Source organism: Anastrepha ludens, chromosome 5 (genome assembly GCF_028408465.1).
Source record: "Anastrepha ludens isolate Willacy chromosome 5, idAnaLude1.1, whole genome shotgun sequence".
Lineage (NCBI taxonomy): Eukaryota > Metazoa > Arthropoda > Insecta > Diptera > Tephritidae > Anastrepha > Anastrepha ludens.
In genome coordinates this window covers 47,440,393-47,584,571 of record NC_071501.1, presented here as the reverse complement: position 1 = coordinate 47,584,571, position 144,179 = coordinate 47,440,393, and the positions used below count along the sequence as shown (strand labels likewise).

The following is a 144,179-nucleotide window of genomic DNA, read 5'->3' as shown; positions in this document are numbered from 1 at the left end:
TCAGTTTTCAAATTGCAGTTTTTTTTTTTTTTGATATAATAAATCTAATAAATCCATAAGCTGAATTCTTGCTTCCACGCATTCACGCAGATCACAATCGAAATGTTCAAATAAAGCAGAGGTTTGTAGCCTTTTCGATATAAAACGCAAGAACACAGTGTTACATGCATGCAAACATAAGGACGCCGCGGGCAGCACCATTCAATGAGCATACAGAGCTGGCCAAATAACTACAATAAATGAAAGCAAAATTGTGCGGAAAAAAGAAGTGAATAACATTGGCATGTCAACATAGAAGTGCACGGCTTTGGTGCCCGTTATGATAAACAAAATGTTGTTAGTTGGTGACGTTGTTGATATGTCGACTGACGTTTATGGTGTTGCTGTTGGCAGTTGCTGATGTAATTGGCGACAAGCAACCACAGTGACCGAGAACGAAAATTATTCGCAGCAACATTGGCTTATAGAGATGAAGACTGCTACTACATAGTAACTCTCCAAGTTGTGGCGACTCCTTAGTTTGTGAAAAATGTGCTACTTGTTGTACGAGCCGTACGGGTTTTGTGGCAATAGACTGCGTCGACATTAAATATGCATAAGAGAAAGACATTATAAATAAATTTGCGTTCATTCGTCGCGTTTCACGATTGCTACGCTTTGTGCTTTCGTTGCAGTTTTGCATTTAGATTGAAACGAAACCAGACAAAATGAATTGCCAGGCAGAAGGTGGTATGACACATGCGCCAAGGTGGCCGTGGCTTATGGTTAGCGGTTGCTCTGTGGTTGTGTGCGAAGGATAAGTGGCGTCGTGCAGTCGTGCAAAACAGGCAGGCGTGGCAATCAAATGAGCAACGGCGGTAATAACAAGCACCAGCACCACCAACTAAAACAAAAACAGTTAGATTAAAAGTAAATGCAACAGCATAATAGTATTTATCACTATACCATTCTCGACAGCTTTCAACAACTTTTTTTAATATCATTTCCTATCTGCATAATTTGCAATAGTTGTTGATTGTGATTTATATTTCAGAACAGTCAATTGTACTTCAGAATGCGTTTGATATATTTTAGAAAGTGCGAAATGTACTACTATATTAGGATTTTTCAAGATTACATTGGTCAAATCCAAGCACTCAGTCAGGGAGACCATTGTACTATACCCGGATAGATTACAGTGGAAGGAATCGATAGACAGGAAAGATTGTATATGAATGGTAAGACCGGTCCGGAAGACAAGTCAGGAAAAGGAAGAGTATAAACTTTATCCATACTCAGCCCATTGCACCCAAATAGCCCAAGGCTGATTCTAGAAAACGCCGGATAGCTACAGAGAAAATGCTCTGCAGTGTCCTCATTCTCACGGCAGGATGCCTTCCTTCATTAAAGATTCCCATTATAGTCATGTGCGAACCACAGACGTTGTGCGCTGTGATTACACCCATCAGTACTCTCAGGCCCTTCCTACTAAGTGTTAGGAGAAAGGTCGCTAATTTCCTGTTTGGTTCTTTTACAAATCACTTGGCTACTCTGCTGGAGGCCAACTCAGACCAACGATTTCTATGAGTACACCTCAGGAAGTCATCAATCCATAGTTGGATCGATGCAGTCGATGCAGAATTGAATCCGAGAAAGGGTTCAGGGCCTAGTGGTATGCTTGTAGAGTCTTCATTAGTCACTTTATCAGCAAACTCGTTCCCTGCAATACCACAATGTACAGTCACCCAAATGATGAAAACTTTGTTGAACAGTGTAGTTTTGTCTTTCCTTCACCGACAAATTTCGGAGAACAGCGTGGGTTAGAAAGGACTCTTAGTGCAGCTTGACTGTCACTACAAATTCCGATACTACTGCACCTCCATTTTTTATCAATTAGCCATTTGCGGCCATTAGAGGTTGTTGACTATTTTGTGAGTGCTTTTTTTCTTTCATCAGTCAGCTTGGTGCTCAGTCTAACTACTTCATCAGCACTGCAGTACCCCCGGCACATGATTGAGGAAAAATATTTTCCATTTATTTTTGGGTCAAATTTGTTTTTCAGAGTCGTCAAATAAAAATATAAATGGTTTTGCCAATAATTTAATTATTCAACTCTTCTCTCGATGGTAGTTGTAAATTAAAACCTATTCTATTGTACTATACTTCGACAAGTGATAATTTTTGAGGTAGCAGAGGATTTTTTGTTCAATACTGATGGGATGCCAGCGCAATATGTTCGAAATGACAACCATGTTTTTTAACTTTTTCCTTAATTCATTTTATAATGAAGAGTTTACTTTTGTTCCTTTTGTAACTATTTTCCACTTTGATATTTTCAACAGAAATATTTTTTTCAACAAAATTGCCACTGATAGCATACTTTTGTATATTTTTCATTTTCACTACGTATGATTGATTGGCTTAGATGGTATCAATTGCTGCACTTTTTCTTATGTTGTAGATTTCTGTATCACGTTATTGTCTACTGGGAGGCATGCGCTGCCCAAAAAAACATATCGACACAGCATACACGCTTCGACTATCTCGGTTACTACTGCATGCCGCACTCATCATTGGCCTCTCAGCGTTGCTAACACCGCCACCTCTACTATCAAGTTTCGTGGCATGTGGCAAACTTGCGATTCGTAGTGTGATGTCAGAGTTTTTTGCCGCCTGAAGCCACACAAAATTTTGTCAACCACAGACGAGTGAGCGTGAATTTACATTTTCACGCTTTTCTTATTAATTCAGCGCTATGTTTTATGTTTTATGTATTATTTATTGGAATTGTTATTGTTGTTTCACTTCTTTATAATTGTTTTATGCACGTTAGGGTAAAATCTTTTATTTTGTGTTATGAATTTGGCATTTTGCATGTTGTCAACAATCTGCAGTCAAACTGCCTTCCAGGCAGCCAGGCAGGTAGAGCGAAGTGTCGGCTCGTTGGCCACCGTTTGCTCGCTACCACCACATTTCGTGTTGCGAATTAATAAATGCCACGATTTTGCGTGCTTCCAGCCACGTTTCCATACAACGTAAATACATTTTTACATACAAACATACATACGCACATATGTATATGAAAACGTTATGTTACTTCAGCTTGAACGTATGATTGCAGGCTTTTCTTTATTTAGTTTTTTTTGTTTTTTTCACCTGAAAGACAGATGTTGTTGATGCTAATCTGTGTGGCATTTGCTGTATGGCGTTCGTATGCAACGACCAATGTGGCCAACAGTCGCGAATTTGCGGCGGCGACCAGTTAACATTATCAGTTGAAACCATCTTAACGAAAGCAAACACCATTACTTTCCAGCCTACATACAATACATATGTATGTAGTACTTATGTATGTGTGTATATACATATATAGCGACGTTGAGCCAACTACGCGCGTACATACATATGTACAAGTATATCATACGATTTATGCCACAACACGGAGCATAGTGACGGTCAGCATATTAATTGCAGTACTAATATGTATGTAAAATGGTTATGTGTTGAAATTAAGGTGTGACTTAAATAATGTTCCTTATTAGCATTCATATTAATATTTTTATTCATGTCAATATTTCATTCGTGTTATTTTATACTTTCCACTTGAATGTTTGTAATTTGAGCGTGTTACTGATGGGATCTTTGGATAAGTTCGTATCGGATTAGAGATACAACTACATGCATGCATGTACGAGTACAAGTGTAGTATGTGGTCGCATGGAAATGCTGCTCGATCTGAAAATCTAAATACATACAAATGTATCTTCGTGAACATACGAGTATTTTAGAATAACTTACAAGGAGCAGTTTCTTAAGAAATAATCTAATTGACAACGGTAAAAATTCCGTAGACTGCTGATATCCATGCCTGAGAATAATTCAGAAGAGTAATGCGTGTTTGCAGGTAAAGCAAATCTCCGAGTACCTCTTTGAAAAAGAGTTATAAAGTTATTGGAACTTTCATTTGTAGCATGACACCCATATCAAGTTCGAGGAAAGTTTCGGTCATATACTCACCAATATACTTATACAGGGTCCGGCACTCGAAGTGTAACCAATTAAAAAGGCCATACAATTAGTTTGGAAAATTACTTTTATTCAGTTCAAAGTAAAAAATGTGTGAAAATAATACAAAATTAAGAATCAATTTGCTTTTGCTCGATATGATCACCCTTTGCCGTGACTATGGCCTTGAGACCGTCCAGAAACGAATCGCAAGCTGCTCGGATGTGTCTTGCAGGTATTTTGGCCCACTCGCCAACAATGACTTCATTCAGCGCCTCAAGGCTGGTGAATCTTTTAGTGGGGATCTGGCATTTCCAAATGTCCCATAGAGAATAATCCATCGGATTCGCGTCTGGTGGATTTGAGAGCCATTGTGTGGGCGTTATGAACCTCGGAACGTTGTTTTTTGCCGCTCTTGGTTTACTCAAGCTTTGTGAGACAGTGCCGAGTCCTGTTGAAACGTCTCCTTAATGAATAATGCATTGATAAGCATCTAATCGACTGCTTCTTTGATGACGGCTATTCGAGAGGATTAGATTTATGATTGGTGGAAAGTTACGTGAAGAAAATATATCTTTTGCAACTTCAAAAGCAGGTGTGAATAATTCAATAAGTCAAACTAAATTAAATTCGGCTCAAGCCGAAGTAAAGATTCTAGCTCATCTTCCTTAACTTAACTGAGGTGCCAGTTACAGATCTTTTCTTACTTGTATAAGGTTGTACGATGTATATAATTGATTCGTGCATCCTTTGTTGGGTGTTTGCCCAATCTTTTTCTCAAATTTATAGTGTGCGCCTTGATTTTGTTCCACAAATGGAGGGACCTACAGTTTCAAGCCGACTCCGAACGGCAGATATTTTTTTTTATGAGGAGCTTTTTCATGGCAGAAATACACTCGGAGGTTTGCCATTGCCTACCGAGGGGCGACCGCTTTTAGAAAAAACTTTTTCTTAATTTTTTGATCTTTCACCGTGATTCGAACCTACGTTCTCTCTCTGAATTCCGAATGGTAGTCACGCACCAACCCATTCGGCCACGGCGGCCGCATGTAGGTATGTATGTATATTTTGGACAAAAATCATAGTTTAGAATAATGGCAAAAATGCCAACACCAGTCATGAGTCGTTTACTTCAGAATCAATAAAACGTCTCGAACTGAACGATGAATCGTACTTCAGCATGTTCTTGGTAAACATTTTTTTTTTAGAATTTCGTTTTTCTTATGGATGCCCAAGGCCATTTTAATACAGGCATAGATACATATGTACAAACGACTTAATTTAACAACCATTACATGCAGTAAATTAATCTTACTATGTTAGTTTCGACTCTTAGTTAATTTAAGGATTTAATGATTGCTGCAAACAGAACATTAGTGAAAGTAAAGCAGGTATTGCCAATGAATTCTTCATATGCAAAATACTCCTTGGTTCAAAGTCTGGGCCACTTGCCCCAACATTATTATTAAATTTTTTATCATGATCGTAAAAGTAATTTATTGATCAAAATATCAAATTCTAAGTAAATTATGAAGAACGCACAAATGCCTGGAAAGCGGACATCGTTTGAGGTGTCTCAGTCGATCTATAATAATCTAGGGAGCTTAGAGATGTGTGTGGGGTCGAAGTTTCTCATGACACAATCCGCACAATTATACTTCACGAGTTGGTCTCTGCACCGCATATTAAAAATCGGTTATCTTTCGCTAATTAGAACGTACCAACCTTATCCAGATAGCTACTGAGATGATGTGATATTCTGCATTGAGAAATCAATACTGTAAACTTTCAGTCATGGTGGCGGATGCATATCCAGCAGGGGAATGGGTGATTTGATTTTTATGTAAGATAAGGTGCATATTCCACATTTGAATATTCTGCAACGGACAATAATCCAAAACATACAACTTATATGGTCAAAATGTGGCCTTTTTATTGCAGTAAAGTATTGGATATACAGCTCAATGCTTGGATTTTAATAGCCCATAAAACTTAGGGGCATATTTAAAGAAAAAAGTTGAAATAAAAAAAACACTGAAAAGGTTGAGCAGAGCTGAAAAGGTTATTTTAGAGCAATAGCACAAGATACCCCAGGAGTACGATGCTCAAAAATTGATTAATGTTATAAGAATCAGACTAAAAGGTGTTGTAGATGCTCGGGGTAGTCATCCAAAGTACTGATCTGGTGCTCATCTTTTAAAACATATAAGTTAAGGAAAGAAAGCATAAAAAAATACACATTTTCCTAAGTAATATGTTTGAATTTCAATAGATTAGTAGATGTCAAACACTTCCTTGACCAACTGTACATAATATTGTAGAGCCTAACTACTTATTTCATATAGGTTTCTAAAGATCTCGATTTGCTTGCATAATATCTAAGCGTAGTGCAGATTTCGAGGAAACGGGTGGATCTCCGCGATACCTGACTAACACACAATTATGTTGCATCCAAGCACATTCTTCTCCACCATTCCGTAAAGAGATTAATGAAGCAAGTACTCGTATCTGGATAGGGCATAGTGAGCTATTCATGGGTGGTTCAAAGGTGTTTGTGAAGGTTGGTAAGAAATTCTTCCTGAGGAGCTTCTTATTGTTCTTAGGTTAAGACTTCTGGATCCAAGTAGTGCAAGCTACTATCAAAGAAGCAGTTTATAACTATTGTCTACTTACTTTTTTTTTTTCCTTGTTCACTCCTCTCGTGAGCATAGGGCTTCGACAATACTCTTCCATCGTACATGGTTCTGTGCTGTTGTTTTTGCACCATCCCATGAGATGTCAGCATCTGCTAGTTCGCGCAGCATCGACCTTCTGCAAGTATTTTTGGGACAATCTCTGCTCCCTTGCGGGTTCCAGTCCAGTACCATTCTCGTATTGCTATCTGGTGGTTTTCTCAATGTGTAATCTATCCATCGCCTCTTTCAGCGTTTGATTTGCCTAAGGATGGGTGCCACATTCGTTAATCTTTACGGTGCGTCATTACTGATGGTGTTTGGCCAGAATATTCTGCAGATGATGCGGAGGCATTTTTTGATGAAGGATTGTAGCCTCTGTGTGATGGTATTAGAGACCAGCCATGTTTTGCTTCCGTACAACAATACGGACTTCACACATGAGCCGAATATTCGTAGTTTAGTGCACCTGGATATTTGATTACTTACTATTGCAGCATCATTTAAGGAGATGAACATTTATTCCGCTGGTGAAGTGACTATCGTGATTGTAAGCGACCTGATGGTATGAACCAAATTGGTCGAAAATGTCTGACTTTCCTGTCGATATTAAGCTGATATGGTACCAGATCACAGGAGCATTGCAGTTGTCTGCTCAGCTGATGAGCTGGTTAGACAGGAAAGAGAGGTTTCTCTGGCCTTCTCTTGGAAAAATGTGCCACGAGTCAACTCAGGGAGCATTTACCTTCTTCTTTCTGGCGAAACTAGAGCCGGAGGTGCTTGAGTGAGCTTACATGTTTTATGGTAGCTGTTAGCAGGTCGAAGAGGTAGAATCATCCCAGCACCTACTGCTTTGCCAAGGTAGGCGTAGACTTATTAGCACTCACTTCTTAACTACTTTCCATATCCACACCCCAAAGAACGAATTAGAATCACCTTCAGGTGAGCCCTCTCCTTCGGGCAACCATCCAATCTAATTTAGTCTAAGCTTCACGGCAATATTTTCATTAAAATAATACTTTTCTAGTACTAGTCGGTATTTTACATTCTTTCCTCTAATTTATTACTAAAAGCCGAGCCCATTTGCATGCAAAATACGAACACCAATCCAACAGTCAGTGATTTAATCCATGCAACGGCAAGCACACGCTGTCAAATGCAACTGACAGTGTCAAATTGCCGGTAAATACTCACATTCATATTGCGAGCGTCGGGTCATTATTTATTTCTGTATAATGGAAAAATAAGCGCAATACAGCAGGAAGCGCTGACAGGCGACAAAAGCATACATCACTTCGTGTCGCTGAATGGACGCCTGCAATCCAACGATAAAAAAGAAGTGTCGAAACCACCCACTGCTTGAACTTTGCATAAACAAAAGCCGCAGAAGAGATAAGGGAGAGTGTTGGTGGAAAGCGAACATGATAAGCAGACATATTCGAAGGTGAAAAAAACTCAAAAAACAGAAAATGAGCCATTGCATTGCAAAATACACTGCATATTTACCTTGCCACAAGTCTTAGGGAACATTTGTATTGACACTTGTGAGATGTAGACATGCAGCGTTTTTTCAGTCATGCAAAAGTCAAAGCAAATCAAAGAATAAAAACGCATCTAGCATGAAATGCACGCTCAATGAACTTTTTGATTGACACAAACGTGCAACTGACTTTATGCAACGGGCAGCACATAACCTGCACCCTTTGCTTATTAAAATGTCATAAGCAGCCAATGCGGTAGTTCGGGCAATTAAAAAAATGTTTACTTTAGTGCAAGTTGGTGTATGTTGTACACACATAGAGGCATACAAATCAACGCAAAAGAAATAAGCAGAAAAGCGTGGAAAATGTGTAAAAAATTAATTTGTGAAGCGTGCAAAATTTTTTAAGAAGCATGCGTTGCTGCTGGCGTTGCCTTCAAGAGCTGATAAATATGTTGCACAGTGCAAGGTATTACAGTTATTTGCAAAACAATTTGATTTGATTTTTTTTTTTAACAATAGTATGTACTCCGTTGAAACAACAAACAAAATGTACGTAAGTATGAGGTATTTCATAATTGAAACTCTTCAGCTGTTTGCATTTCTCGAATTGCGTGTAATTCACGAGCGTTGTAATGGCGCCCAAATATATACACTTGCGCTCACATAATTAAGGCACGAATATAAATTTTCCATTCACTCAATTAATTCCTAGTACAGCTGGCACAATTAGGTTTTAAATTTAAAGTGTCTCCTAATCGCTGAGCGATAACTTCTTTATTCGTGCGAGTTATTCAGTCACTATGTGGCAGTGGGCGGGGAACAGCGTGCGTTCGCAATCGAAACATATTTAGAGGCCATTAATTTCTGTGCAATTGCTCATCGCAAATTTTGTTCACGTTACAATGTTCGACGTTTACGTGATGCCCCAAGTGAAGATTTGATTTGTTCATGGGTGCGAAGATTCCGGGAAACAAGTTCAGTGGTAAACAGGCCATGGCTGGGGCTAAGCTGGACATCGAGAACAAATGGAAATATTGAGCTCGTCGCTAAAAGTTTGCACGATAATTCACGTTAGTCTGACCGCAAGAGAGCGGCTGCCCTGGGGCTTTCTAAAACTATTGGGCATGAAATATTGAGGAAAGACCTTAGACTTCAACGCTTCAAAATTCAAATCGCGCAAGCGCTTAAGTCAAACGATTACAATTTTCGCGAAAATTGTTCATGAAATATTGAGGAATGATCTTAGACTTCAACCCTCCAACATTTAAATCGCATAAGAGTTCAAGTCAAACGATTACAATGTTCGTTAAAATTTCTGCGGGACAATATTTGAGCGATTTCGTGCACACTATTTTTAGGGGTGATGAAGCACATTGCCATTTAAATGGAAATGTAAGTGTAAAATCGCCATTACTGGTCACTTACGGGGTAGAATATCAACAGTCACCTCACAGTACCAACATTTGGATGGTTTGGTGTGAATTATCAATCAGTGAAATAATTGGACCAATTTTTTTTTTAAATCGTCGAGGTCAATCAATATCTCTGGACGGTTTATCTTATAGCCGCTTACTGAACGACTATATTCTGCCAATAATGAGAAATGAGGGAGCATTCATGCTTCAATACACACACATGGTTTCAGCAAGATGGTGTCACGCCCAAAGAGACCATGGCTATACTGCATAATTCTTCCCTAACAAACTGATAAGCCGTTTCGGTGACAACTTCTGGCAACCCAGGTCGTCCGATCTTACACCCAGACTTTTTTATGTGGGGGCACCTGAAAAGTAAAGTCTATGAAACAAACCCAGTGACTATCTCAGCACTAAAAGGAAGTATAGTTCGCGAGATTGATGGCATCGCAACATCACTTCTCTAGCGTGTAATACGGAGTACGAGGGTCAGATTCCGAGTGTCTCCGGCATAATGGTCAACATTTAGATTAAATAATATTTAAAAAATAAAATCGCTCTTAATATATTATTTAAATTGCTATTGAAATAAATTTTTATCGTTAGTAATTCTTTTTTAATTTAGCTTTTATCTTGTAAATCTGCCATTGGACATCCTGTACTAGTTTTCTTTTAGATTCTGTAATAATAAATTTTTTCAGAATTGAGAGTTGAGGCCTGAAAGTCGGAAAACTGCTTTGCATAACGATGACATTGGGTGAATGTATCAACACCCCTCAAGATTTTAACTCCGAGAGGTAAACTTTTTCAAGCTTGATGACGATGACAACATCCGTTGAGGCGTCCCTTGGAGAGTTTAAGAGAAAGATTCTGCGGAAGATTTTTGGACCTTTGCACGTTGGTAACGGCGAGTATCGTAGTGATGAAACAATGAGCTGTATGAGCTTTTCGACGACATAGACATAGTGCAGCGAATAAAGATCCAGCGGCTACGTTGACTGGATCCCATCGCCTGAATGGATACAAACGCTCTGGCTCTGAAAGTATTCGATGAATGGCAAGCTGGAGATAAGAAGAGAAGTGTTTTAGCAGCAAGAAGGCGATGTATACAAGGGTCTTCAATGGCTGAAGATAATTTGAATGATCTACCAAACTCTGAAGGGAATAGCTGTTCAGTTGTGTACGAGAAATATCAAAATTTCGAATCTATACAAGTTTTCCAAAATATCTGTGTGAAATAAATGTTGCTTAACACTTGAGTTATAACAAAATATTTTGGTAATTTTTTTTTTATTATTAATTAATCAGTATATTTTGTAGGCAAGTTCGACAATGGCTGCTTCAAGATATCGTCTTTCACTTATGATTTCAAAATTACTTCATCATTATCATTTGGCGCTACAGCTTCTTGTGAGCTTTGTCACGCTGAAGAGTACACCTTCATGTTGCTCTATCCGTTGCCGCTTCCTTGCAGGTTTTTAGGTGAAGCTGTTCCAGGTCTTCTTTCACTTCATCTACCCACCTCGATCTTGGTATTCCTTTAGCTTTATTTGTATATGCATTCGCCTCCAGAATATTACTTCGGGCTCTTGAACTGCACATTCTTATAAAGTGTCCTTCCTATTCATTGTATTTGTTGCACTTTAATGTAACGTACTATTATGGTACTAACATAAATTTTCGCCCCTCAGTCGTCCAGTTCATCATTCCATCGTATACGGACCTCGACTTCTGCAATTCTGACTGCGCCAAATATTTTTCTGAGAACTTTTCTTTGAAATGTTTGTAGTTTTTTTCTTATCTTTTTCACTCAACGTCCATGTTTCAGCTCCATAACACAGCACCGGCCGAACTATGGTTTTATATAGTGCCAGCTTGCAGGGTCTGCAAATTACTTACCAGTTATGAATAACAAGAAATACTAGAGACTAAAATTCCGCCGCCTTGATTAAAAAAATTGATTGAAAGTGTGCAGTTAAAACTGTTAATGAATGTAACTGTAAACATTTAAAGTCGCTTTGATTGCATAACTTAACATCTCTGCTCATAAGTACAAGATGCCGCAAAATTAATCATTCCATCATCTTTAAGTGAGGCAAATCTTTATTTTCACCTTTGTGCACTGTATTCCTTTATTACTTGATTGGCAAAATTTATAAATCTCCCGGTAGGGATATTAATTCGTCATTGACTGCAATTTGTGTGCGGTAATTACCTTAATTTACTAGTGGAGTAAAGTCGGGTATTGAAGGCACCATTTTACCGTGATATTAATTTCTGCCAAAATAATCGTAATGAAAAAGCGATATTTTTTTCCTTTTAGCAGATATTGAATTATCTTTACATTTTATTGCAAAATACACCCTAATATAATCGTTTTCGTCTGATAATATACATAGAAAACCTGAAACCACTCTAAAAGTTGATGAAAAGAAAAATGGTGGGTAAAGTGGGCCACTAGATAAAATCACCGAAAACAATTGTAAGAGTTCATGATAAGTCAACGAATTTATTCATATATTTTTTAAATTTATTTAATGACCTTCTTGGTTGACTATTTGAAAAAAAAAATTAAACTTAGGTAAATATAAATCCACATTCTGTATAGTAGATGGTGGAAATTTGTGTTTCTCATACTATTGCTCAAGTAAATCGAGAAACTTCATTGCATTTTCTTTCGTGAAACCCATTGCTATATAAAAAGACGTCGCGTTGGAGAGCGAAAACTAAGCTAATTTTTTGTGCCTACGCAGGAATCCATGCAGCCAACCTTTCCCTGCACATTTAAGGACCAAACATTTCTTTGGCACTTTATTTCTTTCCGCCAATTTAAACGCCAGGAAACGAATATCGTGACCTGTGAGGCCGCAAAGTTTTGATCCCATTTCTAATGTATATTTTACAAAGCCTTTTTCTGTGGTTTCGTCCAGTATTGGCTTAAATCCAAGTGGGGCTTTTAAAAGTAGGCTAGGGGATGCATTACTCTTTGCCATTCTTTGCAGTCATTGATGCAAAAAGTGTGCCCACCTCCTAATTCCAAACAGCTACAATGGTCTTTTTCATCATACCGGGGTCCCGTTTCCTTAGGTCTCCATTTGGCTAGTCTAAATAAGTATAGTTTGGAAATACAAAACAGGAAAATTAATGAGAATTAGGAAAGGGAGTAATGTGGGCTACTATTTGACAATACCCGACGCTGACTAGTCCACATTAGCCACTGTACCACTTACAAGAAAAAAGTATTACAAACTTTTGTTTAAATAATTTAAAAAGAGTTTCTTACCGCATTAAAGAATGCTGAATTTTTGAATTGAATAATTCTATCTGAACTTTCATTCTCTAAAAATAATGACTTGCTAAAAAATACCATTAATATTACACGCCACTGAAAAGCAAATCCACTGCACTTCACAAAATATTTTGATCCGCTGCTCATCAGTAAAGAGACCAATTCAAAAGACGAGCAGCGTAAAACATCTGTTATATGAATTTTGAAGCTCATAAACAATCTTTCTAGTTCATGTTCGTTGTTATGAAAAATACAGACGTTGACCACATTACCCGCATAGTCCACAATACCCGATCTTACTCTTTTGTTGTCATCGCTTAAAAAGCTATTTACTCGCACATGCGGTAGCACCTAAATAAAATTATATTTAGCTCGGCAATATTTATTTATTTTATTAATTTTTATTTTCTTACATATTTTTCTTTTCTTCAACAGACATTTTAGATGCAATTATTTGTGTTAAATTATTTGATTGTAATAATTTTAAGTAAATTTGTTCGCTTCTCATACCACTGTAGGAATTTGTAGCAGTTTTAAAGTGCAATTCATGTGCATATTAATTTTTCTACTGCCAAGACCTCACAAATCGTTTGTCACTAATTGCAATTCGCACTTGGTAAGGCACCAACATGAACCACTCACTTGCCTCTTCTCGATGTATCCCTTCAGAACACTTATAATCGCAACCCCTAGCACAGGCGGCCCCAGTCGCTGCCACCGCCACCTTGCGTTGCTGCCACATGACATTTTTGCAATTAGTCAAGCGTATTGCATGCATTTGCTGCACGGTTGCATTAATGTGATTTGCGATGGCGCGATTGTCACGCCACGCATATGTTGCTGATGGTGTTACTGATGTGGTTGGTTGCCACGCATTCGCACATTGCTACTTTGAAATATTGTTGAGCATTGCATTGCAAGTTGTTGATGACTTTTGTTGTTCTTGCTACTATTGTTGCTGTTGTTGTCCTATCAACAGAGCGTGTATTTTAGTTGTTGCCTTGGGACTTACTAACATTTATCGTTGGCTGTGACATGGCAATATTTCCTGTAAGCAGTACACAAGTGCTGAAGGTAAGTAAATACCTGATATTAGTGGTTGTAAATAAACATTCGGATGTATTGGAATGTTTGTACCACCTAGGTAACTGTTGCAAGATTTTACAGACGACGGTGCTGAAATGTTAACGCACTGTGGTGTAACTAATCTAAGCGCATGCAGCGCAGTAATTTGCAGCCAAGAAAATCTCGAGTGCCATATACATATGTGCCATTTGAATTCAATGGAGGGTCAAATAATTTTTTAGCCCCTAAGCAATAGTCTATCCAATAAACTGAGCAACATGAGCAATTTTCGAAAGCGAAATACATTCAACATCGGCCCTTGAAATTTAATCACCCTTTATTACAGTCGCAAGTGTTTCAATCAAATCAATCCCACGCCATTCAGGCTAAATTGTGGCGAATTTCCAGTAAAAATTCTTATAAGATTAAACCAGTTCAATAAGTGAAGCCTCTCGATCATTTTCCGATACTTCTCGTTTATTGAAACCTTACCTAGTATCAAGCGAATATGATAGTTTAACTTTCTAAAATCCTTAAAAAAGATTAAAAATCCCCAATTAATGTACGTACACATGGTGGCCGCTGCAGCCGAATGGATAAGCTCGTGACTACCATTCGGTAATGGTAGGTAGGTATAAAGGTAAATTAAAAAAAAAGAGGTGGTCTGTAATGTCGGTTTACTGACGATAGTTTAACGTGATAACGTCATAAGAAAATACTGATTGAATGGTTGCATTTTTCAAAAGAAAATTTTAATTTTATTTGTTTGATAGATATTTTGTATGGATATAGAGAATGAGTTAACATTAACATAACATAATATACTTTGAGGAGGATGGTTCCATGTGTAGAAGTCCACGCAAGTGGGGAAAGTTACTGATCGCCATTCACTTGGGAGTGGCCAGGACGATTCTTCTACATATGGTTCAAGCAGCTCACAACGGCCGGGATTAGCCCACGTATCCTCTGGGTAGCTCCCGAACCCCCGTTCGGGAGGGAGCTAACGTGAGAAGGCGAAGCATTCCAGGATAGCTGGTTGTGCGCTGGGTTTGGGACCCGCCACTTAAAAATCCCCCCCAATGAAAAGAATTACAAAGCCTCGGATGAGAACTGCCTTTACTGATGACGACCCCTGCAAACGAAATAAGGAATATGATTTGAGGGCATGCACCTGGAATGTCCGGTCCCTTAATGGGGAAGGTGCCTCTGCCCGGCTGGTTGATGTCCTCGTGAGAGTAAAGGCTGACATCACTGCCATCCAAGAGATGCGATGGACGGGGCAAGGTAAGAAAACCATAGGACCTTGCGACGTCTACTACAGCTGCCATGTAAAGGAGCGCAAATTCGGTGTCGGATTTGTTGTGGGAGAGAGACTTCGTCGCCAAGTACTGTCGTTCACTCCGGTGGACGAGCGTCTCGCAATAATCCGCATCAAAGCGCGATTTTTTAACATCTCGCTAATTTGCGCCCACGCCCCGATGGAAGAGAAGGACGATGCGACCAAAGATTCCTTCTATGAGCGCTTGGAACGTTCCTATGAGCGCTGCCCCCGCCACGACATAAAAATCGTGCTTGGCGACTTCAACGCCAGGGTGGGCAAGGAGGGAATTTTTGGTCCCACAGTCGGAAAATTCAGCCTGCACAACGAAACATCCGGTAACGGACAGAGGCTGATTGACTTCGCCGGGGCCCGAAACATGGTAGTCTGCAGCACCAGATTCCAGCATAAAAAGATACACCAAGCTACCTGGCTGTCTCCTGATCGAAAAACGCGAAACCAGATCGATCATGTTGTGATAGATGGAAGACACGCTTCTAGTGTATTAGATGTACGTACGATCCGAGGGCCCAACATCGACTCGGATCATTACCTTGTTGCAGCCAAGCTGCGCACCCGCCTCTGTGCAGCAAAAAACGTACATCTACCTACGCAAAGAATGTTCGACATCGAAAAGCTGCAATCACAACAGACAGCCAGAAGATTCGCCACTCGACTCTCACTCCTGCTCTCGGAGAGCACTGCCCAACAAACCGGCATGCGCGAGCAATGGAGCAACATTTCTCGTTCACTACGTACCGCCGCCGAAGAAGAAATCGGATTCCGGCGAGCCCGAAAAAACAATTGGTACGACGAGGAATGTCATGCTGCCGCAGAAAGAAAGGATGCCGCCTATAGAGCCACGCTGCGATCGGGCGCAACGCGAGCCATGTGGGATCGCTACAGAGAGCTGAAAAAGGAAGAGAGACGTATTATCCGACAGAAGAAACGAGAGGCCGAAATACGTGAGTGCGAGGAGCTTGAGATGCTGGCCAACAGGAACAACGCCCGAAAATTTTACCAGAAAGCTCGGCGGCTTACAGAAGGTTTCAAGACCGGGGCGTTTTCCTGTAAGAACAAAGACGGCGATCTGGTGACTGACGTACAGAGCAATCTTAAATTATGGAGGGAACACTTCTCGAACATGTTAAACGGTGACAGCTGCGCATGTCATAGAGAATGTGAAGATCCCGATACCCCAATCGTTGACGACGGAATTGTCGTTCCGTTACCCGACCATGACGAGGTGAGAATAGCAATATCACGGCTAAAAAACAACAAAGCCGCGGGCGCCGACGGACTGCCGGCTGAGCTATTCAAACATGGCGGCGAGGAGCTGGTAAGGTGCATGCATCAGCTCCTATGCAAAATATGGTCGGATGAAAGCATGCCTGCCGATTGGAATTTAAGTGTGCTCTGCCCAATCCATAAGAAGGGCGATCCTGCAATTTGTGCCAATTACCGCGGGATTAGTCTTCTAAATATCGCCTATAAGGTTCTAGCGAGCGTATTGTGTGAAAGGCTGAAGCCCACCGTCAACCAACTGATTGGACCTTATCAGTGTGGCTTCAGACCTGGAAAGTCCACCATTGACCAAATATTCTCAATACGCCAAATCTTGGAAAAGACCCATGAAAGGAGAATCGACACACACCACCTTTTCGCCGACTTCAAAGCTGCATTCGACAGTACGGAAAGGAGTTACTTGTATGCCGCGATGTCTGAATTTGGTATCCCCGCAAAACTAATACGGCTATGTAAGATGACGTTGCTCAACACCAGCAGCGCCGTCAGAATTGGGAAGGACCTCTCCGAGCCGTTTGATACCAAACGAGGTTTCAGACAGGGTGACTCGCTGTCGTGTGACTTCTTTAACCTGATGTTGGAGAGCATCGTACGAGCCGCAGAACTTAATCGCTCAGGCACAATTTTTTATAAGAGCGTACAATTGCTGGCGTATGCCGATGATGTCAATATCAACCGCGCTGTTAGTTCTGCCTTCTCCAAACTGGATAAAGAGGCAAAGCGAATGGGTTTGGTGGTGAACGAGGACAAAACGAAGTACCTCCTGTCTTCAAACAAACAGTCGGCGCACTCGCGTATCGGCACCCACGTCACTGTTGACAGTTATAATTTTGAGGTTGTAAAAGACTTCGTGTATTTAGGAACCAGCATTAACACCGATAACAATGTCAGCCTTGAAATCCAACGTAGAATCTCTCTTGCCAACAAGTGCTACTTTGGACTAAGTAGGCAATTGAGCAGTAAAGTCCTCTCTCGACGAACAAAACTAACACTCTACAAGACTCTCATCATGCCCGTCCTAACGTATGGCGCAGAAGCTTGGACGATGACAACATCCGATGAAGCGACGCTTGGAGTGTTCGAGAGAAAGATTCTGCGTAAGATTTTTGGACCTTTGCACGTTGGCAATGGCGAATATCGTAGACGATGGAACGATGAGCTGTATGAGCTTTACGACGACATAGACATAGCGCAGCGAATAAAGATCCAGCGGCTTCGTTGGCTGGGTCATGTCGTCCGAATGGATACAAACGCTCCGGCTTTGAAAGTATTCGATGCGGTACCAGCTGGTGGTAGCAGAGGAAGAGGAAGGCCTCCTCTGCGTTGGAAAGATCAGGTGGAGAAGGACTTGGCTTCACTTGGTGTGTCCAATTGGCGCCGGTTAGCACGAGAGAGAAACGACTGGCGCGCTTTGTTAATCTCGGCCAAAATCGCGTAAGCGGTTATCGCGCCAATTAAGAAGAAGAAGAAGAATATACTTTAACATAACATAACATAACATAACATAACATAACATAACATAACATAACATAACATAACATAACATAACATAACATAACAAATTACCACATATTAAAGCACTTATCAACAGCTTTCATTTGATACCCATATTGTACATACACAACCAAAGGTTACCCGGGTCCACGTGTTGATTTATATCTCGAGACCCCAGTCACGGAGCGGCATGAAAAATACTCTGTACTAAAGCATTCACCAACAGCTTTCATTTGATACCCATATTGTACATACACATCCGAAGGTTACCCGGGTCCACGTTTTGACCTATATCTCGAGACCCTGTCTACCAATAGGTATCCAAACTATACGGAAACCATCTTCAATACCTCCTTAACAATGTGTGGAAGTTTGGTTTAATTCGGTTCAAAGACACGGCGGGTCCACGTTTTGGCATATATTTCGAGACCCTAGTCATCAATAGGTATGAAAATTACCCCGTATTAAAGCACTTATCAACAGCTTTCATTTGATATCCATATTGTATAAACACATTCTAGGGTCCACGTTTTGGTCTCTATCTCGAGACCCTAGTCACGGAGCGGATGGAAATACTCTGAACTAAAGAATTCACCAACAGCTTCCATTTGATACCCATATTGTACATACACATCCGAAGGTTACCCGGGTCCACGTTTTGACCTATATCTGGAGACCCTGTCTACCAATAGGTATCCAAACTATACGGAAACCATCTTCAATACCTCCTTAACAATGTGTGGAAGTTTGGTTTAATTCGGTTCAAAGACACGGCGGGTCCACGTTTTGGCATATATTTCCAGACCCTAGTCATCAATAGGTATGAAAATTACCCCCTATTAAAGCACTTATCAACAGCTTTCATTTGATATCCATATTGTACAAACACATTCTAGGGTCCCCGTTTTGGTCCCTATCTCGAGATCCTAGTCACGGAGCGGATGGAAAAACTCTGAACTAAATCATTCACCAACAGCTTCCATTTGATACCCATATCGTACATACACATCCGAAGGTTACCCGGGTCAACGTTTTGACCTATATCTCGAGACCCTATCTACCAATAGGTATTCAAACTATACGGAAATCATCTTCAATACCTACTTAACAATGTGTGTAAGTTTGGTTTAATTCGGTTCAAAGACCCGGCGGGTCCACGTTTTGGCATATATTTCGAGACCCTAGTCATCAATAGGTATGACAATTACCCCGTATTAAAGCACTTATCAACAGCTTTCATTTGATATCCATATTGTATAAACACATTCTAGGGTCCACGTTTTGGTCTCTATCTCGAGACCCAAGTCACGGAGCGGCATGAAAAATACTCTGGACTAAAGCATTCACCAACAGCTTCCATTTGATACCCATATTGTACATACACATCCGAAGGTTACCCGGGTCCACGTTTTGACCTATATCTCGAGCCCTACTTCCAAAATAAAATATAATCCATGTTACTCGTGGATGATGTAGCTTTCGAATGGTGGAAGACATTTTAAAATCGGTCCAGTAGTTTTGAGCCTATTCATTACAAACAAACAAAGTTTTCATCTTTATAATATTAATATAGTATAGACAACATATCTTATATGGTATATGGTAAATATTAAAATACATTTTTTCCTTCATATATAATAAAAAAATTAATAATAATAACATTAAAACAACAGGTATTATTAACAAACTTGGTTTTATTTTAAATTCTTCAAGTGAATCAAATTAATAATAATCAATAAGAAGGCATATGCAAATACAAATACGTGAATTTATATATGTACATATGCGCATATACATACATACATATATACGCTCACTTAAGTAGGGGAGAGCAAGATGTCGAACGTTGCCGTTCGATTGCTTTGTTTGCTTTGTCGTTCCTTCCGCGCTTTCGCTTGCAGTTCATTCAATGCAATGAGCAAGGTAACTACATATGAGCAAGGTAACACTAATGAGCAAGGTAACACTAAAGAGCAAGGTAACACTAATGAGCAAGGTAACACTAATGAGCAAGGTAACACTAAAGAGCAAGGTAACACTAATGAGCAAGGTAACACTAATGAGCAAGGTAACACTAATGAGCAAGGTAACACTAATATGAGCAAGGTAACACTAATGAGCAAGGTAACGACACATTTTTTCGTGCGTGCAGCCTGTTAAATCGAATTATAAGACGTTATCACGTCAAAAACAGTTTTTCTAATAACGGTCGCCTCTCGACAGGCAATCTCAAAGTATTTTATGTTTATTTTATTTATATAGTTTATATATGTATAGTTTATTTTTGTCACGTAAATCTGCTCATAAAAAATCACCTGTATTTCGAAGGCGGCTCTGCAGGTCTTCCATTTATGGAACAACGTCAAGACGCACTCCAAAAATTGGAGTTCCTGCTCGGTCAAATAACTAAAAACGGATGTAAGCGCCAATTTTCTGTTATTTTTATTATGTATTGTATATATCCACACTTAATATCAAAATGACATTACTAGAAAATATAGAGTTATATTAGTGATAGATCAGGTTCTTATACGACTCTGACTTTCTTATTACATTAAGCTCTCGTTTCCGATATTTGTAAATAAATGTGAGCTGATCTGTTCACTGGGCCAAGATATGGCTCGGAAATATGAGTCAGCCTGCAGATATTGCTTTACAATCACTGTTATAGTGGGTTTCCCAAAAGGTTCGGTCGCTTACAGCCAATAGCGATATGCAAAGAAATAAGGAGTCATCCTTTGGCTTTGAAACTAAATCTAAACTAAATACATTTTCATCACCATTCTCTTTTCGGTGGACGGCACATACGAGGATTGCCTTTTACATTTTACGCATTTGAGACACTACGTGTGATGAGCTGTATTTCGATATTTTTATAGAATTTTTACAGCGTAAATTTACATATAACATCTTCACTCCTTTTGTTTTACTTCTGCATTTGATCTTTTACAGTGGAATTAGCTCGTGAAAATATTCGTGCGATGATTTATTATGATTTTCGACTGGATAATCGGGGCAGCAGTGCATTGATCAACTCACTTCGACTTTTGGGATTGAATCACCACGCTTAGCCTCTTTGAAGCACTGTCACAACGAGTTCCAACGTGGTCGTCGATCCTTGCAGGATGAATCTCTTGATGGCTGTCCAAAAACGCTGGTTGTGCCAGAAACAATCGATGTTGTGCGTCCGCGCATAACCTAAAATCGTCATGAGACATATCCTGAGATAGAGGCATTAGCAGCGTACATTCAATATTGCATAAACGCTTGGTTCTCAAGAAGATTTGTTCTGGTTGAATAATAATTGACGATTGCCCAAAATGGACCCGTGGTGAAGAAATTCAGCCGCGGTGACTCAAAGCAAACAATCGGCAGTACGGGTGTTCCAAGGTGAGCTTAATCCAGCAAAGCTGTTCGCGGAAAAGTATCTCCAAGCGAATGGTCACCTGCTTTTTCGAAAAATCTGGTCATGTCGCAACTCTACCACTAAAGAAACTTAAAGTGGTCAATTCTGAGTAGTGCATAATAATTGTTTTGACAGCAGTTTTCGGAGAATTAAGTAAACCCAACCGCTGAAGACAGAATCTTTTACCACCTTCACCAAGCCAATGTGAGCTCTCTCGTATCGGCTCACACAAGAGAGTTTTTGAGCACTCAAGCAACAGCCCTACAGCCTTGATTTGACACTCAATGATTTCTGATTTCTTTTTCTTCCCGCCCATCAAAAATTAAAATGCGAGGTCAAGGTGCCTTAAACACCTGAAGAACCTGTTGAAGTCTTTAAACCGCTCGTTTTGGAGTGACAAATGTGATGAGTGGCAAAAGTGCTTTGGAAATTGGTTCAAACGAATGCACAAGTTTATCGACTTCCAAGGGGAATATTTTGAAAAATAATTAAGCCATTTTCGCTGTTCGTGTTTTCAAAAACTATAAACGGAAGGCTAATAGACTTCGTCTAACGCTGTTTTCGTCCCACCCGCCCCTTTCGAATAATAGGATTTGTCCAAGTCTGAAAAATAGCCATTCGTTTTTGCAATCACCTCCTGGTTTGAATAAAATCTTTTTACCCCCAAACAATTCTTCAAATTGTGGAACAAATAGTAGTCCGAGTGATCCGAGGGAGGCAAGTTTGGACAATAGGAGGAATGTGAAACGAGTTGGAACCTTATTTCCATTAATTTTGAGATCACAACTGCTGAGGCGTGAGCTGCTGCGTTGTCGTGATGGAAAAGTAAAATAATGCGACTTCCTCGATTCAAACGAACGCCAAACGTAAAGAAATGACGGATCTGGCTGAAACTTGGTGTGTGCTCTTTCAAGGATGCTACTAACTAAACATAACCTCGATACGCGACAGTAGTACCATATATCCGATTTTGCACGGACTTTTCAAACACCCCTCGTAGATGTTTAGATATCTTAATACAACTTGGTACACATATTGCCTTTCATATAAGAGAGACTAACATATTTAGCCAGAGCTGTTGATGTAATGGAAAATACTGATGGGATTCAGGTTGATGGACTCCCCAGGTTGTTGAAGAATGAAGCCCCCCAGGAGTCGAAAAAAGGAGTTACTTCGCCAAAAAATTGTACCTGAAAAGGGGTGATCATCAACTAAAAATGTTAAAAAATGTCCAAAACTTTTCCTATTGCCTATTAAAATTAGTGACTTTGTTCAAAAATGGAACCAATTCGGTTGTATAAGAGATGATGTTTAACATTAAAAAAAAATATCTTGAAAAACAGGTTCTGCCCAGCCCAAATTCATCTTTGCATTCATTTCAAAGGTTTCTAATTCAAACTTCATACACTTTCATGTAAATGTATCTTATAATTAGGACGAGTATAACCTAAAAATCACACCAACCATACTCAGTTTTTTCCCCCCAATATTGTTTAACTCTTTATTTTATTTTTGACTTGAAAGAAACATAAATTTCGAACAAGTTTGCTATTATGCTTCCATTTCCTGTGCTACACAAAAAAAACCAACGAACAAACGATGTATCGGTCATATATTTTTCGGCACTGATAAAAAAGTCCCAATAAATTTGTGGAAAAACGTTTGTGACAGCTCCACCGCACGAATGAAAGAGCGTTTTTTCTGCTGCAACTAAGGTGAAAAATGATAAATTACGCTTTAGATTGCGGAAAGCAGACCGAAGTCATATACGAATATTCTGAAATATGATTTACAGATGTATGGACATACCTATGTATGTGTTTGAAAGTGTGGTGAAATTAATAGTTGGGCGGACAGCAGTCTGACTCGGTGTACATTTTGTATGCAACTGTACAGTTCCCGACAAGCTTGTCGCCTAAGAGATTGCAATGCGGCAAAGCTTACTGAAATATATGACCGCTGATGACTGTGAAAACAAAACGAAAGAACAAAACATCTGTATAGGTGAAAGTAAATGTTATTGCTACGATTCGAAACGTATATGAGTCAGGACTCTGAATATACCCTTAACAACAATTCAAAGTATAGGGTTTTTCAGTAAGAGCGCTTCAACTTTCGAACTTTTTTGAATAAAACACAAACGGTTTGACTTTTTTAACTAATTTTTTTTTTTTATTATCGAGTTTGAACATATACATTTAAGTATGAAATTCGATTTCTTTTGCATGACCACCGCGTGCACGTTTTACGAAGTCCAATCGTTGAACCCAATTTTCGACCACTCTTTTGCATAAATCGGCCAAAATTCCAGCAATTTCGTGTTCAATATTGGCTCTGAGCTCACAAATCGTCGCCGGCTTGTTACTGTAGACCAATGACTTCACATAACCCCAAAACGGGACGGCTTGTTAAATGGACCGTAAAATGGCCGTAATGCTCTTAAAGTAGCAGCAACAGAACGATTATTTTCATAAAAAATTTGCACGATTTGCAATCGTTGCTCAAGTGTGTAGCGTTCCATGATGAAATGTATACTAATGAAGTTTACAAATGACAAGCGAAAAATAAAAAATATTGCGTCGTTCGCCCTCACTATCGGAAAAAGTTGAAGCGCACCTATTGAACAACCCTTTAGTAGTGAAAGGCATTCTTCCCTAGAAGAAATGGGAAATGGACTAGTTCAGTATACACTGAGTACGTTCAATCTAGTAACAGTGCAGTTGCAGTGCCTTTGGATGTTCTTGATGGCAATCACAAACAGAAATTGAAATACAAACTAGTCTAGTAATACTTATACGATACTTAATAATATATTAGTATTTGAAAAAGGCAAAATGCGTAATATTAGTAAAGCCGAATATAGCAATATTTTAACAAATTTGCCGTAGTGATCATTTCACGATTTCTAAACAGGTTTTCGTCTATCCAATTTAGAAAAGCTAGAACACACGGCCCTCTGGTGAAGACGATGGCATAACGTTGCATATAACACACACCCTTTGTATTTTTCAAAAAAATTTACCAGATTGCAACACCTGCTAGGAGCGCTTAACTTTTCTAGTATAGTAGCTTTCTTTTGAGAGCTTTTTCTATTGGCTAGCTTTTTAAGCACTTCACGCATATAAAGGGTGATTAGATTGGAGGTACTTTTTCCAATAGGGATTTTTCGGCAGATCACGCGTCACTACTGTAAAACTAAAAAGATACTTTTTTTCAGTATTCATTGACATTTCATCATGGAACGACTTACGCCTCAACAAAGTTTACAAATCGTACAATTGCATTAAGAAAATCGGCGCTCTGTGAAAAGAGTTTATCGCGCGCTCGGACCAACTTATGGTGTACAGCGATGAACTCAATTGTTGGCTTAATGGCTACATGAGAAGGCAAAATTGCAAAATATAACATCATTACATCCATTGAAAACAACCGTTTATTGCGGCCTATGGGCTGGAGGAATCATTTGCCCATATTTCTTCAAAGACGAGGCTGGTGCCAATGTAACAGTGAATGGCGAACGTTATCGCACCATAATAAACGACTTTTTGGAGCTGGCAATTGAAGCCCGTAATCTCCACAATATTAGGTTCCAACAAGACGGAGGACGTCGCTACTTGCCATACAGCCCGTGAAACAATGGATTTACTGCGTTGTCGTTTCGGACAAGTGGATTGACCACCAAGATCGTGTGATATCACACCTTTTGACTTTTATTTGTGGGGGTATGTAAAGTCTAATTGCTTTGTGGACAACCTAGTTTCGATTGAGTAACAGGAACATTACTAAAGTTATTGACGAGATACCGACCGGAGTCCTTAAGTGAGTCATTCAAAATTGGTGTCTACGGATAGACGAATTATGGCGCAGTTGCGGCCAACATTTAAAAGGGATTACTTTTAAAAAATACTTGTAAATGTCATAAATGGTTCTACCCAAAAATAATAAAGATTGCCCAAAAAATTGAATTCTTGTTGTTTTATTTCAATTTAAAATCCGATTTCTCTAAATTGATCACCTTTTATAATAAAACGAAAGTATTAAAATGTTGCAAACGAATCACCAAAGATATTGGTGGAATTGTCCCACACTTCTAATAATATTTAGAATTATAATTTGCATTTGGCGATACGGATAAACAACTATCCAAGTCTTCGTTAGTCTAAGTTATTAATTTTCCTACTTTTGCAACTACTTTTATATTCTTAAAAAGTAAGTAGGATATTTTTAATCCAAAAATCCTAACGCTAGTCTGTTTGACCAACATAAGGGGTACATACAGCAATTCCATTACTTTGGCTGTTGTTTGTTGGCAGTTCGCAAATGGTTTTTGCTGTGAATGACCTTTTTGACTAATTTCTGTTAGTTTGGTGCACTCGGGAGCATAGGGCCTTGACAAGACTCAGCCTTGCGTTGGTTCCGTTAATCCATTTTAGCTTTCTGGCAGGGTAGGTGATTAGCCGGCCGCTACCATTTCTAAATAGTGGGAGTGACCACCTGTCGTTGCTTAAAAACAACGCCTTCTAACTGCTTAGAGCGCCATCTGTGTTTCACATTTTTCTGTCAGAAGGATCATACAGATAGTTGAGGACTTCGCTAAATTTTAGTGTGTCTGCGCTATTACCACGATTGCCCGCTCCATCTTGCTGGCGCCACTGATGCAATGTGTAACTGTGTCTTATTTTTTGGCTTTTTGCTTTTTTTAGCAGCCACAATGCAAGTAATGCGCTGACTTTTGTGCGGGAGTCCTTACTGGAAGGATACGGTTTTTGGGGTTGAGGAATGAATTTTTTTTTTTTGTTTTTTTGTTGTTTAGAAACTAGGGAAGTAGGTAAGTTTGGAAAAGTGCGAGGTCCATGCTTTACGTGGTTACGATTCAAACCCAAAACCTCTACGATGGCAGGATAGTGCGCATACGCTAGACTACCGAGGCCGCAAAGAACTTTTATACTGAATAAAAAATAAATAATTTTGAGTAATGGAAATCTTCAGTTTAAGCTTTACGTTGTTCAGTGCTTGTCTGTTTGTATACTGCACCTGTCTAACATAGTTCACAGATGACGAGTCTTAATGACGTACGATGGCATTTGCAAAATTAATAAATCTTCCGATAGGCTGATTAATTTTGCGCCCCCTTGTACAAAACAAAAAACTAAAAATGCCGAAATATAGCGAGTGAGGGAATAAGCAATTAATATGAATAAATTACAGATATTCCCGCTGAAAAAGTAAAGTTAAAAAAAAAAGTGAATTTCCATTTACTCATACTTTTGGGTCTTCTGTTGCTTGTGAATTAGTTTCGATTCATCCACTGGAAGAAAATATCCTTGAAATATCAAATATTTGACTACAAAAACGACTTACATACGTTTTTCTTTCGTTTTTTGATTTTTAAATTTAAACTTCACGCCAGACCTTCAAATGCCAATTGTCAAACCGCCGATTGTTATTTTGCCAACTACCGATCAAACTGCCAAGCCTGTCACTGCGGCGCTTCGTTACTTGGCACTTACACGCTTTCGTTGGATTTACATAAACGAAATATGCGTACAACTGACAAGTAACGAAACGACGGCTAGGTGTGAAGACCCCCATAGTTTGTATGATATTTTACAGCACAGTTTTCTCTTAATTTTTCGAAAGTGTGTAAGAGGCAATTATATGTAAAGGATGATTTTAGCTATTATCTTTTTAAACAGTCTTCAGTTTGGTCTATAATTTAACCATGAATCGTCTTACAAACGAACAACGCTTGCAAATCAATGGGTACGTTAATAAGCAGAATTGTCGATTTTGGAGTGAAGATCAGCCAGAAGAATTGCGAGAGCTACCAATGTATCCAGAAAAGGTCACAGTTTGCTGCGGTTTATGGGCTGGAGGTATCATTGGACCGTACTTCTTTGAAGATGCTGCGAATCGTAACGTGACTGTGAATGGTGAGCGCTACCGTGAAATGATATCCAACTTTTTTTTGCCCAAAATGCAAGAGCTTGACTTGTATGATATTTGGTTTCAGCAAGACGGTGCCACATGCCACACAGCACGCGTAACAATGGGCTTGTTGAGAGGCGAGTTCGGTGAACATTTTATTTCACGTTCGAGACCTGTCAATTGGCCGCCCAGATCGTGCGAGATAACGCCTTTAGATTATTTTTTGTGGGGCTATGTTAAAGCTCATGTCTACTCAGACAAGCCTGCTTCAATTAACGCATTGGAAGACAACATTAAGGCATTTATATGTGAGATACCGGCCGAAACATTGGAAAGAGTATGCTAAAATTGGACTAAGCGGACTAAGTCGCGGTCAACATTTGCATGAAATAATCTTCAAACATTAAATTGTATAGACTGTACTATCGATTTAAATAAAAATTGCATGCATTTTTCTGAATTTTGCATGTGTTTTTCTGAAAACTTTCCTATAGCTCTTAAAAAATCACCCGTTATAAGTAATTGCTGCGATTTCCCTAAAACTTGAACTCAAGGCATCCAGGAGTTCCGGAAATCAAATGCGTAAATGTTGATCAATAACAAAAAATCACAAACTCTTTGATTGTCTACCTTCGTGAAAATATTTCTTGTGTTAAGGGTATATGAAATTATTTTTCGTTCAGACATTTTAGTTTTGTTTTTTCACTCGTAGAAAAAAAATGGCATAGCGTTGTTCGACTTGAATTGATGCCCATAAAAATGTCTGCTCACCACCATACTCTTCATTTACTTTTCACCTCACCTGGTGGTGTTTGAGGCTGCTACTCACATATTGGCTGCCACTTGCAATGCACGGGGCCATCAGTTTTCCAAAACGTATCGCATCCATCCGCTCATCCCATCCCAGCTGAATGGTTGTGGCTTTCGAATACGTGGCGAAATGGACATTTATGAAAGAATTATTGGCATTTTCAGCAATGGTAAATTCAAGCTATTGGGCTTCCAAAGGTGTGTGCGGCCTTCAGTTTGAGCTTCTGAAATGGACAATATGGGTACTGAATTGTACAAGTAGAGCTACACCCTGCTTGTCGAAGGTTAGGAAGATGATGCTGGTTTTGGTTTGGCAGAGCGTATAGCCATAACTGGATATAAAATAAGATCACAACAACCATACTGGTTTTGCTTTGCCTCAAATCGAATCATAACCAAAAATATGTACTAGCGTGGCAAGAGGAGAAAATATTTATTTGCGAATAAAAGACTGCTGAATTTTGGGCTTAATTGCGTGTTATGAAATCGATTGAATATAAATGCTTGTGCTAGTATAATATTTCCTGAGATCAAAGGTTGACATAAAATAAAAAGTAGATTTGTTGGCATCACTTTTTGAATATGATATCTCTCAAATGGCCGCCTTAAGCCTGTACGGCGTATTGTGCCCGTTTTGCAGCGTTTTCCATAGTTTTAGCTAACATTTCGGCTGGAATAGCGGCTATTTCCTCACGATGTTGTTCTTGAGCTCTTCTATGGTCTTTGGCTTATAAATATAAACCTTTGATTTCAAATATCCCCACAAGAAGAAGTCAGGTGGTGTTAAATCGGTCGAACGCGGTGGCCAATCAAAATCGCAATTTTTTGACATCAAACGACGAGGAAACAATTTCTTCAAAAAATCGATTGTGGTGCGAGCTGTGTGTGGTGGAGCGCCATCTTGTTGAAACCAGAACTGCCTCATACGCTTTCGACTAATAATTGGCATCACAATTTTCTTCTTTTCTTTTTCTTCTTCTTCTTTTCACATTTGACTTCTTTTGTTGAATGTAAATTTCAACAATTTGGGAGCGGTCGCGTGGCATGTACTGTTCCATGGTAAAAATCTGCTGGGACTGACGCTTCCAACGCGGTATGTCATTAAGCGATCTTACGTCTCTGTCAAAAGATACAGGGTTGCCAGATGGGTCCGACGAATATGGGCAACCCTGTACATAAATATGTATGTAGGTAAATGGTTTTTCCAGAAATGACGGCAAAATGTTGGAAAAGCTTATAATTGTATATGTTTGTTGAACGAATGTCTTGAAAACACCAAATACAGCAAAATTCAATTAAATTCACTTTATTTTTCCTTAACAACCTTAAAAAAAAACACTAGAGGATATTTCTTCCCATACTGTCCAGTCTGACTAACAAAAAGTTCATCAATTAAATGCAAAACAAATTTTAATAATTTTTTTTTTCTTCAAAAATTGAAATGCAAATGCAAAATTCGATTAAATTCACTGCTTCCTGAATAAAAAACAAATATTCGGAAAATATGTAGCAAAGTTGTGTTATATAAAATGAGTAGTGCGTTCAGTCCCCAAATTTATTTATCAATTCAAAAGTGCTGTTTGGCATCAAAGCAATGCCTTTTGAAACTCCAGAGGGATTCTGGACCATGCCTTTATAATGACGTTGCGTAACTCCTCTAAAACCTGGAACTGACGTCTTACAGTCTATAGTAAACGAGGAAGATTGTCCCACATGCTTTCGATCGGATTTTAGTCCGCGGATTGCGATAGCTACGCTAATACTTGAACTCGCTTCTCATGAAGCCAACTTCGAGTGGTGCGTGCCGCATGCATGGCAATCTTATCTTGTTGAAATAAGAATTAGAGTTTCTGTTTTTTCATTTGCTTCTTTCGACTGTATCATTTAAACTGAGGCGTGAATTTTTATTTTTTTGTATTTTGCACTTCTTAGGCGTCGATGGACTAGCGAGAATGGAGAGTACAATTTCAAGGCCATGCAACGTTTTGGGCATTTTCGTTCCGCGAGAGAGAAAAAAGATGTAACGTAGAGGGAAAGGAGAGAGAGAGCTATAACTTATATAGATCTTAGATACACTTTAGACTATTTTTCCTGAGTTTTTCACTGTGGTTGCTAATTTCTAGTGAGAAATAACACTGCCTACTTTTTGGCGCTTGTTTGTTGGTGCAAACTTGTAGGAAATATTGTATATTTTTGGTGCCTACTTTTTGGCGTTATATTTCCTTGGTGCCTACTTATGGAGGCGTTTTTTGGTCCCAATTTTTTCGGCGTTGTTTTTGGTACCTACTTTTTGGCGCTTATTTCCGTTTCCTAGCTAGTGCTTGTGCGTACTATAAAGGGCTATTCATTCCGGCCTCGGATTTATTGGTATTGCCTAGCGGTAATTTGGGCCGTTGCTGGGGTCCTGGACCCACTGCTTTTGTACGGGTGATAAACGCTCGGAGTAGTGCGCGTTGTTGCCACGGTTTGTGTCTGGCCTTTACCTATACCGGTCGACCCTTCTCCGTTTTTTGAAAATTTTGTCTATTTGTATTTTCTGCAAATGTTGGGATTTTATTTAGATATATATTCTTTCTCTCTATCTCTCTCTCTCATTATCTCTCGGGTCTCTCCCTCTTTCTTTGTCTGCCTTGAAAGTTTCACTCCTGTTATGTGTACTGGCGAACGCTATCGCGCCATGCTAAAAAACTTTTTGATGACGAAAATTGAACCTTTGGTTCCAACAAGACAGCGCTATAACCTGAGAAACCATGGATTTAATGTGTCGTCGTTTCAGTGAGCAATTTATCTCTTGTCTCGGACGATTGGATTGGTAAGAAAGTACCGGGAATATTTAAATAAAACAAAACAGAGTTAAATTTCAGGCAAATTTATTTTATCGCCTTCAAAATATGACCCGTCTGAAGCAACACACATGTGCCAATGGTTAACCCAGTCCTCCATGCACACCTGGTAGGCCGACGAAGGGTTGGCCTTCAGCTCCTTCGTCGCATTCTCTTTGATCTCCTCTATCGACTGAAATCTCCATCCACTTCAACTTGGGAAACAAAAACAAGTCGCACGAAGTAATATCAGGTGAATACGGTGCTTGCACGATGGTATTTACTTTGTGTTTGGTGAAATAATCCAGCATAATTTGGGCTCGGTGCGATGGCGCGTTATCATCATGCAAAATCCAAGAATTGTTTGCCCACTTTCCGGCCATTTGCGACGTACAGTATCTCTCAAACGCTTCAAAGCATTGAAGTGACAGATGTGTGTCTTACAGCCCTACCAACATAAGAAAAAAATATGGACCGATTCCCATGTGTGCGGCGCGTTTAAATTAAACATTGCCGGTACTTCTTGATGTGTGTGTATGCCATTAATGCTTTGTTTATTTAGTTAAATGATCTTGCGGGCAATGGTCTTATTAACCTAGTCGGCTACGGCGGTCGCTAGTAATGCCATTAAAATAAATGTATGCAGAATTTTGGCTTTCCACCTAAACTTTCAATCTCAGTTAAAAATGACGAACATTAGTTCATTGCCTCACTCATTTTGTACAATTCCTTTCTTTGTGCACTCTTTCATGCTCGAATTAACATATTTGGGCGAGCTTCAAGTATGAGTAAGAGTGCAAGTATGCCTTTTTATTACTCAAAACTACTATTTTTTCATGATTAGAAGTTATGATTTGCAATAGTAAATATTAAAAAAATTGTTTGGTGCTATTGCGCATGTTTTAATAGTTGTTGCTTCTAGTGAAATACAAATTTACCATTGTCATAAATTATTAAGCGCATTCTTGAAGGAACAGAATCCAATCAGCAATCATTGAAATTATTTGTTATTATTTGAAAAGCGAATCGTAATCACAATATTCCCTCCTTTGATATTTTCTATGATTACCGCGGCTTCAGTTGTGCTTATTAGCTGGTCAGCAGCGAACCCCTTCTAATGCATGAGCTTGGTAAGTTCAATATGCATGGCATGTTTATCAATGAACCGATCCTAAGCGTCGGTGAATATACTTATATTTGATCCTTTTACTGCTATATTGAACATAGGACATCAATCATCGGTGTGAATACTACGTTCTGTCAAAAAAGTACCGGGAATTGTTCAATAAAGCGCAAAAATAATTGTTTGATCATCAAAATTTATTTTGTCGCCTTCAAACTAGGCTGTATTCAAAGCAATACACGTATGACAACGATTAGCCCAGTCATCAAAGCACCTTTTAAGCGCGTTTCAAGAGATCTTCTTCAGCGAATTCTCCTTAATGGCTCCTATCGCCTCAAAGAGGCGTCCGCGGAGTGGTAATTTAAATTTTGGGAAAAGGAAAAAGTCACAGGGGCTAATTCCGTTGATTACGGTGGTTGTTCGATGATATTTGTCGAGTCACTTGCTCAGCCACCTTCATCTTGCGATGAATTTTTTGAAAGAAATTCAACTCTCTTGGAACGAGTCGAGCTGCCACGCGTCTTGGTGTCTCATGCCCAATTGATGGTGTAAAATGTTGCGAATCGATTCGTGAGACACTCTAAGTTCACGAGCTACCTCCCTCAAACTTAAATGATGATTTTCTAGCACCATTTCCTTGACTTTGGCGACGTTTTCATCCGTTGAAGACATTAACAGATCACACTCAAACTCTGCGACACTATAGAGGACAGTTGTACCAACATTCCAGCAAAAAAATGAAACAATTTCCGATGTTTTCTTAACAAAAAGTATGATATACATATAAATGTTTGCAAAATCTGCGGTACTCACCTCAAAGATTTGGTGTAAATAAAGAAAAATCATGTTCAATGTGTATTTTAATATTTGCTGTGGTTTTATTATTTCTTTGCTGATGACTTAACTGAACCTTAAAGTACATTTATTTGTAATTTTATTACAACATAGACGCCATTCGTAGATTACACTTTAAAATATACAACAACGCTGTTTCGGCTTAAATTTTGACATTTGGATTATTCATACATACATTTTATAGTTTATTTAGTTTTTTCTTTGATAAACATTTTAATTATTGAGTTAATAAAATAAATAATTCTTCAGTTATTTAGAGTAGCATTGAGCAACAGGGCACAAACGCTCTATACAATTACAATAATTATTTTTCATTATTTTAATAATTATAATTACATACAGTACAAGTATTTTTCATGCTTTGTGCATATGTGTGCAAATGCGCACATACATACATACAACACATACGCACAATATGTTACATCACTAGCACTTTACGCCACCTCACAACTCGCGCCTCTAACATTTGCAATATTTTCTCCACGATTAAGAGAGTGTAAGATGAAGGACATTCAATGCCAAAATTGACTGTAGATATTAAAAATCCATTATTCAACCAATGAGCCCACTTACTTCAGGTGTGCTCTGTAGGCATCACGCGCTTTTGCGTCCACTGCGTCCTACTATGGGTGTGACGAGCCCATGCGCGGCGGTCCGTAAAGGGAGTAGGGCGCAAAGTATTGCGCCAGCGCCGGATGTGGTGGCATAGGCAAACCACTTAGTGTGCTAGCCGCAGAGCCGAGTGGTGGCGGTAGCATGGACGGTTTGCCGTAAGGATGATAGCGTGCGGCGGACAATGGACTCAACGGTGGTGTGGGGTAGGTACGCTGAAAGAGCGGATGTGTGGGTGGGATACCGCCTGCGGCTGCGGCGCTCAGCACAGAATCAGGCAACGATGCGGTGTGCGTACGCAAATGTTGAAACAGCTCATCGGAGGTGCCGAAACGCTTGCCACAATACGCGGCATCTGCACTAATCCATGAACAGACGTACGGCATTTGCGAGGCAGCGGCCAGCGCGGCCAATTGCGCGTGATATGATGAAGCGGCCGCTGCTGCAACAGCGGCTGCTGCCGAAGAACCGCCTGCTCCCATCGATGATGATTTAGCGGCGCTTCCCTCACACTGTGGACAACCTACAGGACACGATTGGCCGGCGGCTTTGTTAAGAAAATGGGGCGAGGATGGACAACCAGTGCAGTAGGGATCACGACATATATTCGGCGTTATCATTGTGGCCGGATCGATCCCCTTCAGACGCGCATAATTCAAATATGGATGCAAGGCGGCGGCCTTAAACATTGGATGGTGCTGTGACATTAGAGCGCTCGCTGTCATCACGTCCATCGGATATGGCAGTCCACTCGAAGGATTGCCGCCCGGATAGCCTGCATAGTAAGAAGAGCTGCCTTGTAGCGAACCCGCGCTCGTCGTCGGCACTCCAGCGGCTGCAGCTGCAGCATGTAAAGCCTTCACGTAACTGGCCTCTTTGGCGGCAGCGATAGCCGAGTCAGTGGCAGATTGCAGTCGTGAATGGCTAGCAGCTGCCGCCGCTGCTGCAGCCGCAGCACTTGGACTAATTTGTGCACTGTTAGTTGTGTGACTCAACGCCGCCGATTCCTTGGAGGAGACGCGTTGTTGCGGACTACTACTATTGCTCATACGTTGTTGCAGATCCATCACAGCGCCAGCGGTGCCAATGGGTGAACCCTTATGCAAACCGTTCATGCCGATCGCTGGCGAGTCGCGCTGTGAGGTGGCACTTTGGTTTGAATCACAACGTTGTTGTTGCAGCTGTGCTGCCTGCTGTTGGCCATTCAACAGCATAACGCTGCTGCCATTGCTCTTTGGTGTTCGCACTCGGCCGCTATTGCCGATGAGATTTAAACTGTTCACAGGCGTGCCTGTACTTAGATTTGTGGCACGTTCCGCTTCCGCTTCAAGTCTGTCACGTATATGGTTGTTGTTGGTTAAATTATTATTTGACTCATACGGCTTAAAGCTTGATTTGATGTGCTCGACGGAGCCGGTTGAAACGGACGATGATTGACTGCTAACCGGCGAAGATTTGTCGCGTCCGTCCAAACCCCCGGACTTCAGCGATGATTTTGTAGATTTCTCAATATTGGCGGCAAGCAGTTTCGGATTGGTAGTGTCCGCACCGATTGCGCTGCACGTCTGTGCAAGCAGAGCCAGCGGACTGCATTTGGCGTCCAGCTGTAATGAGAAAAAAATCATAATTAAATTTTTGTATTAGATTTACAGCCAAATGTAAATGGAATATTGATGTAGTTTAATTATTGCTTATTTCTATCAGATAACGTAAATAATTTACCAATTTAGCAATAGCTTAGAACCAACTTATTGTTGTGGCAAATATTTGGTAAAATATTTTATTACACATTATTTGTCTGAAGCGTAAATTTCTTTGTATTCTAACCAAGCAAACCTTTTCTATACTAAAATAAGGGCATTTTCCAAAGTATGGAAATCTGACTAACGATTTCGTGGATTTAGTAACGCATGCGAAGTTTATAGGGTAGCAGCAACAACTAGGGGGAAATGCCCTTATCAAAAAAATTATGAAATGTATTAACCCCAATATTTCCCAGTTTCTTATTCCATATTCACCGGAGGAAGGCAAAACTCTTCTTCTTACCATCACAGTCCTTGGTGAACCATTACTTCATTCACAACCTTTCGCCACCCGTCTCTATCTGAGGCTACTTCCTTCCACCGCCGCACGTTTAGCTTTGCAAGGTCATCTTCAAAGTCTTCTATCCATCTCTTTCTGGGACATCATCTTCTTCGGCCTCCAACAGGGCGCAATTGCCTTCAACTGCCTTTCAAGTCATTCTCTTCTTGGGCATTCTAAACACGTGTACAAGCCATTTTATCCTCTGATATGTTATAAATCTTGTGACAGTTTGTTGTTTTGCTAAAAGTTCGAGCTCGTGACTATTTCTTGTTCGATAAATACCGTCCTGCATTCTTATTGGTCCATCAATTTTTCTTAAAATTTTTCTTTCGAAGACCATTAACTGATTAATGCCAGTGGTTTTTAGTGTCCATAGTACGCAACCATAGGAAAACACAGGGCGGATCAAGGTTTTATATATCTTTAACTTTTGGTCGCAAAATTTTGACTTAAGCAGTTTTAAATTAGAGTAATAAGATTTATTTGCTGCTAAAACTCTGTAATTTCTTTCACCTCGCCCACTCATCCCTTGAGGGAATATGAGTAGAAAAAGGTCCGCTCGGACCTAGCGTGGGTGTACAGTGACCGTGGGTTTACAGTCACTGACACATATACTCTTAAGATATTATATTCTGAGCTTGTTCGGTCCAAATTAGATTATGCTGCTTTTATTTGAAGACCTTATCATGCAGTCCACATAAATCGAGGTGAATGGGTTCAAAAAATGTTTATGCGTTTCGCACTACAATCACTCAATTTCTCAGACCCGAAACTATCATACGAATCACGCTGTCTTTCGATTAGTCTCTCTCCATTAAGTGACAGATATATTTTTCAGTCTGACCTTAATTATCTCCCAACCTTTTTGGATTCCCTTCCTTTCCAAGCCCAAACAAGTATTTTAAATGCAATTAAAAAAATATCTTTTATGTAAGAAATCAAGATAATGAATGCCTTGTATATATTTCTTATTTTAGTTTGATAATTATTAATTTCGTTAAAATTTAATTTTAGGTAGGTAGGTAGGTAAAATAGTACTCTTGCCAGGCACACTTCAAGTAGCACTTAGGTGCCGTTTTGAAACCATAATGTGGACCACTACCTGTGCAAAGAAAAATTTTTGGGAAGAGAAAACCTTCTACGGCCATCCAGTGCTGTTGATGTAGTGGAGGAGAAAAAAGAGATCTGGGCTGGAGAATTTCTTCAAGTCATCCCCAAAGGGTACGCTAAGGAATCGCAAGCGCCTAGCCGCCAGAGCCGGACATACGCAGAGAAAGTAATTGTTGGTTGGTTGGTTAGAGTGGTGATTCATCCAGAATCCAACTAGCGCTTCCGCACCATTTTGTTGCCACATCCTCGTAATTGTAACTTGTATATATTTTTAGCAATTTAATGGTTTCTTATGTTGATAATCTAATTTTGCCACACTCTTTAATATTAAATATTGCAAATTTGTATTTTAGTTCTGAGTTTATATCTGAAATATTTGTTCTGAATTTTGTTAGACTTTTATGAATAAATAAAATAAATAAATATAAGTATAAAAAAACACGCACGTATGTGTATGCATGTAAAATAATTATATAAGTAAATAAAAAAAATTACTTGTTTAAAGTAAGAAGATAAATACTCTAGTACTTAATAAGTTAAAAAGCTTATCAAAGTCGAAGAAAAACTTAAGTTCTGGTGGGAGGGCAAGGGATGTTGCAAAATTTTGCCACAAGCAAGTAGCATAAAAAGTTAACGACACAAGAGATAAAGATAAACAAAATATAAGAAAAAAAGGAAGTAAGCGAGACACTGCAGTCAGTCCGTAATAATATACACATACACAGAAGTGGTACAAACATACGTACATACAGCAAATACACACACTACGTACATTCGCTTACACACGCAAATATTTATAGAGAAAACAGCATATCCGCAGCAGACTGTAAAACCTTGCAAAAAGGGGAACACTTTAACGCGTAATGCATGCGTTTTTGCATCAGATAAACAAAAAGCAATAAAGCCAGAAAGCGAATGTAGGAAATTCACTCAGTAGTGCTAACAGAGTGTAAAAAACACATAAAAATTGCACTTTGTGGCTTGTTTAAGGGCAACAACAAAAACGAAATAAAACAAATATACAAGAACATACAGTTACTAAGTATTTACATACTTAAGAAGGGGCTGCCGCCAACAAGATGGCCGATATGACAGTTGTCTATTCACATGTCACATATGTACATATATGTATACAAGTATGTATATGTATATGTATGTATATATTACAAAAGCATATTTATCTTTATATGGTGGAAGAATGTTAAGACAATAAGTGTCTTGGAAGTGTCAACAACTGTTCCACTCAGTCATGTTTGTAGGTGCGTGCCTAATATGTATGTAGCTTTTATGTATGTTTGTAAGTATAACAGTTTTGTATACTTGCAATAAGAAAAAATATTTTTCTTAAGACACGAAGCCTACAAAAGCTACTCATTCAAATTTCGGACCACTCTGATATGAAGTAGAAAACTTGTGGCTCCAAAGTATAAAATATTGGCACAAATGCCTTTGTAATACCTTACGGATTCTAGTGTATTCTAGTTCTAGTTTTCTATTCCCATTTTCTTTACGTTTGCATAGCCCGGTAAGCAAATAGGTCTTAGACTTTCTTGATCAGTCAGCATACCAGTTCGGCGGGAAAGATTTCAGTTCTGCTCCATTGAGTTGACAAACATTTCTTTGCCAGTAAAGAGCTTTTTAGAAGGGTCAGCATTTACTAGCAATGAGAACACTTTATATGAAGAAAAAGATGAATTACGTAAACAAAAATATTCCGCAAAATGTCTTTCCGATACATCCGGAACATGTCATACAGTGATTTAAGGATGACATTACGCTAACAAAGGGTCCTTGATTTGTTGTGCTTAGTAAAGCAAGTTTTGTGTAGCCGCGTTCCAAAATAAAGGTAAATATGAGACAAATCAGTACAAACTTCAGTATCGCTAAGATCAAAATAAATAGCCGAAGCAGGAGATTAAAAAAAATACTTCATCTAATTAAGCGTCTTTCAAAAGAGACGCTTGAATGTTAGTAGTGAATAATTACGAGACGATGCCTTTTTTATGTCATCTTTGACATTTTTCAAGCAGACAAATATACAATTTTACACGATAGAACAACGTGTTAAAACTACTGAACCTTATTATGAAAATGTTCGATCTTTAAGAAAAACATATCGTCCAATCCTCCGACTAAGTCGACATTTTAAAAGTTGGTGAAACAATTTCAAGAAACTGGTTCTGCCGAGGATGCAAAAAGGACTGGCAGACTAAAAACTGAACGCTGTGCGGAGTATATTGCTGCTGTAGCGCAAAGAGTTGCTGAACAACCTTCAATATCGATACCTCAACAATTAAACATATTTTGAATCGACTGTATACGACATTTAAATTATGTAATTTTTTCACATATAATTGTCAAGAGCAGTATATAGGATAATAGTGAAACCTCAAAGAATCTAAAATAGGAAATAGTGAAACCTCAAAGAATCTAAATTTTTAAACATTTTATTGAGTTGACCACTCACGATCACATCATACGCAGACAAGACGGTAATGCACATGACATTATCGAAATTCCATCTGCTTCATAACGAAGATAATAGAGACTATCTGCGACATACATATAACCTCCTTAAGTCATAGGTAGAAAGCCTGGACGTAGGTTTCTTTTGTGGTTGATAGCCACAATCACGGCTCCAGAGTCGATATAGTGCAATGCAGTCCCGGGGTGGAAATCAGCCGAAAAGGGGAGGTTTGTTTTAGTGGAAACGTGCCACACGTATGTTTGGTGCCACTTCCCAAAAAAAAGCCCGATTTATATACAAATATTTTAAAGAAACTTCGTAGAAATGTTAAGCATAACATAATTGACGACGGGCTTAGTTTTGGACCGCATGCAGAATATGTAACTATATATATATGTATATATAACTCACAAAGCATCAAGAAAGTTTGGTGCGCTCTCTAGAATGCTTCCGAACGTGGGCGGTTCGTGGCGATCCGAGAAGCAGTAAACGCAGGCAACTAGCTTCTTTATATCCACTCTGCTGTATGCAGCACCAGTATAGGCGAAGTCCTTGGAGGTATAAGCGTACAACAGACCAGACGAGGCCTTGTGCAGACTTTGCGCACTGAGGGTGATAAGTGCGTACAAAACCTCGGACTCATGAAGAGCAATACACAAGTCATGCGTTTTTATATGCCTACGATTTGTGACTTGCAGAGATGATGTAGATTGATCGGAAGATCCAATATTACCAGAAAACATAGTCGACATCATGATGGCTTCAAAGTATGCGTAGGATACGATTTCGTCAGCAAGCAACGATATGCAATATGCGTTAAAACACGCAGACCTCGACGAGTTCAGCGCTGCTAAACAGAGAATACTTGACAAAGAAACAGACTCTTAAGGCGACGTAAGCCAAGTGTTGTGAGAGTGGGCCAACTGGGCTGGTTTTCTTCGTAAATAAACAAAACTGTGGGAGAACTCTGTAACTTTGGATGGACTGTATGTGAAGAGTAAGAGACGTAGTACTTAGTGCTCAACCGCCTCCGATGAGTTACGTCATGATAGTATCGGGACTGGATCGGTACATGACGATAGGAGTTCGGGTTAAAGTCCAACACTGTCAGGGTAAAGGCTTTCGATGCTTCCTCCTTCTAAAAAAAATATATGTATATAAAACATTGCCAACCCTCACTCGCTTACTAGGGCGGGTCGATTTAAAAATCGCTCATTGCTCTGTGAAAATTGTATTCTAGGGATCAAAATAAGAAACTTTGCCAAAGGAACCATACCTCTAAAACGAATTCTGATGTCCCCCAATTTTGGTCGAACGAAAAATCCCACTTTGACCCATTTAGAGTGCTCCAATCGAGTCCAAATGTATGACCGACCCCCACTAACTTTGGACGGCCCATCCACCCATGCCAGTGGCACACCCCCTGAAACTCCCCTGGGGGGTTCCCCATACAATCATTTCAAAATATCACCATTTTTGGCCTTTACATGAGAAAAGAAGCTAAAAAGTTCGACCCAAATTGGCGGGCATCAGAATTCGTTTTAGAGGTATGGTTCCTTCGGCAAAGTTTCTTATTTTGATCCCCAGAATATGATTTTCACAGAGCAATGGGCGATTTTTTTGCCTCCCCACAAATCGACCCGGCCTAATACTTACACATATTTAAGTATGTGTGCAGTGCATAAGTGACTAAGTTCGGTTTTACGAGTCAGCAACTTAAGTGACAGAACGTGACTTTGCTAATCGACGTATTGGGCGCCCTGCAAAAGTGTAGTGGAAACATATAAACAATGGAATATAAGAAAGTAGTAAAATAAGTGAATGGGATGCCAAGTTGTACATTCCCTGAGTTCGAGTCATTTAGCTAAACGACAATTCCAACACAACAAACAATTCCAAACAAAACGACGGAAGGTTCTGGCCACAGTTAGCCAAAAGAGTCATGTGAGATAAAAGTAGTTAAAGGAAGTCAAGGCAGTAATAAGTCAACATAATGTTTATGACTTCAACGTTGTCGGTGTTGCCAATCCCATCGAACGCCATCAGCAATGCGCAACTCCTGTAAAACTCCTGCTGCTACTCCTTCGAATTGTCGCAATGAGCTGCTCACTGCTATTAACAATAAGTGCGTAAGTCCCCCACCACTTCACGTGCTTCACGTAATGTTTCTTGTCATCTTCAAATTCAGTTTCATTGTTTTTGTTACGGCTGCTGCTGGCTACCAACTGCGATAAGAATTTATGATTTCGTTAATGTGTTTTTATGTTTTTTCTTGGACGATTTTTAATTTCGTCTTGTCTTTGTTCACATTTGGCTTTTATTTATTTGCATTTTCTTTTTTCTTTCGCATTTTTAATGTTACCGCAATTGTTTGCACATTTGTGCACATTTAAGGATTGTGGCATGCAATTTTCGCCGCTTGCTGCCACAAAGATAAGATATTTACGAGTGCTCATTGCGTTTCATAAGCTTTGGCGTTGGAAAATCTCATTTGCTGCAAATAATTCTTTTTTAATGTGCTTGGTGTTGCGAAGTTTTTATTTTTATTGCTCTCAAACGCTACAGGCAAATATGCGAATGTACGAGTATGTGTATGTGTTTGCGCGCGCATATAATCGCAATGCTGCCACATTAGCGGCTGTTGTATGACTTGCCGGTTGTATGCCACATTGGGTGGCGTACAATATTATTTTGGCTAATTTATGATGCTATTATTCTTGCAAAGTGTTGAATGTGGTGGATATTCATAAAAATTTACAAATACTTGCAAGTTTATTACCGTCTACAAATACTTTAGGGCTAATTTTGCTTAGTTAGACAGAGGAAAAAGCTGTAATAACTGTAAAGTGAAAGTATTTAAGTTGTTCTAACTGGCATGGTAAAAGGTGTTTTTGGGCATATCAATGCTGTGAAATCCGCTGCTCAAGCAAACACGTATTTTTGACATTTATGTGCAGCATCTCAAACTCTAACAAAGTATTTAAACCCGGAAAAACTATAAACCTTCAAAATATATTTCTATTGGGCATGGGAATAAGTTTTCGTCCTTTATTAGCTAAAGTTACGAATTGTTTAAACAATTATTATTTAATATTATTATTTTTTGATATTATGTGAAGAATGTGCCATTGGAAGCTACAACTTTACTCCAATTTTCAGGCAGCAAACGGATTGCACTGACGAAAAATTCCAGTTATTGTATTTTGACTTGATCCATTCATCGAGCCAGTTTGCGATGTTCTCGTAAGAAGTAAACCGCTCTCCAATAAGGGCTAACTGCATTGATCGGAACAGATGGTAATCCGAAAGTGCAATGTCTGGGGAATACGACGGATGGGGCAAGATTTCCCACTTCAGTCCTCTAAATATTTCTGGACCGATTTAGCAACGTGTGACCTGGCATTGTCATGCAGCAAAATCAGTTCGTCGTGTCTACCGTCCCATTCCGACCGCTTTTCTATGAGAGCTCGATTCAAACGCCGCATTAGCTGCAGTCGGTAACGATCGAAAGTGCTGGCGTTAGATGGTTTGAGGAGTTCATAATAGATGGCACCCTTCTGATCACACCAGATCCATTTTTCATCGCCAGTGACGATGCGATTCAGAAAACCTCTTCTTTTCTGCCGTTGAAGAAGCATCTCACATGTCACCAAACGTCTTTCGATATCCCTCTCCTTCAATTCATGTAGCACCCTGCTATCTTACCTGCTTTCTGGAGCATTCCCGTCGGTTGATCTGTCAACACCCAACTCCTTAGTCATATCATCAAGGGTTCGACATGCGTCTTCATCCAATAATTACTGTAGTTGAGTATCTTTGAATTTTTTCGGTGCCCTTTCGCTCGTTCGATCTTTATCACTCAGGCCGAAATTACCACTTTGGAAGCGTCGAAAGGACTCTTTACAAGTTGTATTTTATGGAGCGTGATTACTGACCCATGAAAGGAGAATCGACACACACCACCTTTTCGTCGACTTCAAAGCTGCATTCGACAGTACGGAAAGGAGTTACTTGTATGCCGCGATGTCTGAATTTGGTATCCCCGCAAAACTAATACGGCTATGTAAGATGACGTTGCTCAACACCAGCAGCGCCGTCAGAATTGGGAAGGACCTCTCCGAGCCGTTTGATACCAAACGAGGTTTCAGACAGGGTGACTCGCTGTCGTGTGACTTCTTTAACCTGATGTTGGAGAGCATCGTACGAGCCGCAGAACTTAATCGCTCAGGCACAATTTTTTATAAGAGCGTACAATTGCTGGCGTATGCCGATGATATTGACATCATCGGCCTTAACAACCGCGCTGTTAGTTCTGCCTTCTCCAAACTGGATAAAGAGGCAAAGCGAATGGGTTTGGTGGTGAACGAGGACAAAACGAAGTACCTCCTGTCTTCAAACAAACAGTCGGCGCACTCGCGTATCGGCACCCACGTCACTGTTGACAGTTATAATTTTGAGGTTGTAAAAGACTTCGTGTATTTAGGAACCAGCATTAACACCGATAACAATGTCAGCCTTGAAATCCAACGTAGAATCTCTCTTGCCAACAAGTGCTACTTTGGACTAAGTAGGCAACTGAGCAGTAAAGTCCTCTCTCGACGAACAAAACTAACACTCTACAAGACTCTCATCATGCCCGTCCTAACGTATGGCGCGGAAGCTTGGACGATGACAACATCCGATGAAGCGACGCTTGGAGTGTTCGAGAGAAAGATTCTGCGTAAGATTTTTGGACCTTTGCACGTTGGCAATGGCGAATATCGTAGACGATGGAACGATGAGCTGTATGAGCTTTACGACGACATAGACATAGCGCAGCGAATAAAGATCCAGCGGCTTCGTTGGCTGGGTCATGTCGTCCGAATGGATACAAACGCTCCGGCTTTGAAAGTATTCGATGCGGTACCAGCTGGTGGTAGCAGAGGAAGAGGAAGGCCTCCTCTGCGTTGGAAAGATCAGGTGGAGAAGGACTTGGCTTCACTTGGTGTGTCCAATTGGCGCCGGTTAGCACGAGAGAGAAACGACTGGCGCGCTTTGTTAATCTCGGCCAAAATCGCGTAAGCGGTTATCGCGCCAATTAAGAAGAAGAAGAAGATTACTGTAAATATTGATCGATATATACACGTTTCAGCTGCACTTTTCTTTAAAAGGTAACAATGAAGCATGACTTTCCGCAAATGCTGTTTTTTCGGGACGAACGTAGACATTTTTAACGTCAGATAAAAAAGTATCTACGCTTCAAACGAATGTCAATTACTGCGATCGAGACCTCACATATACACCTTCAAATCACCAGTATATTACTAGAGCGAACACAAAAATTATATCAGCAGCGATACCTCTTTTACGAGGGCGAAAACTTATTCCCATATCCGATAAAACCCGGCTTTAGGGAAAGATTTTTAAAAGAGCGAGTGATATTCAGTGATCAAGCTCACTTCGCGCTCAGTGGCTTTGTGAATAAACAAATTGGCGCACTCAGAGCGAAACCAACCCACAAATGGCTCCTCAACTGTCCATCGGTGTGATTTGCATGCAGGAAACTTTGTGTGTCTTTCAGCACCAAAGATGGAGCGTACGTTAATGTTAAACGTCAAAGTATGAAACGGTCGGCAATACTAAATCTCATACAATATCGTTAATTTCTGGTTTAGCACATGTTGGTCGTTGTATCGAGTTTTCAAAGTATTTACTCAATGCAGACGATTTGAAACTTTTCGGTAGAATCTCCTTTCCTGACTTAAATGCTCTGGACTCTGCAAAACACTGCAAGACTAGTAAATGTTATCAGTTGACGTTCTCCAAGTCCATGAATAAATTTTTCTCAACTTGTGCCTCAACTCTTGCCTCAGTCAAAGAAATTCATGACCTTCGCGTTATTTTGGATTCATCTTTTACGTTCGTTATCCATATTAACTCTATTATTCGGAAGGCAAAGAAGCGCACCATAAACAGAAGGAGGAGGTTGGCCAAACACCTAACGGAAGTGTACGCGACAATTTCTTATGTTTTTTAATTTGTGCACTGCGTCTTGAAAAGATATATTGTGCGGCCATGTAGCCTACTCAAACAGTTTTAGGCTATTAATAAATCCTAAAACTTCTGTAGGCTTAATTTCTACCAGGAGGTTTGGATCTATTACCCCGCTTTGAAGGTAATTTAGTCTGCGTCGTGCCGCTGCAGAGCAGCCGCTTGAAACATGTTCTGTTGTTTCTTGTGCCACTTTACAGATTCTATAAGAATCATTTTCTAGCACACCAATTTATTTCATGTGGCAATTAAATTTACAATGCCCTTTTAATAGCTTGGTGTAAAGTTTTATGTCATTTGTTATGGTTTAGGATTGCCTATACCTTTATACGTTCTTGAATCAATGAGTCTCTTTGATTGCCGCATGCCCGTTTGGACTCTCCAGTACTCGACTAGTCCTCGTTGTTCCCGCTCATTTAGAAAGACACTTTACTCCATTGAACTTATTTCTAAATTTATCAAAAATGAACCGAAATCGTCGTTGAAATTCATGGAATCGGTGTTGAATATCTCCAAAACATCGATTTATCGCATTTTAACTGATCATTTGGGTTTACGAAAGGTCTGTGCACGTTTCATTCCACACAGAATAACTCAGGACCAAAAATTGCTAAGAATTCAACATTCGAAAGACCTCAATAAAGATGCGAGAAAACACTAGAACTTCCTTTACAACATTATAACTGGAGAAGAAACGCGGTGTTTTCAACATTAACCTGAAACTAAACGTCAAAGTGCCGAATGGAAGACCCCAGACGAGCCATCACCCAAAAAATCGAGTTTGGAGAAGTCAGAAATCAAGTCGTTGCTCATTTGATTTTACGATTCCAAGGGAATTGTCTACAAGGAGTTCGTGCCAATGGGCCAAACCGTCAATGCAATTTTCTATCTTAGGGTTTTGAAGCGTTTGTTGCAGCGCATTCGTCCAATTCGCCTTGAATACCGCGAAGGAGGAAGCTGGCGCTTATTGCATGATAATGCACCATCTCATCGATCCACTCTGGTGACTGATTTTTTGACTAGAAATCGCATTTTTACCATCAATCACTCACCGTATTCGTCTGATATGGCTCCCTGTGACTTCTACCTATTCAGAAAATTTCATTTTCCCATGAAAGGTAAACGTTTAGCGTCCGTATAGGCCATCCGAAAGGCTTGTGCCAACATCCTGAAAGACATTCCGGTCAGTAACCTGAAAAACTCTTCCGAAAAGCTTTTAGATCACGCAAAACAGTGTATCGAGGCCAGAGGGAACTATTTTGAATAAATAAACTCGAAGTTATCAGAACAAAGCTAATGTCGTTCCTATTTTAGCTCAGTCTTGTTTAGTTTGGACTTCACCGTGTAGTTCCTTCTTCTTCTCACAATCCGTGGTGGATCATCAACAATTATTCTCCAAATTTTTTTGGACTATTTTTTAAATCACATATTTTAAATAGAAACTATAGCTGTAGAAGGACTTCCTTGGCTACATCGATTTTACTCGCCATTTGAAACATTTTGATATATCTATTAGGTTTATTTTCATTCCGGCGCTAATGAAATACGTACATTTTTATGTTGGCTGTGATAATATTAAAATCACCCTTATTATCGAGTTTTAATTCCAGATATTAGTGTCCGTCGAAGGTAAGTGTTTCTTCATATAGATAAAAGGAAATGACATTTTGAATGTATACCGATATAGTATGTATATAGGTATATAGTAGGTATGTAAGTATATATCTACATATGTGTGCATGTACGCTTTATATATTAAAGTTTATACTCGGAGAATGCAAGCTGCTTGTGGATCTGATGCGTCAGCACTCTAAATTATGATGTTATATATTTGGGTATACCCAAATCGAGACGTTTAAGAACTAAATACGTACATACATACATATCTACGTATATGAAATTTATAAGCTAGCTAAAAACAGCCGAAGGGCTTTCAACTTCAAAGCAATACAAAGCAGGCTGCCGACAGTGATTGTACAACACTTACATACATACTATATGGTCGGCATGCACACATACACATGCACAAGCAAATGTAGGCATATAAAAAGGTTTATGAGGTTATTGTACAGATAATTTAAATAGATATTTTCATAAAAATTCACACTCGTAAAAATTTCAAAGCATTATTTTCACTGAATTTGCGAAGTATTGGAAGTTCTCAAAATACTTCAGAAACAATTAGTGGAGCAGTGTGTGCGCAATGTGGACAGACAGTGCTGGAAAATGCTTTGTAGTTTATATGTGGATACTCATAAATTACTCGACATAACGATTAGACTCATAAAAGCAACACTAAAATTCAATCATAAATTTAATTACGAAATTGCACACACAATTTAGGTCATAAAAGAGGAACTGATATTTATTCCAATGAATTTTAGCTGAGTTGAGTGGTGCTCCGCCAAGCGAGCGCCTACATACTTATATGGTATATTTGTATATATACATATTTATATATTTGTATGAAAGTGCATATTTGCGCTTGGATTTGTTACATACAACAAAATGTATACTATATATAAAAAATCGAGCCTTATACCAATAATTGCATATCCTTGGACATTTGTATTAATTCTTTTCATTATGCAGTATCTTTCAAATGACTCGCTTTTTTTTTAAATAAGACATGTAAAAATTGATATTCCTTCAGGTTTCACTATTTTTACCTCAACAATTATATGTGAAAAATAACATCATTTAAATGTCCACCACGAATGTCATTTAAATGTCTACAGGTAAATTCCGCCAAGCAGTCAATTTATGAATACCTAATAGATGTTAACGTAAGGGGTCGTATGAAGGGTCCGTCAAATCAACCCTATCGTTTTGGGAGTTAAAGAAAAATTTTCAAAAATTTTCTCATCAGAAAACACAATGTTCAGAAATTGCCCGCCTTCGGTCAAGCGAAGCAACTCCGTCGCTCTCTCAAGACTGATTTATTGCTGCTTTGATGTGAGATCATACGCCTTTTGGATCTTGTATGGCTTGACTTTGAGATCAGTTTTCAGTATGCGGCGGATGCTACGGTCAGATATTTTCACTTCTTCTTGCTATTTGATTGGTACTTCGTCGGGGATTTCACTTCCCTTCTTCACTTTTTGAACCATTTCACGTGACGTTGCGGTCTATTGATGACCACCTCCATGACGTTTCGCGATGCTACCAGTATTATGCGATAAACAAAAACTGTATTTATTTCACTAACAATCGCTGGTTGTGATTTTCCAGCCAAATATAATACAATAACACTTTTACGTTTGAAATCCGTTACTGATTTTCTTTTTTCGCGTTTACTCTCGGCAAAATACTTCCGCGCGCTTTAAATATATACTCTGGACTGTCATTTAGCCACCTAAAAGACAGCTGATGCCCGTGCATGAGCAGCGCGAGCGGTTTGAAGTTGGTTACATTTGGAGTGCCGGACTCTGTATTTTCGGAGCTATTTATTTATTATGATTTTAAAATTTTAAATAAAATTTAAGTTCAAAATATTGGGTGAAAATGTAACACACAAATATGCGCCATTAAATTTTCTTATCAGAGCCGAAGGCCTTAGTAGCCAGAGTTCTTGTTAAATTTTAGTGTATTGATTATTTATAACTATTACTCTTACATATAAAAATAAATAAATAAATAAATATAAATTTTCTTATCAACTCTGAAAGATGGTGTTAACCCTTTGAGTATGTCTACTCTCAGCCACCACGGTAAGGAGCCATACTATGTAATTTTATACTGAATGTCTTTTATAGAATTAATAAATCTTGTTTGCCTTTCATAACCTTACATGTTATGCATCACTGCTCTTTCATCGGAAATTATTTCCGATTAATACGACACCCATGTCCAAATTTAATACAACCGCAAAGGGTTAATAATAACACTAGTCCACAAGGAAAAGTATCCGAAATAATTTAAACTAATATCTGCTTCTCTGTCCATGCAAAATTCGGATTGATAACTAAAATTAATTTATTAGTTTGAGTTTTTACGATAATCGTATCTTTCGTGTTTAATGGAACTAGGCCGACAAAATTTAACCAACATTCAGACCCAGAAACCAGACTATATATTTCCGAAGGTTTATGATGCGCTGAATCCAAATCTGGCCTCAGAATTGCTCTATCAGCTCTGGTTTTCGAGATATCCTAACCTAAAAGTGCAAAAAACACCATTTTTGCCCATATTTGAGGTTATGTAGCCTTGCAGATGTTTTCTTTCACCAAAATTAAAGGATGGCATCTTTAAATACAATCCCTCTTTTTTCAAATGGCGTTTTGTTTGCTCAAATATCATTTTTTTTCGCAGAGATATCGCATTTTAAATTTTCATGTTTCGAAATTTTCCTACACCTGAAAATCGATTAAGATAACATAGACATGATATATTCGATTACTAATTTTCTTGAATTGAGTCTTATTTTTCTTAAAATTTTGTCTCACACCATAAGTGTGCTGACTCACCACATCCCTACACTATCTAACCTTTGGGTACCGAGTCACACACAGCCCTAACCCCTAGAAACCACCCCTATCATACCGCGAGCAGGCTAACCCACATAACCGCAAGCAGGCTTTCCCACAAACTCCAAATTTACATACTATTAATCCATATATTTCAGGCCCTCAAACCCAAGAAAATTAGTAAGCGACTATATCATGTCTATGTTATCTTAATCGATTTTCAGGTGTAGGAAAATTTCGAAACATGAAAATTTCAAAATGCGATATCTCTGCGAAAAAAAATGATATTTGAGCAAACAAAACGCCATTTGAAAAAAGAAGGATTGTATTTAAAGATGCCAGAGCTGATAGAGCAATTCTGAGGCCAGATTTGGATTCAGCGCATCATAAACCTTCGGAAATATATAGTCTGGTTTCTGGGTCTGAATGTTGGTTAAATTTTGTCGACCTGTGTAATTGCAGTTTTATTCGAGTTTTCCAAATAATCTAGTACAACCTGAGACAATTTAGAAAAATTTTAAAACACAAATTAGGAAAAATTGTGTCACGTTTAGGGACAAACCGATAAGAGGTTCAATACTATTCCTCTTTTATAATTTCGATATCGCTTTCTTGTTTTTTTCGTATGAGTGTTTTTTACAGGCTTACCGTTTTCTCTGTGGTTCTTAAAAATTTTATGTAGGCAAAACAAAAATATTTATACGAAAATTAGCCGCCATTGGTCTCTATGAAATTCAAATGCCAGTCATACAATATTAATCAATATTTTGGATCTTTGCAGCGGATTTTAAAATAGCATTCAGAATTAATTACGAGAAAAGTCAAAGCTTGAAGGTATACCTATGTAAACTTTTAAAAGTACTACTGAATGTTGAATCGCATGTCATTTTGGCAGTGGGCTTGTTGGTAGTGATTTTTTACATCTTTCAAATATCAGATCCATAAGCCGTTTAAATAGATTTTGAAAACTAGGCTGACTGAATGAGCTTCTGGCAAACAAGCCGAGCTTAACGTGAATGAATAGCGCCAAGATTTTTTCTTCTAATAAAGGACTGGTTTACCAAAAGGAGTTGTAGTTTGCTTATTTCATGTACCTTTTTTAAAATAAACTATTATTTGGACCACCCGATATGCACATATGAATAGTTGCCATCAGCAAGTCAAAAGGACATCAGACAGATGGGCCAGTAATTGCACAAATGTTGGCGGTGGTGTTGGTAATTGTGTCACTCGCATTCACAATATTTACTTATATGTACATATAAAGGGTGCTTCAAAGGACGCGCCTAAATGCTGTTTTAAAATAAAACAGATAAAAACTTAGATATTTTCAGGTTTCACTATTTTTCATTCATTTATTCAATTTAAGCACCAAGAGCACCAAGTCTACAGGCTGTCATACGAGAATTAAAATTATCAAGCACTCGCTCACACATTATGGCATTGAGTTCAGCAATCTCGATGCGAATGTCGTGTTTCAGCTCTGGAATCGTTTTTGGCTTATTCACATAGACTCCGCTTTTCAAAAAACCCCACAAAAAGTAGGGTAATCTAGTTAGATCGCATGATCTAGGCGGCCAGTTTATGTCACCATTACTTGAAATTAATCGACCGGGAAAGTAAGATTGCAATATCTGAAATCATCGCTCAATGCCTTACTGTTGAGAACGCCGAGATATCGATGTTGTTGGGTGTAGGTTATTCAGCAACACTTTGTGCTACGACAGCAATATTCTCCAGAGAACGCCCAGTTTTCTATCCTCGACAGAACCAGTTTTTTTCAAACGTTTTCACCAATCTTTGAATTGTCGACTCACTCGCACGATTATTCCCCCCAGAAATTTCGCATTATTTTGTTCTTAGGTACCGCCTAGGAATTATTCACTGCTGACATCCAGACGTTACTTTTGAAGAACCCTTCAAATGTTTGGTTTTGCGTGCTTCTACTCTCCTGGTAATCACATCTTATTCCAACACTCACCATCCGTTACCCATCCAGACACTCTGTCTCAGCCAACCTCCCGCTCACTTCTTGTTGCAGTTTCATTTTCGTTTTCTGTTTCAGTTGGAATCATAAAACCAGCTGCTGCAATAAAACCGATTACGCCGCTTGCTATAAATTATAACGATGTTATATGCCAAATAGTGTCATAATTCATTGGGAGTATAAAAAGGCGATTGAGAATGAGTAAACCATATGTATGTAGCTCGCGTCTCCACAAAAAAAAAGGAAGTAGTAACAGTGAATGCCCGTTGAAAAGTTTAGGACAGTTAACGTAGCGAAATTTTTCAAGTACCTACATGTAATAATTATGACGAGTGTGATATATAACATATATGAGTACCACTCATAAATTTACTAGTACTCCTATACGTTCGGAGATGCTATCGGGTACGGCAAACAAGACCAATTTAACAACCCAAGCAACTTAGCTCAGTAAAACAGTCAGTCATCCAGTTCGTGAGGGATGTCATAAGTCATCCACTACCACGTACATATACATACGTAAAGATATCTATGTGCACTTAAATTTTTATGACATACAATGGAACTATTATAAATTAAATGGCGTGATATGGTAGTAGGAAGATTGCAGCGACAGCGGTAATAAAAGAAAGCAATAATAACCATAAAAGTATAAAATCATTGTAAATCGGGTGGCACCAAAAAAGGTTAAAAATTTAAACAAAAAATAAAGTGAAGGAGTGCGAATATGCAAAGTGCGGTCATAATTTTATTAGTAAACATTAAACAGAGTAATACAGTTATAAATATCACTGTCTGGATGGTGTACTCATCAGCATTTTAACTAAATTTCCGTGTACTTAACTTCTACGAGTCATGGTACGAGTAATTAGTCATCATTTGAGAAGCACGAATGTTGTTGGCATGCCATTAGATAGTGAGGGAAATTTTTAGTCCATGACGAATCAGCTAGTGATTAACAGAGGTCATAAATACTTAAAGCTTCCAGACAAGAGTTTTTAAATACAGCGATAATGATATATAAATATATATAATAATAATAAAATAAAATATGCCTTAAGATATGTGCCTTCGTTAGCCTTTATATTTTTTATAAAGAAGAAAATGCACGCAAATTCATTTAATGCTTAGCCTTTCTGAGTAGATTTATAATATTATTAATTTTTGCTTCAAGTGAGGGCATTTTAAATGAGATAGCAGAAAATTAAATATAAAAGTTCATGAAAGCAAAATAATGCAAAATTAATCTACTATATTTTAATTTAATTCTTGAAAAGGTGATAAGCAGGGTGGGTCAAAAAGGCGTAGAAACTTCTGCAGCAAAGATAAAATAAATACATTTGCGTATATTATTGACGATGAAATGAGAAACCCCTTATGTAAACGGATTCAAACAGTTTTCCGACTAATCTTTAATTCGTGTGGTATGGACATGGCCCGGTTCCTCGACGCAAACCCCTCATTTCGAAGGTAAATAAAGAAAAGAGGCTAGAATTTGCTAAGCAGCATTTAAATAAGCCCGACGCTTTTTGGAACACCACCATATTTAGTGATGAATCAAAATTCTATTTATTAACGTCAGATGGAGCACAAAAGATTTGGCGAAAGCCAAATAAAGAGCATCAAGAGAACAACCTGCACAGTTAAACACGGTGGAGGAAAGGTGATGGATTGCGGGTGTTTCACGGCATCTGGTGTCGGAAAGCTCGTGTTCATAGATGAGACAATGGATAAGCATGTGTATCGCGACATTCTTAAAGATAATTTAAGTCCAAGTGTCGAAAAACTAGGCCTTAATGGGACAACTTCAACAAGATAATGATTCGTCTTATCTTGTGCAGGAGTGGTTGATATGCCATTGTAAACAGCTTAAAACACCCCCCCCCCCCCCCCCCAATCGACGGACTTAAATCCTATTGAGCATGTGTGGCATCTTCTGGAACGGAAGACAAGATCTCACCACATAACGTCAAAGGATTCTTTAAAACAGGCAATAATTGCTAAATGATGTAAAATAACAAATTCCGAAACTTCAAATCTAGCAAATATGATTATATGAAGAGACGTTTGCAGACTGTTAGTCAGTGTAAAGGAGGTCCCACAAAGTATTAACGCTGCATACAGCTGCAATGGAGCAAGCTGATTACGGTACCTGTGCCAATACTTTTATGATGTGAATTTGTGCCTTATTTTACCTTTCAAGGGTGGGCTTGTAAACCTAACTCGAAACTATTTTTTTTTGTTCAGATACGTAATAAATAAATACATTTAATAAATACCGTTTTCTATACTTATACTTGATTTTTCGAGTGTGCGAATACTTTTTTAACTCACTGTATGTATATATGATATATTCCTATCATTCCGATAAGGATAAAATGAAGGCACTGAATGAAACAAAAAATCAAAAGTATGTAGAGAATGGGCTCAAATAATAACTCATATACTGATGGCTCTATTTGAATTTTCGTGCTGAAAAAACTTAGTGAAGTAAGAATAAAAAGCGATTGTAGAAAATTTTTATTTATTTTTTGTGTTTTACGAAGAAATTATTGCCGATTCATACAAATTCTTCAAAAATTTTAATATGATATACTCAGACAGATATACATCAAAACCTCCTCGAAAAAATTCTGGGCATATTATAGGCCAAAATAAATTATCTCTCTTCTACCTCTAAGAACTTTCCAGATTCTTTGGCAAATCTGAAAACACCTTGTACTTCGAGGAAACGAATATTACTTGTTCTCATGACATAAGAACCCAAAACTCGTAGCTTTGCTCTAGCAAAGCCAGGACACTCACAGAGAAAGTGCCCAGTGCTGTCCGCCTCCTCTAAGCAAGACAGGCAAATCGGGTCCTCAATGATTCCAATGGTGGCCATATTCTGATGGCATGGGTTGTGTCCTGTAATGCATAAACATACACTTCTTCGCAGTGTGTATAGCTCCTGACATATGGACTTAAATATGATCTGTCGCCACCAAACCAGAGAAGCATAAGTGAGTCTAATAGGTTTATTTCAGTCACATTTCTGTATCGATTGGTTATGCATACTACAGTATCTCTCTGAAATTATGGGTTCTCGAAGAGAATAGAAAGTAAGTAAATGCCTTTGTCGTTTTTGCAATACATTTTAAGCATTTCCATTGAAATATTAGCTTTTTCTGCTATTATCAAATCTTTTTTTTCACTAAAAATTATTCTGTGATATTATATGTAGGATCTTTTAAAAGTGACGCCTACATATCAATTGTGAATAATTCCTAGACGGTACCTGCTTTTTATGTCATCTTTGACCATTGTCAAGTATACAGATGTGCAATTTTACACCGTGGAACAACGCGTTAAAGTTATTCAAACTCATTTTGAAAATGGTCGATCTTTAAAAGCAACATATCGCAAAGTTCGTGATATGTTTAGCAAAAATAATCGTCCGAGTGAGCCGATAATTCAAAGGTTACTAAAAAATTTCTAGAAACTGGTTCTGATTCTGTCATGATAGAAAAAGGGCTGGCAAATCAAAAACTGAACGTTGTGTTGAGAATATTGCTACTATAGTGAAGACTGTTGCTTAAAAACCTTAAACCTTAAACATGGATATCTCGACGTTCTTAATAATTAGTCATTCATTAATTAACTCATTGGTGGATTTTACCTGCAGATGTGCCCATGGTGCTAAATTACGTGATTTTTCACATATATTTGTTAAGAGCCTTATTTTGAATACAAATAGTGAAACCTGACAGAATTTGAGTTTTTAAAAGTTTTATTAAAAAAAATCTAGACACGTCTTTTGAAAAACCCTTTTATTTTGAAATATACACTGTTGCATTTTTTTTTAACTGAAATCTTTATACAATATCAATTGTAAAAAAATTTTAATTTGTTGTAATTACAGCGGACTTCGCATTTTTAGTTTATTTAACTACGAATATTTTTTTTATTTATTTATTTTTAAAAATTGTTTTTTTATTTATTGAAATCCTATAAGCATAATTATCATCCATAGCTTAAAACTATTAAGCACTTTTTAATTAAAAAAATTCAAGTACGAATCTGACAATATTGACAACTAAATCTCGAGATTTTTTTTACAATGGAAGCTTCTACATTTATGTTTGTTTTTATCTTTTCATCAGTTTTTATAGCTAAATCCCTGTGCAGATCTTCATTACCAGGCAGCTTTAGCGATTCTACTGATTGTTTTGTTTTGGAAACGCTGTATAACACCAATGTTGGTCTTTACGGCACATCCCCATGATTAAAGACCTTAGATCCACACCTATTTTAGAACTTGGTTGTAAATTTGTAAACCATGAGGAGCTTGTTTTCAGTTGACAGCTCAGAGTTTCTGCCAATTAACCAATGAATCTCTTGCATGCACTTTTAAATTGAGTTCAATGGCTTGATTTTGATGCTTTGCATCAAAAGTTATGCTTAAATACTTGGGACTATTGGCATATTCAAGTTCTGCTTAGGTGCAGTAATCAGCAACTTATACACTACGGAAGCCTGCTTCCGAAGTCAAGAGAATGGCGCTCTATTGGAATCCAAGCGGATTGCGCTAAAGTGGACGGCTCCGAGGCTCATGCAGACGCAATCTTAATGATGAAATCAGCACCACTGTGACATGGTCTCAAATTAAAGCAAAGGCTGAAAGCCGAAGTGATTTTAAAACATTTGTGAAGTCCCTCTGCACCCACCAGATGACGCTATAGCAAGTGACAAAATATTAGTGAAATCCACGTGAACTGATTTGGTTGTATTAAATTTAATTTTTTTTGTATACTAATAAAGGGTTTTCCTATAAAAGATGCTATTTTGATATTCAAAGAATATCATTGCTATTTTTTAATAAAAATGATCAGATGTTTATTTCATTATAAAGAGGAAGCTATGCGGTTAATAGTGGAAAATAACAACAGCAAATGACCACCACGACCACGCTTACAGGACAATATCCCTTTCATGAAATTTTCCATAACCGAATTGCAAAGTGGCTGCCCTATGTCCTCGATAGCCTCACGAATTCCATCTTTGAGGTCTTGAATCGACCCTGGGCTGTTGGCGTAAACCCTCTCTTTCACGTGGCCTCAAAAAAAAAAGACACAAGGTGTTAAATCACAAGATCTCGGTGGCCAATTGTGATCACCTTTTCGGTCCGGAAACTTTTCCCGTAAAAGATCAATGGTTTCGTTGCTTGTGTGGCACGTAGCGCCGTCTTGTTGAAAATAAACGTTGTCCAGATCAATACCATCCAATTCCGGCCATAAAAAATCGTTAAGCATCTCCCCTGTTTAACACCTAACACCCGTTATTGGAAACCCCATATTTATTTAAAAAATTAAAAATCCTGAATATTGAAATTCGGCTACGAAAGTGCCCCTTTTCTACATAGCTCACTCTCCTTCTTTTTCCATTTACCCTTTATCAAACGCCCTTATAATTTGTTACATTCTTACAAATAACATAAAACCTTCCTATATAATGCAACAAATTTAATATCGCATGCATTTGCATAAAAAAGAGATGCGCAAACGAGACGCGCCATAATAAAATAGTGTAGAAAAATCATAAAAACGGAGAACACAAGGCAAACGTGCACTTATGCAAAAATATTTGGCATAATCAAAATCATAAATGTCATTAAATTTCCATAAACGATTTTGTCTGCAAGAGTCAGCGCGCAAAAGCGCGGGTGGTACGCCAAGGAAGCAAAAGAAGAAAAAAAAACAAACGACCATGCAGCCCTCGGAACGGTTTACGGCAATGAGCGACGGATATAAATATGTGTAGTATGGATGAAAACATTTTTTACGACATCTGTACTTACATATTTATTTGCGTTTTTTCTTTTATTTTTTTATGAGGGAAATTGGTTTTTTCTATATACGCATACTCGTAAATATGTATGTATGTATGTATATATTTTTTGCTGCAACCCTACGCTTAGTAAAAAGAATATACAATTCCCCCTGCGCTTAAAGCAGTTTTTCTTTTTTAATGCGATTTTATCGGTTATTTTATAATTCCAACTCAGTTTCTGCAATGAGGAAGTAAGCGAAGGAAATAAAAATAAATATGTACATAAAAATGCGCTATCGTTTGAGCTTAAAAAGGAAGTTTATGTGTGTGCCTCCTTTAGCTCGCTTGAAAGAGCGGCGGCAAGGGCATGTGTGAGTATAACTTCAGCCTACCTTGAAGGATGTAGGATGTTCATGTCGAGCACTGTACACTTCATAAGAGCGGTTGCCTCCTCAAAGTGTGCGATATGTACTGCTCTTGCTGCTTCTAGTAGGAATGTTTTTGTAACTTGTTTATACCGTTGCAGATATTTAAAGACACAATTTCCGTTTTTATGCTTATCCTGTAATTCATATTTATAGCAGCTATTTTTTGCGATAAAGTAACACCCATACTAACCCACCCACTTTCTTGACAATATTAGCATTTTTTGCATTTCTTAATTTTCGTTTCATCCGCTTGCAAAAAGTTCGGATAGAAAGTGAAGAAGTTCGCCGGGAGGTAGTTGGCGCAGCATAGCGAGGTATAAAACGACAGACGAAAATTAAGTGTTTGTGCAAATAACTTCACTTTGGTACATTTTACATCTTTTTGTAAACTCTTACATGCTTACGAGTTTCTTTTCTATTTCTACTTTAAATTTAATGTTTAGTTTTATTAGCAATAACGGTTTTTACGAAGCGGACGGTAGTGCCAGAGAATCCTTAGAATGTTATTGTACTTTATAAAGATTACGGAAAAATAAATCTCGCAGCTATTCATATCCAAGATTGGCTGCTTCAGTGCATATACGGGGGCAGTTCAATAAGTACTCGTGTTTGATGGCAGAGGGCGTTCCTGAGGGAAGTTGGTGTCAGCATCGTATGTTGCTATCTATCAAACGACGGCAAAACAAATTTCAGACTGATTGATGGGTTAGTTTTGATTTGTCAGCTATTCGAGTAAGAGGTGTTTCGTGATTGGAAAAAGGGCAGTATCGTTCGGCAACACGTTTTTTGTTTCTGGATGGGAAAATATGCGAGAAGATAAAAGTAAAGCTTTAGCTCTTTAAGTGGAATAGTTATTTATAATTGTTACTCTTTCAATAAATAAATGAATAAATAAAAGTAAAGTTGGATGTTGTCAATGGGGACGCTTCGCCATCTAAGGCAACAGTTAAATATTTGTTCAACGAATTTAAATGTGGGCGAACATCCGTTTTTGATGAGAAGCGCCCAGGACGCCCGGCAGACGTCGTTACCGAGAAATCATTCAAAAAATCCACGACATGATTTTCGCTGATCGACGAACAAAAGTGCGCGAAGTAACAGAGGCCATAGGTGTGCCGACTTGAACGGCAATTAATATTTTACATGATAAGTTGGCGATGAAAAAATAGTCGGCCTGATGCGAGCCCCGATTGCTCACAAGGAACACCAAGCGAATGCGGCTTTTAACTTCGAAGCAATTTAAGTGAGGTCCGAAGGAATTTTTGCATCGGGTTGTCAACGTTGATGAAACCTGGATTTATCATTACACACCAGAAACTAAGCTCCAAACAAAACAATTGATTTCCCCCGGTGAGTCTACTCCAAAAAAGGCGAAGACAGTTTTATCGGCCGGACAGGTCATGGCGGCGATTTTTTGGGATGCGAAAGGTGCCATTCTCATTAATTTTTTAGAAAAAGGAGTAGCGATCATTTGAAAATGCTACAGTGAGCTATTGAACCGCTTTCACAAAAAATTTAAGGAGACGCGACCGCATTCAGGGGAAAGGAAGGAGCTGTTTCACCACGATAACGCACCGGTATATTCAGCCGGAGTTATCACCGCCAAACTGCATGAATTGCGTTATGAATTGCTGCCCCAACCCCGTATTCAGCTGACCTGCTCCCTGTGACTTTTTCTTGTTCCCTAACATGAAGAAATGGCGCGCGGGAAAAAAATTTAGTTGAAACAAGGAAGTTATAGCTAAGACAGAGACGTATTTTGGGGAGTTCGACAAATCCTATTTTTTGGAGTGGTTAAAAAAGAGGCTGGAGCGTTCGGAGAAAAGTATCTTTCTAAAAAGGGACTATCTTGAAATATAAAAAAAAACAATTTTCGTATAAATTGTGTCTTCATTTCTAACACGGGTACTTATTAAACCCCCTCGTATATATATGTACATAATTGGCACTTATAACCTCTATTGAATGTTTGTCCGAGCTCCTCCTCCGAGTTTAGGTGTGCATCTTGATGTTTTTCTACAAATGGAGGGACCTATAGTTTCAAGCCGTCTCCGAATGCCAGATAGATATTTAGAGTCGTTTTGAAAGCGGAAATACACTCGGAGGCTTGCATTGCCTATCGATTTGTGAAATCTATTAGAAAAAATATTTTCTGTCAGTTTGGTATTTCGTACTCATAGTGGGTTTCAAACCCGCGCATTGCCGAATGGTAGTCACGCATCAACCCATTCGACTACGATAATGGTTCATCTCAGAGTATAAGAAATAAAACTATTTGTTATGGTTTGCAGATTACTACATCAAATGTGGTTCTACACACCTATTGGGTGGCCAGAAAGATATCTAACTTTTGCTCTTTACCCAATAATGATAAATCTTCGATATCATTTCTGCCATGAGAAGACTTGTCATAAGCATCTGTCATTTACAAGTACATAATTAAATGTATTTCTTGGCATAAAATATAAAATATTTATTATTTATTCATAATAATAATCCAATCATCAAAACAATTCTCGATGCATTTAAAAAATTAACTTCAGTTCTCGTCGTGAATGCTCTTTTATGTATTCTCTCAACGAAAATTGTGGTAATTTGAGTTTGTAGGAAAGGAGGAAGGAAAAGGTTAATCAGGGTCGTATCAGAGGAATGCGCTGCTTGTTCGATGCTATTTGTTAAGTTTTTGGCCAGAAATTCGTTCACAATGAAAGTATCCTCAGATGATGCGATAAAGTTTTGTAAAATCCAAAAATCTGGTCCGTTTCAATGACACCCAGATATTATTATTTATATACCGTCTAACCATTCTTTTAATCTTAACAATGCCTTTGAACTGGCCCACTTATTTTTTTCCTAAGTAATTCCCAGTGCTTTTTAGGCAGAATCCAGGCATATAAACTTTAGGAAAAAATTTTGAACTCGCACAGATTTCGAATAAAGCTGTCAGAGTAACGGAAATTGTTTGCGCTTTAGCCATAAAAAATGGTGCATACACGCACGTACATACATATGCACATATACAAGTAGGTATACACATCCCCTTGCTTACCTTATACACGTTTTTTATTGACGGTGATTTCATTGCTTGCGATCGTAAACTACTTTACTACATTCAATCCAATTAACCACATCAATTCTCACTCACCTTGCCATAAGTATTTGCACAATATTTCAATGTGTTAAAAGTGTCAAAGTGCATAACAGTAACAGTAACAGACATTTTGCGGTTTTGTCGGCGGCCACTTTAGCAGGGAGGCCTTTTTCTAACTATATCGCCCTCATAAAAAATTATGAATCTGCAATTTCAAATGAAATATCCAACTTTCAGTAAAATGCTAACACATATGTAAATATGTTTGTAGGTATATCTGTTTTAATTCGAGTTTTTTACATTTTCACTCTCTCTTCAATTTGCATCAAAACATGCCGCCGAAGTCAAAACGTCAGTCAAAAAGCCGTCAGTTACTAAAGTGGATTGACGTGTGAAGATATCCACTCGAGAAATCATATGAATGGAGTGGAGAAAAAAAATTTTAAGTTCATTTCTAACAATTTGATCGACAATCTTCACTTTTCAATTCACAGCCACAAACCGCAACCGCCAACGTTGGCGCAAGCGACTCACCTTAGTGCTCGTCTGCGCATTGTATGCTCAAGTGCTCATTTTCATGTGGATTTTGGGTGTTTGTTTGCTATATTTGAACGTTGTTTGTTAAATAAAAATAACTTTTATAACATTTTCCCCATTTACTGGCAAATATTAAACCTATCATAAGCGCCTACCACCTCATAAACAATTTTTGATAAGTATTTTCTTGTGTAATCTTGTAGGTGGCTTTCTACTATACATTGTGCGCATGCAAACACGGCGTCTCACATTAAGGTTATACATACTTAAAATAAAAGATAATTGTTTTTTATATCGATAAATGGATAAAATGAAATTTTAGCGTTATGGATTTATTATTTATGGAAAAATAAGTTTCAATTTCCTTTATCAAACCCGCTGCATGAGTTTATACTCCACCTGAGTAATTTTTCAAAATTGAAATTTGTGCAGTTTCACATGCAATGTTGGTCCTCAGCGAAGTAAAAGAAACTATACTAATCTACTAAGAAAGGAGTTTTTATGATAAACTTTCTTTTGAAAGAAAAAAATCTGAAATTTTCCATTGACTAACGAGGGACGACCACTATTAAAACAAGCAAGAAAGTGGTAAACTCGATCTTTTTGAGCTCTGCTCACTTGGTGGAAAATTTGCATGTGAAAGCGACAACAAAATTATCGAGCAAGATTCGGCACTAGCGAGTATGGTTATTTCTCATAGTATAACTGCTTTAACTCTATTTCCAACTCTCTTTTCTGATATTAAGCAAGTAGGCCAGTAGACTTTGTTGAGATATGGCAACTCGCAACTTGTCGTAGAGAGGTCCACGGGGTAGGGAGAAGGGCACCTAGTTACTCGAGCTTGGGCAACAAGCTTTGTGCTCTAGTTCTTCTCAATGTTGTTGTGAAGTGTAGACTAAAAAATGCAAGCAACTCGAATAGCCCTGTCTGAAGGCGGTCTTACTAATACTCAGTTAGTGCTTCCAAATGAGTATACTTTTTGGCAGCTCTTTTTTAGTGCTACAAACATATATTTATTTATACTAGAGGCTTATCGGAAGTATACATTTTTTTATATAGTCAAGCAGCCTTCTTAGCTTGAAAGTCACCTGCAATCAATTCAAAAATCGTCAGTTAATGTAAAGAAGAACTCAATCCATTAGCGCGCGCGACAGATACATATCTCTCTCATCTGGTTATGTGGCTATAGGAACATAGAAGGAAATGAGAAAGCTGATGAACTGGCAAGACCGGAGCATCTTATAACAAATCCGAAGCGGTAAAAATAGGCTGTCCCCAAGGCATGCGCAAAAGGGAGACCTTCTCGCTATTGCAGAAGCAGGCCGTTGACAGATGGACAAATACGGATACCTGCAAAATAACTAAACAAATTTGACCCAATTTCAACTAACCCCGAACTGACGAGGGGTTCAGAATTACGTCAACAATAACCGGCCACTAGCCTTTGGGAGACCGTAGCAATAAGATGGGGTGGCCGTGCAACAATAAATGCAGAAACTATAATCAAGATGAATCGAAGGAAACATTCTTTCACTATCTGTGTGAGTGCCCTACGCTGGGTGCTCTACGACATAGAATGCTGGGCGAGTTCATGATAGTCAATTTGAAAGAAATTGCGGAAAAGAAAATAGATGACATAGGCAGATTCACAGTCAAATCAAGATGGTTCGACTAATAAAAAGTAGTGACTGGTCATTTTTTGACAACGCGCTTGAAGAAAATTAGACGGTGGCACGCGGTCAACGTCAATGAAAATATTATTTTCACACAGGAAAAAATTTTCACCGTTTCAATTTATAAGGCAAAAACCACCCAGCAGTGTCTAAAAAACTATATCCCCTGGGTTCATAACCGCAGAAGATTGGTCTACAGTTTGTGGTCAGTATTGGAGAACATGGCCTGTCGAAGACCTAGCAGAAATTTGGAGAGTCTTAAACAATCTTTGGTTCCAGCAGCGAGGTCAATATCCATGGAAACCGTACGTGCTACAATAGCTGAATGGCCTAATGGTTTGAAGTCTTGTGTAAAAGCAAATGTTCACCATTTCGAATGAAAATTTAAAATTTGTTTTTTTTTTTTTAATTTTTTTTCCACTTGTTCACTCCTCTCGGAAGCATAGTGCACCGTCCAGTGTTTCTTGGTCGACCGCGATCTCAGCTGCCTCTCGGATTCCAGTCGAGTGCCATTCTCGTGATGCTATCTGGTGGTTTTCTCAATGTGTGATCTTTCTGCGTTTGATTTGCCTAAGGGTGCGTGCATGTCAGAGATGCGATAAGGGATAAGAGCGTCGATAAGAGCAGCGACAAAAGCATAGCGTCGAGCTTTAGTTTTGTGTGGTGTATAAAACAGAGCTGCGATAAGAGCGTTAGTTGCATTTGCAATTTAAGTTTTGAAAAGTGAAGAGCTATAATATTTATAATAATGAGTGATTCAGAGGAAGAAAATATGTTGTTGTTGACGCCTACTGCTGCATATTATCATCTACATAATACTGTAAGGGAAAAACGTCAGTTTTCGGCGCATCCTATAAACCAAGCAAGACTAGAACTCGGAGAATTTCACCATCTCTATAATAGTTTGAGACAGGATCCAAAAAAGTTTTTCGAATATATGAGAATGACAAGCGATACATTCGATTATATTCTGTCTCAAATTTCGGATCGACTGCCGCATAATTGGCAAAACTGCCGCAACAGACCAATTTTGCAAGAGGAGCGATTGATGCTTACAATAAGGTACATATGTACGTACGAATAATTTTATTGGAGAAAAATTAACATATTCATTGGTAAATAACAAAAAAAATGAAATATTTTAAACATTTAGAATATTGTAAATCTAAATCGGATATTCATTGTTTTGTGCATTGTCATCACATCTAGTGTTACATTCAATATAAATAGGTACTGATTTATTAACCAGTTCATGTGTCAGCTGCAATACTTTGACACAATTTATCCAAAATGCACCTGTTGTGGTGATTTGGATCTTTTTGATCCCAAATTACAGGTTTTAAAAATACTGCACTTATAAAATACTGCACTTATGAACATAGTCCATCATCGATAATAGGGAAGAAATTATTAGCCTACAATTTCTACGCTCTTATCGATGATAGCGAGCGAAGAGTGAGTTAGCGCGCTGCTCCGACATGCACACTTCTATTAAAATACATGCATTAATTTTCTACGCTTCGCTCTTATCGACGCTCTTATCACTTATCGCATCTCTGACATGCACGCACCCTAAGGATGGGTTCCTCGATCGTTAATCTTCATAGTTCGTCGTTACTGATGGTGTTTGGCCAGAATTTTCTGCAGATGATGCGGGATATAACGGATTTAACTTTGAATAGACTCAGGACTCAGTATACCCACATCTGTCTCGATTCTTGTAAACTACTATATATAACCGTTATGCGAACAAAATTGGGTATCAAAATTTACTGAACTTAGCTGAAAGTAACTGAAAATTCGATATTCTCTTTAAAATTTAATGTAGCCGTAGGTGGCTTAAAGCCAAAAAGTAAGATAACTGCGAGTATAACAATTACTTTCAGTGTAAATAGGAATATTGTTGACATAAATTGTTTTTATTTTTAAACCTACCGTAGTGTTAATTTTATTTACAAAATAAATACAAACAAAGATATTAAATTGTTGTTCCATCCAGTTCACATTTGTGTATACAACTGATTTTAAACGTTATCCGAATTGTTATTACACCACCGGTTAATCAAACATTGAGGTCGGTATTTGTTGTACAAAATATGTTTCAATTTTATTTATCAATATTTATTTGCCAATAATAGTTATTTATGGTACCATTCCGTGAACGAATGAACCTGTTTGATGAAATTTAAAAGTGGCTAAAAGACTGCTAATCAACAAGCTAATAGAATTTGTTAGCGAAAAAAGGCAAACACTTTTTATTAAATAATTAAACTCTTTAATAAACAAAATTTATATATAGACGCATTTATGATTTGTAAGATTTTTAGGCCAAGCTTCTCATTGAATTTGTGGAGTATGACTTGATTACGATCTACAAAGATGGATGAACCGACAATTTTATGACGCAGGCCTGTCCAACTTTCTGATGTTTAATGCTTACACTGGGGATCGAAGCCAGCACCTACTCTCGGTGCAATCATACAATCATACTAGATCAGAGCGGCCGAAAAGCTCTTTAATTGCATTCACAAATATCTGTAAAGCCCCTTTGTACAGTAAGCCTTCGACATACATGCAAAAGTGCTACCGAAGGTGAACAAATTCGCTCGATTATAACAAGGCCAAAAGCAAATACAATGTATGTACGTGGCGTAAAGCGTGAACGTTTATTTGTGTGTATAATTTAATTTAATTTTATTTTTCTTAACTGTAGAATAAATATGAACAAACTGTGCAAATAACAAAGTAAACTAATTGTCATGAGTTGACTCAAGAGAAAAGTAATGAATCGAAAAAATAATAAAGTAACTACAAAGAAAAAAAAATAGATAACAAAAAGGCGTCAAAATAAGAAAAATGAATAATGCAGAACGCCAAGGAAATCAACAGAACTCAAATTGGATTAGCGATTGCAGCCATACAGCCTGCCTGGAAGTTTTAAAGGATATATAAACGACGCTAGTTGCCAAAAAAAGAGACCCCCATAATTTAATTTTGTTGTCTGAATTAATAAGGAAGGTGGCAAAAAAATTAAGAAATCATTAGTCGAGTTTGAGTAAACGTTTTCAGTTTTGAATAATTGCTAATTAAGTGAGAAAATAAAATGCGGTGGTTTTAAATTTTGTACCAGTGCCGCTCAAAGGCGACAAATAAAGCCTTTAGCAGCATATATTAGCAGCCTCTGGTTTCAATGAAATTTTTACACTCAGTTCGATTAGGTTAGGTTGAGGCGGTTGTCTACTATGGGACGCACTTAGGCTCATAGCCCATTGTCTGTACTTTTAATGAAAACGACGACCTCGATTCTTCTATACGGACGCGAAATGTGAACAGATTCGCTCAGGTTACAATGCCGGCGACAAAGTTTACAATCTGTGCAAAGCACCTGCGCTGCAGAGTGGCTTTTTCATACAGAATAGTATTAGAAGTAGCTGTTTTTGTTATCATCTCTATAGATCTTCTAGCACAAGAGCGTAAACGGAGATGTGAGGCAAAACTCTCAGGAATTCAAAGACTATGCTTCTCCAACATTAGCATTCAAACGATCTCACTTTGCCAGACAATATGGAACTCTAAACGGTATGGTAGATGGACAGCGGATAGAGACTAATACCCGGTACAAAAAAGTGAGTAAAAAGAAAGCACATTGAAGTTAACTATTGCCTTACACAATTTTTGTCCGGACACGGGTCGTTTTCCAAGTATTTGTGGCGAATGTGAAACGTGAGTCTACGAAATTGCATTTATAGAGAAGATGAACAATGATGCGGAGCACACCTTCTTCAAATGCGATAGGTGGATCACAGAGAGAACAGCTCTGCAACGAGATATTGGTGTACTTACACCTGAAGAAATAATCCGGGAAATGATGATAGGTGAAAAAAATGGAATGCCGTCGCAAATTTCGTTGAGAATATTATCCGAAAAAAGAGGATGGAAAATTATGCCGAAGAGGATTAAACACATGTTTTTCGAAACACGCCACCCTAGAAGCAGGATGAGTAGGTGAATGTAACCTTCTTAGGATGTCGTCTTGGACCCCTACCTCCAAGTAATGCGGAAACAGTCAAGCGGTTGAAAAAAATGCAAAAGAAGAAAAGGAATGTTTTAGTGGAATCACCACATACGTAGTAACGGCGGTTACTATATGGTGCGAAGACTTTTTTAACCCAGCAAAGCCAAAATAAAAAAACAAAGAGTGTAGATTGATGAAATAGTTAAAATACCTCGCTGGTTCTCACCAAGTAGCACTAAAGCGCCGTTTTGATATCATTATGAGACCTCCAACAGGAAGATATATTACAACCAGCCAGAGCTGTTGCAGCACAACCCCAGATTTTCGAAGAAAGGAGCACCCAGCCAAACCCGAACTTTTTAAGTGAAAGTGCTCTACAGTCTACTTTTCTGAAAGGTAACCACAGCTTCTGTAATGGGGGTTAAATAGTAAATGTGTACTTTTCAAAAATGTATTTAGAAGATCCCTGATTTGAACAATACTGAGATATTTCAATTCATTAAAAAAAAATGTCTACCCAAAATGGGAAATCTGCCTCTGGATAGAGCAGAAAATTGGCATAGGAAGTGCGAGATCGTCTCTTCCTCTTCCTCATCTAGATAGCTTCTGCAGAAGTCTCACGTTTGCACGCAAATCCTACCCTAAAACAGCGTTTTTATATACTGAAAGGTCTCTTTTTATGCTGATTATTTTTATGCGATTTTGAAGTTGTGCGGTTTGTATTTCACCAAAAAATTATCAATATAGGCTTGTTTAGGAAGCCCGCATATAGACAGTCTCCAGAAATCGTGGAGCCCACACCATTTGTTCCCCAGAAATATAACGTTTATTGATATAGAGGACAGCTAGATCCATCTTAACTTTTCACATCCAGATGCCAGTGATTTGTTTTTAGAGTGAGATATTGGGATTCAGGAATTCTCCTTATAAAGGGTGATTAAATTTCAAGGGCCGATGTTGAATGTGAACCACACCTAAACGTCAACGACACCGTTGCACTTCTTTTTTTGGGGTTATTTGAAAGAAAAGTTGTATGTCGATAAGCCAGCAATAATTGAAGAGCTAAAGGATGAGATAATTCGGCACATTAACGGCATAGAACCTCAATTATGCCTCAGCGTCATCGAAAATTTGGACGATCGGATGGAGGTGTGTCACCGAGGCCGCGATGGCCATTTGGCCAATATTTTGTTTCATACGTAATCGAGCCATACCAATATTATCATAATGAAGAGAAATGAAAATAATTTCCTAAAAAAATTGTATTTTATTCAAAATCAACACCGGCCCTTGAAACTTAACCACCCTTTAAATGATACTACCATCCACAAGTCGCTATTACATACTTCTGAGTTTCGCTTTATTTTTCATTAGAAAAGGTTTTCGCCTTCTCAATATCGTAAGTCTAAATTTTTCTAATTTCATTACTAAGATTATATTTGGCCCAATGGAGAATAAAACAAATCAAAATTGTAATTTTAGATCGCTTAGCAAAAGGAAAAGGATCTACGGCGATTGGAAAATATTCTAAATTAGGCGAATCCACTGTAAAAGTAATTAAGAAGAATGAAGACGCAATAAGACTTAAAGCTTTTATAAGCATTTTTTCAGATATTCGAAGTAATTTTGTTTTGCTTTTTTCTTTTATTTTCCTTACATTTTTTTATGCGGTTTAAAGTTAATTTTAACTCTTTTTTTTTATGCGATTTTAGAAAATTACGAAACGTATCCTTACTTGTTCAAGGTATTGAAAGTCTTCGTAACGCGATTTTTTTATGCGCTTTTCTAAAGAACGTATCCACCGCATAAAACGAGACCTTACAGTACCTTGTTTTTCAATTTGATATATTTCTGTACATATAAGTATGTCAAATTTCTCCGAAAAGTTGCAGTTGTAACTTCTACCGATAGCGAGAAAAATCAGTTTTTTTACAATACGGGTAGACCAATAAACAAAGTAGCACTAACGCAAATATCGAAGAAGTCACGAAGACTTTCGAAAATGTTCACTTATGCCACTCAAGTAAAAGGCCAAAAACAAATACAAATAAATATAATATTTTTATGTAAACTCAACAACGAGTAATAACAACAAATGTGCGCAACAATAATAAAATAAGGCAAACTAATAAAAGCGGTAAATACTTAAGCCAAGTCGTAGAACACACGTTGCGCAAATAGTATGTGGCTAAGTGCCAACAATAAACCGACATATGTACATAAGTATACGAGTAGTTGGAAGGGCGGCTTAAGAGCTAAACAGGCGTCGAGATGCATGTATGTATGTATGTATAAATATTATATATATATCTGTGTATTTATGTGCCTATATGCTTGTGTGTGCACGTATGTTTGTTGAATTCGAATGTATGCGCGCGTGTTAGCTTAACAAATTAAAACTCCAGCACTAACTGCTTGCGCAAACATTGACGCAGCATACGAGTATATACATATGTATGTATGTGAATATGTGTGATAGAAACTCATAAATGCGGCGAGATGCCAAATCCCAACAACAAATAGCTGGGGACATAATACAGCAGCAGCAGCGGCAGCAGCAATGAAATGACACTTTGTCAGCTTATTTGGCTTTTAGTCGAGCAATACCACATTTCCTTTTTTACTGCTGTTGTTGCTTTTTCTTCTTGGTAGTCGCTGGCATCCATCAAACATACTGACAATGACATATTTTGACAGTGACAGCATGACATGGCAAATTCTGTTGTGACAGTTACATAACTTCACTTCGTTCAATCTCGTTATTATCGAGGGGAGTTGAAGACGAAAATCTATCTGTGTGTGCGTTTAGTATTTAATACAATGGCGGTAGCGACATCATCATCATCTCACTTTTGGTATGATTTTCGTATTAGCATTAAGATTTACTAATTCTATTGGTAAATTATTTGACTTAAATGGTAATGTATTCTTTTTTTATTATTCGTAACTGTTTAAAACGTTTTTATTGTATTTTCGTATTAGTACAGCGATAATTGAAGGTTTGCGCAGTGACTTACTTGAGTTATCATCCTGATATGTCTTGAAAATATTTCGAGTACACATTTATTGTTAACTCTGCTTGCACAAGTATTTCATAAGAAACAATTTTTTAAATAAGCAAATTCACATGTTTTTATTAGAAAGAAAGGCTCATTTTAAGCGCTTGGGCATTCCTAATTGCTTACGACAAATAGAGGTAACATGCGACTTTCAGGAAATATTATATTACGCGCGAAAATTGTATACAAAGTTGTTTGAAATATATTATTTTGTTGTTGATGAGCATGCCAAAAAGGGGACTGAATTGGTCTCAGATACCTCTTACACGGTCACCGACATCCCCCTGACTGTTGTTAAAGGGGAGTTGCTCAACTTATTTCTCAGGAAAGCGCAGAAAAGATGTAGCTCCATTTCTTCATGTGCTAATTCGAAAGTCCTTTGGCACAAGTACCATAAATGGAGGACTCAGACAGTTACTGGAGGAGTGGGTACTCCTCGCCATTCAATTTCCAAACTCGTAGCTGTATTTAACGGTCATTGGATGACCGGCACACACGCAGAAAAGCTAGGGTTACCATTTAACCGCCATTGCAGGAGCTGTGTGGACGATTAAGGTCTCTGGTCGCTCCTTTCTTCAACTCCCTGGGGCAGTGCTTCAACCTAAATTTCATCAACTTTATCCACTACATCAACAGCTCTGGTTCGCCGTAGATATCTGCTCATTGGAGGTCTCAAAATGGTATCAAAACGGCACTTTAGTGCTACTTGGGTTGTGCCGATGTGGTACTTCAACCATCCCACCTACCTATCTTTAATTTTATTTATTTAGGGCAATGTATTGCTAAGATCAAGTATAGCAACACACACAATTTTCTAAATTAAATTTTAGCCTCTTTTTTCATATTTTTCGAATGTTAAGAACAAAAAAAAAAAATGTTTAAAGAAGTTTATCGGGAGAGTAGTACAATAGGTTAATTAAATTGCCAAATGTATATTTTATATAAATATTTCGTACATACAGCCGTTGAAAAATATTTAAGAACGACATCCAGTTTTCTTCATTTGAAACTTTTTTCAATAAAATCATGTTTTTACATCTTAGGTTTTATTTCATAAATTTAAAATTTTTTCACTCTGTATCCATCTTTTTATCTAAAAAAATATAAATATTTTATTTCATGTACAAAAGTTAGTACAATTCGAAAATCCTTCGAGAAAACTCCTTAAGAACGAAGCAACCTAATAGGCAAATCAAAAAAAAAAAAAAAGGTGCCGAATGGAAAAAGTATGCATTAATATTTTTTAGAAACTTCGTACTATCTGGACCAACTCTATTTGTATTTCATTGCTAAATGAAATATAGGTGAAATGGTTGAGGTGCCGGCCTAGCACTCCTCAAGTAGCACTAAAGCGCCGTTATGATAAAAAAAATGATATATAACGCCACTGATTTTAAGTCCAGGAAACCTACTCTCGAGCAAACTCTATTCGGCATTGCCGTTGCAATGCTGTTGCCAATGGCTTCTTCTGTGCCAGTCGACCTTGAAGCCATGCTTCTGAAAATCAAACCTGTTATTTTCGCTATTGGCCTTTCAAGGTGAACAAAAATCTCTCGGTGAATGTCAGCAGCACTCTTCGTGGGATCCTGTTTTGACAATCTAACAATCGTCCTAACAATCTGGCTAGTAGGCTTTCGCGTTTTCCTTTTTCTGGGAATGTTTTCTGTTGTTTTATACTCAGAAAAATGTGTTAACTCATTAAAAGCCATCATTTTCGAAACGCTTCATTGTGTTGAAATAGCAAAGTAAGATAAACCGGTCTTTTGCAACTCTTTGATTGTTTTTCGAAGAGCTGAGCTGCAATTTTTCCCTTCCGACATTATTAAAACGTTTCAACTAAAGTAGTTGATGAACAACGAATATCTAGAAGATCTGCAGACATGCAGAATAAGATTGATTACTTGGCTCAGGAAATTAAAAGGGTCAGACTAAAGATCAATGCGGAAAGAGCGAAATCACAAAGAGTGAGTGTGGCGGATCATGCCAGCAGTTTTAACGCGACAATTACCAATATTGAAAATGTCAACAACGTCACTTACTTGGGAAGCATCATATCTACAGACGGCGGTGCAGCGGATGAAATTCTAACTAGAATCGCAAAAGCCCGTGGCACGTTTGCGCAACTTAATAAAGTCTGGAGTTCCTCAACGATTTCCACTATTATTAAACTGCGTATTTTCAACTCCAACGTCAAATCGGTTCTTCGGCTGCGAAACATTTGCAAAACGATCAACCGAATCGGCTGGTGGGGGAAAATGATCGTTGGACCTTCCCCTTCCACTAGAAACCGGTCCCAGTTCGCTGGAAACAGCGGGGTAGTCAACATCGCTCCGCGCGTGAAAGCTGTTTTAAAAGTGTGTTAGGATTTTGCAGTGGCGAAAATGCAGCGATCGTTGGAGCAACGTTACTCGATCAAATTTTGCGTAGAGCTAAACAAAACGAGTACCGAAACCATTGGGCTACTCAAGGAGGCTTACGGGAACCAATCTCTGTCCTGTGCCCAGGTAAAACGGTGGCACAAGTCGTTCAAGGAAGGCCGGGAGGACGTCGAAGACGAACAGCGATCTGGAAGGCCTTCGACGACGCAAACAGACGAAAATGTGAGCCGGGTTCGTGAATTTTTGAACATTGACCGTCGTGCTAGTCTATGTGAGGTCAGTGAAGAGTTAAATTTAACTTATTACAATGTGCGGGAAATCGTGACCGGAAAACTTGAAATGCGCAAAGTGTGAGCCAAATTGGTTCCAAAGGTTTTGACTGATGAACAAAAGCAAGTGCGTGTGGAAAAGAGTCGTGAAGTATTGGAAAGTGACGAACAGGATAATACTTTAGACAATTGTAACACAGGAGATGAGACCTGTCCCCTCCGGACTTCTTCTTGTTGCCGCCCCTGAAAAGAAAGCTGAAAGGGAGGCGTTTCGACTCCATCGAGGCGATCTAAAAAACTATGACAGCCGAATTGAACGCGATTCCGGCGGATGAGTTTAAAAAATGTTTCCTGCAGTGTAAGAACCGCTACCAGCGGTGTATTGACGCTCAAGGGTCCTATTTTGAAGAATATTAACTGTATAAGCCAAAAGGTTTAATAAAACTGCTTAAAAAAATAAGGCTCATTACTTTTCAATCAAACTCTGTAAGTGCCCACCGCGGATGCTGCGCATCTGGTGGCCCAGAACAATTTCCAACGCAAATCCTTAGGATCAAGGCAAACAACTAACTACCCAGGCTGAGATATAACTTATAAAGTGCTAATGGATCGGGCATACCTTACGAAAGGAAACAACTGAAGTCTGTAGACAGCCGCTAGAATGGAAGCCACAATGTAGCAAACGGCAAGGCCGGCCTTGGTGTACATGGGAGAGAGCGCTTGAAAAGGAGATAAGTGCTACCAGAAAGTCGTTTAATTAAAGTCATTTCGAACGACCGTAAGCGATGGAAAGGGTTTTTGGAGGTCCTACGTTCCATTCGGAACAAAAGATTTTGTTGATGATGAATAATATACGAGCACAAATATAGAAATAATTCGCATGCATTCAACTATCCATTGGCAGTTGGCGAAATCTTTCGTTGGGTAAACCCAACTCACTTTTTCATATACAGATTCATCAAACCTATCTACCGCACACAACCATTACCTTTTTATTATTATTTTCTTTGAAAACAGAGCCCACATATCAAACTAGATGACATTCGAACAAGTAAAAACAAATATTCAATGAAATATGTCAAAAACACTAAGCTAAAAGCAACAAATCAACGCTAAGTCAAGCAAAAACACTGGCAAACGCATAAATACTTATATATGTACATACACACACATGCATACATATGTTTATACATAGTAAATCAATTTCGAATGAATGATGACGTGCATGTACATATGTATGCATGTATGTACGTCTCGTTTTGGCAACAACAAAAGCAATGCCACTGAAAGCCAACAGCCAAGAAAACACGAATAACAAAAGTAGTCACAGCCGCTGACATACCTCAAACTGACAAGTGAAAAGTGCAAAAACATCACATCAATCAGCCAACAAATGAAAATGGAAATGAAAAGACAGCAAAAGCGCCAAAACAAATCGATGAGAAGACGGAGGTGGAGGTGAAGCGAAGGGAAGCAGCTAAGGGATTCGCACATCCATACGCTCGCGCATGCCATTGATACAAATTTTAGCAACAAAATAACAACGATTTATTTATTTTTTTTATTTTGTTTTTTTTTGCGGTAGCTCGTATATCATGCACGTGAAAATTACTAGACATATACATACATATGTATATACGTACATAGTTGCGCACATAAAAGTCCGGACACCATAAAAAAACTGCGAATGCATGAATGATATTTTTTAGTCCTTATTCCAATGCTTATTTTAAGCAAATAATTGTCTACCTGCAAAATAAAATCAACAATGTTTCCGGAAAATTTCAAAATAGTGTGCTTGCACTCCTGCACCATTTGACTGCATTGTAGGTATACCTGTCATTGGGAGGGAAAAGCAAAATACCTCATCTCCGGAGATGGTCGCATATGGCTGTGAATAGTGTTTTTCAATTGAAGAGATCAACCTTCGTCAAGTAACCGTCGATAAATAGGGAGCTTAATGCATAATCTATTTGAGTCATTACATCATAACGAAGCGAATGGTTCTGGTGCCGAACGAGTACAAGACGAAGTACCTCCTGCCGTCAAACAAGCAGTCAGTGTACTCGCGTATCGGCAAAGGCATTAGTGCTGTAATTGACAGTTGACGCTTGTAATTTTGATATATTAAGCGACTTCATTTATCTAGGGACCAGCATTAGAACCGATAACAATGTCAGCCTTGAAATCCAAAGAAGAATCTCTCTAAGAAAGTAGGCATTTGAATAGTAAAGCCCGCTTTGAATAAACAAAAATTCAAGTTTTATAAGTATCCCTTCATATCCATCGCATTACATATATATGTATATGTACATAAGTATATAGCGCGGAAGCGTGGACTATCGTAACATTCGAGAAGTGATGCTCTGGAGTGGCACCCACATTGAGTCAAATAACAAAAAAATTTTACTCAAATTGTTTGAAAAAGTGGATTTTACTTAAATATTGCAAAAAAAAAGTATTTCTGAAAAATTTTTAGCAAAGAAAAAAAATTTTAAAACACTATTTATTCTACAAAATTAAAAAAAAAATAAATCATCATCTTCATTGTTGGTGTGACGGCCCGGATTGAGCCTTAGTCTACCAGATGTTCCTTGGGTAATCGCTTTTATATGGCACATACAGCTGACTATTGTAGATTTTTTTTTGCAATTTCGTTGGGGTTCATCCTCAGAATATGCCTAAGCCCACTTAAGACGCTGAAATTCGACGTAAAAAAAAATTAAAAAAGCATTACAAAACAAAACCAACGATATTTCATTGCGAAAAACTCTAAACCAAAATTTTATTATTAATTTGCTCTAGGCTGCAATTTTTAATTTACTCAAGCGTAGAAATAAACCAATTTGCAGAATAATTGACCACAGTGTCCAAAATACGTTGATCACGTGGAAGCGCTCCACTCTTAAGTTCCAGGCAAATATTCTCATAAGAGCTAGTTCTTCTTATGTATGCTGGACCCGCTCTGTTCTTCGCACAACTGCTCCTATTATAAGTTATAGGTAATCACCCTTCTTAGGGCTAGTTCATCTGACAAGTGCTGAGTTGATTCTCCTATTCACACTCCTTGTTCTCTCATGGTACTTCAAGAAGTATCTGGTGCTGTTTTTGCCAAATCCTATTTTTTCACCTACTTTGTGAATAGTAAAGGGTGTTTCAAAAGACGCGCTTATATGTTGTTTTGAAATAAAATATCTAAAAATTCATATTCCTTCTGGCTTCACTATTTTATTCAAAATAAGGATCTTAAATTGAAAAATGATTTGATTTAAACGTTGATAAAATTTGAGAAAAAAAAGCTGTACTGCACTGCACTGTTCTTAGACGTAGTAAATGCATTGCCGAAACCTTGCGGATAATTATGGAACCTCCATGATATATAAAGAACGCTAACATTCTGAAAGACATTTGCATACCTCATGTATATATTCGATGAAATAGTATGGTTGAGTAAAAAATATCTACAAAAGCTAGAAAACCATCCGAATAATCTAGCTTGAAATCAACTTCTAAATGAAGGTCACACACGATTGAGAAAAAGAGACATCTTCAAGTCTGCACTAACTAAATTATCTCATCTCGCTGGAGGGTCCGTCCACGAAGGCAACGTAATCTCGTCCATTACGGCTTTCAGTACAGCCTCATCGTCATGAGAGATAAAGACAGTTTCAAGGGCGACTGGACACTAGGCCTTACCGGTTACCCCCACTCAACGCCATCACATCCAAAAACCAAAAAAAAAAACAGCAAAGAAAAATACACACACACGCAATCGTCGTGAGGGAGAACGGAAATTTTAAGGAAGACTGGGAATTAGGCCTTGCCGGCTTCCAATTATGGAAAATCGGAGACTTGAAACTCGCCGTTTTCAGCTCCCTCCATCTACATCTATCACTCGCGAAAAAAAAAATCTTGCACTATCGACATGTAGGTGTAAGTTGTTTAAGAACATTTTGCGCTAAAGAAACAATACTCCCAACAGAGCGTCCAGTTTTTTGTCTAACAATCGTTTTTCTATCCTCGACAGAACCAGAACCAGTTTCTTGAAATATTTGTCACCAGCCTTTGAATTGGCGACTGACGCGGGCGATTATTAACACACAAAAAATATTTAAAAAATTTTGCAATATGTTGTTCTTAAATATCGACCAATTCCGTAATAAGTTACAATAATTTTAACGTATTGTTCTATCGTGTAAAATTGTACATCTGACTACTTGAAAAATGTAAAAAATTACATAAAAAACAAGTACCGCCAAGGAATTATTCACTACTGACATCTAGGCGTCGCTTTTAAGAGATCATTTATATTTTTTAATAAAAAATAGAAGAATATTTTTCTTTACCAAAAACTCAAATTTTGCTCTAGACACTTTCTGTAATTTTCTTAAAAGTAGGTTAACTTCAACTACCGCTCGTATTGCGACACCACTTTTCGTAAAGTCCGTGACTTGAGAAGAGACCTTTTGTAAGGGATCCACGTCCGTTTTTTTATATCTGCAACTGTACGTGTATTTCTTCGTCTCATTAAATGCATATAAATGTACATACAAGTACCTTAGCACTGCTGTGTGTCTGTCAAAGTGGGCATATGTGTATGTTTGGAAAAAATATTGCTTCGAAAAAATGAATTACTGCCGTGAAATACCATTTGTATTTGTACAGTGATAAATGGCAGCATGAAAATATGGCGAAGAAAAAATTAACCAGCAGACAGCCGGCAAAAAAAAAAACAGAATAATAATAGCCAAAAAGCAACGGCAGATGACAACCAGTGAGTGATTGAAAGGTCACTGTGTTGTAAGAAATGGAACGCAATACGACTTGTAGAGGTGTGCAAGGTAAACGGCCAGCTGTATGAAGGCTGCACGAGTCAAAATTTTTATTTTTTAGCGGAAAGGAAAGATGCAAAAACGAACGACGGAAGAAATAGCGGAAATGTCACATAGTTGAACTGACATCTCATTGACGTTTGAAGCAGAAATGTTTGAAATTGATTCTTATGATTTGAAAAAATGTGGTATAAGGAATTTGGAGGAGATACAGAGTATTAAGCCATTATTTAAAATATTTCTGATTCAACTTACATTTAGGTGGAATATTGTAGGCAGACTGATACTTGGCAAGTCTCCTGTCAAAGAAGATTTTCTGTAAATAAGTGGGTTTGATTGGACCTAATTTTCTACCGGGCTCGATGAATGGATATGCATATTTGGAGCTTATGTGAACTGAACTAGTATAGGAAGAAATGCTAATTCTGGAAAGTCATAGTGCAATTATTTTCTAAAATGATGTATGCCCGGAACATAACCGTATTAGTGTAAGGGAGAAGTTCGATAATTATTTCCCAAAGAGTTGGAATGGAACAGAAAGGGCCGATAGCTTGGCCTGTTCGATCACCTGATTAGACACTCATGGTTTTCATGCCTAGGGTCTGACCAAAGAATTTGTTTATTCAGTAGAAGTTGAGGCTGAGGCTCAAAAAATTAAATAGGGACAGAAAATGTATTCGAAATCAAGTTTTACAATTCAAAAAGGAAAAGTAAAAGATATCATTAAATATAAGTCGTTTATTTTTTCATTCCATATTAGTCTGGAGATAATGTCGTTAAAGAAAAGATCAGTTAGTAAGGGAGGAAATTAAGAAACGTGAAGAAGAAATGCGAGAATATAAGTAGGAGAGGTAAGGAAGGAATGAGTAAAGAAGTCTGAATTGTTATTGGTGGGGGCATGTGTATGTGGCTATATTATAAATATATATTATAAATATATTATTTCTGGGTAAAGAAATCCATTATTCTCTCGGTAGATGGCTGTAGTGATCGATATCGCTCAAACAATTTAAAGTGTATGCTCGTCGTCAAGGGAACCTTTCAAATTCTTTTGCAGTTTTTTCCTTCTTCTATTCAGTTGTTATATTAGTTACAGGCTGTTAACAATGGAAGTGAAAAATGGGGAAATTCGGTAAATTTTACAGTTTTTCTTTGATAAAGGCGAAATTGCAAGCCAGGCCGTTGAAATTTTGAATGGTTTTTATGAGGCTGATACTGCAACAGCTATTTACGTGTAATTTTAGTTTCGTCGATTCCGTTCAAACATTTTAGATGTTAAAGATGCATTTCGAGCAGGCAGGCCCGTCATCAAAAATATCGATAAAATAACTGAAATAATCAAAGTTTACTGGCTTGACGACTATTAACCTAGCAACGCCCAGCAGCTAAAGCTCAACCATAAAACAGTTTTAAAACATTTGCCAAAAATTTTACGCAAAAATTATGAATTTCTTTTTCCACATACTAATATTACATTTTAACAGCGAGTGCCTCGAAATAAAGGTGTTATTTTGAATAGCCCGCTATTTCGGTAGATGTCACTTTCGAAGCTGTAATTTTTTGATATTTGACAATTAGAAACTACGCCATTAATAAAAATGGAACGATAGAAATTATTAAAATTCACTATAAAAATGGTGATCATTTGATAGAGATGGTTCGAGCACCTTGTCGGACCGCTATACGGAAATTTGTGAAAAACTTCGAGCTGTTGGGACAAGTTAGTGATGTGAAGAATAAAACCCGTGCACGTCGTTCAAGAACAGCCGAAAATCGAAAATATTGCTGTTGTAGCCGAAAGTGCAGAAGAAAACCCAGGTTTGTTCATTCTTCGTCGTTCTTTGGAATTGGGCATTCCACAAACGTTATTACATAGTATTTTGCAAAAGGATTTGGGTCTTAAGGCCTATAAAGTCCAGTTTACACAAGCACCCAAGCCCGCCGATCATCAACAACGTCGTGTCTTTGCTGATGGGTCGTTGAAGTGCATGAAAATGATCCGGAATTCCATCGAAAAATCATCTTGAGTGATGATGGGCCTCATCCACCTCGGTGGCTTCGTCAACAAGCAAAATTGTCGGATCTGGGGCTCAGAAAATCCAAGTGTTATTGTTGAAAGGCCTCTCCATCCTAAACGTGTGACTGTTTGGTGCGGTTTATGGTCCGACGGAGTCACTGGACCTTACTTTTTCGAAAATGAAGCTGGAGCAACAGTTACGGTGAATGGATTGCGCTGTCGAGAGATGAGTAACGATTTTTTATGGCCGGAATTGGTTTATTTTCACCAAGACGGCGCTACGTGCCAGACAAGCAACGAACCAATTGATCTTTTATCAAAATAACACCTCTTATTGGAAAACCCTTTATAAGGAATATAGAAATAGAAATATAAATGTGTGAGTTTATGGGAAATAAATAAGAAATCGTTTGGAAACAAATACAAAAAAAAAAGAATCGTATCGACAAAACTATTTGTAATGTCCCTTAGACATGTATTTTCGAAAGCAATACTAAATAATGTATGTATATTAAGTTGCTCCAACCTTTTACGCCCGCCGTGGCTAAGTGGGTTTTTGTGAAACTACATTTTTTTTGCTACTTGATGCGACGCCTACTATGGACATGAAACATCAAGTGATAGAAAAAGTTGTTTGCAATAATCGACGCCCTTCCGCAGGCAACTGCAAGCGCCCAGTGTGAAATGAAATAATTTCTCATAAGCACCAACTGCCTTTCTAAGGTCTCGTAAAAATGTAGATCACCCCATTCATAGCACAACTCAGCCAAACACCTAAAGTGGGTGCAGGCGCCAATTATATACTTATATGTACATATGTATATGTGGATATATTTTTATGAACGCATTAACCTATCGCCCTTATATCGATTGCTTTCATATTTCATTCCTCATATGCGGTTAAATGTACGCCCATAGATACATGAATAATTACACGCTTCCACTCCCCATTGATTGACGATGATTTTTTCATTTGATTATTTTTTTCATTTCAGCTCTTACAGCCACGTGTGTTTGTACGTAAGCAACTAATGCGTGGCATTTCAACATATGTCAAGTACGTTGATTATTGTCATTGTTGTATTAGTTTGAATACTCTCTCAACTTGTGCTGTTGCTATTTTGCCGTGTCCTATTATTGAGCCCATCACTCAAATGTTTTTGCGATTGCACTTTTATCATTTCGCTTGTTTCATTCGTCACTACACACACACTCGATGTGCTTTTGTTTCTTGGCAAGCCAAAAGTTAGCATAGATGCGTGTGACAATAGCGCCTATAAAATTTATGTGCATACTCACATGTGTACATATATACATACACATATGTACATATGTATATGTATAATTCAATATTTTTTGCAAGCGAAAAGCACGCCAAGGTTAGCAGCTGTCAAATTGACTAACCTTCGGCTGAATGTCTGATTAATGGCATTCTTCTCTTAGGCTTAACAAAAATTTGAGCATATTTACCGTTTTTTTCGCAATTCTCTTTATGAATGTCTAGATTTCGTATGACTGTCCTTATATGTATCTGTGCTTCTACAGATGTATCATATGTGCATTAAAAAATTTGCTAAAAAATATAAAATACAATGACAGTGGGAATGAATAATCGCTGCTCATTTCGCTTTCAATCATTTGTACATCAGTCAAATCATGTTGTTGTTTTGACGACAATCATTCATTTTAATGACAATTAAAAACATATGTACATATCCGTGTTTTTTATAGCTGGTAGGGCTTGCATAACTGTCCAAAAAGCAACGGGGCTTCGGCGAAATCATTTTTCATTTGAATGACTAATATGAATACGCATTATCGGGTTCACTATACTTCTAAGCGTGTCAAACAAAATTATAGCTGTTGGCAATCGAGCTGATCCATTGGCTGCTCTTAGTCTCACTTTTTATAAACCATATATGTACATATGTGTGTATGTACGGGTATATGAACATAACTTGATAACACGAGGATCTATTTACTCTCTACACCAATGTATACTTCATGCCTAAATATGACGAATTATGAAAAGCAACGACATTGTATAAATAATACAAAAGCTGTGGAAGCTATTGGATTTCCAGCTGACATGCAATATATGTATGTAGACCCTAAATCTTCAAATGCCCAGTCGATGAGACAACAAAGTGCGGTAGTAACTCATATTTCGAAGAAATTTGGTGCACGCTGATAAATATCTAGAATTAGGTGTACTCTGGCTAGACCAAAAAAAAGGTGATCCTGTTTTCTGAGCCAACTACAGTGGGTTAGAATAGGTTGAGCTGATTGACTTGCAGTCACGCATAGACCGGTTGAGTCCTTAGCGATACGAGACGGATTTGATTAGTTATGCGTTTTCAAATAGTCCACCCGCAATGTGCCTGTTTCTATTGCGAATTTAAGGACACATTTCCAAAACACTGCCGAGATATCTTCCAATTCATCAAATAGTGGTGCCCCCACATATTTCAAGTCGTGTTTTGAATAACGCAGGACATCCACAAAGGAAATGCTCCACAGTTTTCCTTGAGCCCTGCTCCCTACATTTTCTTAATTCCTTACTAAGCGAGATTCCTATCTTATAAACATTCTTTGCTATTGGGCTATATCCCATCAGTACACCCGTCATTGTTCTACAATCACTTTGAGTTAGTGATAGTGAATCGAGTGATGCTCTTAGCATTCTTGCAAGTGGACAGACCATCACACTTTGTCCTGAATTTCTGTGTCTTGAATTATGTTTTCGTCTAATTTGTTGTTTAAAATTCTTATTGTTGATAAAATCCGAGGATAGAGAGTCCCCGTGTTTCGTTATATCGTCTCCCTTACGCCATCCTGCTTTTTCTATAGTAACCTGGAGCCTTTTTTCCCTTTAAAAAACCGGAGCAATATAGTCAATATGGACTATATAAGTATGGCTCCGCTTTATTAAGTTATGTCTACAGGTCCTGTATGAGAGTTCGTTTAGGGCTTATAGTATTCCTGCAGATTTTGCTGCAAGGTTTTCTACAAAAAGATCTATCAATGGTAGGTGAAGTATATATTCGAGGGCTGCCTTTGGAGTCCTTCTTAGCGCTCCCGTAATGCATAAAGTATCGCTGACCCTCTCTCACAGGCGATATGTATGAACATTTTCTAGTCACGGCCTCACGCACTAGAGTACCATAGAGAAGTAGTGCGCAGGTTGCCCTATTCATTATTTTACAGGCGTAGAGGGCGTTGTTGGCCTTTTTACTCTTCCCTCTACATTTTTTTTTTACAGTAACTTGCTGTCTAGTATTAGCCCAATATACATACTTTGTGTGTTATTTGAGAGTAAGTGCAGCGCCGTTTAGTATTGCGGGCGTCCACCGTGGGATCTTATACTTTCTTGTAAACAGTTTCGTATCCATTATGTCGGATGCAACGGTATAATTCTTATATTTTATGTTTCTGAAAATTTTTTTCGGCGATGTAAACAAACACTAGAATTGGGAAGGAACTCCTAAGCCTAGGGAAGAAACTCCATAAGAGATTTCATATCGAAGAAGTTAATTCGAGTTGCATCTCCTATCGAAGCACCTAGAGATAAAATATCGTATATTTCTAATAATAACCCGCAATATCCGTCTCGCTTCATCAAACCAATAGTCGCGAATTCGTGTCTCGATACTTATGTCGCAACTGGCAGTTATATTTTATATTAATTTATATTTAAGTTGCAGAGTACTTTGCTTTCTGGATGTAATTGTAGGCTATCGATAATAACTTCAGAGCTAAAGTTCAAAAAGAAATCAGTTTTACTTTTATTTGTACTGCTAAATGTAAGTCCCTAGTAAGGGCAGTAGGGGATTGCCCTTCTGCATCCGAGCCTGGGTCTGGGGTTGCAAATTTGCCTCTAGGCTCGCAAGGAGAAGGAGTTTCCTCCTCGCTTATGGAAATGTTATCCCGGCTATACCCACTCGTCTTAGTCTCGTTCATTTTAAACAAGAACTACCACGTGAAGGTCGTGTTGACATTGAGGTCCTATGCTCCACAGAGTGGGAAAATATATATATAAGGGCGTTAACAGCCAATTGTGACAGCGCACAAAAAGGTGGCACCTTTTCAGATAGCCTACAAGCACTCAGAATATTCCGTAAATGCAAGCCGATACTTGTCTTTCCGGTCGAATCGAAAGATATCTCCCGTTTGAGTTCACGGCCATTGGTTACGCCACGAGTGAGCTGGCGGATCGATCTGAATTAATCCAGGGCAGTAACATTGCTCTATAACCTCGTAGTAATAAAGTAAACTACACCTGGAATCAACACGAATCGAACGCTGATGAGTATCTCTGTGGATGACCATACTTGGTCACTCGATAATAGATACCCGACTCCGAATGGGTTTCCAAAACAAAATCTAGTGAAAGTCGAAAAGTGCACTTTGGCATGAGAAGGTTCAGTAGTAAGTACAAGTGGCTTAAGTATTGTATTAAGTGAATCGTGAAACAAGACGATATTCGAGGTTGCATGAGAAAGCATATTAAAGTGGCGCTAATTGGAGCCTGAGCTGTTTAATTATGTAACGCCACTATCAACCAACTAATAGGTGAACGTATACATCTAAGCGAAAAATGTCTTCCTATTTCGCTGACTGAGATCAGCACTCTCTTTAGGAGTTATTTTGTATAAATAAAATTTTAGATTCGGTATCGTGTTTTATTATTAAATATTAAAATATTTTTTTGACAAAAGGTAACACTGATGAGACATAATACAAATTTTCAAATTATCTAGTGCTGCTATTTGGCGGATATATTTCGCTTTATAGAAAATCAGCTGAAGGGCTTTGTTGAATATAAATATTTCGATCTGATTAATTAGCGAGCTTTTGTGAGAGTGCTTTGTTTAAAATTTTGTTGGTCCTATTCCAATAAGTAGGCGGCCGCCGTAGCTGAATGAGTTGGTGCGTGACTATCATTCGGAGTACGTATGTTTTAAGCTTTGTGAAACACCAAAATGAAGAAAAGATTTTTCTAATAGGGGTCGCCCATCGGCAGGCAATAGCAAACCGAGAATTTTTCTTCCCTCAAAAAGCTCCTTATAAAAAATATTTGCCGTTTAGTGTCGACTTAAAACTGTAGGTCCCTCCACAACATTAAGACGCACGCAACAAATAGAAGGAGCAGCTCGGCCAAACACCCAAAAAGCGTGTAAGCGCCAATTATTTATATAGGGTGGGCCATGTAAAATTTGCTTTTTGAATCGGCAATAAAAAAAAAACTAATCAAAATTTTTTTAAACTTTTTTTTTATTTTGAAGATTGAACATTGTCATTTATGAATAAAAAATAATATCGTTCAAATGACTGCCACGACTGGCTTTACAGTAGGCTATTCGATGAACCCAATTTTTAAGCACATTTTTGATTGTTTGGGCTCCAATTTCATGAATGGCAATTTCGATTTCGTGTTTTAAAGCATCAATCGTCTCTGGATGGTTCGCATAGCGTTTGTCCTTAACGACTCCCCACAAAAAATAGTCCAATGAGCTTAAATCACAGTGACTCGTTGTGGATGCATTTGCTTCTCTACAGTAACGTGTGGATTATCTGAGCCCCAAATCCGACACTTTTGCTTATTGACGTAGCCACCGATGTGAAAATCGGAGAAGAAGAAAAAGACTCACCACTTTGGAAATAGGTTTTCAATATTTCCCAATTTTGTTCAAGCGTATAGCGTCCCATTTCGTAAATGTTAAACCTTTAAGTAAATTATGAACACATTTGACATGCCATTTGTGTTAGCATTATAGGTGGTTCAAAAAGCAAACGCTATATGGTCCACCCTGTATATACGAGTATTATTCTAGGATGGATTTTTAAATACGCGACAGTGAGTTTTGAGCTACATTTTGATTACTGAACTCGACTTTTTAAGTGACTTTGTAGTGAGAAGATTAAGGGCGCGTAATGCCAAATACTCGTAAACTCTCATTTTACTGTTGTAGGCTTTTGTCATGAATATGGAACTCAAAGAAAATCGATCGAAGAGAAAATTTCAAAGAAAATAGACACTAAATTTTAATTCGATTGTAGACTTGAGTTCCAAACTCTCAGGCGCACCTTGTTGTGGAAACTATTGCCGTATGCTAAAACGTATACCTATGCATGTGACACTGTACCATACTTGGGCCTGTGTAGGTGCACGGCTTCATTTTATGTGTGCCGTACACAAATTGCTTCGTTGTCAATTCATTTACGTTGATTGACAATTCAAAAGAATTCGTTGACAAGTTGTATATTGCTTTTGTTCTTCACTCGACTTTGTGTTGAATTTGGCTTTGTATTGCCTTGCGGGTGGCTTCGCGGCTAAATTACAGTAAAAATTTATACTTTGTATGTGGGTATGTGGGCATGTGTTTTGTTGTTTTGTTGTGTGATTTGCTTGCTTCTGCTTGTACTTATTATGCTCGTATTACATACAAGCAATAATAAAGCAATTTAATGGTGTTGGCGCCATTTTGACAGCGCGTGGAAATCGTGCGCTTTGAAGTTGTTAAAAGGTGAGGTGAGCGCACCTCAACAAGGTGAGGAAAACAAAAATAAAAATTGAATGCCAATAAATGTATTAAAATTAAGCTTATACTGTTTGCTAAATAATATTCAATTTTGGGATTCCAAAATATAATTGTACATACATACATATGTACCGTTGTGTGACCTGCCGCAAGCTGAACGCATCGCTTAGCAATTTGTTTGTGGATGAATACATCTACAGACTTATTTGCAAAATGAATGTTTGTCTGGTTTTCTATGTTTTTAATTTATTTATTATTTTTATAATTTTAATTGATTGCGCACAATACTGAACATGCATAATTACTTTTGATTGGTACTGGCGTATTACGCCAGCGCGAAAATATCAAATTGTACATGCGCCGCTACGCTTTTACGAGGATAAGTTCAAATATTGGGTTTTTAAATACAGATGTATGTATATATTTCAGAAGCATGCTTTAAAATGTTTTTGAAGAATTTTGTCATTATTTATGTTATTCAGAGCAATCATTTTAGCGTAATTACACGTTAGAGCGCTGACGTCACAGGCGAAAACCTACGCAGATATGAGAGACAAATCGACATGACATGTCACTATCTGGCGGCTTTGTCAAAATAACAAAATCGGTTTTCTTAATAAATTCAGAGTTAAATATACATATATTCATACATACGTTTTTTTATACATTTGGAAACGAATAATACGATTTATATAGTGAGTGCTGCTACCGTAGTCGAGTGGATTCGTGCATAACCACCATTCGCTGCGTCCAGGTTCGAAACTCATTGTTATAGAAAGTATCACAAAATAGAAAAAGTATTTTCTAATCGCCTCCGCTCATTGGTAAGTATTTTAAAAATTTGGGTGTACTTCTTCCACGAAAAATATATTTACCAACTCAGTCTCCTTTTGCTTGAACAACGTTTTGGATATATTTAAATCGAAGCTGCAACTATTATGATTAAAATTAAGAATTTTTAAAATATATGTACTATAATACATTTATTTTATTAAATTATATTTTATACAATATATATTTTTTAATTAATTTTGTTGAAGTGAAACTTCTTAGACGTCGATGGACGAGCGAGAATGGAGAGTAAAATTTCAGGGCCATGCAACGTTTTGGGCATTTTCGTTCCGCGAGAGAGAAAAATATATAACGTAGAGGAAAAGGAGAGAGAGCTATACCTTATATATATCTTAGATACACTTTAGGCTATTTTTCCTGAGTTTTTCCTTGTGGTTGCTAATTTCTAGTGCGAAATAACACTGCCTACGTTTTGGCGCTTGTTTGTTGGTGCAAACTTATAGAAAATATATTTTTGGTGCCTACTTTTTAGCGTTATATTGCCTTGGCGCCTTCCGTTTGAGGCGTTTTTTGGTCCCAATTTTTTTGGCGTTTTTTTTTTTGGTGCCTATTTTGTGGCGCTTATTTCCGTTTCCTGGCTAGTGCACATTTGCGTACTATACAGTGCTATCCATTCCGGTGTTGGATTTATTGGTATTGCCTTGCGGTAATTTGTGCCGTTGCTACGGTCCTGGAATAGCTGCGTTTGTGCGGTTGATAAACGCTCGGAGTAGTGCGCGTTGTTGCCACGGTTTGTGTCCGGCCTTTACCTACACCTTCTCCATGTTTTGTAAATTTTGTCTATTTGTATTCTCTGCAAATGTTGTGAATTTATTTAGATATATATTCTTTCTCTCTCTCTCTCTCTCTCTCTCTGTCTCTCTCATTCTCTCTCGGGTCTCTCCCTCTTTCTTTGGCTGACTTGAAAGTTTCACTTCTGTTATGTGTATTACGCTAAACGCACTTTTTCTTTCTCTTTCTTAAACAAAATCAAAAAATAATAGTATACTTACTTGTATTTTTTTACTTCATTTTATTTTCTTTTACTTTATTTTATTTTACTTGATTTTGCTTAGTTCTATTTTACCTTATTTAATTTTTTCAAAATATTTCAATTTACAATAATTTAATTTTACTTTATTTTATTTCATTTTATTTTGGTTTATTTTTTTGTTTAATTTTATTTTACTTTATTTTATTTTATTATATTTTGACGACCAAAGACATAATATTTTGATCTACTGTGTAGTTTTCTTCGGTTTCATCAAGCTGACCTCTATTTTATAATACCTTATTTTATTTCATTTTTTTTGTTCGAACATCCCATTCTTTGGGAGGCACTTACACAACTTGGCGGCAGCTTAGCTGGAAGTCAGATGTTTACACTGTTTTAATAAATTTTTAGCTTCGTACTCTAAATTAAAATAGGTACAGGAGTGAGTATTGTAACAATAATTACGTATTACTAATTTGCTGAAGGAAATTCCTTATAATGTGGCAAGAATTCAGCAGAGCCGCTTTTTGAAGGTCACAAATAAGGTGCTTCTCCAAATTGAACTTCTTGAGGTTTTCCGTCAGATTTACGCGAACGAGTCCGTGGGCCGATATGATCAGTGACAATATAAAGACGTTTCTGAGTTTCCACTGCCGCTTGATGCCAATCCCCAAATCGGAGTATTTGCTTATTTTGTTTTATTTTATTTTATTTTATTTTTTATCCGCCAAGACCTGCTTTGCCTTTATTCGCCTTTAGCTTGTTTAAAAAAGAAATCTCTAAAAACAAGGAGTTTGCAGGTGGCATACGGTATTTCAATGCCTCGAATCTCGTGAGAGTCCTGCTTTTTCGTATCTTTCCAGGAATATCCACCTACCGTTCAATTCGCCTCTACGTCTCACTTATAAGGGACTCAAACGAGATTGAGCAAGATTCGTTTATCCAACTTCAGAATTAAACGGGAATGTACCCAGAGCTCTAAATTCCCTCTATATCAAAAATTAATGCATCCCTTCTTGCGGTTTAAGCATGCAACACATTGCAGTAATTGTTTAACAAGAAAGTGAGATCAGGATGCTTGCCACGTTGCCAGAGAAACTTCAAAAAGTGAACTCTAGTCTTCTCGCAAATACCGAAATCAGACCAAAACGATCCATGCTGCTCGGGAAAGAGTTAATGTGGAAGGGCTGCGGGAATTCAGATCTCGACTGGAAATTTTCTCTTAAGGGGGTCTTCTGGTCTCGAGGCCCTGAAATGAAGGGTTTTTTTGGGGATTGATTGTGACAAATCCTGTGAATATTTAAAAAAAAATTTTTTTTTATTTTAAAGGTACATGTCTTGGCTTTTAAAAAATGGTTTTGACTTTGAAAAAAATTAACACCCGCGACCTTGAAATGGCGCTGAAGACGTCCACCTCCAAACGAAACAGGTCTCCATTTTGGTCACGGTTTTTCCACCTGGGTAATCAGAAAGCAAAAATTAGATATGCGTTGTCTTCAGAGTTGCCCTGGTTAAGTTTTCCCGTCACAGATTTTTTTTTTTTAATTTTTTTCAAAAGTTATGCAACAATTTGCAAAAAAATTTTTTTTGCTCATTTTTTGAACTTTAAAAGGTTATAAAAATGGAATGAAAAAAAATTTAAAAAATCGTACACGGGGAACTTAGCGGTAAGTTTTCCGAACCTTTTAAGACCAAAACCATTGAAATCGGAGTATAACTTCTATGAAAAGTGTGACCAAAATGCTTAAAAAACACGATTTTCGGGGAAACGCGTTTAAAGATAAAGTTTATGATAAAACGGCCGGAGGAGGGTACACTTCGGTGCCCAGAAAAATGTGAAAAAATGCGATTTTCAAAAAATCCTTTCTGTGGCGTATTCTCGCATACACATACAACAAAATTATGCAAAAAAAAAAATGGATTTTTTTTTCGCTGGAGACCAGAAGACCCCCTTAATCAAAAGGTTGTAAGAGTTTGAGACGATCAGGGTGGCATCCCGCGTGATGTTGATCATCCCACTTTTTAGCTACAGCCATAAATATAGAAAGCTAGATCAGCTTCTATGTTGTCGTTCGGGTACAGATTCCTATCCAGAAATTACTTATATTGGTATGTATTGTCTTATTAGTCGAACATTCCACCATCACTCGGGAGCTTTTGACTATCTGGATCTTTTAATGCTGCCGATACAATCGATTAACTGAACACTCTGGGTAATTTTGAGCGCCTTTTTCAAGTCACTAGTCTAACGCAGGCAAGCGAGTTCGCCAAAATCTTGGAAAAAGTGGTCGAAAAGCTATGAAGGTGATGGAAATGACGGATCTCAGATGATCCCATCATAATTCATACTTCCCTAGCATTTATATTTTTGTATTTCTAAAAAATAGCCTTAGAATATTTGCAGCTGTGGTTATGGCTTTCAATTCAAAGCAGAAAAATAGCTTAGCATCTCTTATATAGGTGAACACAAAATATATTTATTTAAATAGGTATCAGCATGTATGAATTCTTATGGTCGTGGCAGCAGTAGGAAAACAAGTAGTCGAAATGTCTGTTAACCACTTGTCCAGCTGTCAATTGCGCCTCACAGCTAGTGACAGCTAAGTATTATTACCGGAAAACGTTGGTGGTTCTGGTTTCAAATGCGCAAAATATATTTATCAATAATGTTGCGCAATTCCATCTTCCTTCACCTGTGATAGCTCAATTAAAAATTTGAAATACGTGCAAAAATATTTCATTTAATCACATTTCGTTGTTTTTTTTTTTGCAAAATTGTGCGCACCTCAAAGTTACTAAGTACCCGCCAAAACCATCACAACACAAATTCATTGTAAATAAAATTGTCTGCCTTATCGTTTCCCTAATATGTGTTTGCATGATTAATATCATGTTTTTTTTTGTTTTGGCTTTAGCTGACAGCTGACAATATCTTAAATAGACTAGCAGCCCAATCAGTCGAGCAAAGCGAACCACGTGTACCCATAAGATCTACAGAGCAACTAAAAACTTGCTAATACCCCCCGAACAACTAAGTGCTGCTGTTATTTGTTGGTTGCTTTTCTTGTTGCTGTCTGTTATATCTTACTGCTGTCTGTTGTCACCCAGACAAAATGTGGCACATTAATCAACCTCAAATTTTTGACAGCTGCAACTTTACATGTGGCGGCAGCAAAATGTCAACTAAATTATGTAAAATTACTACAAATACTCGTATGCTTGGGTGACTGAAGGAGACCAGTTAGGAAAAATTGCCATATACAAAGTGAATTATTCGAAAACCAAACTTTCAGATGCAGAGTCCACTGTCCACAATAAAAGAATTGGGGTAACATTTCAGATTTGGTTCTGTACTGCACCACATAGCTGGGTTTAGTGGACCCCACTTTATTTCTCTCTGCTTTTACCTCCGAGCATTGTCTTTGGTTTATATAAATATATCTATTTGCCTCAAAGTGATCCACTTTTCGCACTGGGTCACCCTCGACTAATCTCCCATTTCGTGTGGGCTTTTCTCCTTGTATAGCTTGTCGCTTGTCCACTCTCTTATGTAGCAGTTAATCAACATGCAGCTGACTGGTTACTGCATGCTGCTATTACTGATTTATAGGAGTCATAATTTATGCGGTGACAAATGTTGCAGCAAATGCTTGCAAATGTTGTACTTATTATCTGGAAAATTTTCAACTACTGATATTAAATAATACAAGTAATGACTGGCAGGTAGGCAGTTAAAAATGACTGTCATTATTATAATATAATTCGATAAGCCGCAGCAACAAGGACGCGAGTGTACCTACGAAGAATTTCATTGATTTAATTAACTTTTAAAAGGGGGAACGAAAAAAAGTAAGCCATTGAGCTCTGTAACCCATTTCGCATACTTTTAAATCGATGGTAAAGTTAACCGAAGTTTATTGAATGTGCAATAGGCACCACGAAAGATTTACCAAAATCGCCATTTTTTGCATTTTTGCACTATTTTAATAAATAAAAAAAAAAATTTTTTTTGAAATTTTTGGCACAAATTCTAAATAATATTTTTCACCTTTCGAAGCATTTAAGGTACTTTGAAATAGGGGAAAAAATTATGTCACACAGCCACATTAACATCCACATCACAAATTGGTGGTGACGAAATATGCATGGCATCATTGTATAGGGTGTTTTTTGAGAGCTGCAACTTGAAATGGAAATAGGAAATAGAAATATTGTTGATGTTGAATAATTTTTTTTTTTTGTTATAATCTGGTAGATAATAATGGTCTTGCCATTATTGCCTTACTGAATAGAAATGTCAACATAGTTTGACATTTTCAGCTGTCAAACCATAGTTATCGATATTGATAGTTCTCGTGCAGCTCCAAAGGAACACCCCATACATACCATCTTCTTACAGGTACAGGTACATTTTTGAATCCTATTTTATTTTGGCGCTGAGAGATTTTTCCCGAATGTGGCTGCCGTGAGACAGAAAAATCTACTCGCTATCAATCACAGCAAAAAAATATCTCAGGTATCAACTTAGTGAGAAATTAACACACGAACCTTGAATTATTCACTTACAAAGTCCACCTGACTCATCAATTAAAAGCAAACCATTCGCTTCGTTAGCGCATCTAAGTTGAAAGTCGAAATTGACCGAAAAGTAAGCGCATTTTCGTCAAGGCGGTTATGCTAACGAACAAAGTTGCTGCACTCGTGACAATTGCTACAGATAGTGACAGATAGTAAGAATTTTGGTTTGGTGTTGTCAATGGACGGCGGATAGAAGAAAAGAACATCTCAGTAGCAGAATAACACACCATTTAACATATTCCATCAAAAAAATCAATCTACCAGAATGTTGAACTCATTCGGTCGGGCATTAAAGACGCATCGATTCTCAATACTATCCATATTTGGGTAATAAAGAAACCGTAATTTAGATTAGGTTAGGTTGAAGCGGTTGTCCTTTGTAGGGCACACTCAGGCTCATGGCCCATTGTGATGCCGCGTGGGGAACTAGCCCTTATCCACCCTGAAAACAATGTGTACTATTCAAAAATTTCGCAAGATACTTAATTTCGACAGAGCCGAGGTCTTCTAATTCCTTAAAGAAATGTCCGCCCAAAATGGCGAGCCTACGTCTGGATAGAGCAGGACAGTGAAACAGAAGGTGGGGGATCGTCTCTTCCTCGTCTAGACAACTTCTGCAGAAGTCATGTGTTTGCACACCCATTCTCTGGGCGTACCTACCGATTAGGTAGTGCCCCGTAATAACTAAAATCAGTTCGTTAAGACTATTCTTATCTCTTCTGAGTAGAAGTTCTGTGCGTTTGGCATTGAGAGTCGGCCGCATCTGTCGGGCTATTTTGCAAGTGGCTTCGTTACGCCATCTTTCATTCGCTACCCTTACAATTTCCTCGCGGATACGTAGTTTACATGTTTGCAAGGGTATACCTATATCATTGTCTATGTACTCATCAGTCAATTTAGTAGCGATTTTCGCTAGTTCATCGGCTCTAAAGTTCCCTTCAATGTCGCAATGGCCAGGAACCCATGCTATCATTAGGTGAAATGACTCGGCCTTCTCGTTAAGAGAAGCGCGGCATTTCATGGTTATCTTGGAGGTTTTCGACTGCTTTGTGAGCGATTTTATCGCCGCCTTATTATCAGTGAAAATGTAGATATCCTCTCCAGGTATCGCATCACACTGTACCAGTGTAACGGCTTTCATTATTGCCACCAGTTCAGCCTGAAAGAAACTATAGTAGTTGGGAAGCCGAAAACTGAAGGAGATCCCCAGATGCTCGGAATATACACCTCCGCCCACCCTGCCACACCGTAACTTACTCTAATCGTATTTTCTTATCCTTACGAATTTTTCATTTATTATGTACATACCAGTATTAAGCTTAAATTAAGGACACTCACCTGAAAAGAAAAACAAAAATTGTACATTAGTTTATATACTTATTCTCATTATTTATTTACACACACACATGTAAGTGAATAAAAATCGGGTGCATATAAATTAGAAATTCAACCTATCTCCGTAGAATTTTGTTCACCATTCGGGTCGAACTGAGTATTAAAGAAGTTTAATTACTCAAGTAATAACCTCAATCCTCAAATATTTACATATATTTATTGACCTTAAGTTATTTCATTTACCGCTGCACAAATGTAGCCTAAACACCTTAATCGCTTTCATAATAGAGCTTTTAACATTCCCAAACTTTCCGTCACCGCATTACTCATTTTTCAGTTTTGACAACCGGTTTTGCTTTAGGCTTGCATTTAACAATACCAATAGCAAATTTTCTTTTAAAACGAAAACGAGGTCGGTTTTAGTCAGACTTTAATAACATCAAATACCCTACCTAAAAATTCTCCCTTAGAATGCCGACATATAGCATTTCACAACATTTAAACTAAGCTCGTGACGAATTTATTAACACTTATTCACCACAAATATATTGAATTACACAAATAAGTAAAAAAATAACTCAGCAATGTAATACTCACTAACAAATGCGAGCAAACACAGCTCCGCAGGTAAATAAGTGCAGATGTGGCGTCAAGCGGGCATCGATTTACGTGCTAATTTCGTCTAAATGTCATTATTGGTCCCCTAAATTCTAATTAAATTGCCGCACCTAATTTTTGAAATTTTCATTACGCTCGCACCATTTTAGCTCGAGTGTCACTTATTCACGTTGCCTATTGAATTTGTCACTTAAATGGAAACATTAAATATTTGTACATATTGACTTTTTAATTAGCTGTTAGCGCAACAATTGTGGCTAGCAGTTGAAATGCTTTCTGAAATATGTATAATACCTGTATACATACATATGTACATATGTATGTATATATTTATTACACATGCATTAATGTACATATATTCACAGGTGCTTATGGATGTTAGCCCTGCAGGAAATCAGACTTTTTTTAAATCAGCGCGGAATGTAATGCTTTGGAATGGTATCAGTCTGTATTGAAGCATTAAGAAATGATATTTAAAATTTGATATGAAGGGCGTAATCTGTTAACTAGAGCCCGGGCTTGCATGTTGTCGAATCTTAGACCGGCGCGGACCGGCTCATCAACTATCGCCTACGTTACAACGAAGATTACTAATTGAGCTAAACGACTTCTATATCGCCAGCTACATCAAGCTTCAGCATCTTAAGTGGGCTGCACATGTTCTGAGGCTGGACCCAACCGAAATTACATAAAAGAACTACAAAAGAAAGCTGTATGTGCATTATGAAAGGGGTCGCCCAAAGAAAATCTAGATGGACACCGTTAATCACGACGTGAAAATTTTTTGGAAGAATGTCTTGCATCGCCAGTGTTCAAGGTAGATAGGTTTTACTGTATGCGAAAAGAGATTTTTGGAAGAAATGTGTTGACAAACAAAAATCTGAACTCCCTAACACCTATCAAAATGAATTAAAAGAAATCCGAAAGGAGTAAAATCAACGCTAACCCACGGGATATTTTCAGAGCACGAGTGGTTGCGCAGTTCCGATAAAGAAGTATTTATAAAGTCCTAGATTAGACATCATGCAGCGTGAATTTGTGTATTTAGATTAAATGGTTGCTCATGCAAGCGCTCACATGAACCTGAAACACAAATTTCGTGCATTGTGATGCCAAAAAGAGGATAAAAGAGGAAATACTCTAAAAAAGCTCTATACCAAAAATTTCAACATTGAATAATTTTGAAAATTATTAAATTTGTTTCAAGATTTTTTCATTTTCAATACTGAATAAATAAAAATTATTAATATACATTTTTTTTTTTAATTTTTCAATTTTTCAATACGAAGGTAATACAAAAATTATTAAATTTGTTTCAAAAAATTTCACTTTTTAAACTGAATAAATGTAAAAATTATTACATATTTTTCAAAAATTTTTAGGTTTCAAAGCTGAATAAAGCTAAAAGTAATTAATTAAAAGAGAAAATTTCAGTTTTCTATACAGAATAAAAAAAAAAATAATTAAATTTTTTTCCAAATTTTTCAGTTTTATTAAGTATTGAATAAGTCAAAAAACTATTAAATTTTTTTCCAAAAATTGTTAGGTTTCAATACCGAATAAATCTAAAAATAATTAAATTTTTTTTGCTTTAATTTTTCAATTTTCAATCTGAATAAATCTAAAAATTATTAAATTTTTTCAAAATTTTTCAGTTTCCAATGCTGAATAAATCTAAAACTTATAAAATTTTTTCACAACTTTTTAATTTTGAAATTGAATAAATCTAAAAATTATGAAATGTTTTTTCAAAAATTTTTAGTTTTTAATGCCGAGTAAAACTAAAAATTATGAAATATTTTTTTTTTAATTTTTCAGTTTTCAATGCTGAATAAATCTAAAAATTAATATTTTTTTTTTAATTTTCAGTTTTCAATACCGAATAAACTAAATATAATTAATAAAAAAAAATTCAGTTTTCAATACATAATAAACTTAAAATTATAAAATTTTTCAAAACTTTTCAATTATAAAAATTATGAAACTCTTTTCAAAATTTTTCAATTTTCAATACTGAATAAATAAAAATTATTACATTTTTTTTAGTTTTTCAATTTTCAATACGAAAGTAATACAAAAATTAATAAATTTTTTTCAATTTTCAATTTTTAAACTGAATAAATCTAAAAATGATTACATTTTTTTTCAAAAAATTTTAGGTTTCAACCGAAAATGATTCATTTTTTTCAATATTTTTTACTTTTCAGTACTGAATAAATCTGAAAACTAATAAAATTTTCCAAAAAATTTTAGGTTTCAATACCGAATAAATCTAAAAATTATATTATTAAATTTTGTTTTCAGAATTTTTCAGTTTTCAATACTGAATAAATCCAAAACTTATAAAATTTTTTCAAAACATTTTAATTTTGAAACTGAATAAATCTAAAAATTATTAAATTTTTTCAAAAATTTTCAGTTTTTAATACCGAATAAAACTAAAAATTATCAAATATTTTTTTCAAAATTTTTCAGTTTTCAATGCTGAATAAATCTAAAAATTAATATTTTTTTTTTAATTTTCATTTTTCAATACCGAATAAAACTAAAAGTAATTAATTAAAAGAGCAAATTTCAGTTTTCTAAACAGAATAAACAAAAAATAATTACATTTTTTTCAAAATTTTTCAGTTTTATTAAGTATTGAATAAGTCTAAAAACTATTAAATTTTTTTCCAAAAATTTTTAGGTCTCAATACCGAATAAATCTTAAAATAATTAAATTTTTTTTTCCTTTAATTTTTTAGTTTTCAATACGAAACAAATCTGAAATTATTAAAATTAAAAAAAAAATTCAGTTTCCAATACTGAATAAAACTAAAAAGTGATAAATTTTTTCAAAATTTTTCAGTTTTCAGTACCGAATAAAATATTAAAATATTGTTTTAAAATTTTTTAGTTTTCCAATGCTGAATTAATCTAAAAATTATTAATTTTTTTTTTGTAATTTTTCAGTTTTCAGTGCTGAATAAGTTTAAAAATTAGTAAATTATTTGAAAACTGCACAGTTTTCAATACCAAATAAATCTAAAAATTACTAAATTTTCTCCAAAGTAAATAATTTTTTTTCAAAATTTTTCTGTTTTCAATACGAAATAAATCTTAAATTATTAATACTGAATAAATCAAAAAATTATTTAAGTTTTTTTCAGTTTGCTTTTTATTAGACAAGGTGACGCAAAATCAGTCATTCAATTTTGTTTTTGAATAACTTTTTACCAAATTAAAAAATAAAAATAAAAACAAATATTTTGATTGATTAAAAACTTTATTTTGACCTTTGTTTGTTTGAACACTGCAGCTGTCTAGTTCACAAGCGTCAGATATGATTGACGTACGATGCCATTTGCGAAAATTCTAAATTTTCCAATTGGGTGACTAATTTTGCGCCACCTTGTACATACAATATAATTATGCAAATTTGTATAAACACCTCCACTCACACAAAACCCGACTGGCCATTTTAATGCTGCCACAAGTCATCTTATTATTGCTTTTGTTGCTGTTATTGTTATTATTAAAGCTGTCACATTGTTAGCTAATAAGCGTGAACGCTTTTAACAAACCAAGCATTAGAGCGTTAAAACGTACGTACATACATACATACCTACACATGTATAATCACATGTATTCCCCAAACATACCAATTTTGCATGCTAATTTCAATTTAATTTTCGAATTGATTTTCAAATCACAACACAAACCCATCGTGAGCGACTGGCTTGCACACAAACACATTGTTGACACAAATGAATGCGTCAGCTAAATTCACTAGATCGCTCTATTGGCGACGCGATAAACAAATTAATATAACAAATTTTTATATGCCTCGTCAATTGACAAGTGGATAGTCAATTTGTGGTAACCAACCAACCGTTTTGCATACAAAAAAGTGTGTATGAGTGTGTGTGCGGGTAAGTGTGCGCAGAGTGGTGGTGAGTGTTTTCGTTAGCTTATATTTGCATGCGATTAACGGTTTCACCATATATGTACCTGCTATTAATTTATGTAAACACTTAATACACCACACATACATACAAACATATTTAGGATATTTTAGCACACACGCGTGTGTTACAGCGCACATAAATTCGAGTGACAACTAATGACGCAAAAGGTGTTAAGGCGTAAATGCCTGAAGGCATTGAGAGGCAATTTAAGCGTTTGAGCGCTCAAATTCAATTCACTTTTATTAAATTACAGAAAATTTACTTAAAACTTCAATCACAAATTGCGTGCAACAAGTGTTAGCTGCTAATTGGGGACTTAATAAAATTTGTTCGCAGCTGTAGCAGTATTTTTAATTAGGATTGCCACAGAGTTTGCAGGCACTACAGAGATGGTTTTCCTGATTGTACTTATGCTTATAAATAAATAAAAACGAAATCGATTCTCACAGTTAAAGACACTAAGAGTGCAATGCAGTCTCAAGTAAAAAAATTGAATTACGAATTAATTTTTTTTTTGCAATTATTGTCATTTCTGCTTGAAATCCGATCAGATGCACCCCACAAAGGGAGGTGGCCAAATTCCAAATACAGGATGCAAGCGCCAATTATTTGCATACCTTCTGCTCAAATATGAACGAGACTGATTTAATAAAACACAAACGGTTAATTATTGTTCAATTTTTATTTTATCTCCTTCAAAGTAATCACCATTGGAGGCGATACACATATGCCAACGTTTTTTCCAATCATCATAGCATTTCTGGAAGGCCGATTTCGGTATGGATTTCAGTTCCATCTTCGAATTCTCTTTTATGACTTCAATTGTCTCAAAATGTTTTCCACGGAGCGGCAACTTGAGCTTGGGAAACAGGAAAAAGTCACATGGAGCCATATCAGGCGAATACGGTGCTTGCGGAACGATATTAACATTATTTTTATTCAAATAATCGCGAACAAGACGTGATGTGTGAGCTGGTGCATTATCGTGATGCAAGAACCATGACTTGTTGTCCCACAATTCCTTCCTTTTAAGACGAATGTTCTCGCGCAAACGCTTTAAAACGTCTAAATAATATTCAGCGTTAACCGATCGGCCTTGCGGAAGGAACTCCGAGTGCACCACACCTTCGTAATCGAAAAAAACAGTCAGCAAAACCTTAATTTTTGAGCGACTTTGGCGTGGTTTTTTGGGTTGATGCACGGCCCTCTTTGAACGATTTGTACCACTGGAAAACACGTGCACGCGATAGAGCAGAGTCCCCATAGGTTGTCTGCAACATTTTTAAGGCGTCTGAAGTCGAAATTTTGTTGGAATAACAAAATTTCGAACAAATTATTTGTTCAACTTGAATTTCCATCGTTAAATTCGAAGAACACACTCGGGCTTGACTTGTTTACAGTAGCACAGAAAACAAACTATGTGACATATCACGCTGAAATTTGCCATGTAAGCTTATAACAGTCCTACCATCTAACAAAAAATTTATTTTTGCCATATGTCATCCGCGGACCGTTTTATTGATAAAGTCTCGTTCATATTTGAGCAAAAAAAAAAGAGTTTATCGCTTATTTCGCATCCACATTATCTTAAACTATATGTATGTATATGGATATTTAAGGTAATTTTCCCGATATCGTCAAAAATGAATGAATGATAGTGGATATATGTACATAGTTTCAACGTTATACGGAATTCATTTAGTGTTAATTATGAAAGTGGTCTAAGTAAAAAATTTGAAGAAATTACATATTAACCCGTGCTCTCAATAGTGAAAGACCTGGAACTGATCGTCGTGGGAAGATGCCTGGACCTTCACGAAAAACAGATGAAATTAAGATAAAAGCTGTAAGAGAACATATTTTAAGTTTTTCAGCATATGAGAGCCACTACACCACAGCTCATCACACTCCTGGTCGAAAATACTTGAGTCCTGAACTAGACATTCGTGAAATGTATAGCCTATATGTATAGAAATCTGAGGAAAATAAACAGTCTTTTGTTAAGGAATGGATTATGAATTGATAGAAAAGCGTAGAAGGCAAAGGTCATTTTCAGTAAAACGAATGCCGCAGTCGGATTTTATTTCGACGAAGCCATTAGAAGAATCAATCAATCATCATCAACCAACAGAAAGAGTATGGCCGGAAATGCAAAGGATGCGTTTCTTAAGAAACGAACCCTATAAAATGTTCCACAAAACTTTTTTAGATGATTCTAAATTCCACGTTTTGGATCTTTCACGTAAAAGAGGAATTACAAAACTATTAAATTATTTCCATTATACACCACCCATAAACCAGTAACGGTAGAAAAACATAAAGATATTATTTGGTTCCTACCATACATCCCACCATGAACATTTTAAGAATTTTAAAAACTAGAAAAATGATAAAAATGGATTATGTTTTAAAAAATAATTAATAAATGTTCATAAATTAGTTGATTAAAGTTATTGTTTCAAATAAAACTCATCGTTCCTTATTGCACTAAGTCACTTATAGGACATTCAATTAATTTTGTAAATAGTCTAAGTCAATTAGAGCTTTAAAACCAACATTTTAGTATAAAATTCATACAAAATTTCATGTCTATATAGATAAAAATGAATGTTTGTCTGTATGTCATCGATGAACTCAAAAACTACTCGACCGATTATTATAAAAATTGGTATATATGTATATGTATTTTTTACAGAATTGTCCCTGGACTTTCCAATTTTTCAGCAAATTGGCTACTCAAAGTAAAGGGTGTTTTTTTTAGAGGTTAGGTTTTCGAGTTGGCACTACTTTTTTCGTAGATGGTCTTTTTGACAGCTGTCACTTGATTTATGCTCAGTTTGGGTTGCCATTTCATAATGAATAGACTTACACCTGAACAACGTTTGCAAATCGTGCAAATTTATTACGAAAATAATGGTTCGGTTCGCGCGACGCATCGCGCGCTGCGTCCAATATTCGGTCGCATTAATCGTCCATCAGAGTCACTAATTCGATTAACCATGGATCGGTTCGCACCACGTTTGCTCTAGTGGATAATACGCATCCTCAGATACGTCGTACAGTGCGCACCGAAGACGCTATTGCTGCTGTGGAGCAGAGTATCGAAGAAGACCCGAATGAGTCCATCCGCCATCGCGCGCAGCAATCGGAGATGTGCCCATCCACTTTATGGAAGACGACCATCAAGCGCGTCGCACGTTCGGTGAATGGGCCCAAAACGAGATGGCCACCGATCCCGATTTTCACAAGAAAATTTTGTTCAGCAATGAAGCTCACTTTTGGTTGAATGGGTATGTCAATAAGCAAAATTGTCGCATTTGGAGTGAACATAATCCACAAGCCATTGCTGAGACGCCGTTACATCCTCAAAAAGTCACTGTTTGGTGTGCTCTATGGGCAGAGGGAATCATTGGTCCATATTTCTTTAAAAATGAAGCCGGCCATAATGTTACAGTCAATGGAGAGCGCTATAGAGCCATGATTAATGACTTTTTCGTGCCTGAATTGGACGATGTTGATGTGGACGACCTTTGGTTCCAACAAGACGGCGCTACATGCCATACAGCCAACGCAACAATCGATTTATTGAAGGAAACTTTTGGTGAGCGCATTATCTCGCGCCGTGGACCTGTGGCGTGGCCTCCAAGATCGTGCGATATAACACCGCTGAACTATTTCTTGTGGGGCTATGTGAAGTCGCTTGTATACGCAGATAAGCCCGAGACGATTGACGTCTTGGAAGAGAATATTCGGCGCGTTATTGCTGACATACGGCCCCAATTGCTGCAAAAAGTGGTCGAAAATTGGGCCTATCGGCTGGAATTTATTCGAGCCAGCCGCGGCGGCCACTTACCCGAAATCATTTTTAAAACATAATGGCAAACCCTTATCTTTATAATAAAGCTAAATTCTTGGCCATACCATTAAATTATATACGTTTTATTTCGTCTTGAAAACCTAACCTCTAAAAAAAAACACCCTTTACAATTGCTTCGAACATAATTGCATAAATATTCCTTCGGTGACACTTGAAGCTGTCGAAACAACGTTGTCAAATAAATACAAACACACATCCATGCACACATACATATACATATGTATGCTTGCTAACCTCCACATCTCACACGCGCGCACATTAATTTGCAAGTGACAACTTAAATTGCAACCGACAACTTTCTCTCACCCATTGGAATGCAACACTGTTGCAAAAATTTCCCACCAAGTTTCAGCGACAACTCGATATAACTTTATGCCATTACAGTGAGTGCAACAACGGAAGTTGCCACTTTGTCATAAAAGAAAAAATAAAAATAGTGAAACACCAATATGAAACAAATAAATGATTGCATTTTACGCTGAACTTGTTGACATGATTACACGATTTTTCCACTAGCTGTTGCTGTTCTTGCTGCAATAATCTAGAGACGACAAATGAATGCTTGAACGAACGTGTGTTGTTATTGCTGCAATCGCACATTTGCATTCGCATTTCATTTTTGCGAACGATTTTTGACAGTTGCACTCACAATCTCACCCAGCTTTCTATCCTTTACTTCGCCGCTTTTGTCTTCCTTGCAATACTTGGGTGATTGCTGTAATTGCTGTGGTTTTTGTTGTTGCTGCATGCTTTCGCTGACATCACTTGTCAACGCATGTGTTGTGCTTAATTATAAATAAAATGTAATTAACGCCCGGCACCCCAAATGGGAGCAACACCAACTGATGAAGACAGTCATAGTCGTAGTGGCACTGGCACTGCGGCTACAAATGTTGTAGTTGCGTTGACAAGTTGCAAATGCAAATTATGCGTTGCTGATTTGTGCACGTTGAGTGCGTTGGTTGACAGTGAATATGCGTGGATTTGTCACGACTTAAGTAAAAATACACATTGCCAACATATTTACGCACATTAACATGCGTACATACAAATAAAGCGAGTGCAGTTAACGGGATTGAGGGGAGCAAAAATATTAATGTAATCGACGCAGAATTCTTTGCCTTCATGTGAATCATCTTTTGGCGGCAGGGAGATGCAAATTTTTTACGATGAGTTGAATGATATTTGGTGTTGGCAAGTAGTAAACACCTTACCATACAAATTTAAGGGGTCTTTTTACGGGGAAGAAGATCGAAAGTCTGTACCCCGTCAATGCGATACCATGGATTACCTACCCAGCCACCCGTTAGGAAGTAGTTTGGGCACTTCCATATCCATGCGTTACTGCTCTAATATAATTAGTTTGTCAAAAACCAATCGCCTTGATATCATCCACTGCTTATATGAAAGGATGAACGATAAGTTTAGTTTAGGTTAGGAAAAATGGCTGCCCAAACGAGGGTCCACTTCTACAACGAAACAAATTCGTCCATTCTAATGTCAAACAGAGGAAAAAACAAAAACTGAAAAGTGAGGAGAGAAAGAGGATGATGACCAAATGGTGACTAATTACTTTAACCAGGCGTAGCAAAAAAAGAATGCGCAGATATCTGAATGGTGAAGGTGCTGAGATGATTTCCCCTCGACCTGCAAACAGGTTCTGCTGAAAGGACTTGAGATAATCCCAAGTCTCACCGCAAGGACACCTAACGGACAATACCCGGTAAGGATATTCACAAAATTTGAGAAATGACGCTTTTCTAGGCTCGGAAGCTTCCTCGAGCGTCCCGATCTACACATGGCCAGAAGGATCGCGCGACTTTGCGCGTCTCCGCACTAACTCAGCGCTCACTAAATTGACGCTCATCTGAAGCACATATCTCCAGAAGTTGACTACAAGTTTTCAAGGGATCCCCAATCTTCTCATTTTGAGGGTCACCTGTCTCGCCAGCTCATCAGCCCAGCAGTTTCTCACTATGCCCCTGTGACCGGGGACCCAAATGAGCCGAATATCGAAATAATCCGACGCATTCGAGAGAGAAGTTAGGTATTCCCATACTAGTTTCGAAAGCATAAACAACGAGCCCAAACCCATAATTGCCGCCTCGCTGTCGGAGTAGATATTTACCTGCCTTTCAGTAATTGCAGAGGTAAGTAATTCGTTGCAGAGCTTCTTTAATTACGACTACCTCCGCTTGGAAAACAGTGCGGTGGTACTGTATACTAAATTTGAACTTAATGCAGAGCTCCGCGTAGAAAGCTGTAGAATACTCTCCCACTAACCCTTCCGTCCAACTTCGAGTCATCTGCTCTGTCTCCAAATGTAGTAAACCGCCCATTCCTTCCTTCGAAAAAGTACCGATCGGGTCTAGTTAGGGAATATATTCATCGAATACCATGGGGATGAACTCTAAGTTTCTAAGACTATCTCAGTATCCGTAGCTTAAGTCCAGCTTGTGGTTTGAACGTGCAGAGACCTTAAAACCATTAACATAAGTCATAAGTTTCTGATCCGCTTGGCAAAATTGTCATATGGTTGGAAAGATTGTAGGTCAGACAATGTTTCAGTTTGATTATCTTCATAATCTTTTCCATAAAATATTTTTTTAAAAGGCTCTACTTTTTAGTTTTAAGAATTTTGTTTCATAATCTTAAAACAGGGACTCTAGATTTCAAAGTATTCGAGAGGGCTTGTTAAGGCTGTAGCTCGCAGTACTTCAAGCAGTAGTGAGTCGAAAGGGGATATGGCTCTGACTTACAATTTTTTAGAGTACTACTAATGTGTCTCGGCTGGACAAACAGAGATCGTGACGAGTTTTCGGGGTATATATCTGTATCAATTTCAGCCGTATAGAGTAACCCGCTAGAACAATGGAAGGATATTAAAGGGTCATTTGTAAACCTTTATCAAATAGCACAGAGATTTCTCTGAGTGAATTTCAAAATGAGCCCGATGCGAGTAAGCATAGAGTACTCTCTACGACGCTACAAAGCCGCGGACAAAACAATGACCTGGCAGCAAGTGAAAAATATATCCGGAAATCGCACAAAATGGAAAAATTTTAATTTGGCATTGGGCTAGGCAACGTAGACTAAGGAATGATGATGACGAAAAAATACTGCGAAGCCGTCAAGTCTTTCCCCACATGACCATTTCAACGCAAAATGGCTCAATCTCTGCCACCAGCGCACTGAAATTTTTCAGGTCTGGAGCATTTACATCCTTTTCGTTGCAATATTTCAATATCTTAGTAAAAACCATACAGGTTGTCGCTCCATCATCAACTGTATTTACCACTGTTCTTTACAGAATCTCGAATACTCAAAGAATCATCTTAAAGAGATTTCTTTCTTTTCTTGCAATCTTCTTTGCACAAAGCCATAATATATGCCTGTCACAAGGAAAAGCCTAACTGATTAGGAGTAGACTACCAGTTGAAGAGGTCCGCGATATGGATATAGTGAAATGGCTTAATTTATGGCAAATAGAGAAAGCTTTGGTCTCAGCAGAACGGTGCCAATCTGCAAAATCATCTACTTGTGCAAGAAAGTTTTTGATGGAGATGTCCATAAGCGCAAAACTATTTCTTCTACCAATGCCCTCAACTGATAACTGATTAAAAATATAACATAACACCAAAATTCGATAATATTCCCCCAATTTTCTAACCAACTAACTTCGAAGACCCATCTTAGCGATAAAAAATAATATGGTGTTGCTTTATGGAACTTAAAATAAAAATTAAGGGCAAAAAAGTTAAGCTACTAAAGTGGAAATTGGTGCTAGGTATACCATAGAACTTTTCAACCTTAAGAATTTAAATGAAGAAAACAAAACTTGTCAAACCACAATCGGACTATATTGTAAAAAATCTGCAATATTCGTTTGCAGTTGCGTATAAATTTTGAATTTATAAATAATAAATACCATACATTTTCCCTTTATATACCTAAATTACATTTGTTCTTCTACTTCCCTGTTTTGCCATAATTAATTCCCACTATTGGCTGCCTATGAATCTGAAGGTCAAAATGGTAGTTTGCTCTTCATCCACTGACAAAATGAAACTTAGTGCACAAAAATTGGAATTAACCTATTTGCACATTATCTGTATGTATGTAGGTATAATAAATATTTTGTATGTAAATAAATATTTGGTGAAAGTTTGCCTCTTTTATGACTCAAAAATTATGAACAATTGTTATATAAATAGAATATATTAAAAAAAAAATGTAAAAAGAGAATACCAAAGTCAGCTAAAATTTGTAGCCGGCAATCACTAATTGCGAATTTGTTAGCTCATTTGCTAAACTCAGTTTTGCAGTTCGTACTCTGGTAGGCGTTGTCTTTGTTGCAATTACCAAATAGTTTCACCATCAGCTGTTCGAGGTGCATTGGACAGTAAGGCACCCAAGTGCAAAATATAAATCGAAAAAAATAAAACAAAAAAATGTGTATTTTCGGTCATGGTTTGGGGTATAAAAGAGCAGGTCAATGTTAACTTAAACACAGTCCGTCAAGATCTATCACAGCTCATAATTTAGTTTGGAACAATGGCCATTAAGGTAAGTTTAGCCTAATGTGGTTTTAACTGTATACTCTTATCTGTACCCACTTTCTTGCTTTCTCCTTCTGCCAGATTTTCGCTGCGCTCACATGTTGCCTCGCACTGACCGCGATAACCGCTACGCCATATGGCCATCACGGACATGATGGTGGTCATGGAGGATATGGTGGTGGTCACGGAGGACATGATGGCGGTCATGGAGGACTTGGTGGTGGTCATGGATTTGAAGTTCATAGTGGTGGATCCAGCCACGCTTCTGTACATTTAGTTTCACATGACGATCATCATGGTGATCATGGACATCATGGACATGGCCACGATGATGGACATGATTCACATGCTGAGTATCATTTCAACTATGGAGTTAAGGATAAGAAGACGGGTGATATCAAAGGGCACAGCGAAAAGCGTGATGGTCATAAGGTATCCGGTCATTACGAGTTGATCGATGCGGATGGTCATAAGCGAAGTGTCCATTATACCGCTGATAAGCATAGCGGCTTTCATGCCGTGGTCCACCGTGAACCTACACATCATCACGTTCCCGATCATGGACACACCAGTTACTATGGTGGACACGCTGAGGTCGAATCTCATGAAGGAGGTCATGGAGGAAATGATGGTGGTCATGGGGGACATGATGGTGGTCATGGGGGACATGATGGTGGTTATGGAGGACATGATGGCGGTTATGGAGGACATCATGGTGGTCATGGTGGACATGACGGCGGTCATGGACATGGCGCCGGTCACAGCAGCCACTCTAGTGGTTTCTCAATCAAGCAAGAACATGGTGTTGCTCTCCATCATCATGGTGGTCACGACGGTCATGGAGGTCATTAGATAATTTAGTTATTTACTGTTCAAAACTGCGGCAATTTTTCTTCAATCTAATGTAACAAATATTAGCTTTAAACTTTACTTAAATCTTTTTGAAATATTTTCTTTGTACCAATAAAGCAGAATTAAACAAGAATTAATTTTTGTTCGTTATTTTTACAAATATCCTAGAAATTATAATATCTCTTTTATGATGCGATTATACGAATATTTTGATGACCAATACTCACAGAGTGAGCATTCATAATCTATAATTGAACTAGTGCTCGAAATCAGCTCAACAATTATGTGGGAAGAAGTGCGTGAGGACATAAATCATTGATTAAAGTATGAATAAAAGAAAAAAAAATGTAATCGTATTTATAATAAGTTATACAAATTATAATATAATAAGGTTTGCTCCACTGGTAAGAGCTTGCCTTTGCTCGCCCCAAATGCTCTTGTAATGGCCGTATACTCGAAATCATCATCTTTAACTAATGCCTTCGGCTATTTAGGGATTCGAATAATTAGAACAAACTTCGAAAATATTCTCAACAGTTCAAACTCACTAACTTCGAAGTCTTCTTAGGGATTAATGACTATACCATCTATATTGGAATGCTTCATAGAATTTCAAATATAAATGAGGAGCAAAAAAGGTAAGTCGCAATATTAAGCGACTTTAGTACTAAAAAAATTAAGATGGAAAAATGAAAGCTTGTAAGGATTTAATCAGACTATATCGCAAAAATTTTTCAATATTTTCCAAGTGCTGCGTATAAAATTTAAAATGTGTTTGCATTAGTCCATATATGAATTGCAGATGTTATCAGTTTCACTAATACAAGTCAAAAGTAATTAAACTCAATCAAATCGAAGCATTTCAATACTTCCGAAAAGTTTGGTCCTTTTTGATTATTAAAAATATTTTTTGTAAATATATTCATATAAAATAGAAAAAGCTCTTATTATAGACACTTAAACTCTAATAAGCCACAACACTAAATGTTTATCCCTAATATCAAAATACAACCCTGCAACTAAAGCAAGAAGAAGTTTAACAAAATCAAAGGCACTTAGCATCTTAAAGACATTTGGAGATCAAATTGCGGACAAAAGACAGCCAAAAGTCTTTCAAACTCCCTAATTACTGTAATTCAAGCTGAAATAAATATCGCAACAAAAGCAGGTGAATTATATCTGGAATGAACTCCTCCTACTACTCGGATAAACATTTTCACTGATAGCCAAGCGACTACAAAAGCAATTATGGCTCCTTGCACTAACTCGGACTGCAGTCCAAAATGGATGAACTCAGCGGAAATGGGAAGGTCACTATTTGGTGGATATCAGGACACAAAGGAATACTTGTAGAATGAAATGAGAGAGCCGATGAGCTCACTAAGGTAGGTACGTCAGACATTTACCTATCACTCTCCTTTCTGAAACGAAACTGAATGAGGAACTAGCTTTGGAAACACAGCCGATGTGGTCAACCTCGTACAAAACTGGCAAAATTATGCTAAGAAATTGGAATACGAAAACTACGAACTTTATTTTCTCACTCTCTATGAAAGACTGTAAAATATTGGATGAGACACTGTCCCACCCAATATAACCCAGTCGAAATGGGATTAGTCCAGAGCGATGCATGTAATGCTTGCAACGAAGCGAATGCTAGGGGTAATTTGCTACTTCGCCCTCGCCCTGCTCTTTGTAGGACTCGACAAATGTGTCTAGGTAAGGTAAGAAGGCAATTGAGTAGTAATGTCCTCTCAAAAACAAAACTAACGCTCTACAGGGCTCTCATCTTGCCCGTGCTAACGTATGGCGCAGACACTTGATCGATTATAATATCCGCTGAGGCGTCGCTTGTAGTGTTTTTAGACGTTGGCACGTTGGTAACGGCGAATATCGCAGGCGATGGAACGATGAGCTGTATGAACTTTACGACGACATTGACATAGCGCAGTGAATAAAGATCCAGCGGATACGTTGGCTGGGTCATGTCGTACGAATGGATACAAACGCTTCGGCTCTAAAAGTAATCGATGAGGTACCAGCTGGTGGTAGCAGAGGTAGAAGAGCAAGTGGAGAAGAACTTGGCTTCACTTGGTGTGTCAAACTGGTGCCGGTTAGCACGAGAAAGAAACGACTGGCGCTTTATTTAACTCGGCCAAAATCGTGTAAGCGGTTATCGCGCCAATTAAGAAGAAGAAGATATACATAAAATATATTTTTAAATATATAAGATTAAAAACCCATGGACTTCATGCCCACACGAATAGTCTTACAAAATTTCATATCTTTAAAATAATATAGAAAAACTCCCTGATCAGTATTTAGTGGCTAATTCCCTGATCTTTATTGCTGCATTGAAACATCTTGGTATAGGTTCCCTTAAGTTTTTACATGCATATGTCTGGTGCAATATTGTACCATTCAGTTTTCGGAGCTTCCTTCAGTTCGTTTGTGTTCCGAAAAACTTAATTTTTTTTCGTTTTCTGGACAATTTCTTCCAAGTATGTTCGATTATATTAAGATCAGACGATTGAACACATGTTTCGAGTAGTTTAGGGTAGTTGTAGATGAGCCACATCTTGACAACCATGAAGGTGTGATGCGGGTCATTGTCCTGATAGAAAACAAAATTGTGCAATATACTTAACCGTTCGGCAATTCGCCTAACAGTATCTTCAAGGATGTTCAGATGTTGAAATTTATCCATATTGCTTTCGGCAAAATCAATATTTTCCACTCCTGTACTTGACACACATCCTCCACCATCACAGAATCACCTCCATGCTTCACAATGCCACCGTTTATTTAAATTTTACTGTGTATTAAAATTGTATTTAAAACGCTATTTTCTGAGAATTCATTATTTCATTCTGTTATGAAAACTCAGAAAACCGAAAATTTGTTAAAGTGCCAATATTTGGATTGATTGCCATATTCTCTGTGAACAAATTGCATTACTATTGTCCAGCTACATTACCCAGTACGTGGCGCAAAGGATGGTGAAGGGGTTATTTTGTAGCCAAACTTTTTTCCATTTCCTAGTTGTTATAACAACTCTGAAGATTATTAATTGCTTTTGATTAGATATACTGAAATTACTAATCAATTTTAATACAGTAATAAGCCAATTCTCTTGCGACTCTACATAGTTTCTAATTTAATTTTACAGGTGTTGGTATTTCCCTACGAAAATTTCATTGAATTTCGCTGATAAATTATTGAAATTTTACAGGTATCTGTTCCCTTAAAGCCAATTAGTGGTTATTTTAGATTTTTTTAATTACAGTAGAAATATAAATAATAAACTCTACGCTGCTTAAGTGTTTGGTTGGAATGTTGCCCGCATTTAAGCAAAAAGAAGGGAGTCTGCGCGCGTCTACTAAGAGAATAAAATTTGTGTAGTGACTGCTGGGAATATCAGATATCGCACTCCGTTCTATTCAACCCAAGACCATGCAGCCACCATCGGCTGCTGAGTCTTGAACCGTAACATCGCAGTTCAGTTCTGATGCAAATTTTGCATTTTCTCTCTCGCATAACAATGCAGTACAGCCTGATCAAGGAAATATTTATTTGAAATGTGGTTAATCCCCAAACTAGTGGAAACTTTTATCCTGTGATAACCCAACAAAATATAGTTTTATCAAAAACAATCTTTTGTGTTTGGGTTGCCTTCGAAAAAGTCGCATGCCACCAAAGTAAATGATGTTCTGTTGGTGGACATAAGCGTAAGTACCTCGGGCATTATATCAGGTTGTATTACAGCTGCATTCACTCCAGAAAAATACCTCTCAGGGAAACACCTTTTTTTAAACTGTTTATATGACAAATAATCAAGTCTTTAAATATGGCCACTCTATTTCATCCAAAACGAAAGCATGTTTTATAAAGAAACATCGATTACGTTTCTAAAAGAAAACGTCGCTGTCAAATAAGGTTTTCATAGTCAAAAAGCATTCGTCTCATTTTGAAATGAGATGGTGAGAGTGAGCTTAAAGAAACTTCTACAGGAGTTTCAGTCAGTGATGCCATTAAATTTTCCAAAGCAATTGTTCGATAAGGAACATTTGACTCATTTCTTGTTGCTGCTTACAGCCAGCTACATATAATAATACCAAGTGAACTTACTTGATCTAGATAACAGCTGCCTTGGTAAAGCTAACAAGGTGGTTGACGAAAGGACGATTAAGGCAATTATTATAACCACGCGGTTATGATGGGTTGTATTGCCAGCCTAATGCAATACATACTCGTGAGTCACAGTGACTCTAAAGATTGCATAAGTTAGTTATCAAGTATTACTCGACGCAAAGCTTTGGGGTACGTTGCACAGCTGTCGGATAATGCGAGACGTGTAATGATTTGCTAGAAACAAATAAACAAGTACATCAAATTATGCCTGGTTATTGCCGTCGGATGAAGCTCCGCATACGACTAGATGCTATTTGATATATTATGGGTAATTAATCTGAACAAACTCCCACTGGTATTCGACGTCGTCAAATCGATGCCATCTCGAATGTTTCTTTGAGTTAAGTTTTGCTCGATCGGACGAATCATGCACAATCACGCAATGTCGTCATAAACCAACATGGTAGCAGATGAAGTAGATGTGCAAGAGAAATTTTCACAGGCAATCAGAACTCAGGGTTATATGGCATAGTGGAGATCCTGTGAAGTCACTCAACCATATGTTATGATCCCAAATTCGCTCAAAATTGCAAATCTTGCATTTTTTTTTTGTTTTTTTTTTCGATTACACTTTCGAACCTTGAATTGTATTTGTAAAAAGATATTTCTTGAGAATTCGAATGCGGCACATTGTTTTAAATGAACGCCCAATTTTATTAAATTAAATAAAGTTTTTTTTTGTTTTGGAGTCTTTATAGTTATTTAGCTACACTAATAATTAGGCAAATACATTTCCACGTATGTATGTATGTACATTTGTAAGCTCATTTGCTAAACTCAGTTTTGCGGCTGGTACTTTGGTAGGCGTTGTCTTTGTTGCAATTACCGAATGGTTTCACCATCAGCTGTTCGAGGTGCATTGGGCAGTGAGGCACAAAAGTACAAAATGTATATCGAAAAAAATAAAACAAAAAATGCGTATTTTCGGTCATGGTTTGGAGTATAAAAGAGCAGGTCAGTGTTAACTTAAGCACAGTCCGTCAAAATCTATCACAGCTCATAATTTAGTTTGGAACAATGGCCATTAAGGTAAGTTTAGCCTAATGTGGTTTTAACTGTATACTCTTATCTGTACCCACTTTCTTGCTTTCTCCTTCTGCCAGATTTTCGCTGCGCTCACATGTTGCCTCGCACTGACCGCGATAACCGCTACGCCATATGGCCATCATGGACATGATGGTGGTCATGGAGGATATGGTGGTGGTCACGGAGGACATGATGGCGGTCATGGAGGACTTGGTGGTGGTCATGGATTTGAAGTTCATAGTGGTGGATCCAGCCATGCATCTGTACATTTAGTTTCACATGACGATCATCATGGTGATCATGGTCATCATGGTCATCATGGACATGGCCACGATGATGGACATGATTCACATGCTGAGTATCATTTCAACTATGGTGTTAAGGATAAGAAGACGGGTGATATCAAAGGGCACAGCGAAAAGCGTGATGGTCATAAGGTATCCGGTCATTACGAGTTGATCGATGCGGATGGTCATAAGCGAAGTGTCCATTATACCGCTGATAAGCACAGCGGCTTTCATGCCGTGGTCCACCGTGAACCTACACATCATCACGTTCCCGATCATGGACACACCAGTTACTATGGTGGACACGCTGAGGTCGAATCTCATGAAGGAGGTCATGGAGGAAGTGATGGTGGTTATGGAGGACATCATGGTGGTCATGGTGGACATGACGGCGGTCATGGACATGACACCGGTCACAGCAGCCACTCTAGTGGTTTCTCAATCAAGCAAGAACATGGTGTTGCTCTCCATCATCATGGTGGTCACGACGGTCATGGAGGTCATTAGCTGATTTAGTTAAATATATTTAAGATTGCGGCAATTTAACGTGGAGACCAAAAATGTACTTTATAGTGTTAAAAATATTTCTTTTCCCTTTTACTTAGTTTATTGTAAGTGTTTGTTTGCAAATGTCAATAAAGCCAATAAAATCCATTTTGTTTTTTATTTTCGTTATTAATTTTTGGTTGGGAGTAGTCGTATCATCTGCATAGGAACTTTCCTCGCTGGCATCTATTATGATGGCTCAAAAAAAATTGGCACAGATCGTTACTTAATATTGTTGTTTTTAAAACATTTTCAAAAATACTTATTTTTTGTAGTAGGAGGCAGTAGTATTTTTCAATTACCCAGTAGATCTAGATAAATTCATGTGAAAAGCTTTTTTTAATCGATTTAAATGTGCGGCATTCTAAAATTGCTGCGTCATTGGTCCAGCTCAGCTAGAATTGGGAGGCTTTCACCAAGCAGCTGTATATAAATATCAGTTCCGGCAGGAGACTCTTCAGTATTTCTGATTTCCTCAGATCCGAAGTCGTTGATTGCTCTGCCTTTCATAAATTTAATAAGAAAGTATCTTAGCTATGGCTGGTAGCCAACGAGGACAGGCAAAGTGCCACCTGTCATAAAACAAGCAGAGAGTTTAATCGTTTTTAGGCACCCGCGGCACTGTTGAGGGTTATTATTTTAAAGTAGTGGAATATTTCATTGAAATCCAAGGAAGCATGTCTCTCTAATGAATGCTGGTTTGAACTGAGTAAGAAACAACTTTAAGAAGGAGGTAGGCGCAAATTACATATATAAATACAGTCAGCGTCAAAAGAAAGTGTAGTCCACATATTGATAAGTTTTGACTATTTATTTATTTATTTTTTAATTTACATGTATTATTATTTTTTTTTATATAAAAACATAGTGTATATTACAAAAAAAACCATATAAAGTAAAGTATCGAACTTTGTGAAAATTCAGCAAATTTTCGTCAAAATTTCAAACTTTTTACACAGAATTTTTAGAAAAATTTCGGGTATGCAATTTTATATCTTGTTTTTGTGTAGTAAAGTGCACATTTTGAGGGGTTTAAAATTGCATTGATTTTTGACATTTTTTTACTGACTGATGCAGAAAATGCACAGCACCGCGACCGATAAATTCTCAAAAACCAATGTGATTCTTAACCTACTTGAAACTTGCATTTTTCTACACAAAATTATTTTTTTTCATATCTTTTTAAGAGAATTTGTAGAGTTTATTACATATTTTGTTATTTTTTGCCCTTTGTTATTGATGAGCAAAAACTTGGCGAATCCAGTATTTCATATGTAAAAAGTTAAAAGAAAGAAACAGTTAAAAACGGAATTTAAGAAACAAAACTTAGGCGCCAAGTCATTTCTTTCCTTTCTAGTACTTCCCAGGCAACTCGTTATACGGGATGATCCCATAGGTATAATCATAATTTTATATCTGTAGGGTGGCTAATGGGCGACACTTCCACCTAAAAGTTCTTTTGTGTCTTACAACATTTTTTAGAAGTAGTTAAAACTAGTCCTATTGACTGGCACTACTACCATAAATGTATTATATCAGGTTCTTTTTAACCAATATATTCCCTGCCTCAGATTGGGAATTGGTTGAAATCCATATTCTTTCAGTAAATTTTCCGCCTTTCAGAAATTTTAAAATTTCCGAATATCTGCAACAGGAGAATTCTTGATTGCATTCCCATCCATTTGATGGATGTGATGGATCCATTTGATGAAAGATGTGCAATCTTTGCTTTGCTACGGCAATACAGTTGCACAAGATATGCCCTATGTTTAATCAACCTCCCAACAGAGTCTAAACTCGCTCTCATTTCGAATGTGAGTTTTTGAGAAATAGTAATTTAAATAGTACCTGACCTATAAAAAAAAAAAAACTATTTTCCTGACGTCTATTTTCAGTTTTCTATTGCAGGCAAAAGGTCTTATAAGCCTTTCGGTGTTACGCAATTCGTAGAGTGACCTACAGTTTTAAGCCGACCCCGTAAGGTAGATGATTTTTTATGAATAGCTTTTTCATTGCAGAAATACACTCGGAGGTTTGCCACTCCATGCCGAGAGTCAACAACTAGAAACAAAAAAGTCCATTTGCTGTTTCAGGCGCGGAGATTCGAACTAGTGCACAGATCGGTAGTCACGCACCAAGCCATTCGGCTACGTCAGCCGCTTGGTTATGGGACTTACGAGATTGGTTTGCGATATGATATTGTATGTTGACTACATTTCTGGGGCCCAAAAGTGCTTATCAGGTAAAAAATTTGGCGTGCTAGCGACTTCAGTCTCTACTGAAATTAAAACTTGAATCGTGCACTGTTATAACCATATATGCAACAACAAAAAAAAAACAGAAAATAATAAAATTGAGTGCTTTGTCTCTTTAAGGGGGAAGCCTCATGTGGAAGCCTTAAAAAATCGATTTTTTTTTCTATAATTTGAAAATATAATATCTTAAGAATATACTGTTAAGTTTTCATGCCGAAGTTCTGAATATTATAGCTTCTACAGCCCTCTAGCTAGGTAGAGATCGATAGATTAAGATGTTGTTTCAGATCGATAGGTTAAGAGTAATAAATAGAGCAGTTTGGGACTTCGCGCCGTAGGCAGCCGGCAAGAAATGATCCTGAGCCGCCATTTTGGAAAACAAAAAATGAAAAAAAGTTTTTGTTTTTGTGCTCTCGAAAGGTTAAGTAAAAATGTATTAAAGCTTCAAAATAGTATAATTATTTTATCAACTTTAAAAATATGTTTAAAAAATTATCGAATGTGAGGCTTCTAAATGAGGCTCCCTCCTTAAGGTTCATTGAATGCGATCGAATTCCAAATTAATAAACTGGGATTTTTTTGAGGTTACTAAATACAAATCTAGTGTCAGGGCTTCAAATTTTACAAAGGCGGGCCCAAAATTACTTCATATCTTCAAATTAAGCTGTTATTTTGCATCCGCATTGTAGCCGTACGCCACCATTCATCTTTTATTTTCTACGTTGGGAGCTCCTGCAACGGCCCTCCACAAATTCATCTCCGAATGTCTTCTCACAGTTGCATCAGATAGACATGTTGGTGTTGATAATTAACAGTATTTTTAATATTTTTTTTTTATTTTTGTATCCCACAAGTGTCACTTGCCATAGCCGTGTATTAAAATATTTGTGCGAGTACGCACTTACATACGTTCGTATGATATATACTTGAGAAAAAGTTGCAACCTTGCCTTCGTGGAAGACGTATAAATGCCATGCAACAGTCACCCATACCTACTGCGACACGTACACATTCAAATTCGAATAATCTGCAACAGACAAGCCAGCCAGCCGTCAATTTAGGTGAGTGGCGTGGATGAGTGAATATGCGAAAGGCAACACGGCAAGTGACAGCATCTAAGGCAGCTGCAGCAACAACAACTCAAGCGACAGTGGCAGTGGCGTGTACAGAATATTCATTAGCGTTGACAGTTGAAATGCTAATTATTGTCAAATTAATTTAGCCAGCTGTCAGCTTAAATGCATTAAGCGTACGAACTCGTACAAAATAAATGAATATATTTGTATGTGTGTGTGTGTGTGTATATATGTAAATACATACACTTGCATATGCACATGGTGCAAAGGGGCGTACATATGTAAGTATGTGTTTAAATATGCAGCAGAGAAAAATGTAAATGCATGCAATAAAATGTGAGAAATAATTGCAAGCAACCGAGGACTGTGAAAAAATGCATTTGTATGGATGAATGTGAGCCATTTCGATGGAGGGTGGAACTACGAATTTGTACAAGCGCATGTATAAATCAATGAGTGGCTTTGACTATGAAAATAATATGCAGGTGTATAAAAAAGTTATTTACAAGTGTGGAATAGGGTGCGGCCCGTCAGTTCGTACACTTGACTGTCGTTTGACATATTTCGCACCAATTCGCTGCAAATTAACTCAACTGACGAATAGCCATAATGCCGCACTTGCCGTTCACAGGAAACGTGGGCGCAGTGGGTCATCGTCGTTTTTCGTATAAAAATGTTTACATATATATCGGGTGATTTTTTTAAAAGGTTGAGAAATTAAAATCATAATATGAGATGCGCAACTAAATTCCCGCTGTTTGTCAATAGATGCCGCCAGCAGTGTGTGCTAGTCGATTCTAACATAACCTAAGCCTCATAAACCAAGCTTAGACATATGGTAAACAAACTGCTTCGACACATTAGTGATTTTGTTTTGGTATCGTATACTTTTGGTTTTGTGAAAATGTCTGATTTTGTGCCGAATAATCGTCATTTGCGGGAAGTGTTTATTTTCCTCTTTTATTCGAAAAAACGGCGGCTGAAGCGCATCGCAAGCTACAAAAAGTTTATGGCGATGCGGCTTTAAGTGAAACAACGTGCCGAAATTGGTTCCGTCACTTCAAAGACGGGGATTTTAATATTGATGACCGTCCGCGTGAAGGATGGCCAAAAGCCTTCGAAGATGCTGAATTGGAGGCATTGCTCAATGAGGATCCGTGTCAAACGCAAGAAGAGTTTGCTTCAGTATTAGGAGTTACTCGCCAATCCATTTCCAAGCGATTGCATGCGTTGGGAATGATTCAGAAACAGGAGACTTGGGTTCCTTATGAGTTAAAACCAAGGGATGTTGAGCTTCGTTTTTTCGCCTGTGCATAACTGCTCCAATGGCAAAAAAGGAAGGATTGTCTTCATAGCATCGGGACGGGTGATGAAAAATGGATTCATTACAGCAATCCAAAGAAAAGAAAGTCATGGGGACTGCCCGATCTACGTCGGCTTCTACGTCGTCGCCTCGGCCGAATATTCACGCTGCGAAGGTTGTGCTATGTATTTGGTGAGGCTAAGTTGGTGTTATTTATTATGAGCTGTTAAAACCAAGCGAAACCATCACTGGGGATCGGTATCGTCTTCAATTGATCCGATTGAGCCGAGCACTGCGCGAGAAGCAGCCGCAATACGCGGAGGGGCATGAAAAAGTGATTCTACAGCATGACAACTCTCGGACTCACGTTGTCAAACCCGTTAAAACCTACCTTGAAACACTGAAATGGGAAATCCTTTCCCACCAACCATTTTCTCCAGATATTGTGCCGTCCGATTATCAGCTGTTCCGATGGATGGCACATGGTCTAGCTATTCAGCTGAATAGCTAGACCAGCAGTTCCATTCATACGAAGACATCAAAAAATGGCTTGATCCTTGGTAGCCTCAAAAGATGAACAGTCTTACCGCGACGGTATACGAGATCCACCAGAAAGATGTGAAAAAGTAGTGGGCAGCGACGGGCAATACTTTCAATGATTCACTTGCAACCAGTTTTTCAGAAAAAAGTTGTATTTTCATCAAAAAAAAACAGCGAGAACTTAGTTGCGCACTTAATATTTGTAAGTGGCGCGTACACCCTTTTTGGGTGTTTAGCCGAGCTCCTCTTCCTATTTGTGGAGTGCGTCTTGATGTTGTTCCACAAATAGATGGACCTACAGTTTCAAGCCGACTCCGAACGGCAGATATTTTATGAGGAGCTTTTTCATGGCAGAAATACACTCGGAGGTTTGCCATTGCCTGCCTGCGCACTTAATACAAAACAGAAATATTGTTCGAAAGAATTATTGTCTATATAGAATTTATTATAATCTGCCATATAATACCATGGGATTTTTTTTTTTAACATGAAATCCGGCATATGTCTATCGCAGCTACGAGTTACATGGTCCATTCGATCAATCCAATTTTTGACAATTTTTTCCAATGAATCGAAATGAGCCCAATCAGCAAAAATGCGACGCAAACGATGATCATTTGACTGCAATTCTTGCAAGAGCTGTATTTTATAGGCACATAAGCCAAGATCCTTATGTAAAATTTTCCACGTAGTCTAAGGACAACGCCCAACAAGCCGAGAACGACGACGAATCGACATTTTGCCGTCTTCTTCAACACTTCGTTCTCTGAGCTTCGCAAACAGATTTTTTTTTTCAAAGCAAATTTTCTGAATTTAGAACCGTTGTTCTGGCATTAAATACTTCATGATGACTCGCAAAGCCCCACTGAACAGAAATGACAACTTAGTGTGCCATTTTAAGCTGTCAAACCATAGTTATCGATACCGATAGTTCTCATGCACATCTTTTTTTACAACTTTATTCGCGTATTGCGCTTTTGGCTCCTCAAATTTCAGACCTACATTGAGGGGTTCTCTTTTCAGTGGATATTCGGAGAGTTTAATATGGCCCAGTTGTCTCGCTTGCAGAGTTAATTGGAACTTGGGCCAAGATCTTCAGGCAATAATACAATAATAATAGAGATCCTCTGAAACTGACTGAATTGGATAATTTTGTACTGAACACTTACTACTGAGATATTTTCGGTACTTTTACAGATGCTTTATCTTAATCGTACAACAACATTTAATAGAGAATATATTGTGTCATAAAGAATCTTTTTAAAGTGGCGCCTAGATGTCAGTAGTGAGTAATTCCTAGACGGTACGTTTTTTATGCCATCTTTGAAATTTGAAAAGCAGACAGAGGTACAATTTTACCGATGGAACAACGCGTTAAAATTATTGAAATTGATTATAAAAATAATCGATCTTTAAGACCAACATATCGCGAAATTCGTGATTTTTTTGGTGGAAATAATCGTCCGAATGAGTCGGCAATTCAAACGTTGGTGAAAAAATTTCAAGAAACTGGTTGTGTTGAGTATAGAAAAAGGACTGGCAGACCAAAAACTGGCCATTCTGTTGAGAATATTGCTACTGTACTGAAGAGTGTTGCTTAAAAACCTTCAACATCGATATCTCGACGCTCTTAACAATCAGCTGATTTTACCTGCAGAATTGCTCATATTTCATGTAATTGTTAAGAGCCTTATTTTGAATAAAAGTAGTGAAAGAATCTAAATTTTTACATGTTTTATTATGAAATAACATCTATGCGCGTCTTTTGGAATATATTTTGTACCTTTCGTAGCCTATCTGGTGTGGCGATTAATCCGACTGATTTAAAGTTGCAATCACCGACTCCGAATTGCATCAGCAATTTTGAAAGGCTTCCAAACGAACTATACATAGTAATAAATATAATATTTATGTGGGAATGTAGTAGAGAAGAGGTATAAAGTAGAAATAGGTGGCAACCTCAGAGTAAAGAGTAGAATAGAACGATGCGTTCATCATAGAATATCGGGAGTTAAGTGAAGAAATGACTACCAGTAGTGTTAACCTTGAACAATTTTATTTAAATTTAATGTTTAAGGGCAGGCCCGGCGAGAAGGGGGGATCGGGGACTTTTTACCCCGGGGCCGGAGTTCTCAAAGGGGCCCGGACTCGAAATTATACGTATTTATATGAATTAGACATAATTGGAAAGGGCCCGCATTTGCAATTTCCCCCGGGGGTCTGTTATGCTCTCTACGGCCCTGCTTAAGGGGTCTCGATGTCTAGAGTTCGATAATTTGGGGTCTTTTCAAGATTTTTTTTTTTTTTTGCAATAAAAAAATAAAGAGCGATATTTAATTTTTTTAGGCTTTTTATTTAACTTATTTTACATACAAAAATGGAAAAAATAATTTTTTTAGTTTTAATATTTTTAAAAATGGCGCTGAACTTGACCCTCCCGAAAAATTGGACCTGGACGGTCCAATCTAATGCATAAGAACCAAAAAAATTATTAATCAGTATGACCGTAGCTATGCCCCGTACTATAAAAAAGAAATCAAAAAAGAAAAAGTGACAAAATGGCGCGGTTTTGAATTGGACACTTTAAAAATCGGTTTTTTTTTTAGTTTTTTAATAAAAAAATACGAAATAATTGAAATAATAATATAATTCTAGTACGGGCGATAGCCATTGATGTTGTGAACAAAAATATTCGAATTTCAGACGATTCGTTAGAATAGTTGTTTTTTTTTTAAACACCACGCCGAAAAACGTCGTTTCGAGATAAATGAGTGTAAAGGAGCGCGCGGACTGCTCTCTACCTAAATAGTTAATGGGCTGAGAAGCTATAATATTTGGAATTTCCGCATGAAAATTTCACAGTATATTTTTAAGATACTATACTTTCGAAATATTGGAAAAACAAAAAATCGATTTTTTGAAATTTGTAGACCACCGGACCCCCTTAACTACACCTTTTGTAACAAAACTTTGTTATTCAATTAAATAATAAAAATTACGAATGTAGCGTAAATTCTGAATGACATTCTGGAATCGCCAAATTATTAAGTCAAATTGATATGGTTCCTATTTCATACCCCGTTACCGATCAACATTCGCTAGACTGCTTTCAAAATATTTTTTACACACTCGTGCGCATTAAGAGTTGACCGCATTTTGAGTGAGCGCTCGTAAAAACTAATCAAACGCCACTTCACGCTATAACTTAATAAATTTTGCATATGACAAGCGCTGCCTACTGCCATTATTATGCTGCTTCGGCCATGCACTTCAAGTGGGCGTTAATGCGTTAATGAATGTGTAAACGTGAAATGGTAGCTTAATGATTCTTTTTTTCCACCTCTTAAAGTGAATTTATAATTTTTCCTTGTTGTGACGCCTACGTGAGATGCTTCGTTAGTTTTTTTTTTTTTTTTTTTTTGATTCATAAACATTTTGCCTTATATTCATGCAACTTCGTTTTGGCTAGGAAACTTGTTGATCTGTAAGTTTTGAATAATGAAAATAAAATAAATTAAATAATTTATGTCTCTGATGAATAAAGCTTTTTTCGATAAAATTTTTAAATTTAACACGGAAGATCCCGCACTGAAAAGCAGAATTTAATCTAAGAAAATGTCAATATGAATCTTTTCGATGCGTGAGCTTTAATGTTCGAGCCCAGGTTGTAAGCTATTGACATGACCAATCAATGTTGGTTAGTTGCTACTTGCCAGATAGCTGACCACAGAATTGTTATCGCCAGAGCAAGCCAAAAATTGCTTGTAATTCTGTTTGAATTCTACCGATACATGGCAAATATTAAATACCACGTCGTTTCAAGTCAAGACGAAAGTTGCTAAATCATATTTCGGAGTTTCTTTTTATATTTCTCATGTTAGACGTCTTACATGAGCGTGCTTCGCTTTAAATTATTTACACTACTCTCCGCGATGCCTGATAGTGAATTGACTTGAATTCCTTTGGTGAATTCTTGAATTTTCATAGCGTGTATCATTAGTGGCAGAATTAATTGCTATAAGTTATTAGAGCACATTTTGTTCATTGTTCCTCTCAAATACTTGTGGCACAATAATTTGTTTTATAAAGGGTGGTTAAGTTTCAAGGGCCGGTGTTGATTTTGAATAAAATACAATTTTTTTAGGAAATTATTGTCATTTCTCTTTATTATGATAATATTGGTATGACCCAATTATGCATAGAAGAAAATATCGGCCAAATGGCTGCTGCGGCCTCGGCGGGATACCTCCATCCGATGGTCCAAATTTTCGATGACGCTGAGGCATAATTGAGGTTCTATGCCGTTAATGTGCCGAATTATCTCATCCTTGAGCTGTTCAATTCTTGCTGGCTTATCAACGTACACCTTTTCTTTTAAATATCCCGAAAGAAAGAAGTCCAACGGTGTCGTTGACGTTTAGGTGTGGTTCACATTCAACATCGGCCCTTGAAATTTAACCATCCTTTATAAATTTACATCGAACCAATTATGCTTTAAGTGAACCTATCAGTAGATCGGCATATTTTAAGGCATAACAAGCTTACAGTTAAAGCACAGTTTTTTAGGTAATTCTATTTTTGATTTCTTTCTCGCATACTAAGAAATATAAAAATTCGTGAAAAAAAAATAAATATTTGAAACAATAGGTCGTAACTCCGTTCAGCAAGTTGATTTCTCGATGTATGCATTGCCTGATATTAGCGTAGGTTTTGAACATGAAGCAATAATTAAAGGTGATGTAAGTAGCCTAGTTTTCACCCTGTGTTAGCCATCTTGAAGCTACTTAATAAATCCGTGTTGTCCTCTTGGAAAAGCTACTTTTTATTTCAGAGCAAATTCTAAAGAAAAAGTACTCAAAAGCGTAGAAATTAAAACTTTTGCTGAAAAAGTTAGCAGGCAATACTGTTTTGCCTATTCCATTTAGCTTACACTTTCGCATCTTTCAATTCTATTGAAAGTTCTGTGGAAACTGTGAAAACTAAGCAACAAGTCCCTCAGGGACTTATATCGTTATGTTCAGGAAAAGTACTGCTTTCAGTACATTCTGACTTATCGATTAAATAAGGATATACTGGAGCATTTTTTCGGGGCGATGCGTGGCAAAGGCGGGTTGTATGACAATCCTAGTCCTATGGAATTTAAATATAGATTACGAAAATATTTATTAGGTGAATGAATGCATATTTTACTCATTTCTGAATAACTTAACGCTTTCTATTAACAGCACGAAATACTTCAATATTAGTTGATCGTGGCAATGTTGAGGCCGACGAAACTAACTTGCTCCGTCTCAATGATACTTCTTTAGAAACTTTACAAAGATTGCTAACAGAAGATGAGATAGTTTCAGACGACTCTCTCTTCGCCAACGATTCATTAAATGAGGACGCTGACTTTGATAGCTTACACGAAGATGCCATTGAATATATTGCCAGTTACATAATACGCAAATTAAAGTTGACCGATTGTTCCTGCAATGAGCGTACATTTACTTGGGTTGACACTTTATCTAACGGCGGATTAGTTAAACCAAGCACCGAGTCCTTGGACAAAATTAAAATGTTGGAATCAGCGTTTAACCAGTTCAACGGCAGGGAGCTTTACGGTGGGATATCATTTTTACAAAAATTGTTAACATTAAGTACAAACGTGAGTTTACGCTATGATGTTAAACGATTTTTTTTTAAATGCCGGATGCACTTTCGAATAAAGAATCTTAACCGGTGCAATAAACAAAAGAAGAGAACAATGAGCATTCAATAAGATAATTGTTAAGAGTTTCCACTATTCTCAAGTTGTTTTATTTATTACTTCAGTGTAGGTTTACAAGTGGCACATATAGATTCCAATCCGATGCATGGTCAAAATACATATATATATGACACAAATCCAGGGAAATAGTTAAATTAAAAATATAAATAATTAAGTACCACTTATAAAATAACATAAAATTATTCTATGGTTTACAACGACCTTTTTCAATTTTTTACAACAATACATTTTCAGAAAGGGGATAAACTTATGCCCTTTTTTCCCTTGCTTCCAAATTGCATCAATGGATTAAGTAGCATTCGAAATCAGTTGTCAAACTTTACTTAACCTTGTATAATTGAATCATGGGTTTTGAAGAAGAAACTGACACTCATTTCTTAAACGTCAGTTATCTTCCTTAATGTAAAGTTTGGTTATAAGCCAAAGTACATAAAAAAACTGAAAGCATCAAGGCTATCATTAAAACCTGCTTTAGGAGCTGCAAGTGAAGTCAAATTACTGTTGAAGCTGAAAATGTTGATGCTGTGTCTCTAAAAGATTTGACTGCAATTTGCAGAAAAATAAATATTTGATGTATTGAAAAAATTTACAAATACCTTTACTGTCAAAGCTTTCGTCTTTGAAGTACGCGTCCAATACATCTTCGGATACCGAACGCCCTAAAAATCATTATTTTTTTAAGGCATTCAGAAAAAAAATTATTTATAGGGCACTAGGAATCACAATATATCATGACATTTAGGGGCAACCATGTTCCTAAAGAGTTTCTATTCATTATTACTTTTTATTGAATTTGACAAGAGTATACTCGCTTTCTGCGACGACTGTTGAGCAAATCAGCTGATTAAAATGACTTAGCGGTAATGCCTGTGCCACGTTTGGAGTTCGCCACTGTGTTAACTTTTTTGTTCAATAAGGGTTGGCAAGTCATCATGAATGCATTAACGATAGAGCAACATCTGCAAATTGCGGAAATTTACTTTGAAAAAAGTAAATCTCTTCGTGACGTTCATACAGCGAAGTGTTGGAGAGGATGATGAAATGTCGATTGGTTGTCGATTTCAACTTGTTGGCCTTTGTCCTTCGACTGCGTGAAAAATTCGACGTAAAGATCTTGGCATACGTACCTATAAAATACAGCTCGTGCAAGAATTGACACCAAATGTTCATTGTTATTGGAAAAAGTAGTCAAAAATTATCTACCAGATTATAATAAAAAAACAATTCACTTCAATACTATTTCTGTTTTGTATTATCATTTTAAGTTCTCAAGCTTTTAAAATCGATATTGTGTAAAAGTAAAACGTACAAATTAAAATCGACGGCTGCCGTAGCCGAATGGGTTGGTGCGTGACTACCATTCGGAATTCACAGAGAGAACGTAGGTTCGAATCTCGGTGAAACATCAAAATTAAGAAAAACATTTTTCTAATAGCGGTCGCCCCTCGGCAGGCAATGACAAACCTCCGAGTGTATTTCTGCCATGAAAAAGCTCCTCATAAAAATATCTGCCTTTCGGAGTCGGCTTGAAACTGTAGATCCCTCCATTTGTGGAACAACGTTTATATAAATATATAACCTCTTACATTTATACGTATGTATATATAACTCTAAGGCTTATCCAACTCCTTGTTTTGTCGCTTCTGATATTACTCGTTTCCAACTGCCAATTTCCAAGAATCTTTCTCTCGAACATTTCAACGGAAAGCTCATCAGATATTGGCATCATTCATGCCCCATATGTGTATAATAAACCACGCATTATGTAAGACTTCCAAAGTTTGGTTTTTGTTTCACGTTCCGTTCGGTTCGAAAGAGTACCTAAGGTAAGTGAGATGCTCCATTCAACCTTTAGTATCGGTGTTAACATTGGCGCTGGTGAGAAGATGTTGTAAATTCTGGCGAATCTATAAGTTCAATACGCTGGAGTGGACCCAAAGCATATTCCAATACGTGGGGGTACCTTGTGTTTTTCTAAAGGGTAGCGAAATCTGCGTCGAAGGCCCTCGGTAGCGAGACCTATGTCGTTGCCAGCTCCTACAGTTAGAATTAGCAGCACGTTTCATATTTTTGATATCAAATTGAAGACGTTGCACCAAAAAGGTTGGTTATACGAGTGGTTTCCAGTACAGCGAACTTATCTGGGATGGAAAATTGGTTCAGAATGGGCGGCATTCGTAAAGCTCAAAGATATTTTTATCAGTATGTTTTCCGCATTATAACCTATGGCTGCAAAACGTCTACCCTCACGAAAAGTGGCTCAAAGAGTAATGGGAAGATCGTTGCTGGACGTATGAAGCAGTAAACACAGAATTCCCAATGCAGCTCTGAGACAGAAAACAAAAGTTACTGATGTAATTGAAAGACCTACCAAAGCAAAATGGAGATGGGCTGGTCACATAGCGCGCTTTACGGATGGGTAAAAAGAATCTTGGAATTAAGACCACGAGAAGACAAGACGAACATTTGAAGAAATGAAAAGGTGACATCAGAAGAATAACGACAAATTGGCACAAGATAGAGCACCAGCTAGAGAAGATTGGTAATCAATGGGGGAGGTCTATGTTCAGCAGCGGACGCAAACGGCTGGATGATGGAGCTGATGATAATAATAAAGCGAACTTGAACAGGAATATGCCAGGCGCTTGTATTAAGGCTGTATCTTTCGTGTCGAACTCACTTTTTACCGTTAAGAAAACGAGATTTAACCCTCTCACTAGATGGTTGTTGATAGTAAGCTACTAAATTTTCATTCAGGTGATGCATTTTTCTGTAGCTGAACAGTTTTAGATCTCGACTCTTAAAAAAATAAGCTCCTCGTCTTTCCAGCGTTCAAGCAAAACTTGTTCGTCAGTCTTGCAGACTGCGCCACTCGTGGCGGTTGCTCACGAGGAAGGCAATCGTTAGATTTGTTAGTTAGTTTGAAAATTTTGTTCTATTTTATTTGTGTGTGTTTCACATTAATAAGGACTATGAACCCGCGCCTCTGTATCAAGCAGCAGTCATACTCAGCACCATAAACCCACTGTCTCTTATTGACTTTTCTAACTAATTAGGTAACACACTTTATTAAAGAAATACAATTTTTATTATCAGAGATTTGCTTAAGACAAATATGCCTATGCCTTTTATCTTGCTAAGTAAACACATTTTCATTTCAATTATTTGGTTCGAAATTTTTTTAAATATGACAACATTAAAAGTGCGTTAATGCGTACACATTTATTACGGATGTTGATCCCGAAATCCCGATGTACATGCTCATATATTTTTGATTACCGAAAATTACGGTTTAGCTGGATATAAATCCCGATGTAGTTTGTAAATTTTGGAATTTTTTTGGCGTGAGACCTTATTGGAAAAAAGCTGGCATTAGCCAAATTATAAAAATTTCACATTTTGAAGAAAAGAATCGTCTACAAGTTTGCAGCATTGCCAATTCGAGAACATAGGCAATACTTACTGTAAAGTAGTGTTTTCATCGACAAGTTTTGGATGTAATGTGTTCAGATAATGGCTAGCAAACTGAAATTTAAATGTTTTGTTATTAGTACAAATTAATTTTAATTATAATATAGCACAACATTTATAAGAACTGGTTAATGATTTAAAATATCTTTATTGGTCTATTTTGAATATAAAAAATAAGTTTCGAATTTATTGCATTAAATTTTCAGCAAACTTTTAAGTACAATTTCTAATTTATTTTCTTACATCGTAACGTGAAATCTTCCTAGTGCTGTTTTGTAAGAAACAACATTTGGGTTATTAAATTTTTACGGACTATAAAAAGATATGGTCGGTAGGAGCCAAGTTCCACAAATGTTAACATAATACAGACATACGTGCCTACATACAATATGCAAATATATGTATGTATCTTTCGCAAATATGTTTCATACATTTCGCCATCGCATTCGCATGTTTTCACTCACAACGAGTTTGAATTTTCAACGACAGACATACTGATATACATACTCGTACACACTAAACAAACAAGCGGGCTTGCGAACAAATACAGTCAGCCATTGCCACCCATTAACTGTCAACTCAATTTTAAATGGCACTTGCCACATTGACAAGTGACAGCATCATTTTGCTGTCACACCGAAAAAAGACAATTACGTACATATGTAAGTATGTACACATACATATCTACGCAAACAAGCGAATATGAATGACAAAGCCGCACAAAAATGATGAATGCGAGAAAATGTGTGTGTATGTATGTGCGTGTGTGTGGTAAGCAAACAAAATGGTTGAATGCCTAAAGTGAAGTATGGAATGAATGAGGGGATGCGTGACTGGTTAAATACAATATGTTTCGACTTTTATGTGTGTTTGGAAAATATAAACATAGATACACATGCATAAATGGCCATTGAAATAGGTACGAATGCGTTAGAGCTAAAGCTTTCGCAAAACAAATTTTAATTGCGCGGTTTAACCCTCCTTTGGACACCGAATTAAAAACCTTCGGTTCCTGTTCGAACATCCTTTTGAAGGGGTTAGGGGTAGTCAGAACAAGGACGGCGATCTGGTGACCGACATCCAGAGCAATCTTAAATTATGGACGGAACACTTCTCGAACCTGTTGAACAGTGATAGCTGCGCATGTCACAGAAAATGTGAAGATCCCGATACCCTAATCGTCGACGACGGAATTAACGTTCCGCTACCTGACCATGACGAGGTGAGAATAGCGATAACGCGGCTAAAGAACAACAAAGCCGCCTGCGCCGACGGACTACCGGCTGAGCTAGTCAAACATGGCGGCCAGGAGCTGGTAAGGTGCATGCATCAACTTCTATACAAAATATGGTCGGATGAAAGCATGCCTGCCGATTGGAATTTAAGTGTGCTCTGCCCAATCCATAAGAAGAATTGGCAATCTGTGCCAATTACCGCGAGATTAGACTTCTAAATATCATCTATAAGGTTCTAGCGAGCGTATTGTGTGAAAGGCTGAAGCCCACCGTCAACCAACTGATTAGACCTTATCAGTGTGACTTTAGACCTGGAAAGTCTACCATCGACCAAATATTTACAATACGCCAAATCTTGGAAAACACCCTTAAAAGGAGAATCGACACACATCATCTTTTCGTCGATTTCAAAGCCGCATTCGACAGTACAGAAAGGAGTTACCTGTATGCCGCGATGCCTGAATTTAGTATCCCTACAAAACTAATACGGATATACAAGATGACGTTGATCAATACGAGCAACGCCGTCAGAATTGAGAAGGATCTCTCCGAGCTGTTTGATATCAAACGAGGTATCAGACAGGGTGACTCGCTGTCGTGTGACTTCTTTGACCTGATGTTGGAGAGGATCGTGCGAGTCGCAGAACTTAATCGCTCAGGCACAATTTTTTATAAGAGCGTGCAATTATTTACGTATGCCGAAGATATTGACTTCATCGGCCTTAATAACCGCGCTGTTAATTCTGCCTCCTCAAACTAGATAAAGAGGCAAGCGAATGGGTCTGGTGGTGAACGAGGCCAAAAAGAAGTACCTCCTTTCATCAAACAAACAGTCGGCGCACTCGCGTATCGGCACCCACGTCACTGTAAGGAGTTATAATTTCGAGGTTGTAAAAGACTTCGTGTATTTAGTAATCAGCATTAACACCGATAACAATGTCAGCCTTGAAATCTCTACAAAGCTCTCATCATGCCCGTCCTAACGTATGGCGCAGAAGCTTGGACGATGACAACATCCGATGAAGCGACGCTTGGAGTGTTCGAGAGAAAGATTCTGCGCAAGATTTTTGGACCTTTGCACGTTGGCAGCAGGGAATATCGCAGGCGATGAAACGATGAGTTGTATGAGATTGAAGACGGCATAGACATTGTGCTGCTTATAAAAATCCAGCTGCTCCGTTGACTGGGTCATGTCGTCCGAATGGATACAAACGCTCCGGCTTTGAAAGTATTCGATGCGGCACCAGCTGGTGGTAGCAGAAGAAGAGGAAGACCTCCTTTGCGTTGGAAAGATCAGGGGAAAGAAGGATTTGGCTTCACTTGGAGTGTCCAACTGGCGCCGGCTAGCATGAGAAAGAAACGACTGGCGCGCTTTGTTAAACTCGGCCATAATCGCGTAAGCGGTTATCGCGCCAATTAAGAAAAAGAAGAAGGGGTAGTCAGAATGATCAGAAAATTGAATTTTTTTTTTGCATTTTCTTAAAGTATGTATATCTTAAAAATATTTTGTGACAATTTGAAGTGAATCCGACAAATACTTTTCGAGTTATTCAACAATTAACGAAGGGTGCTCGGTCTTTAAATGCGTTTTTCTCAAAACTATGTTTTTTGAACTGGTGATCACTGTAACTTAAAAACCGCTTGGTAGATTTCAATAAAATGGATACTGCTTTTGAAAAACATAAAACACTCGTGCCTGATCGAAGGATAGGCAAGATTATCTATTTAAAAAACTAATTTCTCTTGTCCGATTGATTTTAGATGAATCTCCAAGTACTTGTGATGATCACCGCAAGCGACCGACTTCTGGAGATTATGGGCTCGACACAAACTGCGATTACTTTTACAACTTTTTTTTGTTTTTTTGAAATTTGCCTAAAGTCAAGTCGAAACGTGATGTATTAATGTTAAGTTTTTGTTTTTGTAAAATAAAACAATTGACTAGCAAAACAAAAAGTTTTGAAAATCATCATTTTTTAGGGCCTCTGACTAACCCTAATCCCTTAAAAGGTTTTATCCAAAATTGATGGTTGGTTGGTTGGTTTAAGGGTGACCCCGCATCGGAGTGCCACATAGACCGCAAGTTGGGTCCGTTGTGTTGCCCTAGAGCTCATTATGCTATATGATTTCCCCACCTAACCGAGATTTTTTTTATTGTAGATTTTGGTCAAAGATATTAATTCGTTTCGAGAATTTGATGAGAGATTCGATTTTCAGGTCCGAGAGCACTGAAAGATTGTTAATTGTTGGAGAGCCTAGAAGAGCGAGTCGACTTCTGGCTAGACCGGGACAACTGCACAGCAAATGCCTGTTCGATACTTCCTCATCTTCGTCCTCGCAGTATCTGCACAGGTCGTTTTGAGGAACCCCGAGCCGACGTGCGTGAGTGCCCAAAAGGCAGTGGCCGGTGATAAGAGATATTATATGCCTTCGTTCGTGTTTCGAAAGACTTATAAGGATTTTTGATAGAAAATTAAATTTTAGTAAGCTACCTGGAAGCTCAAGTCGTTAGCTATAATAAAAAATATGTTCAATTCACGACCAAGTCGATAAAGCCAGTCTGACCAGACCTGGGTGCCCAACGGAGAGTTAAGGAAGAACGTACAATAAAATCTACATATGTATATATGTATGCATTACAGGTCAACATAGCCGCGTATCGGGCTGTGCGAGTAGCTCGTTCTTTGCTCAACCGCTTAAATCTTCGTTCGAAGTTACTCACAAAAACTTAAGGCGCATTTATTAAAAGTGGTGGCACTAGACCAAAAAATAAATCAGCTGGTTTACCGATACCGCCTTTAATAGATACGCCTTGCAAAAACTTGTTAAATTAATTGCTCAACTAGATTCTAAATATTCTTCAATATTCTCTCTCAGTAATGTAATATTTTTTTCAGATATTAAAATATATTATAATTTTATCTAATTTTGGTTGAATTAATTTGTTTTTCATAGCCTGTAAAAAATATTGCATTTTAGGTTATTAAATAAATAAAATAATCGAGCCCACGCTGGAAAATTTTGGAGTAATGAGCATCGAAGAGGCCTGCAAGTACTCGTTGCTCATTTGTCCGGTCTCTTCAAAAACGTGCGAACAAAATCGGGACTTCTAATATGTACGGCTGACTACTTGTATGTAGCTGGAACGAATTTTGTAATAATGATGTGGTTCACTGTTTAATCAAGTAAAATCCCACTCAAGGGAATAATAAATTTGTTTTATTAATAAACGAAAACTGATAGTCTAGAATATCATATGAAGCCGATAACATGTCCCTAACTCCATTATGCGGGGCATCTTCAGACGTAAAAAAACTTTGCCGGCTGCATTCTTAAAAGTTGTAGACTCATCTATCCTTTCATAAAAAAAGTTATGGTGATACGGCTCAGCATCCTCCAGATTTAGTAAACTTTCTGTTTTAGTGTTAAGATCCATCAATGCAAATGCAAATGCACAATGAAGTAGCTTACAACTGGTGAGACAACCCAACCGGTTTGCGCCACTAAAGAGGTTGCCCAACCAGTTTTGATTACCTTATGCACTCCTGTACTTACCCTGCTCTGAGTATACATAAAGATTTATCAGCCCCCTAGACGTAGACCAAGACTATAAAATGCGGAAAAGAATAGCATTATAGGGGAGGTTCTCTTCTAGACGTCAGAGTTTATTTAAATAGCTAATATAGTTGCCTATTTGCAAGGTCTTTATTTGGAAAATGCAGTAAAGCTATAGCATAGGCTATATTTGACTCCTCGCCATTTAATTTCCAAACTAGCAGCAGTGTCGCCATTGCAGATGCTGTGGAGACCTTTCAGAGAAAAATACTGTTGAGCATTTTCTCTGTAAATGTCCGGGTTTGGCAATTGGACGATTAAGGTGCTTCAACCTAAATTCCATCAACCTTATCCACTACAATATAAACAGCTCTGGTTCGCCGTAGATATCTGCTCATTGGAGCTCTCAAATGGTATCAAAACGGCACTTTATTGCTACTTGGGGAGTGCCAGACTGGTACTTCAACCATTTCACCTACTTACCTACGCATTCTCCACCGAATTCAATGTGTGCATCATCACTGACAAGTGACGCCTTTTCATCCGCATAAAGTACACTTTCGATATTTTTAGACCTGTTATTTATGGTTGAAAATTTTTTTCTTCGTGATAACAGCTTAAGCGACTTTAGCCGAGTTTAGCAAAGCACGTCAATCGTTTCTTTCTCGCGCTAACCGGCGCCAGTTGGACACACCAAGTGAAGCCAATTCCTTCCCCACCTAATCTATGCAACGTATAGAAGACTTCCCTCTTCCTCTGCTATCATAAGCTGGTATGGCAAGGAGTACTTTCACAGCGGGAGCCTTTGTAGTTATTCGGGCAGCATTTGCCTAGCAAGCAGGGGAGCTGGCTCTTTATTATCTACCCTATGTCGGCGGCCGCCGTAGCCGAATGGGTTGGTGCGTGATTACCATTCGGAATTCACCGAGAGGTCGTTAGTTCGAATCTCGGTGAAGGCAAAATTAATAAAAAAAAAAACATTTTTCTAATAGCGGTCGCCCCTCGTCAGGCAATGGCAAACCTCCGAGTGTATTTCTGCCATGAAAAAGCTCCTCATAAAAATATCTGCCGTTCGGAGTCGGCTTGAAACTGTAGGTCCCTCCATTTGTGGAACAACATCAAGACGCACACCACAAATAGGAGGAGGAGCTCGGCCAAACACCTAACAGAAGTGTACGCGCCAATTATTTTTTTTTTTTTTTTTTATGTCTATGTCATTGCCAACGGCAATTTAAGGTTTAAAAATCTTCCGCAGAGAATTTCTTTCAAATACTCCAAGGGTTGTCTCACCGGATGTTCTGATTGTTCAAGCTTCTGTGCCTTACGATAGGACGCGCATGCTGAGAGGCTTATGCGCCAAGAGAGTACTTTACTATTCTATTGCCACCTTAGTCCAAAGAAGAAGTTGTTTGCAAGAGAGATTCTACGTTGGATTTCAAAGCTGACATTATTATCTTTGTTGTTGTTGGGTTTCTAAATAACGAAGTCTTTCACAACCTCAACTTCATAACAGTCAACAGTGACGTGGTTACCGCTACGTGTTTGCCGACTATTTGTTTGCCGACTATTTGTTTGATGACAACAGGCATGATCTAAAAGACCGAAGCATTATATTCGACATGAGATCAACCAATTGGTAAGAATATCAGAAAAGGACAACAATTTCATCCAATTGAGGCAGGAGGCAATAGCATTTTTTTTATTAATTATGTTTTTATATGAACCTCCTTGGCTTTGTGTAATGACATTCAAGTTCAAATAATAAAGTTTTTTAGTTTTCTGATAAATACCAAGTCATCCAACACCAAGAGGAACTACACCATGCCTGTGATCGCTTTATTAGTTTTGGCTTCAATATAGACCACAAATCGTAATCAGTGTCAGTTTTGGACGTATATATGGTAAGTCAACACTCAAATCCAATTTGTCCAAAGGGCCTATCTATTCGCCACTTACCTGCTCGCTATCCCTCTGCTCGACTAACTTGACAAAAAATGTCCATGCGAAAGCAATAATAAAGTTATCGAGCAAGATTCGCCGCTCATAAAACTGGTATGACTCACTACTTTTCAAACAAATGTAATTTTATGCAGCTTAGTGCTCCCAAAAATATGCTCATTTATACCAGTTGCTTCACTTGCTAACGCTTAGCGAAAAGAAGAGGCCTTATGTTAGTAGGCGTATATATTTCAGTGACCGTAGGTGTACGTACAAATTTGCGTTGTCTAAATGTATACCATAACTACATATACATACATAATTTGGGACTGTGGCATAGGTACTATGCTAAATGGAATGAGCTCTACGTGGAGTGATGAATTTGCGGTTGCATTCATTTGAATGTTAAATTGACATTTATGACCGTAAATATGTAAGACTGCAACATATAGTAAGTACTCATTCACATATGGAAATTTATGTGCCTGGTTTGGTGGGTCAGTGGTGGGTTAATATAGGGTGAGCTGGTTCAACGAAATGCACAGCAGCATGCGTCCACAAGGAATTGTTACAGTTTATAAGGCCACTTGGCATATGCAAGTAGATACAAAGAAACATACACTTACACTTACATTTAGTACAAATTTATATGTTTGACTGGATGTAATTTGGTGCGCCATTGTGAGAGTGACAACTTCGAGTGCTTACAAATTTCGCAGTACGTTGTTGGTATGAAGTAATGCCAGCAAGTGCTGACAAAAATAACAACAACTGTATAAACAATGTGCTCAACAAAAGCAACAATAATAACAGTGAACGTAGGAATGGTGGAATGGTGGTAGCGGCTGTGTCAATGTGACAGTTGCTCACCGCACCAACTCAGCTCAAATCTTCCTGCCTTTGTTCACAATCTCCCTGCCATCACTTACCTGCCTTTGCAAAATTGCACTGCAATTTCATTTTACTGCCACAACTTATCCGCCTACCAGGCAGTCAACGAACCTAGGCCAGCACTTGAGCTGACAGCTACGACTGTCATTGTGTCGTTTGTTTGCTTATTTGCGTCAGCTGGTTACATGCACTGCTATTATTGTTATTTTTATTATTCTCGTATGCGTTGAGTGACATATTAATGTCATTTTCATATTTTAGTTGTCAAATTGTGGCCCGCAATGCTGTGTACGTACGGGGAGTAAATGCAGGTTAGTGGCCACCATTCATATTTTTGTTGGCTATTGTGTTTTTATTGTAACTGCAGTATGTGGAAATATGTATGCACTTACAATTGTACATGAGAATATTCGCACTCTTCTCATTAGCCAATTTATGGGTCACACAATGTTGATTTGTAGTGAAAGGAGTGCGATTTGACAGCTGTCAAATTAATTAGTAAGCAGGAGCAGAAAAGTTAAAAAAAAGTTATGAAAAGCTTTGTTATTTTAGGTAAACTTCTTAGTGACTTTTGCGTACTCTTTAGAGGATCCACACAAGAGAGTGCTGCCATAATTTGTAGAAGCAAATCAATTGCGAACTAACTTGAATAAAAATGGAGCTTGGGAGTTCCTAAAATTCACTTATTCCATGCATTTCTCAGTCCCACTACGGCCAAACTGAAGAGCCGGAGAATGTATAAAACAATGTTTGCTATTTCTGGACGCCAGTATCGAATACAACAACAAAGCGACGATTCAAATGACCCCGTTTTGGCTAATTATAATTTTTTTTCCTTGTTCACTACTCTCGCCTCGGCAAGACTTGTCTTGCGTTGGTTTCGTTAATCTATTTGATTTCTGACAAGGTCCTATCAGTCCTAAGTAGTGGGAATGCCCACCTGTCGTTTCTTAGGAACAATGCCGTTTTACTGCTTAGAGTGCCATCTGTGTGTCACATATTTCTAACAGAAGGCTCGCACAGATGGTTGAGGACTTCGCTAAAGTGGTGTGTCTGCGCTATTGCCGCGGCTGCCCGCTTCCTCTTGCTGGCGCCACTGATGCAATATGCAACTGTGTGCTTTTCTTTGCTTTAGCTGCCACAACGCAAATAATGCGCATACTATTGAGCGGGAGTAAGGATGGAAAGTATAAGTTTTTGGGTTTGAGCAACGAGTTTGTTTTTTAGAAACAGGGAAAGTAGGTAAATTTGGAAAAATACGTAGAATTCGAAACCACAATCTCTGGGATGGCAGGTAGTGCACTTACGCTAGACTACCGAGGCCGTAGTTTTGGTTATTGGTAAATTAAAATTTAGTCTTCAAAGAAATAATATAGAATTGGGACTTTCAAAATTATCAAACAAATTTGAAGGCAGAATAGCTAAAGCGTCTGCGCTGAAAAAATTCTACCCGGCTTTCAGGCAATAGCCGCAGAAAGGCCTTCAAGTTCCGTTAAGCCTCGAACTGTCGGAAGTTGCGGTTTTGTCAGCCTTCAAAGCTCCTTCGACGTTATTATTGTTATTGTCCAGCCTTGTTGAATATTCTCGACGCGTCCTTTCTTAAAAGCAGAGTAAAACCGGACTTTTAATTTCCAAATTTTCTATCACTTCACCATCACAAGAGCGATTCCATGTCAAGTGATTCATGTATTTTGGATATAGTCTTAAATGTTTCTGAAAATTGGTTTATTTGTAGTAAACTGAGCAACCTTTGAAATAAATTTTGCAGTTTTTACATTTATTCTACGTTGAAAATTTGGTACGGAGATTTATAAAGTCAAATATCTTCGGATCTTCTCAAATTTTTATAAATTTATATATTTTTTTTTTTTTTTTTTGACAAAATATGATAGTTTAGGAAAGTTTTTAGGGTGGGATACTTAAAAAACAGAAAACCTTTGGAGAAAATGTTCAGTTTTTTATTCAAAATTTTTGGAAAAAAACTTTCTTTATCACCACAATTTAAATAGAAACATTTTTTTTTCCAGTAATGCACATAGCTGAGACATAGTAATCCCTGTAAGTTTCGTAGTGGAATTCCATTAACTTTTCAAATACGAACCAGTGAAAAAACTGTGCAAAATACTGCTCCGTAAGTGAAATTGATCAGCCAATAAAGCGGTTCAATACACTCAGCTATTAGAAAGGATGCGGTCTAGCTACAATTAGGAAAAAAAGAGGTTGTCTGTAAAGTCGGTTTACTGACGAGAGTTTAACGTGACAACGTCATAAGAAAATATTGATGGAATGGTTGCAATTTTCAAAACAAAATTTTAATTTTATTTGTTTGATAGATATTTTGTATGGATATAGAGGAGGAGGTAAATGAAATTGCAATGGAATAGGTCAAGTTACATTTACACAAACGTGAAAAATGACGAAACATTTATCAAATTCATGAAAGATATCTTCAATTTCGATTGTGCATCAGACGTTAATAAGTCAACAACACTAAGAGGCATCATCATCGATTTGCCTTTTTCAAGACACTTTGCACTCGAAACACTCCCTTTCATTTCCTACTTTTTCTATCATCGTCCTATTCTCAACAGAGAAATGGTTCATTACCATGCACACAGGAAGAAGGCATATGCAAATACAAGTATGTGAATTTATATACAAATGCGCATATACATACATATATATGCTCACTCAAGTAGGACAGAGCCAGATGTCGAACGTTGCCGAACGCGGGGGCCGATTGTGCTCTTTGTCGTTCGTTCCGCGCTCTCGCTTGCAGTTCAAGCACATTAGCTTACATTTGCTTGCATACAGAATATATTCGTATATTTGATATGTCCATATGACTTGTATGCATCTTTACATATAGATTTGTTCTTTTTGAAAATTGCGCGAAATTATATATGTATATGCATGTTTATATACATATATTAGTATAAAACATATCTTATAAGGTATATGGTAAATATTACCGTACATTTTTTCCTTCATATATAATAAAAAAATTAATAATAATAATAGGTTTATGAATAAGTTCGTGCGGGTTTTTTTCGAAATTTGAAACTTTATTGACGTAAAATGGTTACAAATTTAATATTCAAAATATTGTCCATCGCTTACTACTACTTTTTCCCATCTTTCTGGCAATTCACGGATTCCCTTTGTGAAAAATTCGGTCGGTTTTGCCGCAATCCACGAATCGATCCATTTTTTGACTTCATCGTAATTACGGAAGTGCTGGTCAGCCAGGCCATGTTGCATCGATCGGAAGAGATAGTAATCGGATGGCGCAAGGTCTGGACTATACGGCGGGTGGGGTAGGACATCCCATTTGAGCGTTTCTAAGTATGTTTTGACCACTTGTGCAACATGTGGCCGAGCATTGTCATGTTGCAAAATAACTTTGTCGTGTCTATCGGCGTATTGCGGCCGTTTTTCTCGCAGTGCTCGGCTCAAACGCATCAATTGTCGTCGGTAGACATCCCCCGTAATCGTTTCATTCGGTTTCAGTAGCTCATAATACACAACACCCAGCTGGTCCCACCAGATACACAGCATAACCTTCAGGCCATGAATATTCTGCGCCGACGTCGATGTTGAAGCATGGCCAGGGTATCCATACGTTGCCCGACGTTTTGGATTGTCGTAATGGACCCACTTTTCATCGCCAGTCACAATTCGATGCAAAAAACCCTTTCTTTTGTGCCGTTGAAGCAGTTGTTCGCATGCCATAAAACGGCGTTCAACGTCTCTTGGCTTCAATTCATACGGCACCCAATGGCCTACCTTTCGGATCATTCCCATGGCTTTTAAACGTTTGGAAATGGTTGATTGATCAACTCCCAAAGTTTTTGCAACCTCTTCTTGCGTTTGAGCCGGATCTTGATCGAGCAATTCCTCCAATTCGGTATCCATGAACTTTGGCGGCGCACCCTCGCGTTCTTCGTCTTCCAAGCCAAAATCACCACTTTTAAAGCGTGCAAACCACTTCTGGCACGTTCGCTCAGATAGAGCATGCTCACCATAAACTTCCACCAAGATACGATGACTTTCGGCTGCTTTTTTCTTCATATTAAAATAATGAAGAAGAATTCCCCGCAAAAACACATTATTTGGCACGAAATTCGACATTTTCAAGTGTGGTAAAAATATTGTTGTTTACGCTTCAAATAAAAAACTTATACTGACGTTTGTGCCTTACGACAGTAGCTCTCCAATGAATGTTTGGAAATGTGGATCGATGGAATAATAATCAAGTTACGCCATCTGTTGTAAAACCGCACGAACTTATTCATAGTCCTATTAACATTAAAACAACAGGTATTATTAACAAACTTGGTTTTATTTTAAATTCTTCAAGTGAATCAAATTAATAATAATCAATAAGAAGGCATATGCAAATACAAATACGTGAACTTATATAATATATGTACATATGCGCATATACATACATATATACGCTCACTTAAGTAGGAGAGAGCCAGATGTCGAACGTTGCCTTTCGTTTGCTTTGTTTGCTTTGTCGTTCGTTCCGCGCTTTCGCTTGCAGTTCATTCAATGCAATGAGCAAGGTAACGACAAATGAGCAAGGTAACGACAAATGAGCAAGGTTACACAAATGAGCAAGGTAACGACACATTTTTTCGTGCGTGCAGCGGGCTAAATCGAATTATAAGACGTTATCACGTCAATATGGCAGTATTTTTAAGTAATGCGGTACTATTTACACCCCGCACAAGCAATTGCGAGTTAAAAGATGCGATTATTTTTATTCCTTCAAACTGCTATTGAGTGGGAACATAGAAATGCATATCCACTTTAGAGTCAAAACCGAAGCCTTAGTGGTGAACTTTCGAGATGTCACAAAAATATCTCTCTGTGCAAGCATTGAAAAACGTGTCGGTCAAATACTTTAGAATACAGTATTGGGAAAAAAGTGAAACTAAAATGTGGCCCAGAAACATAAAACATCACCAACGAAGCTCGGCAATTGAACTTTTATTATTTTTTTAAATTTTTTTTTAATAATATTTAATAATAATATATATTATAATAATAATTTAATAATAATCTAGAATTTTAGTATTTTTACAGACTATGAAATAGGAGCATTGTCAGCATTATTAGTTCTAACCATCGCTAACCAGAAAATATTAACATTTCGTAAGCTTTGCTGAGCAATACTGAGATCAATTTTCCCGAGTAATGATGTAGCCTCATTTATCAAATCGAAAGTGAGAGGGAGAATAGTCCTTCTACTATCTAGAGATTTTAGGTTAATAAAAACTCAACGAACGACCTTTATAGGATGGAATTGGATCAATGAAATGCAAAATAGTTAAGCAAAACATGACGAAAATTCCTGGAAACGTTCAAGTTTACGAATATGGCATGCGAAAGACTTATTTGACAACTACAATGCGATGCACAATGTATCAGTGGCGCCAGCAAGAGGAAGCGGGCAATCGCGATAATAGCCCAGACACACCAAATTTAGCGAAGTCCTCAACTATATGTGTGATCCTCCTGCCAGAAAAATCAGAAACATAGATGGCGTTCAAAAGCAGTAAGAAGGCGTAGTTCCTAAGCAACGACAGGTGGGCATTCCCAATACTTAGGACTGGTAGCGGCAGACTAATCACCTACCCTGTCAGAAATCAAAATAGATTAGCTTAGTCTTGCCCTGAGCCTTGTCGAGGCCCTATGCTCCCGAGAGGAGTGAACAGGGGGAAAAAACAAAAAATGCAAACGGCTTATCCCAGCTTCGAACACACAAGAGATAACAGCTTTAGAGTACAGGGATAAACATAGTCTGCATTGAAATGTCGAATAAAAGGAAGTGCAAGATGTGAATTTGGGACGGTGTAATTTAGATCTATTTTAAAAGTGAATCTAGAGTTATATACCACACTTAAATTAATAATTTCACTTTGATTGGATAGTTTCGAACCACTTTTGTGGTAGGTAAAAAAGAACGGCGGCCGCCGTAGCCGAATGGGTTGGTGCGTGACTACCATTCGGAATTCACAGAGAGTACGTTGGTTCGAATCTCGGTGAAACACCAAAATTAAGAAAAAGATTTTTCTAATAGCGGTCGCCCCTCGGCAGGCAATGGTAAACCTCCGAGTGTATTTCTGCCATGAAAAAGCTCCTCATAAAAGATATTTCGGCTTGAAACTGTAAGTCTCTCCATACGAGGAGGAGCTCGGCCAAACACCCAAAAAGGGTGTACGCGCCAATTATATATGTATATATATTAGAACTGGTGGATTTAAAAATCGCTCATTGCTCTGTGAAAATCGTATTCTAGGGATCAAAATAAGAAACTTTGCCGAAAGAACTATACCTCTAAAACGATTTAAGATGCCCGCCAATTTGGGTCGAACGAAAAATCCCAATTTGACCCATTTAGAGTGCTCCAACCGAGTCCAAATGTATGACCGACCCCCACTAACTTTGGACAGCCGATCCACCCATGCCAGTGGCACATCCCCTGGAACTCCCCCGGGGGGTTCCCCATACAATCATTTCAAAATATCAAAATTTTTGGCCTTTATATGAGAAAAGAAACTAAAAAGTTCGACCCAAATTAGGGGATATCAGAATTCGTTTTAGAGGTATGGTTCCTTCGGCAAAGTTTCTTATTTTGATTCCTAGAATATGATTTTCACAGAGCAATGGGCGATTTTTTTGCCTCCCCACAAATGTACCGGTCCTAATATATGTATATATATATATATAAGAGAACAAGATTTAGAATACGAATCATAAAAACAGTTGCTTACATTTCAACTTAACTTATTTTTTACACGAAGAAACGACGTTATGTAAATCAGATTGAAAATTTATAGAGTCTGCTGTAATCGCCCTCAATTTCGAATTAAAATCGTGTGGCTAACTTTGTAAAATGCTTTTTCTAAAAATATATACGACAACTCTTAGCTACTTTGATTTTAATTTCATCTATCGCAAGTTGGTTATCAATTGCATATTTAAACTAACAGCAAACACGTTTCTTATTTCACCACCAGAGTTCCCTCATTACCCAGAAGAAATCTAAGCTTAACTGCACAACTTTCCATCAATTTGGCTTTCAACTGTCCTCAACTCTCTCTTAATCTCTCACCCAACAAACAATAATTTCCTTTTCAAATGCCAAATTTGTTGGTCTTAACTGCAAATTGCGCCATACTATAAGGTGTTCCAAACAGAAGGTGGTTCTTTGCAAATCTAGACATCTCTTAAACAGCTATCATGGCCACCGCCTCACTGTCCGTCTGACTATTCAACAGAAGTGCGCTTAACTTGTATTTGAATCGCACTAAATTGCTTCACTAACTGGCTTTACTTAAAGGTTTTTGTTTGTTGCTTGCATTCTCGTACATTTGTGTGTACCCACGAAAATATATACATATGTATGCACTGTATTTACATATTGTAAGGTGCACAATTGTGAAAAAAAAAAAATCGCCATACAAAGGCCATAGAGAAGCAGCAAAATTGCCAAAAGATTCTTCACGCCGATAGGTGAGCGAAAGCGAGAAATGTATTACTCTAGGCGAAAACGGACAAGTAGATAGCACAGCTGAAGCAAGGCGAAGGACGGAATTTCAAATTACAAGTTCAGCAATTGGGGCAAAGCAACGCCACTGACGAGATATCGGTGGAGCTAAAGTGGCAGTGGCTATGGAAGAAGAACGCTCAGTTGGCTTTAGGCGCGACGACCGGGGAAAGCAGTGAAGCCAACACCTTGCAAGGTGTTGTTGTCCATTGATTAAACGCTTTAGATAAGCCCAACATGGAAATGAATAGCGTTCAAAAGGAAAAGTGCATACAAGCCGAGGGAAAATAATAAGAGAGAGAATTAAATGAGAAAAGGTACAAAAAAAATGAAAATAAAAAATGCGGAATCAAAAAGGAAATAAAGCAGGGGTTGAGTAAGGAAGGAAAGCGTTTGGTTGCACTTGCAAATGCGAAATTTAAATTGCAAATGTGAAGTGTACTCATACAAAATAAAATTCGTATACATACGCACGTATGTATACGTATACACACTTATATATGTACATATGTATATGTATAAGTGTACATACACTCAATGTTGTGATAGCAACAAAGTGGCA

General features: G+C 37.7%; 3 protein-coding genes across 3 annotated transcripts; 2 read left to right on the top strand and 1 right to left on the bottom strand.

The window, feature by feature from the left end:
- Positions 1-32,977: 32,977 nt before the first annotated feature.
- Positions 32,978-103,306, bottom strand: LOC128864697 (zinc finger protein Elbow). The gene is made up of 2 exons (XM_054104449.1): positions 103,208-103,306; positions 32,978-35,185 (listed from the first exon to the last, which is right to left on the bottom strand). Exons 1-2 carry the CDS (start codon positions 103,304-103,306, stop codon positions 33,593-33,595), a joined length of 1,692 nt encoding a protein of 563 aa, XP_053960424.1. The 3' UTR covers positions 32,978-33,592.
- Positions 103,307-107,112: 3,806 nt separating this feature from the next.
- On the top strand, positions 107,113-107,969 carry LOC128864696 (histidine-rich glycoprotein-like). Its single transcript, XM_054104448.1, has 3 exons — positions 107,113-107,124; positions 107,184-107,730; positions 107,824-107,969. The coding sequence occupies exons 1-3, from the start codon at positions 107,113-107,115 to the stop codon at positions 107,967-107,969; spliced, it is 705 nt and encodes a 234-aa protein (XP_053960423.1).
- Positions 107,970-113,177: 5,208 nt separating this feature from the next.
- On the top strand, positions 113,178-113,980 carry LOC128864695 (adult-specific cuticular protein ACP-20-like). The gene is made up of 2 exons (XM_054104447.1): positions 113,178-113,189; positions 113,249-113,980. Exons 1-2 carry the CDS (start codon positions 113,178-113,180, stop codon positions 113,978-113,980), a joined length of 744 nt encoding a protein of 247 aa, XP_053960422.1.
- Positions 113,981-144,179: the final 30,199 nt, after the last annotated feature.

Coding starts and splice junctions, on each gene's coding strand:
- LOC128864696 (XM_054104448.1), top strand. Junction 107,731..107,823: donor GGTCGAATCTCATGAAGGAG/GTCATGGAGGAA, acceptor GCGGTTATGGAG/GACATCATGGTGGTCATGGT.
- LOC128864697 (XM_054104449.1), bottom strand. CDS start 103,306: ATGCAGCAACAACAAAAACCACAGCAATTACAGCAATCACCCAAGTAT. Junction 35,186..103,207: donor ATAGAAAGCTGGGTGAGATT/GTGAGTGCAACT, acceptor TTCTCATTACAG/CTGGACGCCAAATGCAGTCC.